The sequence below is a fragment of the Mauremys mutica genome, chromosome 5 (assembly GCF_020497125.1).
Source record: "Mauremys mutica isolate MM-2020 ecotype Southern chromosome 5, ASM2049712v1, whole genome shotgun sequence".
In the NCBI taxonomy this organism is placed as follows: Eukaryota; Metazoa; Chordata; order Testudines; family Geoemydidae; genus Mauremys; species Mauremys mutica.
Window position 1 is genome coordinate 92,624,630 of NC_059076.1, and position 144,179 is coordinate 92,768,808.

Here is a 144,179-nt window from a genome sequence, read left to right on the forward strand (position 1 = left end):
CAGAGCTCTTGAACTTACAGAGTGTTGGGGCTATCAGCCAAAGGGGTTGATGTCCCTGGGAAGTGAATATAGGTGAGAAACCTGCTTAGGCTAAGATTGTAACTTGCTAAAAATTAAGTTTTAGTCTTAAAAGACTATTTTACTGTTTGCTTGTAGCCCTTTATTCTTTATATTTGACATCACTTAAACCTGTGTCCTTTTGTTAAATAAACTTCTTATATATAAACCAATTCAGTGCAGTGATTGAAATAAGAGTGTCTGTCAAACCCCAGTGAAATTAATGAGCTGTAGTGTTCTCTCTTTAAAGGAGCAACAAACTTAATAACTCCTGAGAGTGATCCAGGAGAGGAATGGACATTGCAGAGAGAGGTCTCTGGGGAACTTGAGATTCACTGTTTGGTACCTGCAAGCCAAAAGCTGGACTGGCAGATCCCCGAAGAGTTTGCTGGCAAGGTAGACAAGTTGGGTGTCGGAGGTTGTCATGCAGCTTGGCAGTAGCAAAGCTCTCCCTTGCTGAGAGGGGTAGCACAGCCACTCACAATTCTGGGAACCCCAGCAGATTGTCACAGTGGCAGACAATTTAGGGACAATTTGGGACTGAAGGCGTGTCGGGCTCACGCTGCTGGGCAGTGGATGTCAGGGCGTGCCCTGCATGCTTGTAGGCTGGCTGTTAGTGTTAGAGCTATGGGCCACAGCAGCATAGCATTGAAGACATCCAGGGTGGCAGGGAAGGGCAAGTGGTGACACAATGCCTTACTGGTCTGGGTTGAATCCCAGAGTGTCACAGTATGAGTGGAAGAAAGGTGAATAATCCTAAAAACTCATCATAATTAAAGTAAAACAAGCTAGAGTTGCACTGTAAAGGAAAGTGCAAGGAACAAGAAGTGGCTAATTTGGTTAATATGGGGCCGCTTAAAATCTCAGGGTAAAAAGGAACTTATGCTAAAAATGGAGAAGGTGGGGAGGGAAATAGACAAGACATTATTGTCAGCTAAGGCTTGCAGAGTAAAGATAAGAGCATAAAAATGAGAAGTCTCGTATGTCAGCCAAAGGTGCTGAAGTCAGCAGAAGGACATTTATAAATATAAGATGGAGGGCAAAGAGAGAAATTCCTTTTACCTAGCTCCTGCCCCAGTCAGCTCTCATGCAACATCCTAGTTACCTCTCCAGCACTTGCACACCCATGTCTAGTATCAAGCGGAGTGCCTCAAGGGTTGGTCCTGGGGCCGGTTTTGTTCAATATCTTCATTAATTATCTGGAGGATGGCGTGGACTGCACCCGCAGAAAGTTTGCAGATAACACTAAACTGGGAGGAGTGGTAGATTCGCTGGAGGGTAGGGATAGGATACAGAGAGACCTAGACAAATTAGGGGATTGGGCCAAAAGAAATCTGATGAGGTTCAACAAGAACAAGTGCAGAGTCCTGCACTTAGGACGGAAGAATCCCATGTATTGCTACAGACTAGGGACTGAATGGCTAGGGAGCAGTTCTGCAGAAAAGGACCTAGGGGTTACAGTGAACTAGAAGCTGGATATGAGTCAACAGTGTGCCCTCGTTGCCAAGAAGGCTGTATAAGTAGGGGCATTGCCAGCAGATCGAGGGATGTGATCATTCCCCTCTATTCAACATTGGTGAGGCCTCATCTGGAGTACTGTGTCCAGTTTTGGGCCCCACACTACAAGAAGGATGTGGAAAAATACGAGAGAGTCCAGCGGAGTGCAACAAAAATGATTAGGGGGCTGGAGCACATGACTTATGAGGAGAGGCTGAGAGAACTGGGATTGTTTAGTCTGCAGAAGAGAAGAATGAGGGGAGATTTGATAGCTGCTTTCAACCCCCTGAAAGGGGGTTCCAAAGAGGATGGATCTAGACTGTTTTCAGTTGTACCAGATGACAGAACAAGGAGTAATGGTCTCAAGCTGCAGTGGGGGAGGTTTAGGCTGGATATTAGGAAAAATGTTTTCACTAGGAGGGTGGTGAAGCACTGGAATGGGTTACCTCAGGAGGTGGTGGAATCTCCTTCCTTAGAGGTTTTTAAGGTCAGGCTTGACAAAGCCTTGGCTGGGATGATTTAGTTGGGTATTAGTCCTGCTTTGAGCAGGGGGTTGGACTAGATGACCTCCTGAGGTCCCTTCCAATCCTGATATTCTATGATTCTATGATCCATCTCCTGCTTCAATCAACTCTCCCTCAATTGTTGTCTCTCACACACAATCAATATCCCTTCTCAATTTATTTTACTCAAATGCTGATGAATTTCATCAAGCTGCTTCTTGAATGGTAAATCCACCTGGGATCTGACCAGAGATTGCATTTAAAAAGAAAAATAATTGAGAAAAAAGAAGGTTTAGAGAGTAAGCTAATGAAATTTGGGGACTTACTGAAAAGATATGGAGAAATAGGGACAAGTCAAAGAATTACAATGGAGACTGCAATCTTAAAAAAAAAAGGGATCTGGACTGTTATTGTCCACCCTCTTGTTAAGGCTAATTTCTGTACCTAGTAAATTAATGGAACAAATATAAAAAGAAACAAATCTTTTAAGTACAGAGAGAAGAACTGAACCTTGAGCAACGGGCAACATGAGTTTGAAAACAAAGGGAATGCAGGAGCTGCAATATAGCTAGATATTGGTAGAGGTTTCTGTCCAGTGATACACAAAATATTCTTGAATTAATTAGGATTGGCCTGGATATGATCATTGCCATATGGATTGAAAACTGCCTATGAACAAAGGGTAACAATAAGTACTGAATTCTAAGATGGTCCCTAATGAGATGCGGCAGGCCTCAATATTAGGCACAGGTTTATTTAACATACTTAATTATTAGTGATCTGGAAGTTTATATATACTCGGAGTTGGTACTAAATTGGGAGGTGCAGTAATGTACTACCAAAGTATTAAGAAGGTGCACCCTCAACAATTTTCCATCTCTGCTGGCAATATATGCAACATTCCCAGGGTGAAATTTGAAATTCTGTCCTCCCAACCAAAAATATCCATCATTCCCATTCTCCACCCCATCTTTTCACTCAAAAAACAACCCAGCAGTTCTATAGTGTGGCCCTCCCAAATCCATCACTCCTTCTATTCCCACCCTCTTGTCCATTACCTCTGGACCCCAATGCTTTCCCCTATTATATTCTCACTGAGGCTCTTCTAAGTAGCTCGCTCTCTGTGGCAGCTGTTCCTCACAGTGGCAGTGGTAGCAGGTGGGTGGCCTATGGGCTATGATGGTGGCAGGGGTAGCAAATAAGTAATTTGGGCTGCTTACTTGGGGCATGAGTCTCCTTTGGTTCCTGAAGTGGAATCAACAGCTGGCATGGGGGAATGGGTCTCTGTTAGCTGGTGTGGGTGCAGCAGAATCGGAGCCAGCCTCCACTGTCTAATGAGTGACACAACAGGGCTCCAGGCTCACTCCCCTCTTGGGTCTTCAGATGCAAGGTGCAGAAGTGGGCAGCAGTGGCTACTGGATTTTTATTCAGGGTATCAGCAGATTTGGCCCTATCTCTGTTCTTTTTTCTCAAGCACTGCTGGAGCAGCTGTGGATTCGGAGAGGAGGATACACAAGGACTGTGTGAACCTGGAGGCACTGGTGGGAACATATGAGAACTGTTTGCAGCAACTGTTATGGTTATAGCAATAGTTGGTGCACTTAAAGAGGGCTGAACATTTTAACAAACCAAATCTCACCCTAGCATTTTTGAGCAGCTTGCAAAACCAAAATGTAACCACAATCTACCCACAGTTATCACACTGTTACAGGAAGGATTCAGGTACCATGATGACAGGTGCCACACGGAACCTAGACAGAAGGCTAGACATATTTTGGTGTTCTTAATTATCTCATTTTCTCTTGTAGTCACTATGGTAAAAATCCCTGTGCGGATGGGTGCGTGAGTGCATATACAGTCTCATAGCCTGTAGTTACAGTAACAATATAATGCCCTCTTTCTGAGTCTGGAGTGGTAAAAACATGATGCAGCAGAGCCAGAGAGAGCAAGTGAGCGCGCGCATGTGCTAATACTGAGCATAGTCCTCAAAAGTGCAATACCCACTTTACCGGTCTGGGTGCACAGTTTTAGAGAAGATTAATACCTTATTAATGCTTAATTGTTAATGATTATTTAACAAATATGTTTGTAGATTATCCAGCACCATGACTGGGTAGGGGAACCTTGGTCCACCCACTACACCAGTTTCCAGCCCAGGGACCCCATCAGTCTCAGCCTTTGCTGTTCTCTCTCTGTGCTTCTTTCTACTTTGCCTTCCACACCACTCCTCTGGATAAACCCCTTCTTCCAGGGACAGGATCCTGGACTTTTACTCCCCTCCAGGTGTCCTCCTACCCACCTGTCTGTGCCCAGAACACAACTGTAGTCTCTCTTCCTTCAGTCCCTTTCTGCTGGCAATTTCCTGGCTTTATACAAGCCTAGCCTGCTCCTGCTTAGCTGGGCTTCATCTTCAATTAGTGCTTCTCAATCAAGCCTGACTCTTCCCCCAGGTGTCGCCTATAAGGTTAATTGGCCCCTTCTGAGCCACCTTATCTCCTTCAGGGCTAGTGCAGGGTGAACAACCCATCACAGTAAGGCTTTTGATACTCTCCCATGACCTTCTCTTAAGCAAATTAGGGAAATATAACTTGGTTGAACCTACAATGAGACGGTTGCACAACTATTTTAAAAACTGTACTCATACAGTAATCAGTGGTTCATAGTCAAGCTGGAAGAGCATATCAAGTGGCATCTCACAGAGATCTGTCCTGGGTCCCGTTCCATTCAATATCTTCATAAATGATTTGAACAGCTTAGAGATTACACTTATAAAATTTGTGGATGGTACCAAGCTGGGAGGGGTTGAAAGCACTTTGAAGGATAAGAATAGAATTCAAAATGATCTTGACAAACGGCAGACATGGTCTGAAATAAATAGGATGAAATTCAATAAGGACAAATGCAAAGTACTCCACTTAGGAAGGAATAATCAACTGCACAAACACAAAATAGGAAATGACTGCCTACGAAGAAGTACTGCGGAAAAGGATCCGGGGACTACAGTGGATCACAACCTAAATATGAGTCAATAACATAATATTGTTACAAAAAAGCACACATAATTCTTGGATGTATTAGGAGTACTGCGAGCAAGACGTGAGAAGTAATTTTTCTGCTCTATTCTGCATTGATTAGGCCTCAACTGGAGTACTGTGTCCAGTTCTGGACACCACACTTTGGAAAAGATGTCGACAAACTGGAGAAAAACCAGAGGAGAGCAACAAAAATGATTAAAGGTCTAGAAAACAGGACCTATGAGGGAAGATTGAAAAAAACTGGGTTTGTTTAGTCTGCAGAACAGAAGACTGGGGGGGGGACATCATAATCTACAAGTTGTTATAAAGTTGTTATAAAGAAAAGGGTGATAAATTATTCTCCTTATCCACTAAGGACAGAACAAGAACTAATGGGCTTAAATTGCAGCAAGGGAGATTTAGGTTAGACATTAGGAAAAACTTCCTAACTCTAGGAGTAGTTAATCACTGGAACAAATTACCGAGGGAGACTGTGTAATCACTGGATGCTTTTAAAAACAAATTAGACAAATACCTGTCATGGATAATCAAGATAATACTTGATACTGCCTCAGTGCAGGGGACTGGACAAAATGACCTAATGAGGGCCCTTCCAGTCCTACATTTCTATGATTTCTATGATTCTATAAGGCCAACTATAAGATCATCTGACTGAAGCTAACGTTCCAGACCTTGCACAATCTGCATTCAGGCCAGGACATCAGAACTGAAAACTGTTTTATTGGCACATAGGGATGGTCTCCTCCTATCAATGGATAGCTAACAGATATCCATTCTCATCCTTCTGGACATCTTTGCAGTGTTAAATATTCTTGACAATGAGATACCTCTATCTCACCTGAGGGAATTGGCAGGAGTCCAAGGTAATGCACTGAAATGGTCTGAGTCCTTCCTGGAGGGAAGCACCCAATGAGCAATGACAGGAAACTGAACCTCTACCACTGGATCCCTCACCTGTGGGGTTCCACAAGGATCAATTCTCTCTCCAGTCCTTTTCAGCATCTACATGCAACCACTGGATGAACCGGTCAGACAACATGGAGTCATGTGCCAGCAATACACAGATGACACACAGCTCTACCTACCCTTCACCACGTACAACCACACCAGTACTGCCATGATGGCCCAGTGCTAGGATCAGATCAGCTCATGGATGAAAAATAGCTGGTTGAAGTTGAAACCAGGCCAAGCAGAGGTAATGCAAGTGGACAGAACAAAATATTTGGAGGAGTTTGCACCCACAGTACAGTCTCCTTTGATTGAAGGTTGAAATTCAGTCCATAGTCTAAGAGTCTTCGATTCCTTGCTGACACAGAGCCCTCACATTGCAACAATTTCAAGGAATGCTTTCTACAGCTCTGATTGGCTAGAAGATTCTTTTCAACTCCATCTCATCCTGGTGGACAAAGACCTGGCCTCAGTTACTGATGCCTTTGTCATCTTGTGTCTGGATACATGAATGCAATATACATGGGCATGAAACCTTCAGCACGTAGGAAACTCCAACTAATACAAAATGCTGCAGTGCATCTCCTCACAAGACAGGCTATGTGAGCACATCACACCTGTTCCTCCACTTTCTACACTGGCTTCCCACAGAATTTCTAATCAAGTTCAAGATCTCGGTCCTTATCTTCAAAGCATTCCATGACCCGGGCCCAGGATATCAAAAAGATCATCTAAAGCTCCAGGACAAAGACCATGGTTGAAAACTTCACTTCTCTGGCACAATGGAACTCCCACCATCACTAACTTAACCACCTTTCACTCCAAGTGCAAGGCACACTTCTGTGGCCTAGTCTTCTCCAATATAAATACATAGCAACAGGTAGATTTAGTAATAAAATAAAACCCTACCAAAACAGGCCACTCCACTCCATAGGCTTCTCCCTCTGGGGACAAGGATGAGAGAACTAACAACACATAACAGATGTGTTGCCATGTTGCTTAATGCACTACTGGAGGGTGCTCATGCACTGTAATGATGAGCATGGTATAAAAACCTGTATACAGCAGAAGCCCTAGCACTTACATATCTGGAGAAAAAGCCATCCTACTATATTTTAATAAATGACAGTTGCTTTTAGACCATTTTCTGAGAATTCCATTGTGAGCCCTTGAGGCTATTTTTTGCTAAAAATAAAACTTTTAGGCGTAGAGAATAGAGAAAGTAGCTTTTGTTCAACTTCCCACTAAACTAAGGAGCAGAAACATTTTCTTCCCTTTGCAGTATGTTGCTGATCAGCTTTAATCACATTTGAAGGTGCTGCTGTGACTAGACATATATACCCAGAGACTATAATTTGGAGTGCCATAAAACACAGCTAGCTTGCCATCTCACCGTAAGGATCACACTGGTTCAGTACAAGTGGTGACCATGCTAGTCTGTAACATCTTCATTGCTGTTACACTAGGAAAATTCAAATGTGTAGTGGACCTTTACATTATTATACACACATTGTAGAAAATGAAGGGAGGCAAGGCAAGACATAGCTTCTGATTCTCTCCTGGAATCAGGTATAGTTGAATTGGTGCATGCCAAGGGAGTCATGAAAAAATAGGGTTCCACCCTAGTCAGAGTTTGGCTGCAGTGAAAATAATCTTGTGGCTGAGAGAACAAAGATTAGTTACGCTGTGCGTACTTTCCACTTAAGCTATACTAGCACTACCCTCACATGTTCACACAGTCTGGAGAATATCACCTGTTCATGAGGTGAAATATTTGATATGCTTCTCAAATAGGCAGCAGGTTTAAAACAAGCAAAAGAAAGTATTTTTTTCACACAACGCACAATCAACCTGTGGAACTCCTTTCTAGAGGATGTTGTGAAGGCCAAGACTATAACAGGGTTCAAAAAAGAACTAAATAAGTTTATGGAGGACAGGTCCATCAATGGCTTTTAGCCAGGATGGGTAGGGATGGTGTCCCTAGCCTCTATTTGCCAGAAGCTGGGAATGGGCGACGGGGGATGGATCACTAGATGGTTACCTGTTTTGTTCATTCCTACCTGTTCTGTTCATACACCTGGCATTGGCCACTGTCGGAATACTGGGCTAGATGGACCTTTGGTCTGACCCAGTATGTCCGTTCTTATATTGCATTTAATGTATTTGCCTCTTTGAATGATGAAGATATATGATGTTAAATGTGAGTTTTGAAATTCAGCTTTTCTTTTGAACTAATATAATAGCTTTCTTTTCAGAGTTTATAATTACCTCACTAAGGGCCCAGTCCGGCAAAGTGCAGAGTGCCCTCAACTCTCATTGGGCCCCTCACATTCTTTTTCTAACCCCAGACTAAACAGTGTGTAATAAAGCAGGTGTAGTGTATTTAGTCTTAAATCATTTTTGTAGGGTAAACTTGACAAACAGCTCTCTTTCACGCTCCCTCCTTTGTCCCCCCTCCATCCCTTCAGGAAGTGGTGTTTTTAACACTCATTGCTTTGAATGGATGATAAGAACAGGTCCAAACCACTATCATATGGCTCGACACACATGTATTGCTTAGGGGAAAACTGACGCCAGTGGTCTGGTCTTGAGGAGGTAAATTGGATTAGTCTTTTCTTTCTAAAAAGAAAAGTGCCATGGTTGTGATCAGTACACATGACTATCATATGCATATGAAGCCTACGCAATGGCTGTAATAGTTCATAACATGATTAAAGGAAGATTTGTTTTAAAAGCAATTTAGGACAACATCATAGGGCTTTTGTGAAAATATGTGGCCTATATCGTCAGTGTACTTGCCCGGCAGAAACATGCTTACTGAAATTGCAATACAGGAAAAAAAACAAAACCTCAGAGCCCAGGCTTCCCTGCGGCTAGAACAAGGCACTGTGCAGTTTAGTTATCAACAGTATCTTTCCTGCTTGCAGGGCTATTATATTATTTAAACTCAATAGAAAAATAAAAATATAAGACACACCTCAGAATCATAGGCTTGTGAAGCAGCCTTACAGAGCAGCAATTAAAAACTGCGGGGGTACCAAGAGCCACCTGCCAAGCAAACCTATTTGTTTAACTCCCACTCTCCTAGTTAAGTCCACACAGAAGATACAGGGTTAGTGGCTTTTCTTTTTACAGACCAGTTTGGTGTGGGGTGCTGTTTGCAAAGAATAGCTCATCCCCGAGCTGTGACTGGCCAGTACACCCACCACAGATAAATTCAGGCCTGTATGTACAATCGTTAGTACACCATACGGTATGCAGCAGAGCCTTCCCTCGCTTCATACTCTGAGCGTTGAGAAAAGCCTGTGCAACATGTACTGCCCACGTGCACCATATTGGGCTAGATTCTCTGCAGAACCAGATAATACTAGATATTAGATATTATGGTCTATATAATACTTAGTCCTGCCATGAATGCAGGGGACTGGACTAGATGACCTCTCAAGGTCATTTCCAGTCCCATGATTCTATGATTCAACACAAGGCCCAGGGGAAAAACGGGTAGGGGGTTGTCAGGGAACCAGTTATCACTGCCTGGTTATTGCTGCTGGCGCTAGCACAGCGGTTCTTAAACTGTGGGTCAGGACCCCAAAGTGGGTTGCAACCCCATTTTAATGGGGTTGCCAGGGCTGGCTTAGAATTGCTGGTGCCTGGGACCAAAGCCAAAGCCTGAGCCCCACCGCCCAGGGCCAGAGACAAAGCCCGAGCCCCACTACCCAAGGCTGAAGCCAAAGCCTGAGGGCTTCAGCCCTGGGCATCGGGGTTCAGGTTGCAGGCCCCTTGTCTGGGGCTGAAGCCCTTGGGCTTTGACTTTGGCCTCCCCAAATGGGGTGGTGGGGCTTGAGCTTTGGCTTTGGCCCTCCCCCAACCAGGGGTGGTTGGACTCCAGCAGGCTCAGGCTTTGGTCCCCGCTCCTGCAGTTATGTAGTAATTTTTGTTGTCATAAGGGGGTCAGAGTGCAATGAAGTTTGAGAACCCCCTACTCTAGCTCAATGTGACAGAGAAGCTGCTTTAAATTGTTAACACTAACACAAGGGCCTTTATATAGGGTTGCCATGTGTCCGTTTTTTGACTGGAATGCTGGTCGAAAAGGGACCTTGGCAGCTCCGGTTGGCGCTGCTGACCGGGCTGTTAAAAGTCTGGTCGGCAGTGCAGCGAGGGCCCCGGGCTAAGGCAGACTCCCTGCCTGTCTTGATCCGCACGGCTCCCAGAAGCAGCCACCAGGTCCCTTCAGCCCCTAGATGCATGGGCAGCCAGGGAGGCTCCACATGCTGCCCCGGCCCCATGGGCTGGCTCTGCAGCTCCAATTGGCTGGGAACTGCGACCAATGGGAGCTGCAGGGTCGGTGCCTGTGGGTGCAAGGGCAGCGTGCAGAGCCTCCCCGGCTGTCCATGCATCTAGGCGCTTCCTGTGAGTTTCAGCAATCGCTGCCAGGATCCCGCACCCTGAACCCGTTCCCACAACCAAATTACCTCCCTGAGCTCACCCTCCCCAACACCCCGCCCCAGCCCCCTCCTGCACCCCAACCTCTCATCCCTGGCCCCAACCCAAAGCCCACACTCCCAGCCAGAGCCCTCACCCCCCCACACACACCCCAACCCCCTGCCTGGAGCCCCCTCCTGCACTCCAAACCACTTGGTCCCAGCCTGGACCCCTGTCCTGCATGCTGAATCCTTAATTTCTGGCCCCTCCAGAGCCTACACTCCCCAGACAAGAACCCATACCCCTCCACACCCCAGAGCCCACCCCCCAATCCGGAGCCCTCCCGCCTCCCAACCCGGTGGCCCAGCCCAGTGAAAGTGAGTGAGGGGGGGAGAGCGCGCGATGGAGGGAGAGGGGATGGAGTGAGCAGGGGTGGGGCCTCAGAGATGGGGCAAGTGCAGGGCAGGGTTGTTCGGTTTTGTGGGATTAGAAATGCTACCTTGAGGAAGGAAGGACTGGTGTAGCACAGCTCCACTCCACCTTGCCCCTTCACAGCACCTTCCTCCTCAACATGTCCTCACCTCAATATTTTCATTTCAGAATGACATTGAAATTTTGAATCAGTTCAAGATGTTGACAGTTTAACCCTGAATTGGAAGCATAAGAGTGACCATTTACAGTTTATTTTTCAGTACCTCAGTGGGTGGGAAGGGTGTGCAGTCCCTAGGCTCCCGACACCCAGGGCTGGCTCCAGGCACCAGCAAAGGAAGCAGGTGCCTAGGGCGGCCCTTAGAAAGGGGCGGCACTCCGTCCGTTATTGGGGCGGCACGTCCGGGTCTTGGCAGCAATTCGGCAGCTGGTCCTTCATTCCCTCTCTTTCTCTTTGGCGGCACTTCGGTGGCAGCTCAATCGTTTGTTTGTTTGTTTTCTTTGCCGCTTGGGGCGGCAAAAAAGCTGGAGCCGGCCCTGCCGACACCCACACACCCCAAAAATCCACCAAACACCAGCACCCACATAAACAACATGGAGAGTGGAAGGCTAAGAGGAGGATGTGCAGAAGGCATGCGGGAGCAGGGAATGTGGCTGCACTCCCTCAGCAGGGCAGTAAATCAAGAGTTAGAACTCTGTGTTCTGCATTATGGGAATATTTTAGGCTGCTGGAGAGCTTGGCAGCTATACAGGGAGCCCCACTAGCAGAGCAGATGGTCAGCCAGACAGCCACAGAACATGTAAGACCTGCCCAGAAGCCCTGTGTAATGAAAAGCCCAGCTAAGGAGTTACAAACCACAATGGTCCATGAGACAAACACCAGCCCATAATCCAGTTCCTCTCCCCAATGATTGATGTGGCGGAGGAACAGCTCAACATCCACAGCCCCATGACACAACTCCTAGTCGAAGCACAAGTGGTGTGCAAAGCCTTTTACAGATCTTCCACACTGAGGTGAATTTCCCCTAAAACCCACAAGAAGACAGTCAGACATGCAGTGTAACCTACCATAGCCCAAAGTCCCAAGCACCATCATAAACACAGCAGCAGTTTACCATCTGTGACACACCAGTCAAGTACACCAATCACACACACTGTTCCGTATTGATGGGTACACTCATCCAATCATAGAACACCGCATGGCAACATGTGATAAAACTCAGTTGCCAATCTACAGTTAGCGTGGTAATGTGGGTTGGGGTTTTTTGTTGTTGTTGCAACATTTAAAAAAATCAAAATAAAACCATGAAAAATTATATTGAAATTTTAATTTTAATTTTTGATGAAAAATGGGAAATTTAGAAATCTAAATGTTAACATGATGCATTTCACTTTCTTCACATTTTTTACATTTGTCATTCAAAACATTTTGACTAGCTGTAATGTAGGTTATTATAATACATTAATTAGACAACTGGTGAATAATATGCGGCACCATAAATCAGGGGGTTGAAGGAGAAGGGAACAGATAATTTCCATGTAGCACCTTCTACATCCTGATTTGCTGGGCAACTTATTTACCTTAATTACTTCTAAGGTGCTGTTAGAATGTTTTTAATGCATAAGCATACATAGGTTCCTAACTGTATAGTCACTAGAGCTGCCTGGATGATGACAATTCTGTTTTGCAGCAACTTTCAGGCTTTCAAAATTTGTTTTAATTTCACATCGGAACAAAGACAAACCCTTCTGCATGTTTTCATGAAAATGGAATTGTGCTGAAATGTCTATTTTTGTATCTGAAGGTGCATTGGTGGGGTTATTCCATAGCCTGGTGGTTGGGGCTCTACCCTAGAACTTAGACGATCCCAGTTAAAGTCTCGGTCAGCAAAGTTTTTCATCTGGGATCATTCTGAATCACTCTGAGTAAAGATATGAACACAACACTTCCACCTTCTAGGCCAGGACCTATACTGTTAGGCTATCGAGTCTGAGCTCCTCTTGTATTCCTTTCCTTCTCCCCTCAAAATTAAAACTTAGTTGAAACTGATCTGTCACCACAAAATGTTAGTTTTGATAGTCACACAATAAAACACATTTATCTGAGCTGAGAGAATAATTCACAGTGAATAATTTGAGTAAATTACAGTATACTCCAATTTATCGGAAACCCTATTTTGTGAACCTCTGCATTATCCAAACTCCCGATTATCCAGATCAAATCCGTACCGTTGGGAGTATACTGTAGTCTTTTTTCTGCTCTTGGATTCGCTGCAACTAGTTTATGTATCTCCACAGATGTATTTGTTATTCATATTTATTTCATGAGCATCTTTCCAAGGTGTGACAAAGTGGGAATGTTCTTGATGTGTTATGTGAATGCTGAGTGGGGAGTATTGACCTGGGAAGCTTGCAGGGGAGTCTTGCTGGGACGGCCTCCATTGAGGAAGGGAGTATACCTGAGCATGTAACCTGAGAACCCAGGTGGGGGGTTGGAGGCCAGGTAACACCTCTGCCCAGGAAACTGGAAAAAGGACAAAGGCTGGGGGAGGAGCCGGTGGGAGGCTGAGTGAGAGGCTGGAGGGAGTTTCAGGTTGGAGCTGGCTATGAAATAGAGAGGGGCTTCCCAACGGGGCTGTGCCCTCCCTGGGGGCCCCAGATGGACCTAACTAAAGGGGGTCCTGTTGTCTGTACCAGCAAGACCTGTTTTGGACTGTGTTTCTGTCATCAAAATAAACCTTCTGTTTTACTGGCTAGCTGAGAGTCATGGTGAATCGCAGGAAGCCAGGGGTGCCGGGCCTAGTCTCCTCCCACACTCCGTGACACAAGGGTATGTCTACAATGCAAAAATATCCTGTGGCAGCTAGTCTCAGAGTCTGGGTCAACTGATTCAGGCTCATGGAGCTCACGAGAAGGGGCTAAAAATAGCTCACACTGAGGGGGTAGGTTTTAAAGCCTGGGGTCCAGCCTGAGCCCAAATGTCGACACGGCTATTTTGAGCTCCATAGTATGAATCCTGCAAGCCCGAGGCAGTTGACTTGGGTGCTCAGACTCACTGCTAGGATTTTTTTTTTCCCATATGGAAGTACTGTAACTGTTTTACTGAATGGCTTGATTGTGAATATTCAAAATATGAGCGGTGTTAGATCGCATGATGTTTCTGTTCCATAACTGGCAGAGCCTGCAAGCATCTCCAGCATGAAAAGCTACATGTGCAAACTTAAAATGTGATTTCTGCCAACACTCATGCATAGAAGTCTGAAATTTGCTTTCCATAAACACTCATTCCAGTAGAATTTGTTCACATGCACATGTCAGCTAAGAGAACACAAAAGGGGCATGAGCAAAGGAAAAGTACATTCATTTAAAAATATGACTGAATATTCAAATAAATTGTTTGCTCAGCTCTATTATTTATGAATGGCCTATCAATGCAGTTTAATTGTCATCTAAACTTTCATGTACTTGAATAACAAAAGCAACTAAATTGAAGAAGCAGCTATTAATTCATGCTAGTTGGCAAGTACCAGGGTTCTTCTAGTTACTATGAATAGAGCCATCTGGGGAATTTCCGGCCCCTGGGCTCTGCAGAGGCTGCAGCGACAAGAACCGGAGCTTCCACGATCTGTTGCTGTAGGCAGCCCACTGCTCTGAAATCTTTCTTATAGACTGGAGACACAGTAGGCCTGGATATCGTCCCCACAACTGGAGGCGGGAGAAGTTGGTTGGCTCCACAAAAGGTCAGCAGAATGGGTGTAGAAGAACATGAGGCCCTAGTCCCTCCTGCTGTTTGTTGGAAGGGGGGAAAAGTTCGATATGCTTTCAAGATGGTCTAACTGACACCTAACAAGTGAAAGTATCTCGTCTTAGCTAGTGTCACTGCCATGAAGTTCTGGAATAACCAATGCAAACAAGTGAAGGCTGATAATCTGTTTGTCAGTGGTATTCCAGTGGATAAAGATAGGTATTTTAATACAGTTAAACCTGTACAAAAGAACAAACTTATTAGGCAACCTCCCTTCTTAGGAGGTCATCTCAAAATATCACCATATGCCCCAATTACAATTCTTCTCCAGTAGGTTGCCACCTCTGATAAACAACCCTAGACAGGTCTTCTGAGACAGCTTGTTGTGCAACTCACAAGACCATACATGTGCAGCCATTCCTTGCTGCTGCCAAGTCTCAGATAGATACATCACTAGGAACATTTGGGTTTTTATTTGTTTGTTTGTTTCCTTTCTGCATCTGGGTTAAATGTTGTTGCAGTCTACATGCTACGAAGACTTTTACTACTATATACACCTCTACCCCGCCACTCGATATAACACGAATTCAGATATAACACGGTAAAGCAGCGCTCCGGGGTGGAAGGGGCTGCGCGCTCTGGCAGATCAAATCAAGTTCCATATAACGCGGTTTCACCTATAACGTGGTAAGATTTTTTGGCTCCCGAGGACAGCGTTATATCGTGGTAGAGGTGCGTATCTATATATCTATATCTATATCTACAGAGAGAGAGAGAGAGAGAGAGAGGAAGGAAATTACATGCTGTATCTGCATCTTAGCAATGTAAGAGTAAGGTGAATTTAACTAATTAAGAGAGCCCCATACACTATTGCAGATATTGTAAATATTCAAATAATTGCACATTCAAGCAACCAGAAGGTCTGTTTGGCTCATCCTGCTGTCTCTACAGACCATGAGAGCCCTCAATCAAGATCAGGACAGAGACAGAAAATCCAGTCACTGGATGATAGTCTCTGCTAACTGATTAAATGAGCTCTAATGTTTGGCTAGCAGATACTAGTTACCATTAAAATAGTGCTCTATTGATGAAGAAATTTAAGAAATATTTCTGACAACTTAGCTTTTGGTTACAAGCTTTATACAATTGTGGACTTATCTCTAAGGAACGATAGGAAACTGAGGGCCAACTGCAACCATTGATATACTGAAAGATTTTCTCGAAACGGCAGAGTAGGTTTTCACAGCAGTGCTACTATTTCCAGATTTTAAAGTAAGGTGATTTGAAATCTATTTAATTTCTTAACTACTTTCTTGAGACAACAGTGGATGCTTTTGCACATTTAACAACTATATCATTGTCCAAGGAGGGGGAAATTTGCTACAGTCTCAATGGAAGATGAGCAAAATTTTGCTCTAGCCTAGTTTCATCATATCAAATAGCAAAACTACAATGTCAGGGGGGGAAGAACTGCTCCAACTTCACTATTACCATTTGTTTGATCTTGTGGCAAGGTTATATTCTGTAGAGCAATTAAGAACATTTCATTCCTGATTAGTACTGTATGACCTGGCGTCTTGGTCAGGAGCATTCCATGACCATTAGCTGCAAATGTCTAAATTTACTAAGGGCCCATATTTTATAGTGTGGAGAAAAATGAGACCATAACTAGAAAACTTGAGAGAATGTAGGAATCATCAATGCTGAGACAGTTTTTCCCTCCCAGTTGTTTAGCTTTCCCTTAGCTACTAGTCCTCAGCTTTCATGCCTTCTGTCTCCATTACAGGCCCTATTCCCCTTCACCAGTGTCTTTTTAAGGCCAGCATAATTTATTGATTTCTTTTCTTGCCCTAAAATCTACAGTTGGCTGATAGATCTTGCAAGCAGATTGGTTTTGTTTTGTCTGATTAATATAAAATAGTACTCTGTTAATGGTGCTAGTTGGTTGCATCAGTGGTTTCTTAGGGATACTAGTGCTGGCTGATTTTTAGCATTCAGGATGCAAGGACTAACTGAACTGCCTTTATCCCTGAATTTTGAATATTTCCCCTCCTACCAAGAGCTCCCTGTAAAACTCAGAGGTCGTTTCCAGCTAAGCTTGGTCATCGGTACTCGTTCTTCATTAGTTCCCACCCTTCCACTAGAGAGTGCTCATGGCCTTTACTATCATCCTGGTCAGTACTAAATTGTCTCTCCCTTCTGTGATTGGGTTGGAGGTCATGTGGCTGGTGGTATGGATGCACATGTAGAATATTGCTCAGTGCTTCCATACACACTGCAACACTTTCAAGGTCTTTCATTCTTGTTACCCTCCATGCAAGCTATAGTCATTTGCTTCTCTCTTTAATTGACAGGGGAGAAGGCTGAAGGATCAGTCCTAGTGTTCAACAGCAGACTAGTATTTTCCATGCTTCCTCCTTATTTCCAGTTGCAATAAATGATAGATAAAAACCACATTAAATACTTTCCTAATATCACTTTCCATGTAAGCAATTGCTATAGCTGACATAGGAAAGTTAATTCAATCACCAGTCGGAAGGGAATTTGTTCATGTGATCGTGGACAGTAGGGGAGGTGGTAAATGCTGAAATCTCCATAATATGAACATAGTCTGGCTGATTTTCTACATTGGACAAAGAGCCTTGACACAATACTCTAGCCTCTCTTTCAAAAATACAAATTAATGATACATTAAGCCAAGAAATATGTGAATTACCTCTGCAACATAATTAGAGCTGCGCTGTAATAATTTATAAATATTGTACATTGATCTGATTATTGGGATATTTACTGCATAAATTGGTTGGTTTACTTTAGTAGTAGGGTTGGTGGGAAAAACAACCCAGAAGAGAAGCAACGGCTCAGGATCAGACACCCCTTGGTAACCACTTAAGTGTTAAGAGGCAATGCCCGAACTATTAGCTTTACAAATTCTACATCTTGAATCCAACAATATTCTATCTCATGGCTGGATTCAGGATCACTCCCAGAGAAGTAAAGGAATGAGGCCTGGCACCTGTGGGGATGCACCCAGAGACCAGATGGGTCAAAGAGCTGCAGCTAGTTCTATAACTATGACTAAGGTTAAGATTTCATCGTGGGTATTTTTAGTAAAAAAGGCAGGGACAGGTCACGGGCAATAAACAAAATTTCACAGAAGCCCATGGCTTGTCCATGACTTTTACTAAAAATACCCGGCTGGGAGGGGACTAACAGTCCAAACCCTGGTGCCAAGGACTGACCGCTGGCAGCTGCTCCAGTCCCAGCTGCTGCTCCAGTGGCCTCGAGGACTGACTCACCCCCAGCCACTGCTCCAACTGTGGGGGCTGCTCCAGCTCCAGCCACTGTTCCAGCTGACAAGGTCCTGCTCTATCTAGTCCTGGCTGCTGACCCAGCCCTGGTGGTTGACCCAGCCCCAACTACTACTCTGGCTGCTGCTCTGGCCATTGAGGGCTGACCCAGTCCCGGAGACAGACCCAGCTCTGGCCACTGCTCCAGCCACTGGGGCTGCTCCAGGTCCAGCCACTGCTCATCACCAGGGCTGCTCTGGCCCCAGACACTGCTCCAGCCTTTGGGGATTGACCCAGCCCTGGGGACTGACCAAGCTCTGGCCGCTGCTCCAGCTACTGGGGCTGCTACAGTTCCAGAGACTGACCCAGCCCCCAGGATTGACCCAGCCCCAGCTCTTGGGGTCTGACTCAACTCTGGGGACTGACCCAGACCCAGCCCTAGCCGCTGTTCCAGCCCCGGCTCCTATGGCCACAGGGCTGAAGCTGAAAAAGTCACAGAGATCTGTTAAAGTCACGACGGAATCTGTGATTTCAGTTAAAAAATCATATTCTGAACCATGACAGCCTGCACTAAACCATGGTGAACATGCATCACAGTTACAGGTTACCACTTGTTTTCCATCCCAGACTCCACAAAACATATTTTCTCCACTTCCTGGCTCATTATAACAGACAGCCCACTATGCATAATTCTGTAACATTAATAATACCACTGATCAGTGAGGTAACAAAATGATGACTCATAATGATTTCACTGAAATAGGAAATGGAAGTAAATTAAAACTTATTTCTATACCACATGTCCCCCAACACTTGGTTGAAGGGATCATTCAGCTCATAAATACCTTGCTGAATTGGGGCCTAAGCATGTGCTTAAATGGTACTACTCACAGCAGCATACTTCTAAACTTATTGCAACATTTTGACATTTTATCTCAACTTTAAATTACTCAGACCAATAAAATATGTAGCAGCAAAATACTTCCACTCATGGATACCAAAACAACCCCACATGCACAGATTCTTAAAGTATTTCACATGCTGATCTAATCTATTTATATGTATAGAGGTCTCCAGAGAAGCATCAATAGATTGTTAGTGTCATAGTACCCATTTTCAAAAATATTTCAGAATTCCAAACTTCGCCTCTGCAGATCCAGATACTATGGTTTTGCATCCACCCAAGACTTTATTAAGATTTATAACTAAAAGAAATATTACATTTTAAGACATTACACATCAATAGCATAGGAATATGTATTTACATTTTTATTTGAACTCTTTAGAACTGCAATTCTACAACTGGACAACATATCCAAAAGTGTTTCATAAACTTTCAAACACATACATTATTTATACATACGGTTTTTGCATCTCTCTCTCTATATATAAAAATACTTTTGTGACTCAAGGACTGAGACCAGTCAAAATGACATTATTGCTACATTTCCATATTTACAAAAAATTGCGTAAAACCATTTAAAACATCAAGTCACTGCAAAATAAGTTTAAAAAAAAACCAAACTCAAATTATAAAAATATAATTTTAAAGAATATTTGAGACCAAAAATTCTTTCAGCTAAGTGCCCGCAAAGTACCGAGACATCTACAATTATACCAACTAGACTGTCTACAATAGCTCTGAAAGCCAGCACACTACAAAAGGATTTTCATAGCATTGAATCAATAATGCTCAACAACAAGTATGATATGCATAAGTGTGCCCCCAAACAACTGGCTAACTTTAGAAAGGTGCAACAGCATAGATAGGTCCAGTGCAAATGGCTATTTTAAGATTGGTTGACAAATTTCTAAAACTATATACCAAATACATGGTTGTATAAAATAAAGTATGAAAATGTGTGGTATTAAAATTATAATACCAGTGTGTGCATTTACAGCTATCTTGTTTTGGGCAGTTAGTTACACATAAAACGTAAATGTAAACTCAAAACAATGAGACTGACTGGTATGTTGAGTATAAATAACAGAGTGCTTAAGTGCAGGCGCATTGTAAATAAATAGGTACTTAAGTAGTACTGCCTCCTACATGCTTCTTTCAATGTTTTTTTCTGATTTATACTTGACAGGAATATAGGAAGAGACAAACTAGCACAATTTGTGCTGGAAAAAATGGTTGTTTCGGACACTTTAGCAGAGCCTTGGACTCAGGGCTAGTATTTTTAAAAAACATATTGTAACCCCACATCTACATACCTGTAAAATAAGGCTGAAGCTATATTTTGTGTTCTGCTACATTAAGATCCAATGTTTCCCAACTAATAATCTTTTCCTCTTATTAATTTTACCATCATATAATATTCAGCTGGAAAGACAAAGGGACTGAGAACAAAGCCCTTCCCAGGTTACGGTACGTGGGCCCATCTGTGGGAAATTTACACTTGTGTATGAACACAAGGGCCCTCTGGAAAGAAGAATTCTTTGTCTGTGCTCTTTTTTTAAAATAAGGTGAAAAAATTAACTGCCTGTCCTTAAGGTAGGTGGATCCTACTATAAACGTCTCCTCTGTACCCAGATCAAACTACTACAGCTATGGAAAGAGATTATTCACTTACACATTTTTTGACCATTTTTATGATACAAATATTAGCCAAGCATGTACTTCTCCCCTTCCACCCTGCAATGCCACACTCTTTGCTTGGAATGAAAACTGTGTGAAACATGGGCTGGAACATGAGTAAGGCTAAGATTATGTCACGGCGGTCACAGAAGTCATGGATTCTGTGTCTTCCAGAGACCTCTGTGACATCTCTTCAGCCCTGGGGTGAGCAGAGCTGCAGCTGTCAGCTGGCTGGGACCCTGAACTGCAAACCACAGCTCTCAGTTGCTGTGGGTGGTGAGGGCCCCTGCAACTCTCAGCAGCTGCTGGTGTCAGGAGTACCCAGAGCTCCAAACCACTGGCCCTGGAGCTCCAAGCCACTGTGGGAGGCAGAGGGATCCTGGAGCTCCGAGCCACTGTGGGCGCCAAGGGGCTCCAGAGCTGTCAGATGAAGCAGTGGGTACTGGACCCCCTTTTTCCCAACCTGCAGCAGGGCTTGGGCTCTCATCCCCCCGTCAGCCCCATTTTGTCAGTTATTTTGAGTAAAAGTCAGGGACAGGTAATGGGCTTCTGTGAATTTGCACATGACCTGTTCCTGATGTTTACCAAAAATACCCATGACAGAATCTTAACCTTAGACATGAGAGAAGGGGAGAGAAGCTCCACGATGCTCTCCTTCCCCAGGTGTCTGGAAAGCCTTCCCTAATTGGTCTAGTGGATGCACAGGCTGAGGTGCCTGGGGGGGAGATGTTATTCTGTTCAATCCCACCCCTCTCCATGTCCACATGGTACCCTCTTCTCATGGCATCCAATTCAGAACACCTGCTTGTGACATTTGTAGGGTTTTACACTTGGCCACTTGCAATCAGCTATTTGTATGTATGTATGTATTTATTTATTCCAGAAATGTAGCAAAAAATCCCCAACAACCAAGCAATCAGAAAATGACTATTAGCTTTCCAGGCACAGATCTAGAGATGGACTGTTTAATAGTTGGTTTGGTTTGTATTCATCTAGCTCCAGACCCAGGTTTAAGATTTAGATTTTTGTTTATATGACTCTCTACTGCAAAAACATATAATATAGCAAAGTATATACAGCTTCAGTCAACACTGCAACATTGCCTGTGGTGGATGGACTAAGTTTACGTGTAATGGTGCGTGGTAAAGGACAGTATTATAGCAATGTTCAGACTACCCTGGTAGTGAGTAAAGTAAGACAAATCATTAATGTATACCCTCTCTCGTCCCCTGCAGAATAAGAATGCCTAATCCATCTGGGCTGACTATTTTCCAGATATCCCTCTCCTCTTTCAAGCATCTTCGCGTACCAGAAGGGGCTGAGTAGATGACGCGCTGCTGCCCACAGAATTAATCCTCACAGAGTGATCTGCAGCATTTCCTTGATGGGGTGAAAAGTTTGAGTAAGCCTGGAGAAGACAGACACTATTGTCAATATTTCACTGAATGCCTCCTTCATATAAGCAGAATACACCGTTGCTATTAGTTGCTGTTTTACAATGTGCCCTGGTAATAGCTATCCAGATAATTTGTTTCCTTGGGAAATTAAAGTACATCCTGAAATAGAATTTAAGAGTGCCTGGATTTAATTGTTCTCTAAAATGGATCAGAACCTGAAACTCAGTTATTAAAAAAAAGACAAGAGTTTTGTAAGATAATTTTAAATGGAAATCTTTGAAATCTTTTAATCTGAATCTTTGAAAATCTCTCCAGTAATTTTCATACTTTTCCTCACATTTTTGCTTTTGTTTCAGTAACCCTTGTAGTTTGCCAAAAACATGTTAAAGGAAGCAACTGAACCCCAGCAGTTTTCAGTTTCCTCATTTCTCCACATATCAGGAAGCCACTCATGTTTGCGTCAAAGCAAGGCACCTAGAATTTCCAAGGAACCTTTATTTTTAACCCAGAAGTAAGTTCGAACCCTATATATGGCCACATGATCCTTAGGTGCAGATCTGTAAATCATTCCCCACAGGATAGGATCTGTGTCTCTGAAATGGCATAATTCCTTCTTTAAGCCCTTTTGTCCATTTATCCATCCACAAAGTTCTTATTAAGAGAACTGAGTACAGCAAGATGCTAGTTTGTCAACACTTGCATTCCAGGTGACATGCACCAGGGCCCAGATTTTTAAAGATCTGGGGGCGTTGCTTCACTCAGCACTACAACACCTAACTGATTTAGGAGCCTAAATCTCATTTTCAAAAGTGACACAGGCACTTAGAAGCCTATGTCTCGCTGATAAAATAAAAGAGCAGACAGATCAAAAAGTAAAGAAAAGCCAAATCCAGAAAGAGTATCACTTAGCTGTTCAAACAAAAGAAAAAGGTACATTCCCGACTGATACATCCACAATTATGAGATTCCATATAAATAGCTTAGTCTGTGTTTTAAGATATGAAGAAATCAAGAGCTATGACCATATTTTATGATAACATCTACAGTGTCACAGCACGTACATTTTCAAAAACATGCAAAACATCAAAAACACTCTGACTTGTGTTTATTTCATTTTATGCAGACACACAGTTTTCAAAAGTTAGTATGAGCATACCATTTGTGAGGGAATGGCACAGCGAAGAGCTATGGCTACGTCTGAAAATCATCCTATCAGGCAAAATTTATAGTGCAAAAGTACATAAATAAAAAGGCCATTAAAATTTTTGCTCTCTTTTTAGAGTCTGATTTAAATCACACAGGTTTTTGATAAATGTAATATTAAAGATTGAAGATCCATATGGAAGCTCATACTTACATGGTTTGCATTATCTGAAAGCTGCTGCTCAATTAGCTGTACAATTTGCTTAAATGTTGGTCTCTGTAAAGGGTCAGCATCCCAGCAACTCTTCATTATTTCATACCTGCAAATATGTTAAATTAAATATTATTGACTGGAAATTTGGGCAAGAAATAATTTCTGTATTATAACTCCATTATTATTTGTATGGGCTAAAATAGATTAAAGTTATACAGTGTAACAATAGCAACTTATCCCAAAATTTCAAAACACAGCTAAGTAAAACTGTTTAAACAAATTTTGTAAGAGTAGAAATAGTAGCACTAGCCCAATTGGCTATGGATACTAAGGACCCAATATTGCTGAGATTCTGTGGGCAGAAAGCCCTTTGACAGTAATGGAAGTTCTGCGTAAGGAGTTACTACAGCATGATAGCTACCTATTTAAAGATAATGGGTCTGATATTGACAATTTGAAAAAAATACTAAACTGGGAATGGCTAGTAAAAAAGATGCTTGGACCATCTTATTCCAATCAGGAAGTAGAACACAACTACAGGAATTGCACAAGTTGGTGCAATTTAACCAGTTTACATCAACTGAAACTGTTTAGTATGCTCTGTGTATTATCTTTATTTGTGTAACTTAGAATATCTTTCACGCCAGAGCCATTAGACCATAAAAGGAACATAGTATGCAGGTGTTATATAATCAAAGCTAATTCAGCTATAGAAAATTTGAAGGAAAAAAAAGGCAATGTTATAAGGTACATTTAGCCCGTATCTGGAAGTTTTACTTCCTTTGTTTAAAAAACTATTGGCTCATTAGTAGTGATAGCTTGTCTCTTACATTTCAACTGGTGCACATTCTGGACTAAACATTCTGTATCCTTCCTTAATCATTTTATAAAACTTAGAGTCCACAGGCATTCCAGGGTAGGGGCTGCTTCCTGTGGATACAACATTTAATTGATCAATGCCATTTTAAAATCGGAAATAAACTCTAGGTAAAATACAAAGTACACATTCAATCAGTAAATATCTTACCTAAAGAAAACAGTTCCCAAAGCAATATTCCATAAGACCAGACATCACTCTCGAAAGTATAAACACAGTTGAAAATACTTTCAGGTGCCATCCACTTTACAGGAAGCCGAGCCTTTGCAGGGGTTGAGGATGAAAGGTGAAAACAAAAATTAGACAAGCAGGTTAGAAAATTTAATAATATCAAATGTACATTGATATAATGGGTACCTATCTTTTTATATATTATTACTGAACTGGAATTCTCTCTGCAAGTCAGAGTGCAGCAATGCCATACAGTTATTGATCCTTATATCGTTCCTTGCACTCTGATTAGTTTAAGTGTCTGATTTGCATAACTGTTATATAGTTTTTCTAAACAGTGTGTGACTCCCTGTATCTGCTTTAAAATGGATGATAGCCAATCAGAATATGAGGATTTGTATGAACATGGCATGGTTGTTTAAAATAATCAGACTCTGAATATGCATATCTCTTTATTTGGATTGGCTATTATGCTTACACTGCTCTGGTGCATTCCAGTTTTTCAAGCAGACAAACAAGGTAGCTGCTCTAGCTTCTAATACACACACACACACACAGACACACACCCCGTCAAAAATGCAAACTGCTAAAAAGGAAATGGTTAACAAAGTGTTTAAAACCTCTTGATTCATTTCCTTTCTTCCTTCTCATTCCTTTGACCTTTCTGCTATCCCCAGAATGTTTGTATTGCAATGGGAGAACCCCAGCCCTTTCCTTCTAACTCAGTGTTGAAACAATGTATACCAAAATATATTATAGCTACTCTGCCTAGAAGAGCCTTGATGTCCTGTAGGGAAGGGAAGCAGGAAGTAGGGAAAGGACTTAAGAGGAAGAGAGGAAAATGAGAAGGGAAAGGAAAGGTTAATATCTTTCCATCAACTGCCTAGAGTTATGGGTGACAATAAGAACATGTGGTTGGAATAGATGAGCAATTTGAGTTACTGATGGTTTACTAAATGAAATATATAGCCGCAATAGTTAGATATTGGAATAATTTTTGGCTGAGTTAGAACAACCAGATACTCATGCAGCTACTTGCAGCAGAAGTGGCTGCCACTATTGTCCAGAGCATCAATGCTTCTAGCCTTAGCTGGGTTTCAGATCAGGCCAAACACAATTAGAGGAGCCCCTCCCACAGCAGCCCGTTTCTCTTCTTCCCTAGCAGCTGCTGCCTATCCTTCTCTAACCTTCTCAGACTAAGAAAAATCCTATTGTCAAGCAGCTCAGGACAACCTAAAGCATAGTCTAGACAAGTGAAATGTAATTAGTTACTGCCCACCTCACAAGCTGCTGGCCTGCACTTAAAAATCCTTGATGCACGAGTGATCAAGCAGATCCTGACTCGAGGTTGAAAATTAAACCTTGCCTCTCACTTCAGTTTCTTTGTAAATGTCACTGAGCAGCACTCAGTAGATATTTTACTAACCCAGCCTGGCTGCTTTGCTGAATTCCTCCTCTGACTTCAATTGTACCCTATACTGAACTTTGGGAACAGTACACATGGCTAGAGCAGATCTCCAAAACCAGCCGACAAATGCAGTCTTCTTCACTTAAGTCTTAAAGGGTGACATTCCGGTTACCTCAGAGACTGCCTATCCCTGTGGGACATCACAGCAGTTGAGATTATCGAAGGCACCTAAGTGATCACCCATTGGGTTTATTCGGGAGGAACAGGCACTTTCAGTGAGAGGGACTGTGGAATTCTCTACCCTTGTCAGCTTGCCAGAGCTTGAAAATTGTATCTTCATCTTACACTGCCAGGCCCGCTTGTTCTCCTGGGCTTTTCCTTGTGAGGAGCAATGAATTTATAGCTAATGAATGGTGGTAGATTTCTGGTTATGGAGCAGTCAGGAAGAATTTAAGGGGTTCATTTTGTTGAACGCAGGTCCTAATTTTTTTTAATAAACTGAATATAAATGGTTGTTTTTGGAGATCACTGAGAAAGTCACATGTATTTGAAGTGACATAAATAGATATATATTGGTATAGCTATAAAACATAATGGAAAAGCCACAGACAACAACATTTGAGATCCAGACTTCCTCTGGACAAATCATGTTTAAGAAAGTTTTTAGCACACTCCTGCAGTTTATTCCCATGTGTGTCAGATTTTCACCAAGGACCCATTAACAGCTCTGGCAGTTAAGAAGGGACTTAAAGTGGGCATAAATGCAATTTGCATTTACTTTAAGATTTGGTGAAAGTCTTAGTGTAATTGGGAATAGTCTGGATTGGAGTATTCAGACTTTTCTTTTTTGGTCCAAAATGTCACATCTCACACCAGTCCATATGCATCTGGGATAGAGAAACTGGATCTACAACTGCAAGTGTCTGATTATGTCTGTTACATATACAAATTAAAGTCAGTTTCATTGCTAACCTCAGAATATGGAGCCAGTGAAAATCAAGCCTATTTCTGCTTCCCACTTTGTCCTACTCAATAAATATCTCACATTTAGAATACAATTTCTGTTATCTGCAGATTTATAACAAAGCAAACACCATAAAACCTGATTTTTAGAACATTTTTGTATTAATACTTATTTTAATAATTAACCAAACAAAAACAGCACCACTAATTTTAAGGATTTAAAAATAACTAAATTTTAGAAAAATATTTCTTTGGCAATTAAGACAATTTAGGATGCTTCCTAGTCAAGTACTTACATTTCCTTTAACCACATAATTTGAGTCATTCTTTATATCTCTAGCAAGGCCAAAGTCACAAATTTTTGTTATTCGACCATGAGTGAGAAGAATGTTTCTTGCCGCCAGATCCCTATGAATGCACTAAAGTAATAAAACAAACACAGGAAAATATTTGTTAGCATCTTCAGTACTTTTCACTGCTGATGCAGAATTGCTGTCTGTGTGTGTGTTTTCTTGAATATACATGTATCTAACTAAACATAATATATAGTGCAAACTGAAAGTCAAAGTGTTTGAGTTTAAAAAGCTTACTTGGCTATCAAGCTTTATCGCACAATAATGTTACTGAAACATACAGGAGGCAGTGCATATACTGCTGCCTATAGTTAAGGTGGCCTAAGCATTTCCATTAGGAAGGATCATTTTCTGTTCCTTATAACTTTCTCAGAGTTTTACACTTTCAGCTGAAGTTCAGTGTGCTTGCTCTGAGCAGAAAGAATTTTTTTCTGAAAGTTTCATCAAAAATGGTTGGGCTATTTTCTAACACAGTCAGAGTGGGAAAAATGCAATTTGTTTCTAAGGAAAAAAAATGATAGTTTTTAAAAAAAACAATTTTCATGATCTGGGGAAGGTCATGGAAACTAGAAATTAGGCAAAAATATAGGGTCAAAAATTCAAAAGCACTTATATTACTTAGGAACCTAATTCTCATTTTCAAAAGAGACTTAGGCTTTCATTAAGACTTAGGCTCCTAAGTGCCTATGTCAATTTTGAAAATTGGTCTTTGGCACTTTTGAAAATGTTATATATACTAGGTCATAGATATGCCCTTCATTGGTCCTGTGAAAATCAGACAGGACTTGGGAAAATTAAAATATTGTTTATAATGTACTCTGTGCATGGGCACTGCCTTATGTTAAATAACAAAACTAATTATCTTCCAGTGATAAGCATATCTGTGCATAAGTAATGGAGATATAGGAGGGTGCAACTGGAAGGGTTTGGCAGGGTTCATGCCTCTTTCCATATGTTCCTCCACCAGTCGTGTGGAAGAAAGCAGGACGCCTCCTCTATGCTATGTGCAGGTGTGTGCAGAAGGATTTAAGAGTTGGAAGAAGCAGAGTCCTGCTTCCTTAAAAGTTCTGTCTTCTTCCATATAATACAGAAAGGAATGCATGGAATGCATTAAAGCTTCCTGTTTCATTGACTGTATGGACCGAGCAGTACACAGCTGTCTAGCAAATAGCTAAACATAGTGAAATTTCTTTATTTTTCTCTTTTAAAAAAATGTAGGAAATTTCATACTAAAAGCTACTTAAAAATAACATTAAAATTGCAAAATGAAGCAATTAAAAGTCAGGAATTGAAAATTTACGGTTGCATGAGCAACCTTACCTTGCCCTCTTGGATGCACGCATTATGAAACTATCTTTAATTACATGCTGCTGTACTATTTTTTCCCATGGGACTCCTGCGTTATTCACACCCCAGTGCAGCAAAGTGTTTAAGCGTGTGTGTAACTTCAAGCATGTGAGTAGCCCCATTAACGCAGTAAAGTGATGTAATGGTCTGGACTCCAAAGCATCCCTCCCTCATTCCTACAGAATTGGTATGGTCCACTGGCCCAGAAAGAATGGTCTTGTGGTTAAAGCACTGTGCTCTGATTGGAGAAAGCTGAATTTTATCCTTGTCTCTCCACAGGCTCACTCTCATGCCTAAAGCTCGGCACTGTAAAATTGGTATACTACTACTTCCCAACCTCAGCGATAAGTGTAGCAGAAAAGCCTATAAAGAAAGAAAACGTATTCCTCATTCATTGCAAGGTTCGGGATGGTGCACAATGAATGGTTCAGGGAGCCACTCTATGAGGAGGATAAAAAAATAATGAACAGCTACTTTTTTTTACTGAATGAGGCAGGGGTCCAATGGAAAAGTATTAAAAGTTACATCCTAACGTGTTCACACAAAGGGGTGGAGTTAAGGCACATTCAGACTGCAGAGTGAAGCAATGTGCTTTTAGGGTGGGAGGTTCAAAAATACTACTCAACATTCTACACTTCTGCTGAAGTTTTATCACTGACTTCAACAGGAGCTGAAGTAGGCCAATATTTATATTTTTGAATATCCCACACTTAATGTAGTGTTGTTTGTGGGGCAGGGGGTTTAAAATTACATATATTTGTTTTTATAGTGGATTCAAAATATACTGTACAACATAATGTCCCTAGATTTTGTTACTTTTTTCATATTAATTACCAAATTTGTAGAGACATTATTAATAGTTCTAAATTTCTGATATTCCATATTTTTTCCTATGAAACATTTAGAAAGCACAGAGCAAACTGAGTGTGTCCAAATTAAAACAATTTGTGGGTCTCTATGTTGATTTTAATGTTTTTTTAAAAGTTACAAAGATACTTCAGTAGGAAACAAAAAGTATCCCATATGTTAAACCAAAACTTTGAAAATACCCATCCTGTAATGATACACTTGTTTAAGAAGGTGTTCTATGGTTCAAAAGTATCAGATTGACCAGGGTTTAACTCTGAACATACATACATTTTGTGCAAATAGACCTCTCTTCAGTGGTCTTCTAATGCTCTTCAGTTTGTAAACTGTTCACGGATGTCACAGAGAATAAGCCATCTAAAACATTCATGATTTTACTCTCTTTTTGGAGGGATCTCTTCTTTGAAGATCAGATTCATTCACAAATTCTATCTAGTTTCCACACAATAAAAGTCCCTGAAAAATTAAGTCTTCAGGGCTTGTATGGGATCAGATGGCACCAAAAACCAGATAGAACTTTTATTAGACTGGCCGCATGCTCCAGGAGACAAAGGCTACATACCAGGGGTGGCCAAACTTACTGTCCCTCTGAGCCGAACTACGACAATCTTCAGAAGTTCGAGAGCCAGGCAGGCCAGCTGGAGTGGGGCTTCTGCCCTGCAGTGGGGTGGTGGGGCTGGGGGCTTCTGCTCAGCAGGGAGGGGGGGTCTCAGGGAGTCAGCCCCACGGGACATGCCTCCGTGGATTCAGCCCTGCTCCTGCTGAAGCCCTGATCTCCGGCAGGTGCACTCTGCAGGCCTGAAGCCCCAAGATCCCCCTGCCCCCTGCTAGGCAGTAGCCCCTAGCCCCATCACCCTGCCACAGGGCAGAAGCCCCGAGCTCTCCACCAGTCTGGTAGGTGGAGAATAGGGGGGGCTCCGTGAGCCACACTTTAATTGTAAAAGAGCTGCCGTTTGGCCACCCCTTCTATAGGCCAAAATCCAACAGAAAATGACTTGCTGCTCCTGCTTTCTCCATACACACAGTCAGTGGAGTTTGTGGATATGGTGCATACACCCTTACAGCTCCTCAGGCCTATCCCTCCCTTCACACTTCTGGGCACAGAGCCATAGCATTGCTCTGTTCCATGCACTGAAGGAGCTCTCCAATTCCCAGTGCCCTCAGCAGTGGAAATGCAACAATCCTGCTGCCTTTTGAGCATTGTACTCCCAGAGGTAGCCTAGAGGTTTTTCTTTATGCAAGTAAAGTCCAGGGAAAATTAATTCTGAGCAGACTAGCACTTTTCAGTGCAAAACTCTAGGCTGGTAAAATGCAGGACTAGAGTTACACAAAGGAATAGACCAGTCAAGTCTTCACAGTACAGCAGAACCCTGTTAATTTGCAGTATTTGTTTAAAAGATTACTTAACAGGTGAAATGGTCATGTTTTAAAATGTCAATATGTGAAGAAAACCTGTCACTTATATTCACAACTTACATTTTTGGAGGCAAGGAAGCTCATGCCCTTTGCCACCTGATAAGAAAAACTCAGTAGAACTTCAACGTCCAGAGCCAATTCATCATCTTCTAATATGGCAATGGTAACATCTTGATCCATATATGATCCTAAGCAACACAAATGCAAACACTTCGTAAATGGACTAAGTATGATTGCCTGGAAACATAGTTGGCTTATATTTATCAGAATGTGGTGCTGAATAAATAAGGAAACTCAATCCATACTGTGACGGACTCAGACCATAAGGCTATAAAAGAGTATATCAGCCTCAGGATGAGTAGGTCTCTGTTCCCTGGGTAGCCAAACAAAGGCTCCTCCAGGCCAATCAAGTCACCTGACACCAATTAAACCAGTTAAGGTCGTTAGGCTAATACAGGCACCTGACACTAATTAACCGGCAAAGGGTCAGTTAAGGCTGTTAGGCTAATGGAGACAGCTGGAACTAATCACGGTCCTACTCATACTGCTTAAAATCTCTCCTTCCAGTTCCCTCAAGGAAGTCCAGGTGAAAGGAACTGGAGGAGAAGTGTTGCTGAATCCTGAGGTAAGGGTGAAGCTAGGAAAAGGGGATCATGGGGGAAGTGGCCCGGGGAATCAAAGCAGCTCTGGTGGTGAAAGGGAAGCCGCCAACAGCTGCTACCATTAGGGACCCTGGGCTGGAACCCAGAGTAGAGGATGGGCCCGGGGTCCCCTTCTCCCATGCTCTACAGCAGGGGTCAGCAACCTTTCAGAAGTGGTGTAGTTGAGTCTTCATTTATTCACTCTAATTTAAGGTTTTGCATGCCAGTAATACATTTTAATGTTTTTAGAAGGTCTCTTTCTGTAAGTCTATAATATATAACTAAACTATTGTTGTATGTAAAGTAAATAAGATTTTTAAAATGTTTAAGAAACTTTATTTAAAATTAGATTAAAATGTAGAGCCCCCCGGACCGGTGGCCAGGACCCGGGCAGTAGGAGTGCCACTGAAAATCACCTTGCGTGCTGCCTTTGGCACCCGTGCCATAGGTTGCCTACCCCTACTCTACAGAGATCCCCTTGAGAGGGGAAGCAGACTTTGGTCCAGGCAGAAGGCCGAACTGCACCTACTGAGCTCTAAGAAGCAACAGAGACTGTGGGTATTCCACCTTCCCACCTCCCATACTGGCCTGTGATGAAAGTAGCTCAATAAGCTGTGACCTTTGCCACTACACTGAGAAAGGGAGGTCACACTGAGGGTCTTAGTGAGCTTCTGAGGCCACTGAATCCACCTGGAATCATGGGACCCACCAATACAGGCTTGGAGCTTTGCCAAAATACATACAATCATAGGACTGGAAGGGACCTCAAGAGGTCTGATAGTCCAGAGCCCTGCCTTGAGTGCAGGGGACTGGACTATCCAAGTATTATCTGACCATCCCTGACAGGTGTTTGTCAAACCTGCTCTTAAAAATCTCCAGTGAGAGAGAGTCCATAATCTCCCTAGGCAATTTATTCCAGTGCTTAACTACCCTGACAGCTTGGAAGTTTTTCCTAATGTCCAACCTAAACCTCCCCATTGCTCCTTGTCCTATCCTCAGAGGTTAAACAGAACAATTTGTCTTCTTTCTCTTTGTAATGACCTTTTATGTACTTGAAAACTTATGTCCCCCTCAGTCTTCTCGTCTCCTGACTAAACAAATCTAATTTTTTCAGTCATCCCTCATAGGTCATGTTTTCTAGACCTTTAATCATGTTTGTTGCTCTTCTCTGGACTTTCTCCAGTTTGTCCACATCTTTCCTGAAATGTGGTGCCCACAACTGGACACAACTGGACTCCAGTTGAGGCCTAATCAGAATGGAGTAAAATGGAAGAATTACTTCTCATGTCTTACTTACAACACTCCTGTTAATACGTCCCAGAATGATGTGGTGGTTTTTTGTTTTTTTTTTTGCAACAGTGATTTTTGCAACTGTTGATTCATATTTAGCTTGTGATCCACTATGATAGCCAAATCCCTTTCTCCACTACTTCTTCCTAGGCAGTCATTTCCCATTTCTATGTGTCAACTGATTGTTCCTTCCCAAGTGGAGTACTTTGCATTTGTCCTTATTGAATTTCATCCTATTTACTTCAGACCATTTCTCCAGTTTTTCCAGATCATTTTGAATTTTAATCCTATCTTCGAAAGCACTTCCAACCCCTCCCAGCTTGGTGTCATCCTCAAACTTTATAAGTGCACTCTCTATGCCATTACCTAAATCATTGATGAAAATATTGAACAGAATTGGACCCAGAACTGATCCCTGTGGGACCTCACTTGGTTTGCCCTTCCATTTTGACTATGAAACACTGATAACTACTCTTTGGGAATGGTTTTCCAACCAGTTATTCACAGATCCTTATAGCAGCTCCATCTAGGTTGTATTTCCCTAGTTTGTTTATAAGATGGTCATGTGAGACAGCATCAAAAGCCTTACTAAAGTCAAGATATACCACATCTACTGCTTCTGCCCATCCGCAAGGCTTGTTACCCTGTCAAAGAACACTATTAGGTTGGTTTGACATGGTTAGTCCTTGACAAATCCATGCTGACTGTTACTTATCACCTTATTATTCTTCTAGGCATTTGCATGTTGATTGCTTAATTATTTGCTCCATTATCTTTCCAGGTACTGAGGTTATGCTGACTGGTCTGTAGCTCCCCAGATTGTCCATATTCCCCTTTTTATAAATTGGCACTACGTTTGCCCTTTTTAGTCTTCCAGAATCTCTCTAGTCTTCCATGACTTTTCAAAGATAATCGCTAATGACTTAGATATCCCCTCTGTCAGCTCCTTGAGTATTCTAGGATATATTCCATCAGGCCCCAATGACTTGAAGACATCTAACTTGTTTAAGTAATTTTTAAGTTGTTCTTTCCCTACTTTAGCTGCTGATCCTACCTCATTTTCATTGCCATTTACTATGTTAGATGTCCAATTGCTACTAAAGTTTTTGATGAAAACCGAAACAAAGTCATTTAGCACTTCTGACATTTCCACATTTTCTGTTATTGTTTTTTCCCCGCATTGAGTAAAAGCCTACCATGTCCTTGATTTTCCTCTTGCTTCTAATAATATCCATTACTAAAATGGTAGAATAATAATCTGAATATTTTCACAACATAGACATATGAAGCCTTTTTAACTGAGTTTATTCTTTTCTTAATCCTTGTCATGTTGAATTAGGGTTTTAATTGGACACATCCATCAGCAAAGATCATTTTAAAATTGAAAAGAAATCAGCCCTCTTTGTTCTATAGGATGTGGGTTAGATTTCTGGATAAGTAATTACCTGTCCTCCCTGATCTTCTTTTATCTGCTTTTGGTGGAACAACATAAGAGACTCCTGGTTTCATGTCCATGTATTCATTGATGACATCACTGTGTGGATAGTTTAGCATAAAACATTAAGAACAAATCTGAATCTAAAATTTTACAAACAATTAACACTGGAAAAAAATAAGGTTTGAGTGTTAATTATTTTTAAAAGGGAAAAAAATATACAGAGTGAGATTTGACAAAATAGGCTATAAGGATGCGCATTGTAGAATAAATGATGGTGTGATCTCAAAGTTTGGAGTTTATCTCAGATAAGCACCCAAAAAATTGGTGTTTATATTCTTAATAGTTAAGGTTGAGTCTGGAAAAGAAATGGCTAGATATTTCTGATGTCATTCTAATGTTTCCTTCTTCTAATCAGGACCGCTTTTATCAATATATTTGGTAATTCAAGTTTCAGTTGAAATTCAGAAGATAAAAATGGGGAGAAAAGTTAACTGAACATCAGAATTTCCAAAAGGGTTCAAGTTTGGTTGCAGAAATCAGCATAACTTAGAGGGAATTTGATTTTTAAAAAATACAGTTTTCCCATCTCTATGCATATTCAAATGTATGGACTCTAATTACATATAGTTTATAAATATATACCTAAGGAGTTACTAAATAGAAAAATATTCATTCTTCATTGTATCTTTAACTATATGGACACAAATTCACTTTACCCTGCCTTATACAGCACCTTTTATCCAAGAATATCTAATCACTTTGCAAACATTAAGTTTGGTCTCACAACAAACCTGAGAGGTAATTTAAACACTTCACCCCTCCACTGAAGCACAGAGCCCTCTGGGGTGTTATGCAGCTGCAATTCAACAGCATACAGCAATACTCAAATTTGGTAAAGACTCTACAGTCTACAGTCCCCATCCAACCTTTTACAGAAAAGTTCTATGTGAAACTCAAATAATGGGATTCTCAGCTTTATCATATTTGGAAGATGGCACCTCCAGCAGGAGTCATAACCTCATGGTGGAATTCAAATGGAAACACCAGAACCACTTCCTTAAACACACAGGTGGTATCTGCAGTGTTGTCTGTCCATGTACTGATCTAACATGACCATTCTTTTCTTGAAGGTGTTACGGCACAATAGTGATGTGGCAGATACATCCTTAACACCAAAGGGACATAACTTCCTACTGTAGCAAAGTGCTTTAGCTCCTACTAAGAGCTCTATTGGAGTCTTTTTAATTTCAGTTTGCTAAAGTAGAGTAATGGGCTCAATGCTGCAAAGTACAGACTGAAATATAGAGAGGGTCCTTTATTGCTATACAAGTGAAGGTTTTGCAAATAACGTATTCAGTACTTTAAAGAAAAGAAGGAATTAGAAGAACCTTTGCACAGATGGGCTGTATCTTAAATTGAATTATTTAATAATATACAAGCGGATGAACACTGGGGGGAAAAAGAGTTCAAGAACAATGGTTGGAGAAATCCTAACTCCAAAATGGTGGCAAAGGGTCTTTTGTCACAAGATCTTTTGTAATTTAATGCAATACTGAAAAGCATTATTTCTGTTGTTAAAAGCCATTTGCAAATGCAGGAACTCATGACAACGCAGAGTGCTATAACACAACAACATTGGCCATATTGTCATTTACGTTGCAAACTGATTGCTGCCAATCATTAGCAGTAATTATAACTAAAAATAAAGATGGACATTTTTGATCCAAGGAATGGCACTGGACACAATCATAGAAAAGCCATTGAATCAGTAAAAATAGAAGTGTTATGAAATAATTTGAACTATCTTTAAAACAAGCCACAAACAACTTACTTGTAACAATTAAATCTTTTAAAATTGATTTTTTTTTAAATAAATTTATGCAATCTTTAGAAAACACCACACAAAAGCCCTCTTGTGATTTCTTTTCACTAGATCAGCTTTGATTTACCCTCCCTCTGAACCTTCTGGCTACGCCTTTATGTATTGACAGATTATTCTTACCATGCAGGCCCTTTTTGATGCAGAAGGTTCTCGTAAACTGCTGTTTCTGCATATTCGTCATGCTTTGGGCAAATAAATGAATCACGTTTCCTTCGCAGAAAATTCAAAAGATCACCATAGCAGCAATATTCTGTGATGACCAGAGTGGGGCCTACAGATGCAGAGGGAGTTTAAAAGACGGGTATAAGCTTTGCTTTCAGAGTATAAAATCTTATACAAAAATATTATTCAACTAAACACACAAAATGTCCTATTTGAAGTCACACTACACAGCATTGTCTATACATGAAAAGTCATAGTGAAGTTAGAGCAGCAGTTTCCTCTTTCATGGACTAGTTACTATTGTGCACTTAAAGCTATGTCATTCCCAATTAATTTTTCCCCATCAATAGTATCACATTGTATAAAAATTAAACAAGTCTTTTTTTCCCCTCTTCATGTGATAATGTTTCTGGCCAGACACATCTGTATGATTTTGCTCACTTCCTGAAGGAAGTTATTTGTTCCAAACATTAGAGTAAGAGGCTTCAAACATTAATCCTTTTGATTCACTTCTGTTTACAGCAGAGCTTCGAGTTCTTTCAGCTATGTTTTTAAATAATGTAGCGTGTTATACTCTCCAGTATAATGGGAAAAATCATTCACATAGAACAGTCTGCTGAGACAGAAAACTAAGTTACACTAGATCTTAGAATATTAAAATGAAATTTAAAAGGGGAATTAAGTCACCTACAGCACAGATGTTTATAGATAATATGTATGTTTTCTGAATGAATGACTGCAGTGACGGCACTTGAATATGTAATAATGCTGCCCATTATTTCATTCGTAGGACCATTCTGTACCAATACCTCCTCAGAACTTTTTTCTTTAGTTTAATAATTGACTTTCATAAGAGCAAATACTATAGTTAAGATTACATCAGGATTATTACAGACCCTTTATTTTCATAAGCTTATACTTTATAAAATTCTCTTTTCTGTCTGAAATAGTCCATGCATTGATTCAGGCCATAGAATTTGCTTTGTGGCTCATTTGAACCAAATCCCTTCAATCATTTTTTTTTTTTTTTGAATTATGCAAAAGTGAAAGGGTGGAATGTTTTGCGCATAAGTCTAAAACTCTGAATTTTTCCAAGATTTTTTCCTTTGAAAAGTAAAATGGAGAAATTAAAGTGCAAACATTTATGTTAGCATAACATGCAGATTACAAATTTAAATGCCCCAAAGTTAAGAAATCACTGTATATAAGCTTCAATTATTTGCTGGATTTTATGTGTGCACGTTAACATTACTGTTTATGTTCTTAAATAAATAAAACCAAAATGTCCAGGATGTGCAAAGTAAACAAAGTTACTTCCTTTGAGAACTTTACGTTTTTCATTTTTTGACTAAGTATTTAGAAGTATTAATCCTAATATTCCAATAATGTTTGTTGCAGTTTAAATAGATTATCTGAGGACTGTACAAGATAATACACATACCAGTTCTACGGTAGATAGTAATGAATAACTCAGTTCAGACACTAATAAACCATAAAACCATAGAATCCTAGAAAGGAAGGGCTGAAAAGAACCTCAGGAAGTCATCAAGTCCAGCCCCCTGCTCTGTGGATGGACCAAGAAAACCTAGACCATCCTTGACAGGTGGTTTGTCCAACTTATTCTTAAAAGCCTCCAATAACATGGACTCCACAATCTCCCTTGGAAGATGATTTCAGAACTTAACTACCCTTACAGTCAAAAAGTTCTTCCTAGTATCTAATCTGAATCTCCCTTGGTGCACATTAAGCCCATTATTTTTTATTTTATCTTCAGTGGACATAGAGGACAATTAATCCCCATTCTCTTTATAGCAGACTTCAACATATTTGAAGGCTATCAGGTCCCCACTCTTCCCCCCGTTTTTTTTCCTCAAAACTAATCATGCCCTTTTAACATCTGTTCTCTTTGTTGGAAGCTGATGTTGCAGACGACAAATATAGACAGCCCATTTTGTGAACTCTTAAGAGGAAGCTGTTTTATGTGCCAATCTGATGGAGTCCAGAAATGGACTATGTGCTTAGCCATGTCAGCAAAAAACTAATCTTAATTTCTAGCCAGAATTACTCTGGTCTTGTGGGGTTTGTGTGGATTTTTTAATATGGTCTCAAGTCTAGAAGAAAGGCCTTACATGAGAAGGTTAAACATTTCATCGTGTCTAAGCAATTCAAGTTTTGTACAGAATAGGTTTCTACTTCTACAATAAGGCAATTACAAATATCCAACAATCTCATAACTTTACCTCCAACAGTGCAGGCTCCAAGTAGATTAACAATATTAATATGGTTACCAAGGTAACTCAGAACTTTGAGTTCAGACATTAAGGCTTCTCTCTCTGTTAAATGGGCACTTGCTGGAATGAAAAACATGTTGTTCAGCAAATTCAGTATACAACAGAAAGTTAGGAAAAAAGAATATTGTACATAGTAGAAACTTACGTTTGAGCATTTTTACTGCTACTGTCATTGCAGCATCAGATTTAAACAGACCATATGCAGTAGCCTCCACAACTTTCCCAAAAGCTCCAGCACCAAGAGTTTTACCTAAAAATTGTCAGACAACTTTTAATGGGTGTTACCTATCAGTGGTTCTTTTTGCTTTATATTTAAAAAAGATCATAGTAGATTATTGGATCAATTTAAGCCTATTTATTTGTCTCAAAGAAAATGGAAGTAGTTTAAGACAGGAAACTTCTTCCTCAAACTGCATGCAAAAGTAGCAGTTGTCAGTATTATACACTTTACTATGCAATATACTATTGATAGCAAATGCTATGTTTTCATGACAAGGTCTCATAGTACAGGGATTGAAAATTTCACATTGGAGATGAAGTTAAATAAACCCAAACTAACCAAAACTCAATCGGTTCCTAGGAAACTCCCATTTCTGATCATAAGGAAGTTGTGTTGGGTCTATATAAACATAGTTGTTTCCATTTATTTCTTCAACAACTTTCCACTGAACTTCATATTTGGGTTTCTAGAAAAAAAGAGAGAAATCGCCATTTTACTGCTAAAACTTCAACAAGAAGAACTAAGATGAATGTGTGCATCTGATTTTACCTGTAGATATTTGTACACAAGAATCATTACTACGATGCACATCAGTCCTGCTGCTACTCCAAACCCTATCAGTAAAGGAGTGAAGAGGGTGTGGGTACTGATATGTTCTAGAAAGAGACAGAAAGTTCTGTTTAAATTTGAACAAGAAACCCAACATTTAAAGGATCATTAAATATCAAATCTTTATCCCCCTAATTGTTTTTCTTCCTCAGGGAATATTCTTTGTTTCTGCTGGAGCACAGATGATTTTCCCTTTTTCCCCTCCCTCCACCTCAAGGCTGAATGGACAGAACTGTAAGAAGATGTTGCCTGATGGCACCTCGAGACATGTCTTTACCCTGGTAACTGTGCAGTTTAGTTCGTTTCTTCAGCACTTCCAGTGCCATCAAACTAGGAAGCATAAAACCAAGACCAATTAAACTCAGGATTTCTGCATGGTAGCACACAGTTCTATCGTTAGCCCATTAAGACAGCTCTCACCAATTATTTTTAGCTTTAAAAACAGGATTCATGTCAAATTAGTTTGAGAAGTTCAGTTAACAAACTTTTTCTTTAAGTCCCAATTTTTTAGGTTATCCAATGATTAATATGCTCTCTACAACATAGTCTTTGGAAGCAGAGAATTGGACAGTTGCATGATCTTAAGATCAATATGCCTCAAATTGACCCATTTTTGTTTCTATACTATATGCCATATATAATATACAAAAAGACCACCACAGAAACCTTCATTTTTGCAAAAAAGAAACAACAAAGAACAACATATAGGTTGCAACTGATAGGTATTTTGGCATTTCCACTTTTACAATTATGCAATTTCTTTTATGCTGTTATGGAGGCCAAAACTCATTAGCACCCTCTAACCAGTGTGTTTGCAGTCTGTTGTTATTATTTATTTTTATTTTAGTGGCACCTAGAGGCTCCAACCAAGCTCAGGGCCCCATTGTATTACAGCTTAAATAAACAGGACAGACAAAGGTGTGAGAGGGCACAGAGTGGGAACGTTATTGAGCAGGTCAGTGGCAGAAACAGTTTTCCTGACTCCCAGGCTGGTGCTCTGGCCACTAGACCATACTACATATATGATGGAAGAAAATGGAAGCTAACATTTCAGTTTTAAACATCTACTAGGTTGTAACAGTTAAACATTTAAGAAGTATGATAGGAAATGCAGCTTAATATATTACTGAACCACTGTACCAAAGAAGCTTCAAATACACAGGCAATGTATTTAAAATATGGATCTTAGTGTAATTATTTGGGATGCACAGAGCTAAAACATCCCATCATCTTAATTACATTTTATACATTTCTATATGTCATTTTGGCCACTACCTTTAACAGCAAAGTTGAAAAAAGCAGTACTTCTGGCAACATCATTGGAAGCCTCACATGATATAGTGCCATTGTTTTTGAACGTGCTGGCGTCAATGGTACTTTCAACCACTATCCTTCCAAATGATGGAAAGGATGAATTTCTAGAATAGATCTTCACATCCACAGGAGATATAGCTGGTGAATCGAAACACCTGGGAGAAACATTGTTGACAATTACCCCTTTATGGATAAATACTTGGAGTAAATTCCTCATTATTTCAACTTTCTTCTAAGATAAAGTTCGATATCTACAGCCAGAGCCTCAGCTGGTGCAAATTGACACAGCTCCATTGAAGGATTGAGCTGAAGAACTTGCTTTTTATACTCTACTTATCAGATCTGAAGTATATTTTTTTTCCTCTGTGTGCAGTATTATACATGTAAATCCTCCATGACAACTTAACCAATACTGACACAATATGGCTCTCTGGTCTACTCTACTGGCTACTCCACATATAGAGGTTTATGAATCTGCTGCAGCCTTTGAGCTATGGAACCTGGCTCTTTAGCTCAGGCTATTAGATCCTTAGGTCCTGGTTTCAACTCCCACTGTTAACAACTTATTCAGAGACACTGTGTTATAATAAGATAAAAATATATCCATGGCCAACCTAGAACAGCATCATATGTATCAAAACAAAATACCCAGCACTGGCTCACAAGCTGTTGTTTCTAAGAGCTACCCTATGAATTGGTCAAAAAAGTATGTTTACTCTTTTTTGACCAGTCAATTGTAAAGTTAAAATTTGACATCTTTACTATATAAAAGCAAGCATGCTAATTTTAGCAATCTTGCCAGTAACATAAGTTATAAAACTATACAGATTTTCCTTAAGAAGACTAAAAAACCAGACTATTTTAGGCTTAAGAAAAATTATTGCGGTGAGATATGTGACTTGTTAGTACTATGTCTCTGATAGAAGAAGTGAGGAGCATTTTACAATGTGTTTTACAAATATTCTACCTCAATCTTCTTAGAGACCTGATAATTTATTCATAGTAACTCCAGACACATTTAACACGTGATCTACTGTATATACATGGAAGTGTCATTATACTGTGTCCTGGAAAATTGTGTTATTACATGATAAATCCAAAAGATAGTAGCCATATATAGAAACTCTTCTGTAACTGTCATTCTGTGAAGTTACACAAATAGGGCCAAATTCACCCCCCGGGTAAAAAGGTCTGAAGCCTTTGTAGTCAGCTGGCTTACAGCAGAACTCAATTTAGCCTTTAATGTCTACTCAGTAAAATACACTGAGTATCCTCCTTTCAAGGAACAAAACAAAACAAAAAACCCAAACAGCACAAACCTAAAACAATCAAGACTATGCTTACAGAAATAATGAAACATTTTAACAGGTATTTGACTATCTTCTTTCAACATCTTATTGCTTGAATTTTAAATCAGGTGTGTCAGGTCACTTTTAAGGTACATTCTGCAAATTACTCACCTCTGCTCAGTTCCTGGACAAAAACGCCAATCGATTGTAGGGGCAGGGAAGCCAGCTGCCACACACTGGAGCATGCCATTGCTAAGTCTGTCCGAAGTGAGAATCTCTGGTTTTGCTGCAATAAAATAAGTGAATACTCATGCTTTCGGTGAATAAATAATTTGCATTCTGATTTATTACTAATTCTGGTCCTAATCTTGTCAGCATTTATGCATTTGACTTCCATTGGACTACTCATTTCCACAATGATGTGCATGAGCGTTTGCAGGACCAGGGCCTATATGACCACATCTATCCTACAGTATCATTTTTAACATTGGCTACCTATGAAAATATATTCAATTTAATATTATTATTTTGACAGTCTTGGCTAGATTTTCCAAAGAAGGTAAAAGTAAACCAATGCAAAATGCTTGATCTGTGCAAGAATTTAAAACGACACAATCACAGCTGACAAGAGTTTAACCTACCAACATCCATTAACCTCCTAACATGCATTAACACTGTTTTTTTTCATGATTGTGAATGTATTGTAACAGAAGCGTGGTGTGATAGATACATCTACCTTTTATGTAAAACAACACCATTACACATCCAGGAAAGGTACTACAATGAAATGTACAAGAATTTCCCACAATGAAATGACTAAGAGTTGTGATTTGCTGTGTTTTTAAAACACCCTGCAAATTCTCTAGATCATAGTTGATAGAGAGCAAGATTGTTGTAAGAAGCTACCCAGCAAATTAAACTCATTTGGGCAGTGCCTTTGATATTTAAACAGTGCACAATAAAATATAGATGTATATTTACAAATACATTGTCATTGGTAGTTCAGGCTTGGATTTTTACATGAGCAAAAATTGTTTTTAAGAGACTGCACATGTAGGAAATAAAACTAATATTTGGATGAATGCATTAGATTCCTAAAAAGTAAGTCACAGTTGATTCATTACTTTACAAAACATTGTACTGAGCTGCTTCCTTTCCTCAAGACACTATATTTTGTTTTAGTATATCAAGAAATAACAACATTGCTGTATTTATTTAAAAGATTGTTATCTGAGCACAAGAAGAGAACGAACCAATAAAGCAAAATTTCCACATAGTGATCCAGTTTCTGAGATCTTTTGGAAGAACAGGCAATAACAGAGTATAACAATAACAGAGTTTTGACAACTTTTCTAAAACACTCTGTGAGGATTCATTTAATAGAGGATTTGGATAGTTCTAATAAATGCAGAAGTCACATTTACCACCATATGTATCTTAGCTTCCTTTCAAATAACTGTAAATGACATTAATGGAAGATTCAATCTGCTGTAATCTCCAAGGACACTGAGTGATTCATAGATGCCATTAAAAGATCTTTTTAATGCATTATTTTTCCAAATTCTCATGTGCTGTAAATTGATGAAGCTGTATTGACTTTAGTGAAGCTAGTATGTACATTTACACCAGCTGAGATCCATATACTGTAATTTGTTTGTGGATATGAATTTCATTGTCTATTTTACTTCCTAATTAAACTTGATGCAATAAAATGCATTCAAATCCTCAATCGTATCCTCATCTACTAGTGAGCCATGTTTCAGGAACTGAAAGCTCCTTCACCTCTAAATTTGCATGTAATGTTTGATTCAAAGCATCAAACAATTAACCTTGTTGCAATATACTGGGTTCTATTTGCAACATTTAGTGTAGGACATTCTGATCATGCACATCTTGGACAATGGGGGATTTCATGGACAATATCTAACTTTTTTTTAAGGCCCAATTCCAAGACAGTCACATTCAGAATTTTTTTAAACTTAACTAAATCTGATATTCACTGACTGATGACTGCTTTTAAACTCAAACACGACTCTTTAGAAAGACATACTGTACACACTGGGCAATATACCATCCAGCACAGATTATAGCTAGAAAAAGCTGGACAAATTAATAGTCAAACTGAATTTAAGAGGAAATTGAACATTAGATACTTTAAAAATATCATGTTGGGTGAAGCCCGAATCTAAACCAGATTTCTGGCTTTGGGTGAAGGAAACAAAAATAAAAAATATGCAGGTCCACTGTTCAATAAAAGCCAAGTACAACAACATGCAAGCTAGTACCTAAAAGTGATACACTATGAGATGCTGGGCCTGAATCTGATCTTGGTTACAGGAGCATAAAAGACAGCTACCTTTTCATAACTGTTGTTCTTCGAGATGTGTTGTTCATGTCCATTCCATTGTAGGTGTGTGTGCTCGCCACATGCACCAGTGCTGGAAGTTTTTCCCTCAGTGATATCTGTAGGGGACCAGCTCTGGCACCCTCTGGAGCAGCATGAGTATGCACTGGTACAAGGGGTGCAACCAGCACCCCCACTCCCTGAGTTCCTTCTTGCCAGAACTCCAACAGAGGGGAAAGAGGGTGGGTCATGGAATGGACATGAGCAACACATCTTGAAGAACAACAGTTACAAAAAGGTAACCATCTTTTCTTCTTTGAGTGCTTGCTCATGTCCATTCCATTGGAGGTGTAGTACCACCGGAGATGGGTAGGAGTTCCTGGACGTGTCGACTGCAACACAGCTCTGCCAAAGCCAGCATCATCTCAGGTGCTGAGTGATGGCATAATGCGTCGTGAACATGTGTACTGAAGACCACGTTGTGGCCCTGCATATATCCTGAATAGGGACATATGCCAGGAAGGCAGCCGAAGATGCCTGCACCCTAGTCAAATTGGCCTTCACTATCGGTGGAGACACAGCCTGCGCCAACTCGTAACAAGTACAGATGCAGGTGGTGATCCACTTTGAAATTCTCTGAGAGGACACCAGAAGGCCTTCATCCTGTCAGCTATTGCAATAAAGACCTGGGTCAATCTGCCGAAGGGCGTGGTGCCCTCCAGGTAGAACCCCAGGCGTGCCTGACATCCAAAGTGTGCAGCCGTCTTTCCTCATTGGTTGTGTGAGGCTTCTGACAGAACACCGGGAGGAATATATCCTGATTGCTATGGAAGTGCGGCACCACCTTAGGCAGAAAAGCTGGATGAGGCCACAGCTGGACCTTGTCCTTGCAGAATATTGTGTACGGGGGCACTGAAGTGAGGGCTTTAATCTCGGAGACACACCTCGCTGAGGTAATCACTACAAGGAATGTCAGCTTCCACAAACAAGAAGCCATGGGCTCAAAGGGCTGACCTCTGAGCCTGGAGAGGACTAGGTTGAGGTCCCATTGGGGAACCAGGTACTGGATTGACGGAAAGTGCCTTTCAAGGCCCTTCAGGAACCTGATCCACATTTCATGAGAGAATACCGATCTCCTGGACACGACGATGGAAGGCCGATATGGCTGCCAGGTGCACCTTGATCAAAGAGAAAGTGAGGTCCTGGTGCTTTAAGTGAAGCAGGTAATCCAGGATAGACTGCAGAGACGACTGTGTCAGGGAGATGTTGCGTTCCAACGCCCAGCAGGAGAAACACTTCCATGTTGCCAGGTCGCTCTGGTGAAGGGCTTTCTGCTATTCAAGAGGACCTGCTGCACCTGACTAGAGCAGAACTGTTCCTCTGGATTCAACTAAGCAGCATCCAAGCTGTGAGATGGAGAGAGGTGAGGTTTTGGTGCAGGAGCTGACCATGATCCTGCGAGAGTAGGTCTGGGCAACTGGGAAGTGGCCACGGGGCTGGCATAGTCAGTCCATGAGCATGCCAAACCAATCCTGGCAAGGCCATGCCGGGGCGATCATAATGACTCATGCCTTATCCCTCTTGATTTTTGAGAGGGCTTTTCTGATGAGGGGAATTGGCGGGAAGGCGTACATCAGATCCCCGGACCATGATAGGAGAAAGGCATTGGAAAGCGAACCTGGGCCAAGGCCTTGGAGAGAGCAGAACTGATCACACTTTCTGTTCTGTCTGGTGGCAAACAGGTCCACTTGAGGAGCTCCCCACTTCTGAAAGAGAACTCTGACAACCTCAGAGTAGAGGGACCACTCATGGTGAGAGAAGATGGACCTGATGAGGCGATCTACCAGCATGGTCTGGATGCCAGGGAGGTGCGAGGTTTCCGGGTGGCTTGCATGCTGAATGTAGAAGTCCCACAAAACGGAGGGTCTCCTGGCACAGACCTGATGAATGTGCTCCCTCTTGCCTGTTGACAAAGAAGATGGGAGGCCGTGTTATCCGTCAATACCTGCACCACCCAACCGGACAGTTGGGGAAGGAAGACACCGCAGGCCAGATGAATGGCCCTGAGTTCCCTGATGTTTATATGTAATGCAAGCTCCTCTCAAGACCATAACCCTTGAGTCTTAAGTGTACTGAGATGTGCTCCCCATCCGAGGTCGGATGCACCCCAAATCAAGGAGACCATGGGTCACGGGCTCGCGAACAGCTCACCTTCCAACATCAGGTCGGACCACCACTGAAGAAAGATAAGTACACTCAGAGGGATTGTGATGATTTTGTCTAGGTGATGTCTGGCTGGGGAGTAGACCAATGTTACCAACATCGGGAGGGGACACAGCCTGAGACTTGCATGGCGGACAACATACGTGCATGCTGCGATGTGACCCAATAGTCTGAGACAGACCCAGGCTGTGGTGAGTGGATGTGAGGTGATGCTGGCAATCAGATCTGACATTGCCTTGAACCTGGCCTCTGGCAGAAATGCTCTGGCTCAGGTAGAGTCGAGAACCTCTCCAATAAACTCTATCTGTTGGACCGGGATTAACGTTGATTTTTGTTTATTTATCAGCAGGCCCAGAGCTTGACAAGTGGCTCACAACATCTCAACGCTGTGCTGGACTGGGACCCTAGAGCAGCCCTTGATGAGCCAGTTGTCGAGGTACAGGTAAATCTGGATACTCCGATGTCTGAGGCAGGCCACCACCACCAACATGCATTTCATAAACATCCTTGGTGTCGTTGCTAGGCCAAAAAGGAGCACTGTGCATTGGAAGTGGGCAGTCCCAACTACAAAATGTAGGAACCTTCTGTGATTCTGGAATATCGATATGTGAAAGTAAGAGTCCTTCAGATCAAGGGTGGCGTTCCAGTCTCCCAGATCTAGGGAAGGAATGATGGAGGCCAAGGAGAAAATGCAGAACTTCAACTTCTTGAGGTACTTGTTGAGGCTCTGTAGGTCAAGGATGGGGCATAGACCCCCCCCTTGGCTTTTGGGATTTAAAAATAGTGGGACTAAAACCCTTTCCCTCTCAAATGCAGCAGGACTTCCTCCACGACTCCCACCCGCAGAAGGCACTGCACTTCCTGAGCGAGTGGATGCTCATGAGAAGGGTCCCTGAAGAGAGACAGAGAGGACGGTAGGAGGAGGGGATGGAAATAAATTGGAGGGTATATCCCTCTGCTACTGTGCTGAGGACCCAACAGTCCAATGTTATAGAGGCCCAGGTAGGGATGAAGGGAGACAGGCGGTTGGAAAATAAGAGGGGAGCAGGATCCAGGACACAGGCTGGAAGGTTGTCCCCGAGCGCACCCTCAAAATGCCTGATTGTTACCCGGTTGGCTACGGGCAGAGCTTGAGTGAGCAGAGAATGCCAGTTGATGGCCTTTCTGGTGCTTATAGCTCTTGCCCTCATTGTGGAAGGTCTCCGACAGAGGTTGGCTCCTGAACCTGTGGGGCTGTTGCATGTACATGCCCCAGGGAGAGCAAGGTAGCCCTCAAGTCTTTCAGGCAATGCAATTTATGGTTCATTTGCTCGGAAAACAGTGCCAGGCCATCGAATGGGAGTTCCTGGATGGATTGTTGAACCTCTGTTGGTAGGCCTGACAACTGCAACCAGGACGCCTGCCTCATTGAAATGGCCAAAGCCATGGTCTGGGCTGCAGAGTCTGCTGCATCTGAGGCTACTTGGAGGGCTGCCCTGGCTACTGCCCTGCTCTCATTGAGGACAGCCAGGAATTCTTTCCTGGGTTCCTCTGGCAGTGAATCTGAGAACTTGGCCATGAACTGCCAAATATTAAAACCATAACGCCCAAGCAAGGCCTGATGGTTGGCCACTCTCAGCTGGAGGTAGAATAAATTTTTCTACCAAAGAGATTGAGCCTTTTTGCCTCCTTGTTCTTAGGCATTGATCCCGGCTGGCCATCTATCACGCTCATTGGCTGCCAACACAACCAGTGAGCTTGGGGCAGGGTGGGTATAAAGATACTCATATGCCTTAGCAGAGATGTAGTATTTTCTTTCTGCCCACTTGGAGATGGGGAGCAGTGAGGAGGGTGTCTGCCACAGGGCCTTAGTAATTTTCACCACTCCCTCATGTACTGGCAATGCAACCCTGGGAGGGGGCTGCTGCACTCAGCACATCAAACAGGGTGTCCAAGAGTTCCGCCAGTTCCTTGGCTTCCAGCCCCAGGTTTGAGGCGACCCTCTTCAAGAGCTCCTGGTGGGCCCTGGCATTGTCCTGGGGAACCGAGTCAGAGGGTCCTACTATTGCCTCATTGGGCAATGATGATGAGGGGGCAGGTACAGGCGGGTCTGCCAATTCTGCCGCTTCTGCTATGGGAGCCTCGGCTGAGGCTGGCTGGCACCGGGGAGCCTGCTCTGATTCCACCTCTGAGTCAGGGGATGGGAGGGAGAATGTCGCCAATCATCTGTCAGATGCCTCTGAATCTGACATATGCCCCTGCGATGAATGGGGAAATCCCCAGTGGTTCCAGAGTTGCCAGGGGGCAGACCACTGGCTTTGGGGACATGCTGCCACTGGTGGCCCAGCGGGGAATGCCGATGCCCCGATGGGTAGCTCTGGCCTGCGGGCAGGGTCTAATCCTTGCTGTCCGAGCCCGGGGAGGGAGAGACTTGTCTGCAGGACTAGGACGGTACCAAGGCTGCCTGCTTACCCTGATTCAGTTGGCTCTGGATGCGGACCTCCATTGAGGACCTGTGTGGAAGCGATGACTCTCGGTGTCGTTAGTGACTAGTGGCAGCATTCGGTGAATCAGCGATGGTACCCTGGTGATCAATGCCTTACGATTAGCGAGCGGTGCCACTCCATAGATCAGGAGCAGGAATAGGAGTGAGAAGACCGTTGACGCACCCAAGGTGAACTGTACTGGCAATCCAGCAACTGGTGACGGGTCTCCGGGGACTGGCGTCTCAACCCTCCGGAATGGTGCTGTGAGCTGAGAGAGCAGCTCAGGTGCGCCCGGCACCAGGACTCTCGGGACTGGTGTCATGCCTCTGCGGGTCTGCACCAGTCTGCTGGCAATTGACACCTAGAGCCCAAGGAATGCTGCATAGAGTCTGGGGACCAATGCTGGGAACTCTGGCAGGCAAGCTGATCCACATCCAGGGGCTGGTGGCGCTGTTCAGGCGTGCGCTGATGGGGCAGCCCCTGTGGCGAGGAGCGGTGCTGCGCTGATGGGGACCGTTGGAAGGGTCCCAAGGCAGGTTTACCCCTCAAACGGGGCACTTCCATGGCCGGCGTGGGTGGCACTGGCAGGGACAGTATGTCCTTAGCAGCCTGAAAAGCCTCTGATGTGGATGGCACTGCCAGGGGCTGAATGCCTCTACCGCTTCCCAGGCTGGCGGGTGGGTCTGAAAGTGGGCTCGACAGCTCAATGGTAAATGGAGCCTGGTCAACGTCTGGAGGGGAAGAGCTGCCCCGCACGGGTCTTAGCTCTCCTCTGGCTCTCCCCTTCCCTTTACGGGATGTAGGAGAACTTTCTTTGCTTTTTAGCCAGTACTGGGGATGGAGATCAGTGCTGGTGTGAGGTCGGTGCCGGCGGTGTGCTCCTTTTTGGTCTGTGGTCTGAAGCTCTTGCCAATGCAACACTTGTCGCTAATGTGGGTTACCCCTAAACACTTCAGACAGCTTCTATAGGGACCACTGAGTGGCATGGGTTTCTTGCAACAGTCACAAGGTTTGAAGCCTGGGGACCGGGGCATGTCCCGTCCCTAGGTTAAGTCCTGTTCGGGACTAACAAACTACTACTAACTCTACACTACGGGAACTATAAAACTATCAAAGTTTTTAACAACCATATGCAAAAAGTTTGCGACTAGGCACAGTTGAGAGAAGTAAGCTTGCCAAGGCAAGGAGACGTTCCAGCACCATCACTGGCGGTAAGAAGGAACTGAGGGAGCAGGGAGCCAACGGCGCCCCTTATACTAGTATGTACATGCGCCACTCTTGAGGGTGCCAGAGCTCGCCCGTACGGACACCACTGAGGAAAAAACTTCTGGCACTGGTGCATGTGGCAAGCACACACACGTACAATGGAATGGACATGAGCAAGCACTTCAAAGAAGACTCTAGAGTAACTCCATTGAACATAATGGAATAACAAGTGAGATCAGAACCAGGATCCCTATATAATAATAAATAATAAAAATAATAATAATATCTAGCTACATGCTTACAACACACTGGGTCTCCCCTTCAGAGAATCCTTATGAGAAGAGATGACTGGACCTAAAAACCAGATGTCAGTCCCAGACTCTGTAAGCAGTTGTTTTTTTCTGGGCTAGCCTCTTCCACTGCTATTCAGTTCCCTCTAGCTTCCTCTTATTTAATGCAGTAAGGAGCCTCATCAGGAGTCAAATGAATGTAGAGTAAATAGACTCAAATGTGGACTAGCTTTGGCAAGTGTGAACACAGAGTTTCTCATTAAGTTATCCTATTCTGAGAAATGTTTTATTATGGTTAGTTTTATGACTTCCAGTATCTAATTATCCTTAATTTAAAATCAGATAGGATTTTAATGATTATATGTTGCTTACTGCTTTGGCTAATACATGTTAATTATTTAACGTTTCATTAAATTGTTCTGCATACTTGCATATTCCCTTCAATAATCAGTCATTAAATGCTTTAAATCTCTAATTTCATTACGTTTATTAACTGTTATTCAGTTCTTATTGATGTTGATTCCAAACATAGTAAAGAGGAACTAAAGATGCCACTATTATTTATAACTCAAAAGATTTTTATTACCAATTTCTTTTTCCTTCATTATTAACAGAGGAAAATAAATATCTAAAAGTAACACTTCTATTGACATTGTCTAACACTGTAGTCACTGGAAGAGGACTTTCTACCTACAGCTCCAGTTTGTGGATTTGAAATAGTCTCTTTAAAATATCATGGTGACTTCCCACACACTCCCTATATTTTCAGTAGGGCTTTCTGATATCTGGGAAACTCTTGAATCTAGCATCATGTGATTTATAACATCATGGTGATAACCTGATTAGTTCCCACCTGTAGCATCATCCTGAACTGCATATGTACTACTTTGTTGATTGTCATGAAACCTATATATAAGTTTGAAAAAAAAAAGTCTTCACTAATTTCTAGCTGGACTTTAGTTGCTAGTCTCAAGATTTCTATCATTTCTTAATTGTTATTCCCTTCAGCATGCTGTTTGTCAATTTATATTTTTATCTTTGGCTCTTTATTTCAAAGCTTCCTCCGTCTTAAATTAATTTATGTCGTGCTTACTGTGACCCAAAGCCTTTATTTAGCAATTCGGTATTACTTGAGCTTAACATCTCCTCCTGCCAAACTTATTTTAATTCAGTGCAGATAGTTTTGCACAGGGCTTTCATGTCTTTTGACAAATGATTCAAAATGGAAACTTTTTAAAAATAAAATAAACAGATTCTCCTCCAGATTATGAATCCAGTTTTTCATGTTTAATTAGTATCTGCTGCCAAAGTCAGATGCACAAACATTAGAAGCTATATCCTGACAATTTAAGCACAACTCTCACTGACTTCAACGAGAGTTCTGCAAACAGAATGAGACCAGGATCTGGCCATCAGCCATTATAAAGCACTGGAATGACAGTTAATTATCTATTTATTAATCAAACCACTTAAAATATAGGTTTATGTTATTATTTTGTTTGTCTTTCATACAGAGAAGAAATGAACAATTTATATACTCTCTAAAAATTAAAATAAAATTTAAAAATACATGTCTGAACAAAGAAGCTAAAATGCATGGGGGAAAAAAACAGTCAGAAAACATTGGCAGGCCAAATTTACCTTAAAGCTTGTACAAATATGAAAGACCAATAAAATTATTTTATTTTATTTATTTAAAATTCCAAAGAAAACTTTTTTTAAGCAAATAAAAAATTTGCAATCCATGCACTGTTGCAACGTTTCCTGTGAGGTGCTGCGTGCCTCCTTTGAGGTGGCTAAAAACCCTCAACTCCCATTAACTGTTGAAACAAAAAGGAAGGAGACTTGAATACTGGTGGCTATAAACACAAGCAGCTCCAGACAAACTCAGTCAAGAGGCATTTATTTTATCTGATGCCGCAGCTGTAGAAGTGACCATGAGAGCAGCCACTAAGTAATACTCAGTCAAACTGTTCCGAAGTTGCTACCTATTACTGAACTGCTTTGTTAACCTGGAGCACTTGCTGTGAAGAACTAACAGGCTACTTCTGGCAGGCAGATATGACATCCAAAATCGGAGAGATCTCGTCAGGTTCACAGGAACTGATGGCCACATACATAACTCACAATTCCTTTAGTTCCCAAGTGTCATAATTGGTAATGTGCTATGATATTGCGAATGGTGATACTGTGTAAAACTCAAATGTTAATACCCAGCAACACATGGGAGCAATTCAGTAATTAGTGCTGAACATTTAATACAATTATTGTATCCTAAAGAAATAGTCTTGACTAAAAACTGTAATACATCTCTAGAGAGCAATATTTTGTAATTAAAACAAATCAATAGCATAGGATTTGATGTAAATTTACATTTCTATATTATGGATAATGCTCTCACATTTTTCAACATGTTTATACTACCAAGTTATTCCTTTGGCCTTTTAGCTTACAGTGCCTCCCCTGTTCTCCTTAGCTTCCTCCATTTTGCTTGTGATCCTCTATTGCTTTGATTTTTGTTAAATTTGGTCTTACTTACGTGCCATTTTTTGCTTGCTTAGACCATGAAATTCTTACAGGATGGCTTAATTAGGAAGGCCAGAGCTTACTAATGGTTTCATTTCCTACACTTCGTTTTTGTCTTGAAGAATGCTGTTTTGCATCTAAACTAACACTCTGGAATTTGTATATAACTTTTGCTTGGGAATGACAACATACACACTTCTAAAGTTATGTCGGCCTTTTTGAAAACACACCATCTACATCATTTTGCAGATGTAATGAGACTGCCAAAATGCTACCACGCATGTCAATGGATGCAATCCCCTTGTCAAGATTTCAACATTGGTATGTAGTTCAAACAAATGTATGCAATTAATACCCTAAACTGGATTCTTATCTGCATTTTTTGTTAGGCTATGGAGGCTAGAGTATCATAAGCCACCCTAAATTATCGGCGGGGTATGGGACATAGTTATTTTCTGAGGCCCAGTTTCCAGGTTCTACAGATTTTTTTCCCCACATATAAACTCACCAAATCAGTATTTTAAAATTGCTCAACACTTAACCTCCAGAATTCAGCTCCTATGATCATTAGCGAGGTGTATTCCAAAGAATTTAAGATCAGGAATGACATAAAATGTATTTACATAAGTACTCTGTTCTTTTATATCTTGATATTTATATAGTTTTACAGACTGTACTTTGTATTAAACATTGTCTCCTATGCTGAACCACAATGTGACATCTTGTACATGCGTTTAATTTTGTAAAATACATCTGTGATAATAAAAGATTTCAGACTGTTCATTTTACTTACTGTTCACATAGACATTAAATGTTAGAGAGGACTTGGCATCAGAATTGGATACAAAAAATGTGTAAATGCCTCCTTCTGTTCCTTTTAATCGGGTAAGGTGAAGTTCACTCCTGTATCTGCAAAGACAGAGAAATTAAACATTACCACGTTTGTTACTCACTAAGTGCATGGAAGGTCAGTTGCTAAGTGATTCAAGATATTCTGAATGTAAATATTCAGACTGTTTATGTCACAGTTTATGCTGAAACCCACATTTTAGTATATTTAAAGCTCTCTTAGGGCTAAAACTTGCCCTTGCCTATACAGGGAAAAAAGTGGGGAAAGAGCTCGAAAGGTTTTGCATAAGCAGCAATATGCACACTATGAGGGTTTAGAAGGTATCCAGCCATGATCCACAAGAGGTTGCTAGCAGATATACTCAGCTGGTACAACACAGTGACCACAGAGAGGGCATAATTATGCACAAACAGATGAGCATCCACACTAAGACAGCATCAGGAGCAGCAAGAATGGTTTTCCCATACCACAAAGTTGAAAACAAGCACCCCATGGCATAAGAAGCCAGCATCCTGCCCTATGACAGGAGGATTTATTTGGCATTTCTCTTTCCCCAGTCCTTTTGAGATTGGGGGCAAGAGAATAATTTCTTTTGCATCTCCCCATCCTCATCTTCTGTTGGAAGATTCCAGTAGCTGTCTCAAATTATTAAATCAGTCATGCTTATAATTACTTATATTACCTGTTATTGTCCACAGTCTTGAATTTGACATAGTGATCAGATGAATTGTGTAATGTTTCATTCATATACAGCCACACTTCTTCTTCTGGTCTTGGATACGCCTCATACTCAACTATTAAATTTAGATTTTCCCCAGCATTCACATCTACTGTTGTATTCTTCGTAGTAGACACATTGACAAATCCTTTATCTGATTGACATAATAAGGAAAAAAAACAATTTTAAAGGCAATTTTTACCCAATCCTTCAGTATTCTATTGCACTATTTACTAATACCAGGTCAGTGGTCCAACATCAAGCTGTGAGACAGGAAACTTTATCTAGGAAGAATACGCTGAACTCTCACCTGCTAAAACCAAGTCTACTAGCTACATATTGGAATGAAGCCTTGGCTGCAAAAGAGAGCAACAACCAAACAACTTACAGCAGCTATGGTTGGCAAACCTACAGTTGCTTTAGCAGAAGTAATTTAATCTTCTGGTAATAAATTGAAATATCCTGACCATGCTCCTGGAAAAACTGGGTACATGCTTAAATTTTACTCACGTACTTAAATGTTTCTGTAATTGAAGCCCTTGACTGTTTGCTGGAGAAGAAATGTTGACAACAAACGCAAGATAAATTGATTGTTTATGACAATATACCTTGAGTTTTTGCTACCGTGTACTTAATGATTTACAAGTGAAACTATCAAAAACTGTAATTAATGACATATGCACAAAGTTCACAGGTCTGGATACCAATCCTTCTAAATGAAGGCATTTTTGTTCATCTACTATTATGTCTTAAACTTTATTTGGGACATACTGTTTATCACCATTCATTTATCTTCTAAAATATCATGTAGAGCAATGAAATGATTTTATTTTAGTTAATAAGCTCATCAGCTTTAATACTACCCTCTTTAAAAGACAAATTTTCAATTCCATATTTATTCATATGTGCATTGTCGGTTTCAGATCACTTGGCAGAAAGTGGTTTACTGCTTGTTCCTGATCCACAATAGCGATCATTTAAGTTAGACCAAAAGTTAGAACTTGGGGCCCGCACGCTTCCAAATTGCTCTGCCTGGTTGGACCCATGTACTAAAGCCATGATAAAGTCAGTGGGGCTCTGTGAAAGCAGAAGTCTGACAGTGCAGAGCCATGAACATTTCAAAATAAGAACACAGGAACTGTTGTACCAGATCAAGCCTGTGGTCCATCTAGTCCAGTATCATGTCTGTGACAGTGGTCAGAATGCTTCAGAGGAATATGTAAGAAGCACGACAGCAAGCAGGTATGATACAACCTGCTCCCTCCTAGTTAGAAATGTGTTTAAACCTTGAAACATGAGGTTTTTATCCCATTGAAAACTCTTGTTTTGCATTAACTCTGGATATATTTGTTATTCATTCAAAACATCTTGGATTGTATCTGAGACATTTCAAATAAAATTCAATGATTAAACTGCCAATACCCAAAACAGAATTTTAGTAATTGCTTGTATTTTACAGAAATCAACCTGTTTTCAAAAAATATATCAGTAGATTCATCAACATAGCTATTATTTCTTCCAAACCTTTTGGTTAATGTAAAAAGGAGTGTTAATTTAGTGTCTGATACAATCACAAAGATCTCTCAGTTTTTTCCCCCTATATTTCACTTCTTTCATCCTAAGAGTTGGAACAGTAAAGAAAAGCAATAACCTATTTTGTCAATAAACAGTAAAAGAGTCCAGGACAGATTGTTTAGTTTATTGTAGGTGAAACTCAAGGAAACCAAAAAATATTGTTTTGAAAATGAAAAATTCCAGCTTTTAACTGATTAAGAACTTTATTTTTTATTAAGCATAACATATAAATATTTTTTCCTTGTAAAAATATTGGTTTTATAGTGCTATGCTCATTTCATTTAGTAAAGCAAGTATGCACAGAGCAACTGTTTTTTTCTCCCGTTTTCTCCCACAAAACTATTCTGAGTGAACCAATTCAACAAACTCATTTGCATTTGGAGTATTTATAATAGGCTCTGTATTGAACAGCCTCCCTTCCCTTATAATAAACTTTCTTATTTCCCCAACCCCTGCTCTTTGAAAAAGATTATATTCTTTAATACTTAACATTACTTTAGTACTCATTAGTTTACTTTATATAACAATTTAGTTTCATGTATAGCAATAGAGCAAAACATACATCAGAATTATAGGCCAGATCTTCAACCGTGTGAATAAGTGTAACTGCATTAAAACCAATGGAGCTGTGCTGATTTACACCAGCTCAGAATCTGATTCAAATACTTCTTATTTCTGCTTTCCTTGACTTACTATGGAGAACCATGCAAACAGTTTTGCAATGGTATTTGTGAAAGAAAACTGTTTTAATAGGGTTTGGGGAAAGATGGTAACAGAGTAACCACTACATCAAGAAATACTGAGGTTTCACAGCTGGAATTTTTTTTTTCCAATTTCTACATTCGCGGAAGCAGAGGAACCAAAAATCTTTTAGTTAGTAACTTAGAATTATTCAAAATTCTCTTACTAACTACATCAATATGCTCCTTTATCAATTTAGCAAATTAGCACTTAACGGTGATTTTAATATTTTAAAAGCATGGATTGTCATACTAATTAATACAGGGCATTTGGGATCTAAATAGTCTTCTCAGCACAGCCTGTCACTAAAAGGGGTAGAGTAAGAAGATCTGCTTGCTCTTAAAGGGTGTGATCCAAAGCCCATTGAAGTCAACGGATGGAAGTCTTTCTACTGATTTCAGTGGGCTTTGAATCAAGCCCATGTATTTTATGCTATAATGCTGTACAGAAAATAAATAAATAAATTGTACTTGTAATTTTATAAAAATTCTCCCAATTATTCTTTTAAACAGAGTTCAGAGTGAGGCTTCTCCTACATAAAACATATTAACACACCAATGGATGTAACAGAAAATCAATTTCCTATACATGGAATGTGGGTATTGAAAACCTGTTTTATATTTGCTCTGCCAGCACTATACAGCATGGGAATAATGTAAGGCAAATATCTGTGGGACTAGTAATAACTCTGCACATTATCAAGATGAGCTGAGGCAAGCAGGGCCGGCTTTAAGCCGATTCACCCGATTCCCTGGAATCGGGCCCCATGCCGAAGAGGGCCCCGCGCCTAATGGGGCCCTGCTCCGGGGGTCTTCGGCTGCATTTCAGCGACGGGGGCCCTGCTCTAGGGGTTTTTGGCAGCATTTCGGTGGCGGGAGGTCCTTCGGTGCCATGGAAAACCCGGAGTAGACCCCCCCCCCCGCTGCTGAAGGGCTGCTGAAGCCCCGGACCGCCGCCGAGTATTCCAGTCAGGCCTCGCAGGTCATAAAGCCAGCCCTGGAGGCAAGACCCACCGCAGGAGGTAAGATTCCAGAAGATGGTTCCATACAAAGATGGGTGAGTAGCTGAAGAAAGGGAAGTTTTGTGCTTCATTAAGACTGAAATAGTTTTAAAATTAAACCAGTTAAGAGCACACAAACCAGAGAGATGCAAACATTGTTGAGGTTGCTCTTCTATGCAAGATCACATTTGATTGACAAAGAGTAGGTTACAGTCATTAAAGAAGTGATACACTCTAAAGCTTTAATCTTTCTTTTTCAACATATCACCAGTCTGCAATACCTTTTTAATAATGAGCTCTACTGTTCCATATTGCAGAGGATGCTTACTTTGCATTTTCTCTTTCCAGCTCTTAGAAATGTTGTATTTCTTTAAGAATTATTTACCTAGTACGTTCAAGGTTATTGTGACATTGGATGATCCAAAAGAGTTTCTTGCTTGGCATGTGAATGCTCCAGAATCATTAACTCCCACTGAACGGATGCTCAATGTTAATTTCCTTTCATATTCATAATCACCGATATTCTTGCTTTTGCTTTTAACAGTCTGTCGGAAAAAAAACAATTAACATCTAAAATACTGTGTATGCAGCAGCCTTCCTAGATAAATTAAAAATAGAAGTAATTATAACTTCACTACATTAATATTCATAACTTTAAACCGGAATAATAAGTCTTCGTGACAAACCTGTCACTGGAACCTCTCCATACAAAACAACTACATGATCAATTCTCTGTGAAAAATGCTCTTCTCTAAGCTGTATTCTCTTCCCCATTTTCTTTATTGCCTCTCCTCTTCAAACCCCACTCCTACACCCTTAGTCTGTTGGGTTTCACTGGCCTAGCTCTCTCTAAATGAGAGCCCCCATCTTATTGGATGCTGAGCACCCTCAATTCCAAATGGTTTCAATGGGAGCTACAGGCACATGGCACCTTGCAATTAGATTTTATTGTCCTCAGGCAGGGGATCTAGTTTGTTCACATGTCTGAAGAGTACCAGATCATTAGAAATGGGCCAAAGCCACAAAGTTCAAATCCAAATTTCCCCAAATATTGGTGTTTATGTCAGTGGGCCAAGGCCAGTTCACTGGAGGTAATTTGTCCAGCACCAGGAAAGATTCAGTTTCTGCAGAAAGCAAACTTCCATTCATATTAAAAATAATGTTTCTAGTCCTTCTGTGTGGAGACTAGATGAGACCTCCGCATTAAATTTCACTTTGACATTGCTTGGAAGGTGAAGCTAGCACAGAATGTGGCTGCTGGGCTGATGATTGGTGCATCAAACAGCATGTAAAAAAACATTACCCCAAGAGTTGCTCTGGCTCTCAGTAAAGTTTCAGGTAGAGTTTAAGGTGCTAATTTTAAACTGCCAAGTCCTCATAGAGCTTGAAAAGAGGCGCCACTTCTCTTTTGGGTTTTTCCTATCACAGCTGAGTTCAGCAGTGATGATCAGCATGAAGCTCTCTCAACACACACGACAGGGAGCTGCCAGTAGGCTGCTCAGTGAGGGGTCCTCAGCTTTGGAATACATTTCCCTCTTTGATCTGCAAGCATCTGGATTTATTAACCTTCTGGGAAAACTGGAAAGCCATTTTTTTCCTCAAACACTTAATATGTTGGAGGGTGTGTCTAGAGGGTAAGGTCTGGGAGCTGAAGAAAGATTTTAGGTGGGATCTCATGATATGGTTGGGTAGTAAGTGCTTTTAGTTTTTTGTGGCAATCTACTATTAAATTGGGATGACTTGTGATTTGAAATTAGATCAAAGCATAGTATTGAATTATTTTTTTAGATGTTCTAATGAAAATGTTTTCATTTGGAGAAGTGCTAGACATTTCCAGGTGTTTTATCCATTTAACACAGTTATGACTTGGCCTCTTTATCATTAATATTTTATATGTTAAGTTTTATATGGAAGTGGTTGTTTAGAACAGATCTTCTACTGATTTTTCAAAAGCAGCAACAACTACTACTAGTGATCAGGAAAGCAGTGAACATTTTTTACTTTGACCTATTCTGGCCAATATGCAATTCTGCCTCTATTTAAACTCATTAATGTTATGTATTCTAGCCATTTCAATACAGAATTTAATTTGACATTCAATATTTAAATGATTGCTTCCCCTGATATTTACTAAACAAGACTGAAAGGTCAAACTTATTTGGTCAAAAATATTTTTCTTGTGGATTTTTCTTCATAAAAATGTAAACCAATATAGCATGAAAAAATGTGGTTGAGAAAAGATCCTGACCTTACTGCAATCAAATGAGAAAATAAAAGTGCTCAAATGTAAGATTTATAGTTAACCTTGGCAACGAACCAAAAGTCCCATCTGCAAGTACCATACTGCCTACATGTTATTTAGGCTTTAACTCTTGAAGTGGTAAGCTGGGATTTCCCAATAGATAGGCACTTAGTGATAGAAACTCTGCCAGCATCAATAGATTAGTTAGGAATGGCATAGAGAACCCGAGAGAGTCAGTATCCAGGTCATATTTGCCTGAGGTTGTATGATTTATCTATCATTACAATATCACAGAAGCTATTTTTCTATACACACATGAATGGCAAATTATGTATTCCAGTCACTACCATTAAGAGTAAAAGACCCGTCAATTAACATGGGACTGTATGCTGCAGGAGTAGTAGTAGGTCTTATTACCAACAACAACCAGTTTGGGAACTTCAGGTACTTTTATAAACTATGGCCAAATTCTTAAATGCTGTTGAGATCTTGCTGCTCCCATTGAGATCAATGGGATTTATGGGTGCTCAGTAGTTCTGCATTTAGGTACACCAATAGAGGCAAGCTGATCTTCAGATTTAAGAGCCTAATGTCAGGCACCCAGGTTTGAAAACACTGGGTATGTGGAAGCTGCTCTCCCCCCGGGCTGTGATCAATGATGCAAGTAGCCGACACAGAAAAGCAGGAGTGTGCCTGGGGCCCCCTCTTTGGCATGCATGGTGTTGTAAGGAAAAGTCCCAGTACTGCCCTAAGTAAGGAACGGAGGTAAACTGAAATGGGCCAAATGTTACTTACTTGAGATAAACATATACATATCTTCACGGAAGTTTTATTTTCAAGGAATACTGACATAAATGCCTTTCTAAGGTCCTGTTATTTTTTAGACTGTGTTTTAAAACTTAAATGATCTCACCGTGTTATTTTGAGGAATCCAATTAGCTTTCAACGAACTATCTACATCTCTTATTGTGCATGTAACTTCAAATTCTTCCCCTTCTTTGAGAAGCTGGCTGGGTTTGGATAAGGTGATAACAGGGAGGGTTTTGTGAACTGGAAAACAATTCATAAGTGCATTATTTTTCATTACATTCAGAGCTTCCAAGCGGGATAAAAATCAACAAGTCATTAACCTTCCAACAAAATTCAGACCTCTTAGAGGCATTCAAATCTCTGCAATATATTAGAGTAGTGTTTTCATGCTAAGTATATTTCGATTTTGTCCCCTTTTAAACTATACTTAAAGTTAGGAAACACTTAGATCTACTCAAGTCACATGGATAAATGCAAGTCACATGGATAAATGTGGACAGTATTTAACTATCAATCAGGTAAGTCATTCTATGACAATGATGATCCTGCTGAAGTCTACAACTAAAACCAGTTAGAATTAGGTCACTAAGGAATTGCATCTTGAAATTAAATGCAATTTCTTAACTATAAAATGTCTAAGTGAATTTAGTGCTCTTGAAAAATGTCTAACTGAATGCCCTAAAAGCTGAAAGAGCTCCACTTAGCCAAAGGACAGGAACTGCACAGGGAATGACAGTGCTTAATTTTACCACACCACCCAGACAATGGGCCTTAACTCTGAGATGGATGATCACAAATGTAGGTCTTCATCAAGACTGACAAGGTTGCCGACTGAGATGGCTTTGGTGATGTGTTACTGACTTAGTAGGCTAGATACACAGCTGTTTTAAGTTGGTGTAGTTGTGCTGAACTCAATCAAGTAATGACAGTTTACACTATCTGAGGATTGAGTACTTATGTATTTATTTGTAAATATGTAAAGCTTTTCAATTTCCTCCTTTAATTTTCTTTTGTTGCTTCAACATTTTCCCCTAATCCTTCCTCTAAATTGTCTCTTGTACTATAGTATAATAATAAATAATAACAGAATCATAGAAATATAGGTGTGGAAGGGGCCATGAGAAGTCATCTAAACCAACCCTCTGTGCAGCTGCAGACCCAAGTATACCTAGACTGTCCCTGACAGGTGTTTGTCCAACCTGTTCTTAAATATCTCTAATGTGAGGGATTCCACAGTCTATCTTACAAGCCTATTCCAAAGATTAACTATCCTTATAGTTAGAAATTTTTCCAGTTATCTAACCTAAATCTCTCTTGATGCAAATTAAGCCCCTTATTTCTTGTCTTACCTTCAGAGGACATGGAGAACAATTGATCACCATCCTCTTTATAACAGCCCTTAACATATTTTGAAAACTTATCAGGTCCCAGCTCAGTCTTCTTTTCTCTAGACTAAATATGCCGTTTTTAAACCTTTCCTGATAGGTCAGGTTTTCTAAATCTTTGATCATTGTTGTTGCTTTACTCTGGACTCTCTCCAATTTGTCCACATCTTTCTTAAAGTGTGGCACCCAGAACTGGACACAATATACAGCTGAGGCCTCAACAATCCCAAGTAGAGTGGGACGATTGCCTTCTGTGGCTTACATATGATATGCCTGTTAATATACCCCAGAATGATATTAACCTTTTTTGCAACTACATCACATTTTTTATTCATATTCAATTTGAGATCCACCATAAACCCCAGATTGTTTTTAGTAGTACTATCACCTAGCTAGTTATTCCCCATTTTGCAGCTGTGCCTTTGATTTTTCCTTCCTAAGTGTAGTAATTTGCACTTGTTTTTATTGAATTTCATCTTGATGATTTCAGACCAATTCACGGATTTGTCAGATCATTCTGAATTCTAATCCTGTCCTCCAAAGTGCTTGTAGCCCCTTCCCACATGTTGTCATCTGAAAATTTTATAAGCATACTCTCAACTTCATTATCCAAGTCATTAATGAAAATACTGAATAGTAACAGATCCAGGACAGACCACTGTGGGACCTGATTAGGTACATCCCCCACAGTTTGACAGAGAACCATTGATAACTATTCTTGGGAGTATGGTCTTTCAACCAGTTCTGTACCAGTTTGCTTATGAGAATTTTCATGTGGGACTGTGTGAAAAGCTTTACTAAAAACCAAGATATATCACTTTTATTACTTCCCTCCTATCCATTAGGCCAATAATCCTATCAAAGAAGGAAATTGGTTTGGTTTGGCATGATTTGTTCTTGGCAAATTCATGTTGGCTATTCCATATAATTCTATTATCTTCTAAGTGCTTATAAACTGATTGTTCAATAATTTGTTCCAGTATGTTTCCAGTTATCAAACTCTAAAATTCTGGGTCCTTTCTGTTCCCCTTTTGAAAGGTAGGTAGTATGTTTGACCTTCTCCAGTCCTCTGGGATGTTACCAATCCTACATGAGCTCTCAAAGATAATCACTAACGATTCCAAGATTGCTTCAGCTAGTTCTTTAAGAACACTACGGTGAATTTCACCAGATCCTGCCAACTTGAATACTTATCTAAATATTCTTTCACCTGTTCTTTCCCGATTTTGGCTTGTGTTTCTTCTCCCTTATTGTAAATATAATACCTAGCTCTTATATAGAACTTTTCATATTTGACTCTTGTGCTAGTGGAATTGAACTGTCCACTCTTTGACTACCAGTGGTGAAAACAGCTGTCTGATATGAGGAACTCTGGATTTTATTCCTGCTTCTACCACAGCTTTGGAGAGTGAACTTGGGGAAGCTATTTAAACCTTAAAAATATGTGCACCTCAATCATTAATATATTTTAGGTGCTTTCATTAAATAGGCTTATACTTCCTTCTCTCCAAACTGATTTACAACAATTTGCTAATATACAATGTCACTAGAAGGTTAAATAAAAGATCTGTCTAAAAGGGCTTAAAATTCAAGAGGCAGATAAGAGGTAAACAATCACAAATGGAAGCTTTACCAGTGGTGTCTCATTCAAAATTAGAGGACAAGATTTTTATACCTACCTTTTTCACCCATGAAAAAATTAGATTGTTCCATTCCCTCCTTCCCCTACCACACAGCTTCTCTCTCTCTCTCACACACACACTCTCTCTCTCACACATACACACACACCTTACTTCAGTTGTGAGAAACTGTATTTGTTAGCTTACTACATTTTGTTAAACAAAATGTATTATCAGTTCTTCCAATTTCAATTATACAGATAACAGTAAGGTGATGAGGTGTCTTAGTCTTCTGGTTTAGCAGGACAGTCCTGTCCAAATCTATTGAATGCTATAAGTTTTAACAAAGCAAATGAATTAGAAAGCCAGCATCGAAGATGAGTGTCAGCACTGGAGTAGGGCTCAGAAAAGCCTGGGTCCCCAAATTTCTTTTAGAATCCACAGAATTACCCAAAATCAGCAGGGATTTTGCCAAAACCGTTCTAAGATCCCCACTGTCGACCTTTATGTGACACTTCTTCCCTTGTCCCTTCAAACACAAACACACACACCCTCTACCAAATTCCAGATCTGGAACAAGCTCTAAAATCCCTGCAACCTATCCACCCAGCTACCAAAACCTCAAACAGGCACCTATTTATGACTGTATTTTAAAATGTATTCTGTTTTATTATATGAAAAAAAATCTAGTAATCCTAAACTTGCATTATTAAATCAAATCTATGAAAAACAGTGATAAGTTCAAGATCCATTTGTGTTTCTTAGGAGAGTATTCGCAGCAGTGTTCATCAATCTGTTTTGTTCAGATGAATCCCCATATGCATGCAGAGGGGAAAAAAGTGCATTTACCTGGCCTTACAATCAGGTATTTATTTTCTGAAATTGTCTCAACTCCATTTTGTTTTGCCGCACATTGGTAGCACCCTTTAAATGATCTTTGTACATTTTTTATAAAGATTCCTTTCTCGGGATTGGAAATAAACGTCAAATTCTCAGGGAATGGTTTGCCACCACATAATTTCAAAGTGAAATGTGAAACATCTGGATCTGTCACTGGACACACCACAAGAGCATCACTGTCCTCTTTTACATAGATGGAAGACTCAGAGTCAGTAAGAAAAAGGATATGTGGATCTGTAAAGAAGACAAATATGTTAAAAAGTCAGGAATTGTACAAGTTAAGGTTCCAAAAAAACAAACTGTCAGATTGCACAAAGAATACATTAAATTATACATTTTACTAATATTCTGAATACTGTTTCAATTCAAGTTACTAAGTTAAATTTTGCTAATAGAATTTTAGAAAACTTCCATATTTTCTGACTGCACTATGCTGAGGTGCAGCAGTTTTAAAACTCAGTCACTTGAGAGTTTTGTGAAAGAAAAAAATCTTATTTTTTCTTTTATCTTTAAAGAGAGGAAATTATTATTTCCTTCTTGTCTAACTCAAAAAATGCCAGAATAGATTTTGCTCAGACTATTAAAAAAATCACCTCTAAGCTGAGACTAGGTCTATCAAGTTTCATGCCCAGAAGGAGAATTTCTGAAAAATGTATGAGCAAGTGAAAGTGGAACTGCAACCTCAATTATAATTTTCACTTCTAAAAGAGACAATCTAAATGAACACATATTGCTACCAGAGGAAATACCAAAGTTAAAACTTCTCTCTCCCTGAAAATATTGGGGGTATTTACATAAGCATCTGGTTAATCCATAGTATTGAAAAATTCTGATGTAGTTATTCTGTATGACTGCTTACAATTTTTCAAATCAGTCAATCTACAGTACAGTAATATCTAATCTATTAAGTATTTTTATAACCAAAGCTGAAGTCCATACTAGCTGCTAATTTTAAAATACTAATAATTTGTCCAACAATATTGAAAATCAAAAAATTAAGAGATTTCACAATGACTGTCAAAGTTTATTTATGCCCCCATACCACTGCCCCAGGCTATAGCTCACACTGGAGGAGTAGAATTAGAACAAGTTTTGCTCCTTTTATTTAAGTTGGTCTTCATGTAACTTTTACATCCACTATCCTGAAATCACTACAGGGACTTAAGAACTAGCACCAGAAAATAGAGACCCACAATGAGGATAAAAAGAAGAAAACAAGAGCATAGCATATTGTTTAACCAAAACAAGAATGAACAGCACATTTTAAGCTTGTTTTACTTATACTGTATATATACACTTTAAAGATCTGTAGCCTAGAGAACTTTGGAGTGAGAGATGGAGTCAGCTGAGGATAGAACATCTAATCTGTAACATTCGGTGGAAGGATAAAGTGACATTGAGACCACTGGCCTAGCTGCAATATGAAGACATAGCATTAACTGTGCTTCTTTTCAAGTGGCAGAACTCCCCCAAAAATTGAACGCAAAAGCAGCTCAGGGCAAGACCCTTACTGTAGGCTTACTGTCTTGCACCAAGAATTTAATGGCTTCCAAATAAGATGGTAGCATACACAGAAGCATTGAATCCCTCCAAAACCAGAAGACAATCTGAATGAACTCAAGAATAATCCATGCTGGCAACAGCTTAAGCAATTAGTTTCCTCCCAGTTAACTTCAACCAGGATGAGTTCAGGTGCAGGAGGGTTCCCTAGGAAAAAGAGGTCCTTGGATGTGTGATAAGTGAACTAACAGCTGGGTCACAGACAGCTGGAATTGGTGTCAAAGCCAGGGTGGAAGTGAGCAGAATTACCAAGGCTTGATCCTGTACAATCTTTCTAGATCATTCTGGAAATGGGGAGGGAAAGATGGGATAGCAAAAATGAATTTGTCTAAGGGAATGAAGACACTTGAAAGGATTAGAGAGATACTTTCCTCACTCCCCCACCTCACCGCACCGACATGTTCGGCAGTACTCCTGCTCCTTCAACAAAAAACGAGTTGCTTATAATTACATGCATCCGACGAAGTGGGTATTCACCCACGAAAGCTTATGCTCCAATACATGTTAGTCTATAAGGTGCCACAGGACTCTTTTTACAGATCCAGACTAACATGGCTACCACTCTGATACTCGCTTATAATTGTATTCACTCAGCTCGCCTTTTAAAGAAAAGTGTCTGAGATGTTTGTCCTCCATTTTATTTACTTGGAAGGGGTTAATAATTGCCTCCATCTAGACAATGGAGTTGCTAGTTCCCTGCTACTGCATGTTTAAATAGGTGGTCATTGTCCTGTTGTCTATCAACACTGCATGATTTCTGATCAAGGAATAAAGAGTGTGTGTCATGAATGACCCAAGCTCTGAAAGACTGATGATTAGTCTATAGTACTCTTTGCCTTTGAAGGCTGGCATAGCATCTATAGAAATCCTGATGGTGAAATTGTGATGTCGATACCCACCATTGTAGCAAATAGAGGACATTTTTTGCAGATATAACCACATTGTTCATGTTCTTCTCTGCATCCTAACTGCGTAAAAGGAAAGCCTGACAGTGTTTCATGTAGAGTTGAATGCTCTGTACCAGGGGTCGGCAACCTTTCAGAAGTGGTGTGCCGAGTCTTCATTTATTCACTCTAATTTAAGGTTTCGCGTGCCGGTAATACATGTTGATGTTTTTAAAAGGTCTCTCTATAAGTCTATAAACTATTGTTATATGTAAAGTAAACAACTTTTGTAAAATGTTTTAAGAAGCTTCATTTAAAATTAAATTAAAATGTAGATCTTATCAGTTTAGTGCAGTGGTTCTTAACCTGGGGTGCACGCACCCCCTGGGGCAGGGCCGGTGCAAGGATATTTTGCGCCCTAGGTGAAACTTCCACCTTGAGCCCCCCTTCCCCCCTTGCACATTGGTTCATTGTGGGGCAAATCCCAACGAGCCTTTATAGACTCCAGACGCCAGCCGTGCCCAGGGGCTGCTCCCCAGACCAGGTTCCCCCCTCCCTGCCCCCTGAACTCCCCTGGAGGGTGCACAGCCCCCCCATGAGTCCTTCCCACCCCACCCCAGTGGCCCCTGCCCCGAGTCCACTCACTGGCTTTGCTGGGCTTGGGTTGCTGCAGCAGCTCAGCAGGGAGGAGCCGCCTTTCAGAGGCACTGGAGAGCCAGAGCATCCCACTTGTGGCAGCAGCGAGCCTCAGCCATGGAAGAGCGGGCGCAGTACAGGGGGGCAGCAGCCCTGCAAAGGTGGCGGTGCCGCTAGCGGGGAGCAGCCGCGCCTCCCCCGCCCCTCCTGACCAGGCTGAGGCCTGGCACCCCCCCAGGGGCTCCTGCAGGCTACAGTGGATATATGCGGGTGCCAGCCCCCCTAAGCCCCCCAGCTCTCCCCTCGCCTAGGGTTACCATACTTCAACAATCAAACAAGAGGGGAGAGCCCTGCCCTAGCCCCGCCCCCATCCACTCCCTCCCACTTCCCACCCCGACTGCCCCTGTCAGAACCCCTAACCCCCCCTGCTCCTTGTTCCCTGACTGCCCTCTCCTGGGAACCCTGCCCCAACTGCCCCCCCAGAACCCCACTCCCTACCTAAGCCTCCCTGCTCCTTGTCCCCTGACTTCTCCCTCCCGAGACACCCCCACCCTAACTGTCCCCCCCTAGAACCCTACCCCCTACCTGTCCCCCGACTGCCCCAACCCTTATCCACACCCCCGCCCCCAGATAGACCCCGGGGGGCTCCTGCAGTGGTTGCATGCAGGTGGCAGTCCCCATGTGCCCCCTGCCTCTCTCCTCGCCGCGCTCGGGATCTGCGGCTCCTGGGAGTGAGAGCCACCTCCCACAGCAGGCTCAGGGCCCACTAGGGTGACCAGACAGCAAATGTGAAAAATCAGGACGGGGGTGGGGAGTAATAGGAGCCTATATAAGAAAAAAACCCAAAAATTGGGACTGTCCCTATAGAATTAGGACATCTGGTCACCCTAGAGCCCGTGCCCCAGTGGCTCACACTCCGGGAGCTGCAGAATTCCAGCGTGGTTAGGGGGGAACCGGGGGGCGCTCCTGCCGCCGGTCTGGGGTCCTGGCTGCCGGCCCCGCTCAGCCCCCTGCCGGCCTGGGGTTCCGTTCACTCAGCCGGCAGAGGGCTGAGTGGGGCCGGAGGCCAGGACCCCGGCTGGCAGCCGCGTTCCAAGCAAAATTGGCATGCATGCTGTAGGTTGCTGACCCCTACTCTGTACTCTCCTTATGTCTGCGTTGGACATCATTAAGCCCAGCGTACCACACAACGCTGCAGGAACATGGCATGGCTTGCAAAAATATCTGTTTTACCTCCAGAAGCCTATTTGTCCCAGGTGAGTTAGGAATTTGACAAAGTGGTTAACCAAGTCTTGTGTGAGGGTCAGAAAGCTTCTCTTTTAATTCATTGCAAAACCATGTTCATTTGACAGCACTGGTTTGCTATTTTCCATTCTGAGGTGAAGAATATCCCACTTTTGGTCATTCTTGTAATGGGAAATATGAATGCCTTCCTCATCAAACTTGGTTATGATGGCTATCATGAGGTTTAAGAAAATCTGTGTGATAGATAAAGCTCTAATGTGTCCGTCACATACTGGTATTGGCATGTCTGACTTCATTTGTCATGATCCATGAAAAACAAAAGTATGACTTGATCTGAGGAAGAAACAAGAGAAATGTCCCCAGTGCTAGAGAACATCTGAATGGCCTCCAAGGATTCCAGGTGACTGGATGGATAAGATAGTAGGGAGAAAGCTGGTACAGAACTAGAGAGGTAGCAAAGTCCAGCACTAGCACTGAGCTCTTGGTCTCAGACAGTTGATGTGGTTTGAAGGCAGATTGTGAATGGGTGGGTGGGTGGGATGAAGAATAGATTTGTTCATACACCAGTCATAAGGTCTAAAGGAACCCAACACAGTATGTTCCCACTGAAAGTCTGCAGGCATTTCATGGGAAGAGGGGTTCCAGAGTTTTAGGTTAGCTTTTTGGTCAGGTCACCTGGATGGTTAGGCCTTGTCCTGGCATTGTGAAGTGAAGAAGAGGAAGAAATTTATCCATGAAAGAAGGATGGCTGTTCTGAGGACTTCGTAGCTTTGCATTTCTTCAGAAACGCCACAGGACCACATATACTAGCTTTGAGAATGTTCCATCTGGAGAAAATCCCCTGCCAGGCTGTGCTGGCTCCTCTGTCCTTGTGGAGCAGTTCCAGAAGGATTAGCAGGTCCCTAAGCAACTTCCCTCATCTCTCACAGGAACTGCTGGCTGGAGGTGGAGAAAGAGAAACACTAGTTGCAACAGGAAAGGCCACACAAAAACAAAAAAACAACACCAATAGGAAAAGAGGGCAGCCTGAGCCATGTGGCCTCAGGCAAGAGAATGGGTTGCCCTGGAAATCAGCTGAGCCAGCCCCCTTGAGGCGTATGTTGGCAAAGTTGGCTGAGAGCCAATGAGGCCATCTGTCAGAATCCAACAGGTCACAGAAGGGAGGAAAACTGGAGGAAAAGACAGAGGTGGGTAAAAGGCAATAGCAGTTCAAGAAAAAAGTATCATAAGACAGGCAGGTACCCACTACAGAAAGGTGTACAAGAGTTAGTCAGAGCTGACTGAACTAAAGCGGACGCTGCAAGCAAGAGGATTCTTTGTTACCCACTGGTTTATACAAAGGAGTGTTTAGGTACTAACATTTGTAACAAACTGCCTCAGTAAGCCAGAGGGTGGGGTCAAACCTTTAGTGAGTACAGACTAGTGGATGTAAAGAACAATAATTTTTAAAATTCTACAAAGAATACAATTAAGGAAGAAATAAGGGAACAACCCACCCAAATGATTTTAGCTCATTTTTTAAAATGGTATCCAAATTCTCCTTCCAGAAGCCAAGTTTTTGCACATAACAATAAAGATTTATATGGAAATGCCAAAAACTTTCTGTGACTACAATGACCCTAGCAAGCATAGTCTAATGTAAATTCCTAACTTCTCCCTGTATGCGTTACACCATTTCTCATCCCCTGGTGTTACAGAACATTAAGTTCCTGCTAGGACTATTTATTATTAATAATTATTATTTTTATTTGGGCTTAAGTCTTTTCTTTACCTGATCTTATCAGATAATCCAGTTACAAATAATTTTGATTCTTAATGTGCTGATACACTACAATCATAGACTTTAAGGCCAGAAAGGACCATCGTCCGACCTCCTGAACATGCCAAGAACCAGAACCTCACCCAAGCACTCCTGTAATAGACCCATAACTCCAGCTGAGTTACTACCGTCCTCAAATCATGATTTACAGACTGTAGTAACTCAGAGCCCTACCCATCTAGCATCCCATCTCTGGCCATGGATTCCTCATGAATTTGGAATACAATGTAAACAGCTTTACCACACGCATCCGACGATTCACCCATGAAAGTTCATGCTCCAATACGTTTGTTAGTCTATAAGGTGCCATAAAACTCTTTGCAGCTTTACAACAGTTTCCGAGTATTCATATACAAAGGGACACACCAGATACCTGACTCCAATTATAAAAATATATATATATAATTGGAGATATACCAATCTCCTAGAGCTGGAAGGGACCTTGAAAGGTCATTGAGTCCAGCCCCCTGCCTTCACTAGCAGGACCAATTTTTGCCCCAGATCCCTAAGTGGCCCCCTCAAGGATTGAACTCACAACCCTGGGTTTAGCAGGCCAATGCTCAAACCACTGAGCTATCCCTCCCCCAATTATGTGCTTTGAAAGGGAAGAGGGGGAAAAAATACACATACAAATTTACCTTTAACAAAAACATAAATGGAGGTGTTCAAACTCTCTTTATTTCTGCATATGTATCTGCCTGTGTCTTTGGCTGATGCATTTTTTATGGACCACTCCTTATTTCTGAATTGTTTTGGTTTTCCTGAAGGGTCTGAGTTCTGAAAATCCCAAGTCACTGGACCATCATCGTTGCATCTCAGTTTTACTTCTTGTCCGCTATTCACAACTAAGGAAGATTTTTCTGGAGTAATAGAAGGTATTGTACCACCTGGCAGAGAGACAAAATGCAGTATATATTGCTATATTTATCTGTTATGTTTTAACAAATGAAAATATTTACCTGATCATTTAAGTATCACTTTAGATTTTGTGCCTTAAAAAATACAAAGTATTACACTTAATTAATTCTACAAGTTTCTGTAGACAGCTCATAACTAAAGACCCCGGCCCATATGCACAGAGCTTACAGCCACTGCAGATGGAAAGTGGGTTAAATAGTCTGGAAACTAGTTCCAGCTAAAACAGTTTATGTCATGATTTGGCTTGTCAGTGGGGACAGAGCAAACAATTTTAACATGAAACTATATTTGTAAACTTGATTCTACCATGATTTGGTTTCAAGAGCCAACAGATGACCGCTGATTGTATTTTTAATTGTGTATTGTCGAGATCTAAACTTTCTTTGCCCAATATTTATTATTGTTTTAGCTGCTCTGCAATAGGAACTGCAACCACATCTATTCTGTAAGTAGATTAAGTATATGAATATATATATGGCTTCAGTGTAAAGTTTACAATACATTTATTTTCTTTGATGAAATACTAATTTGTAACCTCTTACAGAAGTACTCAATATAATGCAGGTATTCCTACACCTCCTGTTGCAACATTAGAGGAACTGTTTTCTTCCAGTAGAGCTAGCCCCCTCAAGTCACCCAAGTATTATCTCTTTCACTGCACATACCCTGGTCTACCCTGATTGCAGCTTTAAAAAAGTTTCTGAGAAAGTATAGCTATGCAAACTATTATCCCCCAAATGTAAAATGTAAAACATTTTCCCACCACAAAGCCAACCAAGAGCATATTAAGGCCTACCTGTCTAAAATGTATTTAAATAAGCCAAATAGTTTTTTTTGCTGAGCTAGCATACCCCATGTTTCAGCCTAAAGAAATTCAAAATTAATCTCGAAAATGGGAGTTCCTATGGGGAATGAAGACAAACTCTTACTAATGTTGTCCTGTCTGAACCACACATATCATATTACATTTATGCAAATTATGCTGAGGTCTTGTGACAGCAATCAATGCCTATCCTGACACCCTTAAGAATCTGTATTTAGTCAGGTCAATGCCCATCTGTTTATCTCATGACAACTGTCCATACATTAAATATATTGAAATACATTAAAAAAAATTCAGCCAGACTTGATGACCAACAGGCATATATACTGGTAGAAATATACTGCAGTTGGCGAAACAACTTGCATAAGTTTTCTTTCAAAAACACACACTCTGATGTGGTCAATTTCCCTACAAATAGGGACAATGCCACAAGTTTAATCAAAACACTCTATAATTAGTTTGGATCCCATTATATTCCAGCCTTAATTCATTTATTTCTCAGCTTTAGTGGCTCTTAAGGGTATATAAATGGATTAAGATCAAGTCAAATAAATGCTCCTGTTGCTGAGAAATCCAAAGACAATGGCCTGGGCTACACTAGCGGGGGGGGCGGGGAGGGTTCGAACTAAGGTACGCAACTTAGCGTAGCTGAAGTCAAAGTATCTTAGTTCGACTTACCTGGCCGTCCTCACGGCAGCAAGTCAACTGCTGCAGCTCCCCCGTTGACTCCACTATTCCTCCTGCCAAGGTGGAGTATGGGCGCCGATTAGCAGATCGATTTATCACGTCCAGACGAGATGCGATAAATTGATCCCTGATACATCGAACACTACCCACCGATCCGGCAGGTAGTATAGACGTATCCAATGAAAGAGTATAAGGGAAAGAATGAAGGTCAGAACTCCTTCAGATTTTAACTATTTTGTTTGCAGGCTGGATTTCTGGACTGAGATCTCTCTGTCACTGCTGATTAAAGGCATTTATCACTGCTCAACTAGAAAGATAAACCTTTTCCTAACATTACTGGAAATAATCCATATGAAGATCTTCAACCCATACATACAGAAACAGCAGAATCTGTACAAAGTATCCTAAAATATAATCATATCCATTTCCAGCAAAGAGGCAGACAACGTCGTTACACAGCCATACTCCATGTTCATGGCTCTGCCAAACTTAGTCTGCTTTGACCTACTGAATGCATATAATAAGTCAAGTCAGGAGTTCAAAGTCTACTATGTTTACAGTAGGCCCCATCTTCCAAGCTGCCGAACACACTCAGCTTCCAACAGGTACTGAGACACAGGACCTGTCCCAATGTTTACAGCAAAGCCTGTATGTCCAGTGTAGCAATGTAAGTTTCATGTGCTTGGATTGGGGGGAAGAAAAGGAAAGAGAACAAACATACCATAGCATTTAGAAAGCAAAATCCATGACTTATGAATGCTCCAGTAACAGACAATCTACATTTCAGGGCATTGATACAAAAAATGTAGAACAATTATTTCTAAGCAACATAGACTAATAGGCTTCTGCCCCAAAGTTTTAACAACCTAAATTAAACTTAATGTACCGAGCAATGTCATCAAACTAAGGATCTCATTGAAAAGATCATTGAAATCAATGGAAAGGCATTGCACATGTGTCTGCTAGGGAAGGGAGTTGGGGAGTTGGAGAATGAGGGTTACAAAAGTGAAAGACAACAAGATATGCTTTGTATTACGCATCTAAATATCTCTGATCTTTAAAAAAGAAGACTAACTTAAAGTAGTATGGTTTATAGATAGTAAGTGGGATGAAGGCTGTGTGTGTGTCTGTCTCTGGGAAGAGTGATTTAAGTGATGGAAGCCTGAAGATTTTTTTTAAGTTTCTGATCTCCCTAATCCCAAACAGATTGTATTCACCTTTTTAACATCAGAAACAGGATTATGCCTACAGTTGGTTTTGAACAGAGCTGGGGCACATGCAGGAGCAAACTACAGATACATGAAGTTAGTGTTCCATAGCTAAACAGTCACTTTCACTCACCTCTATTGCCTTAGTTTATCAAAGCTTGTTTAATTATTAAAATGCTGGGATCAACTGTGAGCAATACTGTTTATTGAAAAAAAGAACTGAAGTATCCTGGAAAAAGCTTTGTAAGCCACAAAGCTGGGGGATGGGGTATATGGCAATAGTGACTTCTGCAACAGAAGGGAGAGCTGGAAAATAGGGCTGAAGGAATTAGAGAATGATATAGCTCTAGATAATACTGATGGAGAGAGAGATAACCATCGCAAGTCAAAGTGAGGGATCCTACAAAGATCAGAAGATCTAAAAAACAAAAAAGTTTTCCTTCTGGAGTGAGTAACAGTGGAAAAATCTTAAGTGAGGAATCTTGGATTCTTGTTAGCTTCAAGCCATTTGAGCTGTAGTGCTTGTGTAATAGGGAAAGGCACTGACAGGTGGAAATTTAAATCATGTTCGTAAGCACCTTCGTGTTGCCCCAAGCTGCCAAGCACATAAAAGAGATTGCATTGCAATTGAAAAATGAGACTAGGGCCTTGTCTACACTTACTGGGGGTTCGACGCGTGGTGATCGATGCATCGGTGGTCGATTTAGCAGGTCTAGTGAAGACCCGCTAAATTGACCGCATATCGCTCTCACATTGACTCCTGTACGCCACCAGAACAAGAAGCGCGAGGGGAGTCAATGGGAGAGCATCTCCGGTCGACATTGTGTAGCGTGGACCTTGCGGTAAGTAGATCTAAGTACATCAACTTCAGCAACGTGAGTAACGTAGCTGAAGTTGCATAACTTAGATCGATCTCCCCCCATAGTGTACTTAGGAGTCAGGAGATCTGGGTTTTACTCCTAGCTATGACGTGGGCTTCCTCTGCAACCTGGGCCCAATCACTTAACCTTTCTGTGCCTCAGTTTTCCCCTCGCCATACAATTATCAAATATTAACAGAATCGGGAGTTTATAGCAGGTCTGCCATGCACAAAAGCGACCAGGGTACACTTTCAGAAGTGAGTCTTAGAAAATTTGTGCGAAAATTCTTACACATTAAGGATAGATCAGCCAAATACACCACCAGGAATATAACTTAGTTGAGCTTTACAGTAGAACCAATATCATGTGAAAGACATTAACTGAAATGTAAATACACACTTCAATATACAGATTCCTATAATTCTAATTTTCTTACAGTTATGTTATCTTTTAGTTCAAAAGACATGTGGCTGGCGAGACGAAGGAAGCTGGGAGACTAAAGGAGTTTGCCATCAGATGTAGAAAAGGAGGTAGGATGTTGTTTCCCCCTCCCCCTCTTAACTTGCAAGTACCCTACAAGGAAGAACTCGCATTGGGAGGAAAATGGCATGTTGCCAACATCAATACTAACTCTTCCTCTGCCTGCTCCTGAGGGGGCCCACCACCAGCCAGGCATACTGACCTTGAAGGCTTCCACCCAGGCCCTGGTTTTGACTTTCTGGGAATGAGGCTTGCACATCCCCGCCAACAAAAGCAAGGCAAAGAGATCACCTCAGTGAGCGAAGTGTCTGTTGGTGGAGTCCCTAAGGAAGCAGGCAAGAGAGCTGCAAAAGGAGGTAGCTTGTCTGAATATCCCCTAGGAGCACAAGGATTTCATCAGCAGGATGCACAGAGGATGCTAGCTAACTACAGGTAACTACAGCGGCACAAGAGGAAGGAGAACCAGCTGCTCTACGAGGAGGAAACTGGCTTCTGGCCAATTGGGGAGTAGACAGTGTTCCACCCCCACCCAGGTTCTTCATCCATCATGGTCAAGAATGAGTATAATATACTGGAAACAGATGGGGAGGGGCAGACCCCAGTGTCTGAAGAGGAGGAGCCACCAGCCACAAGACTGAAACACTAACGGCCACAGCACCAAGAGGAAGAGGCACAGAGTACTGGTGGTCAAGGACTCCCTTCTGAGGGGAATGGAGGCATCCATTTGCTGACCTGACAAAGTACTGGGAAGTGTGCTACCTGCCTGAAGCCCACATCCAAGCCATTACAGAAAGGTTCTTGAGGCTCATCTGTCCCTCTGACCACTACCCCATGCTGCTCATCCCAGTGGGTACTAACGATACTGCCAGGTATGACCCTGAGTAGATCAGCAGTGACTACAGGGCTCTGGGAGCAAGGATGAAGGAGTTCGGGGTTAAGGTGGTGTTCTTGTCCATCCTCCCAATTGAGGGTAAGGGCCCAGGCAAGGATACATTTATTCCGGAAATGAATGCCTGATTGTTCAGATGGTGTTATTGGAAGGGCTTTCACTTCCTTGACCTTGGGATGCTGTTTTCGGGAAGAAGGATTGGGAAGAGATGCAGGGGTGCCATTCAGAGGGGGTATGGGTGGGGGCTTCTGCCTCTCCTCTGCCCCCCTCCCCCAAGTTTTGACACATGTCCTGGCCCCAGTGTGGAATGTGAGTTCTCCAGAGAAGAGGTGCTGCTCCCAGCTTGTGCCCCTGGGGCAGGGAGTCAGTGTTTTGTTTACAAACAGAGGCAGGATGATTAAGATAAGAAAGGGCTGGAAATTAAAGTTAAATGAGCCTGTAAAACAGGAATCCCTCTGCGGGGAAAGGGGGAGTGTTGAAGGGGACTCAGAAGAACTACCTGTTTCAGAAGATCGAGGCAGCAACCAGGAAGGCAGCCATTTTAGGGTATGTCTACATTGCAAAAAAACAAAACAAAACCCTAGCAGCAATTAAATTGTGAAAAAGGCTAATATTCTTGGGTTTATTAACAGTAGTGTTATATGCAAGACATGGGAAATAACTATGTGCAGTCCTACTCTATTGGGCATGGGTGAGGCCAATTCTGTGCACCACACTTTAAGAAAGACGTAGAAAAATTGGAGAGACTCCAAAGAAGAGCAACAAAAATCATAAAAGGTTTAGAAAACCTGATCTATCAAGGTTTAAAAAAGTAGGAATATTTAGTCTTTAGAAAAGAAGACTGAGGAGGAACTTGATAACACTCTTCAAATATGTAAAGGGCTGTTATAAAGAGGACTGAAATACAGACAAGAAATAATGGGCTTAATCTGCAGCAAGGGAGACCTGGGTTAGATATTAGGAAAATCTTTCTTAATATAAGGATAGTTACACACTGAAATAGGATTCCAAGAGAGTATGTGGAATCCCTACCATTGCAGGTATTTAAGAACAGGTTGAACGAACACCTCTCATTGATGGTCTCCTTGGTCTTGTCTCACCACAGGGGTCTGGACTTGATGACTTCTCCAGGTCCCTTCCAGCCCTACATTTCTACATTCTCTGAAAAGCGCTCCGCGAGACCTTACATTTAACATTTTTTAAACTACCTTCCCCATTTCTTTGAAAAAGGACATAAATCAGGAAGCTAAAAATAGCAATAGGACAATAAAGGATTTTCAGTTTTGTGTTGAAAGTCCATAATGTTGTAACTGACTCCACTGCAGGGTGTTGCTGTGAGTGCTGTTTTACATCAGTTTCCACTAGAGAAGTGGTCAGATGTTCTGAGTACCACTGTAGATTGTCCAGTCACTAGGCTCTGTGGGCTGTAGTCCTTGGGCGGTCCGCACTACACATTTCTGGATTCCAAGGAACCAAGGCCTGGTCTACACTAGGGTGGAGGGTTGAACTAAGGTACGCGACTTCAGCTACGCGAATAGCGTAGCTGAAGTCGAACTACCTTAGTTCGAGTTACTTACCCGTCCAGACGCAGCGGGATCGAAGTCCGTGGCTCCCCCGTCGACTCTGCCACCGCCGTTCGCGGTGGTGGAGTTCCGGAGTCGACGGGAGCGCGTTCGGAGTTCGAACTATCGCGTCTACATTAGACGCGATAGTTCGAACTCCGAGAAGTCGAACAGTACGCGTCGACCCGGCAGGTAAGTATAAAAACCCCACCCCGAACGAGCAGTAGTAGTTTTATCGCCAGGAGTGTGGCTCCCGGCAATAAAGCGCTGTCTATACTGGCGCTTTTCAGCACTAAAACTTTTGTCGCTCAGGGGGGAGTTTTTTCACACTCCTGAATGACAAAAGTTTTTGCACTCAAAGTGGCAGTGTAGACACAGCCAGAGTCTTCAACAATGTCTGTCTTTTAACATTAACTTCCAAACCTAACACACTGAATAGGAACACAATGAAAGGCGATGATGGTGACAAGAATTAAGGTATTACTGGTAAAAACCCCAACCCAGTGCTCCAATGATGTGGCTGGGCCCTGTTGGAAAGCAGTGGCTGTGTAGCAAGCCAGGAACTACAGAGAAGCTGGATGCAGAGCAGAATCGCAGTAACTGCATGCAGAGCTTCCATGGGGGAACAGGCTGTGACTGCCAGACATTACAGCTGAGTGCAGGTCTGTGCAAGACTTATGAGAGTGCAGAGCAGCAGCAACTGGGTAGGGAGCCAGTGCGTAGGGTTCCCCAGTGAGAGACACTAAACGAGCCTGGCCTGGAAACCTGCAAGCTCTTGTTTGCTTGTATAGAGACTGGACTGGAGAGGGCACCCCAGGCCTGAGAAGTCTTAACTCTCAGTTAGACTGCCTACAATGCCTCGCTGCTGAAGTACCTGCATTGCTTCTCCTGAGTTGCAGTACACCTAGCAGGCTACTGGGGTATGGTATCCTCCAGCACTGAGCAGTCTCAATAATTACAATAGCAACAAAGCACTCTAGGTACACACAGCAGTCTTATACAACAATGAATGGAGATTTTGTGGTAGCAAGCTTTCAATGATGCTGTGTTAAACAGAATTAATCCTGATGCACAACTGGACTTAATCTGATTAGAAAGAATGTCCAAACTTAAAACAATGTAAATGGACAACCATAGAGTACAGGTCTGTGGTGAATATAAACATGCATTCATCCAAATAAAATAGTTGCTTGCAGTAACACATGTAAAATTTGATATTTTACATGTCCTCTAGAATGACATTACCTTCTAATGTATTGTTTTCTTTTTACTCTAGTTTTCTAAATTGCTAATCAACTAATTGCTCCAATAGTTATTTTTTGCAGCCATTATACATTTAAATAAACAAAATACAAAATAATTAAGACAGAACAATTAAAATGGATTGAGAAGCATGTTAATGGACAAAATTAGTTTATTCAAATTCTGTTTTTCATTCATCACGACATTTGCTGGTCAATTTGCTTAATGGATTTTCAATCTCCTCTCACTCTTTTTTGGTGACATTTACTTTAAAAAGTACATTATCTTTTCCTTCTGTTTCCATTTTAAAAGAATATTTCTTGTAATGAGCACAAGCTCAAAATGTTGCTTTCTGGATTTTTGTGAAAAGATAGTTTCAGCAAAGGCAAGTGAGAAAACTTGGAGCATGTAGTTTTTCCCCCTCGGATTGCAATTTGAATCAATGGTTATTTGGAAAAAGCTCAATTAAGGAAGGAAACATAGGACTTTTGGCAATGTGAATGATTATTATTTCAAGCCCTGGCAGCAACTTTATTAAATGGTAGCAATTTCATTAAAGGTGCACCGGTAGTCATCTATGCAGCTCCTTCAGAGGGGAAAAAGATAACAATAATGGTATAATTATGTTACTCTTACATTGGACCACATTAAATACCGCATTAGAGGACCAAAGCTTTTTACTCTCTCTACATACTTTATTTTGTATTAATTTTTTCAACAAAATTACAGCAATGAATAAAAAATTGACACAAGAAAGACCCAGCCACAGAATCATGAGATTAGTGTATATTGATTACAAAATGTTGTTTTAGTCATGACCTATCTAAGATATTTACATGGCTCCATTACAACATTATGAAAAGACATCACACTTGCATATAATGCATCCATATGAAACCAAGTTTTTGTTTGTTTCCGCATTTAATTGCCCATGTAAACTAATTTTCTTCATTGCATCTGTGTTTGAAAATTTTTATATAGTTCTGAATACTCTTAATATATATTTCCATTTTCTAAATATTGCATAAGCTTTGCTAAGATTTGAGATGTTGTTACCCATTTCTTGGTGTTCACTCTAAGACTAAACTCTTCTACCAACTCGTGTATACATATTTTTAAGAGGGGCATCTCATTGTACTTAGGTCTATAGAAATGCCTTTGTACATATTGCTCCAGTATATATTTTTATGATTTGTGGCCAGGAAACATTATGTAGGGCAGATTAACTGCTGGTTGGCAGCATCTCCAGAATTTACCATGGTTAGCAAAACCTGCTTCATGTAGTCGTTCTAGAATTCTGTAAAATCTGTATAAAATTTGGTTTTGGAAGTGTCATACAGATAGTGAGTCAGATGCATTTCTGACAATCTGTCATATTTCTTCCTAGGCGACTTTTGACAAGGAAATATAATAACTAAACCTCACATTTTAACTTTTATCTTGGATGTCAGCATATACTACAAATAAGTCATTTATATAAATTGCCTGCCAGGTTGTCTTTACTTTCCTAAAATATTAACACAGTCCTCTAAGAGATTTATTTTTCTATGCACAGTTTAATTGCTTATGCAGAATTGATTGTAGGTAGTTGCCCATAGAAAGTGCCATGTGATAGAAGTGGGTGATATGTTTTGCACAAGAAATGGTAGGAATCTAATTAGTCAGTATTTATTACTTGTTTATTTTTGCATCTACTTGTCCATCCACTTATAAACACACCTAATTTTGTGCTATCTAACTAGAGGTATTTTCATCTTTGGCAAAATTAAAAAGGCAGTGAAACAGATTCTGACCTCTACTTACTCCAGTGTAGCTTCATTTATTCAAAGGAGTTACTATGGATTTACACTGGTGTAAACAGTTCCGAATCTGGCCCTTGTATTCAAAAAGCAAATGTAGCCAAACATGAATGCAAATAAATTTTAGACAGTCTTTGAAGAGATCTCTTTGTGAGAGAGTCACCATTTATATTTGCTTAATGTCACGTAGTCAAAGGCTGTGCTTTTTTTGTAATCAACAGTTTGTTTCATTAGCTCATGGCTCAATCCCAATTTTACCACACATCTGCAAGCCCCCTCGAGCTGGTAGTCTACACAGTGTATATATTTTGTGTACTACACTTCCCTAGTCCAGCTCTGCATACAATCTGGGATCCTATGCACATCCCATACAGGCCATCCCCTCCATGGCCCCACCTCCTGCTTGGAATGGTGGTAGCAGAAGAGGCCACGAGATCTGTCTGCTGTAAAGATGGGGCCAGAGGACCCACTGTTGCTCCTCTTCAGGGAGGCTGAGACCTCCCTCCTTTTCTCCGGCACACTGCTTTGTCTTCAGGGAGGCTGTAGTCCAACCCAGAAAGAGGAAGACCGTAACCCCACCCATCCAGCAAAGGATCCTGTGTTTTGTGTGTACATGTCCCATCTCAGTAAAGAACCCTACTGGGTTGGTAGCAGGAGCCCCCCGACTACACACACAGTCCTCTGTTAAGCAAGGTTCTGAAGTAGTGGCAGCCCACTCTACTTCTGGACTATAGGCAACCTAGGTCATCCCTCTTGCTCAGGCCAGTGCTCCTTGTCTTCAAGCAGGAGGGATGGGTTTTGGTCTAGGAGGAGGGAAACTTCAAGTTTCCCAGTACTTCAGAAGAGAGTCATGGATATGCACAAGGAGGGCTTCCTGACACAATTGCAATTTGAATTAATACAGTTGGTCCAGTGTAAGTAGCATCCCATGTTGGCATCTTGCAGGAATGGAGTGTGCTTTATGGGTGGCACTTGAAAGTGTACAGCTATTTTTATTCCCTCAATTTGTCCTCTTTTTATTGCGCTGTAACACAGTCTTTCAATATAATATTAACATAGCTGTGAGCATATCAGAATTAAAGAAAAAATTAGCAATGCATTGTACAATACCTGGAAGTTAGAAGTGCTATGGAATAGGAAGCCTTGAGAGTCTGTGCTACAAATAAATAAATAAAATAAAATAAAATAAAATAAAAAAGCCTATCACCCTATGAGGAAGAAACATTAATTTTGCTGAAGTCAATGTGACATTTCTAAGTTAAAAAATTATGCCTTTCCAACCATCAAAAGAACACTTCTATTCCACATCTGTGTTGCCTTGCTAGCCAGCTTCCTGGGTTTAACAACAGTTTTGTCCTTCCTATCCAATTCCCTTTAAGCCAAATAGTCATACTGCAAGCAGTCAAAACGCAGTGTTGCCTACTTTCTGAATATTTATGAGTCTTGCGATATTTGGGTTTTTAAAAAAAATAAAAAAACAGCCCCACCTCCTGGGGTCATGTGAATGTGAGTTTTGGCTTTCATTAAGAACATTTGCAAGTTTCTAGCCTTCAGAGGAAAACTTGAGAATATTACCAATGGCACCCTAGAATCTCAGAAACCAGAAAAATAGAAAACTCAAAATGCATTTTTTTAAAGTATTTATAAGGCAATATCATGATTTGGGCTGTAGATATGATTTTTGAATGTTTAAGGTTGGCAATAGGCAAAACAAGATTTGTTTCTGAGTGTTTTACAGTTAATTTGGAGCTTTTTCCCTTACAACTCCTTAGTTTTCTGAATGACAGGAGATTACTAGTGAAGTTCCTCTTTAAAACCATCCAGCTCAGGTTCTTCAACTCAGCATTTGTATCAGGCCTTTCACTTGTTAACAGTCCACTATATGCCATGAGGAATACACCAGTTCACCATATGTGGAACACTGCCAGGTTGAGACTACTACCAACAGAAAACAGAAGGAAATGGTTGTCAAAAAACACCTTTGTCATCTCTTTGCCCAACCATTGTAACTCATTTGTCATGCTTCCAATAAGCACTAATGTGGAAAGTAACAAGCTATCTGATTCAAATCTAAATTCTCAAATTTCACTTACAAAGCTCTCAAAAACAAACACAAGTTAGCTTTATCTTCGTAAGCTTGTGCATCATCAACCTATGTTCCCTTCACCACTGATATCTATCACTGCAGTTATCCCATTTGTCCACTGAAGTTTTCCCAGTATCAAGTATTTAGTAGTTCTATTTCATGATTCTGTACTCAGCTGTTGGCTCAGATTTCAAATGCTAATCACTTGATGTTTTCAAATGCAAAACTACAGAAATGTGTGGTTGATTATGTTATTAAGTAGTGCTTAATTTTAGTTAAGTTGCCCTTAGGTGATTTGTGAAAAGCAGTACAGAGTTATTTATTGTGTATCTGCATTAGAAAAGATCAAAACCAAAACATTTATTGGGTAACCTACTTTTTGGAGTAATCCATCAAAATAGCAAAGAATAAATCCACTAAAAGATTAACATTTACTGTACCTTCTAATTATTGTAACCCTGAAAACGTCACATTCACTCTTCAAACACAGATGTTTACACTACTCTTTTATGCTTTTATCACAAACTGCAGCAATCTTAGCCAGTGAGCAAACAATACATTTCAGTTTCCAGTGTCAGATCCCAAGCCAATGAGACTACTCATATGTAAAGTTAAGCACATGCATGATTGTTTGCAGAATTGGCTTTTCATAGCAGTTAGGTGCCTATGTGCCCTTTTGAACACCCTTTCAGTCTCTTAAAATTCATAAATAAAACAAAATACCCCAACAGTAAAAATAGCAAAGCAAAAGAGTTGTTTTAATCAGTTTTCTAACTAGTACTGTGCATTCTTGTCAGAGTTTGATTTTAAATAATGAGCAAAAGCTTTGGAATGAGAGAAAGGTTTAAACAGAAGACTGGGTTTTCACCTTCAGCTGCAATTCAGCTTTTGCCATAAACTGAACAATAATCTGAACACTGAGGAACAGAACAACAATTTTGGGAGGTGAGGGAATCAGGTAAAACACTAATAGGGTAACCAGATGTCCTGATTTTATAAGGACAGTCCTGATTTTTGGGTCTTTTTCTTATATAGGCTCCTATTACCCTCCCCCCCGCACACACACACACCCTGTCCCGATTTTTCACATTTGCTGTCTGGTCACCCTAAACACTAATGGGCAGAAACAAGGCAAAGATCTATACATAAAATGAAAAATTGTGCCACACTGAAGACTACTTAAAGTAAAAATTATTTTCAGGATATTAGAACTCATTTCCTGTTGTCCTTTTTTAAACAGCTGAAAGACTTGAGGAAGTGAGTCAAAATCCTGGAAGATGTTTGTACTACACTAAAAAGAAAAACAACATCTGTAAAATAACATGTGCATATATACATTGAGAAAAATAATGTGCAATGGCTTCATCTCTCATGCATTTACCTTCATCAGTGAAGAGCGCAGGACAGCCCAAAAGTGGCTTAACCTTGACCAACTACTGTCTCTCCTTACCAGACTAATATCATAATAGATCTTCTGTCATGTATTGTATATAAATATGTTGTGGAGCCTCTTTGATGCTTTGAAGTTCTTGGTTTTTTCCAGATTTCTTACCTTAAGATTTTTTCAGATTATTTACTGAAAACTCAGGGCGCAAAGAAACTTTTCTTCAAAATAATAATACATAGCATTTTATGTTTAGTCTAACTGAATGATAGATTTGTTACAAAATATTTAAAATATTTTGAATCTACCAAGAGTTATACAGTAATTACAACAAATGTATACACTGTATTAAATTAAACAATAGAATATACAGAATATAGAGGCAGCATTAGGCCACAGAAGAGAACTGGAAGTCAAGCTAGGTTTCAATTCTTCCATTTGATGGGGCTAGGATTTCGTTCCTAGAAGTAACAAAGAGTCCTGTGGCACCTTAAATACTAACAGATGTATTGGAGCATAAGCTTTCATGGGTGAATACCCACTTCGTCAGACGCATGTCTGCATCTGATGAAGTGGATATTCACCCACGAAAGCTTATTCTCCAATACATCTGTTAGTCTTTAAGGTGCCCCAGGACTCTTTGTTGCTTTTTACAGATCCAGACTAACACGGTTACCCCTCTGATACTTGATTCCTAGACATCTATTCCAGGCTTTGCCCCGGCTTACTGTTCAACCTACGTCAAGTCACAACCTTTCTGCCTCAGTTTCTCCATCTGTAAAACTGAGTAATACCTATACCACTCTTTGTAAAGGGGTAACCCCTCTGATCTACATAAGAGCAGGAAATATTGTTGAAACAATACAATTTATAAGAAGTTACTAACATAAAATGAAAAGTATGTGAAGATTCACCATAGTCTAATTGTGTTAAGAGTTGGAGTAATTTATGTCAATAACAGTGGCACTGCGTTAGAAAAATAGCACATAGAAATGTCACCAATTTGTATCAATAGTATTTAAATTGGATTTGAATATAAATCCTGCTTCTTCCCAAACCCTGCTCATTCTCTGTTATGCAGCAATGGAGTAAATCCTAGGGGAATCAAATGTAGGCATGTGATCACAGCAGTTTCCCAGTGACTCTGGCAGGAAAAGAGTAGTATTGCACAATCCTTGACATTTCCATTCTGCTCCTGGCAGCGCTTCAGGCAACCGATATGCGCAGGAGACTCATACCTATACTCACTGCTGTAAGGAAGGGAGGGAAACGCAAACAGAATTGCTGGGAGATGGAGGTAAAACAAACACAGAAATGGAGGGTTAGGGAATCAAATGGGTTGAGGGGCCAAACAAATATCTTAGCAACAGTCCATCTGAATTTTTAGTAAGCTCAGACTCTCTCCCCCAGGGCTGGCAGGCGTTGGGAACATAATGGAGATGGACACGCATCCTTCCAGGCAGAGGGCACACCTTATATTATTGTTTAGTGTCTGAATAAGAGTGTTGATGGGCTCTGAAAGGAACCATGCCAAAACATAGCAGCAGAGTGAATGGGATGAGAGGATTTTCAGGGAGCGTGGGAAGAATAACAAAAAAGGGCTAGATCCACAAAGGGATTTTTGGCACCTAACTTCCACTTTAGGTGCCAAAATGTAGATCCTCAAACACCCTACTCACGGCTGCAGGCATCTAAAGTCCCTAAGTGCCTAAATTTTCTCTGGTAAAGTCCCCTAGGCATCTACAAAAATCTGCCAGTGACCATGTGCACTGTGCAGTCTCCTCAGGTGGATGCCTAACTCATGCCTAAGCCTCAGTGCAATCCTGAAGCTGGCCTTGCTCACCTTCCCTGTGGGGAAAACCTGTGGACACTGTCAGAGTAAAACGATCAGGCCTTACACAAAACAGTGGAGGATGTGACAGTTCCAGGCCTGTTTATAACTTTTAGCCCAGTGGTCAGGCATTCATCCAGGATGTGGGAGACCTGGTTCAATTTCCCACCTGACCTGATATGGAGAAAGGACAAGAATTGGAGTCATCCCCTCCCAGAAGAGGGCCCTCACCACTGGGCTGTGGGGTATTCTGAGGCTGGTGTCTCTCATTCTCTCCTGTTGAAATTGTTCCGCTGCATATAAATAATAAAATATGCACAGAAGCAGGAGGGCTGGAACCTGGGTCTCTCACATGGTGATTACCATAACCACTGGGCTATAGACTCATTCTCACTCTTTTCCACAGCTTTGTGGTTAGGGCACTCTCTTGGGAGGCAGAAAACACACGTTCAAGTCTCAACTCCCGCAGAGGCAGGAATTGAGCCTAGGTATTCCACATTCTGGGTGAATGCCCTAACCACAGGGATAAAAGTTATAAGGCAAGGTGCCACCACCTCCTCAATACTTTTAAAGAGAAAGTTTAGATGCCTAATTTCAGAAGAGGGTTCATAGCTGTGAATCCTGAGCAGAGAGAGGCACTTCCCACCTGCTAAGACATAAGCACCTGAGGGACAGGGCTTATGAACCCCCTCTCTCCTTGGCATTTCCCATTGGTTAGTGTAGGTGGTACCCTGTTCAGCTTGCTGATTTTTGTGGCTCCCGTTCTTAGATGCTTAACTGTGTCATGTATTGTACAGGGTGCCTAACTCAGGGCTGTGAATTCTACTGGGCACCTAAACAGAAGGTGTTGCAGTGTTGAGTCCAAGTCGCGCCGGGGGGGGAAGTCTGAAGATTCTAAAAGAACATCCCACAAAAAGAGTGTATGAACTAACAAAAAAAAAGTCAAAGGGGAGAAGATGGCAATAAACTGAGATGCAGAAAACACAAGGACAGGGAAAGAGCACAAAATACCAGCAGTGAAGTGAGGGGGCTGAAGACATGAATGGCTTAATTTCACAGGAGAAACCATATTAAAGTTTAGTTTTGTACTAACTCATTCTCTTTTTGCAAAAGTGAGGGAGAGGCAGGGGAGGAGAGAAACTCGACTATCTGACAAAGAAATTAAGTGTGATATAAAACACAGACACCCACATACACCCACACATACACATAAACAGACACCCAAAGACAAACATTTTTACCATAGTGAGTCTTACATACTATTCACTTCTCATCCCATTCTAATTCATTAATTCTCATTCACAATTCGCTTCTCATCAATATCAGTAAATTCATCTAAGGTGCCATTCAAAGCAAATAACACCAGAAAATGTGTCTGAATCTAATCAAGTAAGTAATCAAGAGAAAAAAATAATCTCCCCTGCACCTTCTACTCCTTGACACAAGAGCCTGGATTTGGTGACCTTCAGGACATGTTGCAAGGCTGACCTGTTTTCCCAGGCTTTTCCTGAGGAAACGAAAAGCTGACCTGAAGGTCACAGACAACCAGAAGACTACTTAAGGGGCTGGGGTCAGAAATGTTATCTGGAGGTTAGTAGACATCAGGGGAAGTTAAATATAATAATCTTGTATATGCTTACAAGAAGTTTGGAGAGTAACCTCTTGTGGGAGGGATTGTTTGTTGTTGGTTTTGTGGCCCTTTTGACCCATGTAATTTCTGTACAGAACTAGAGCACTGAACTGGTATTTTATAAATGTAAATAAATATGGGCTAGAAACTGAGGCGAGGCCATGCTCAGCTTCACCACACCTAACTTTTAAGTCCCTAGAAAATCATTGGGACTCAGAGCCTGAGTTTGGCACCCATGCACCCTATACAATGCATGAGGAGAGACAGGCACCTTAGAATGCAATTCACAAAAGCCAGCTTGCTAGGTGATGCCTTGCCTAAACTAGCCAATGGGAGATAGCAAGCCAATGGCTTATGCTAAGCCCCGCCTTCTCAGAGACAGGCACCTGTCTGGGCTGCTCTGGCCACTTGGGATTCTCAGGCTTGGTCTACACTACAAATTTGTGTCAATATAACTATGTCGCTCAGGAGTGTGGCTTCTCCTGTCAACATAGCTACCACCCCTATGCTGATGGGAGAAGCTTCACTAAGGCCTGGTCTACACTTGGGGGGAGGGGGAGAGTCGATCTAAGTTACGCAACTTCAGCTACGTTATTCACGTACTTAGATCTACTCACCGTGGTGTCTTCACTGCAGTGAGTCAACTCCTGACGCTCTCCCGTCGACTCCACCTGCGCCTCTCGCTCTGGTGGAGTACCAGAGTCGACGGGAGAGCGCTCAGTGGTTAATTTATCACGTCTAGACTAGAGGCGATAAATTGACCCCTGCTGGATCGATCACTGCCCACCAATCCGGTGGGTAGTATAGACAAGCCCTAAGTGGCACAGCTGCACAGGTGCAGCTGCAGCACTGTAAGTGTAGACAAGCCCCCAGCTGCACCCCTATGCCATTTTTTGCAAGAAGCTGGTGGGGCAAGGGGGAAGAAGGGCAGGAGGAGGACAACCTCCCTCATAATAACTTTTAGCCCAGTGGTTAGGGTACTCACCTGGGATGTGGGAGACCCCTGGTTCACATTCCCCATGGGAAGGGATCTGCTACTTCAAGTGAGTGCCCTAACCGCTGAGCTATGGGAGACTATGATATGGGGCTCCCTCACTCAATCCTGTTGAAGCTGTTCCAGTGTGGCTAAATAATTACAAAATTCAATGGAGGAAGGGGATGGTTGCTCCCAGTGTGCTAACCACCAGGCTAGAGTGTCTCTCTCTCGGCTGTTCCACTGTGGATAAATTAAAGAACCATTGGGCCAGAGAGGGTTATTTGCAAGACCCCACTTTCAAGAATTGGGAGAGCAAGTTCAGCCACCTTTCATTTTCTGTCACCATGCACTGCTTCCCTCCAGACTTTAGCTTCAAATAAGATAAGGGAGGGAGAAATTAATTGTTTTAAGTTGTCAGTTTCCAATTCTGATTCCAACAGAGAGCTGAATTCATCCCTGGTGCAACTCCTTTAAATCATTAGAGTTATCCAAGGGATGATTTTAGGCCACCGAGAACATCTGATGGTTTCTCCCCTACACATCTTTTATTAAATATTTTGATGGGGAAATCCTGAATTTGTCAGCCTGATATATCACAGTTACTGCACTGACAGATTGTCATCGGTAGCGTGAGTTGGGTTTGACATTGCCTGACCTATACAATCTAAATCCGGATGATGGCAACTGCTCAGATTTCACACATATGCTAGCTGAGACTGATTCTGCCACCTTTTTCATGTTGAGTTCCCTTAGTTCTACTGCAAGTTGTCCCATTTATTTCAGCAGGACTACCTGCAGAGTAAGGTAAAATTCGGCATAAAGGTGATAAGAATTGCTAAGTGCCTGAGTCTGAGTGACCTGTCCAAACAAGAGAGGGCAATAAATTAGAATGACAATGACATGACAAGCATGCATAGTTGCTGTCCATCCCTACCATCAACTCAGTTCTCCAGTTCACTAGGCACAGCGTGAGTGAAATGACCTAAAAATCTACAAGCCAGTGCAAGAACTAGAAAGCCTCCTTTAAAAGAGGGCTTGACAGGAATTCTTACTTGGAAAGAACAGGTGATTAAAAGTTTGTCTCTCACAAGCTGACAAAATGCATAAATACATTGACTAGGAGATGCTCTACTAAATTCAGCCATGTAACAGTGCCCTCAAAATGATCTGTCTAAAATGAATGAAACCAGCGACAGCCATGAAGACTATATTTCACTTACACCTTCACCTCTGCTGCTGAAAGCCAGACTCCTGCTCTTGAAAGTATTTCTCATTACCATTTCTGTTGTTTAACAGCCATCTGACCACAGGGACATTTCGTACTGATTACGAGATGGTTTACTGCCAAAACAACCCAACCCGGGCAGATGCAAGACCCCTCCCCCACCGACAGATAATAGTTCTCTGAAGAACAAAAAGGTGGATTAACTACTAACACTCCTTCCCTAGATGTGGGAAGCACCTATACCAGGGTGCGTGTAGTGTAGCCCGATTCGCACGCCTGAATAGGAAATATTACCTTGCTCGGGAGCAGTGATTGTTTCTGCTTCCCTCACAGTAGCCCATTCGGACTCTGCAATAGCTATCAAGCTACCACGCTGCCCCTCCAAAACCAATGCAAGCCTGACTTCAGGAAGCGCTACAGCCGCGTAACGAGACTGGGCATTGGAGGGCGGCAAGGAGCGCTCACGCGTCTCCAAAAATCGCGCTCACGCTATTCATTGGCAGGACGAGCTATGCAAGGATTTGCCAAAGTTCGTGCAACTGAAACTCAGGTCAGTAGTCAATGCAATGCAACAAATACCAGGCCCCCTGCTGTAGCAGGAGGGACCTCTAAGTAATGCGAGGAACCTGTCCTTTGCGCGAGCCGCTGCTTCTCCTACTTACCGCGCCAGAGTTTTCACAATAAACACAGCTGGTGCGGCGAGCTCGTCGATCTTTATCAATGGAGTGAGGGTAAGAAAACCAGGCACGCTGTCCTCGCCCGGCAGGGGCATGGGTGCTGGAACTAGGGGGGCTGGGTTCACAGTTTGGTCAATAGCTCTCAGTACCACCCCCACCCCACTACACAAATTGTTCAAGCACCCCTAGACAGAGGAGCAGAAATTCTCCGCCAACGCCTCCACGCACCCCGGCACTGCACTGCTACCAGCCCTACCTGTCCCGGCGCTGCGCTGGAAGCAAGAGCTTTGCTAGCTCCTCACCGGCGACTGCACAGCCCAAGTACCAGCGGGAGAAGCTGGATGAGCACTGCCCCCTCCCGCCCCTCACTCGCTCGCTCCTGGGAGCAGCGCACCGTCTCCCCCTGCACACGCAGCGAGCCGTGCAACGCGGACCCCCCAGCACCGGCCAGTCCCACCTGTTGGAAAGCTCAGCAGCAGCACAGCGCCCGCCAGCTCCCAGGCCAGGTAGGAGCCTTTCATGCTGCCGCTGCGCCCTCCCTGCGCTGCGCTCCTCGCTCCCAGCACTGCCGCCAGCCTCCCGCGCGCACGGACACCTCGCTAGTGCGGGAGGGAGAGCCGGGAGCGCACAGCCACCACCGCCCCCAACCTGCTCCTCCTCCAGCCACGCCTCTGCCTTGCCCCCCCCCCCTCCCGGATCCCAGTCCCGGGCGGCTCAGGCGAGCGCTGCCCGCTGCTCTCTCGGGCTCCTTGGCTGGGGGGGCTTCGGTGCCCCCGAGTCTCACCGGTTCCTGGGCCGTTCCTCCCTTTCAGCTGATGCCCAGGCGGGCCAGAAACTCCGCGCCTCTGCGGTGGGCGGGGGGATGGCGCCGTGTGCCAGCGAGAGGGGCACACAAATTAACGGGAATTGGCTTCATACGCTAGAGAAGGGGGGAAAGTATCCAGGGAGCCCGCCTAACGCACGCGTCGGGGACGCTACAAATGCGCCGCATGGAGAAACGACCAGCCAGCAGCTTGGTCATAGATTTAAGCCCCAGCACTCATAGTAAACTGAGGGTGATGGGGGGAGGCCTATTAACAGGTTGGATCGGCGTCAATCCTGGGTGTAGCCTGCGTGGGACTTCTCTACACCGGCGTTAGGCTGCAGGGAGCGCTGGGCAGGATTGGGCCCTAGAAAGAGAGCTCCTTCCTTAGTAAAAAGAGCTACAGCTACACAAAATCACTTTCCTTTAAGCAAGAAGCTGTCATACGATGGGATCAAATATCTCTGCCACAGTGAAAAAAGGGGGGAAAGTCTTTACAGAAACAAATATAAATATTCATACATATACAACTATTTTTATAAAATACAAAAATGTATGCTGCCTATATATATATATATATATATATATATATATATATAGGCAGCATACAACATAGACATGAGTGTTTAACAGCACTGAAATTCCACTAAGCTTGCTCCCCCCCCCCGCAAAGTATCATAGAGCGGTTGACACTAGACAATCAAGACAAAGCCCTACTAATGGGCACTCACATGCAGACAGAACTTTTATACACTATTAGACATCCTGAGAAAGAAAAGACACACTTGGGGAGTGTTAAAGAAAACTGTCAAAAAGCTGTAATCGCCCCCCTCCAAAAAACCCTTGTTTATTGTGCATCTGGATGTAGAGAGGGAGATAGGACAACTTTTAACAGGGAAAGTGCAACCAGAATCAATGTGGACTTTTTAAATTTCAAGTGTGTCAGTAAAAATCAGAAAAGTTATTGAAAGCAAGTTATTCATTTTCTTTTTTTCACAAAACTGTCAGATTTTTCCAAGGTTAACAACATTATCTCATATTAGATCATTAGATCAAAGTCTTGTCTTGTATGTTTAAAATGGCTGTCTCAATTTCCCTGTTTTCATTTTAGACAGCTAGTCTCTGTTGCTGGGCAGATCCGGCCTTTGCCTGCAAAGGAGAATACATTTTTTAAATCAAATAGCATTCTTTAAAATCACATTTCTCACTAGGAGTCAGCCTCAAAATTAATTTCGGAGGGGAGAGGGATCTTAATAGCCAAACTTTTTAAAATTTTTAAAAAAGTTATTCTTCCCCGAGGTTTTTTCACTCCTGAGAATGGTTTGTATAGCAAAAGACCGAAATGGCTTAACATAACAAGAAAATATACAGAAACAACCCATTTTAGTTACAACTCAGTCCTGTGACTGGTGAGCGTAGAACTCTGCCTTCACAAAAGCATTCTGCTTCTCATAGGTGTATTTTTATATCATTTACTCAGTGTCTGATTGGGCCTTCAAACTCTAGCCCTGCTACCTCATTCCATTCTGTGTCAGGTCTGAACAAGGAATTAACTCCTTGCTTGCTGGAAACAAAGTAGGGCCTTTACATACTGTGACAGGTTCTGTTACAGGTTATGAAAAATCCTTCTGGGATTTCTTCCAGATCAAATGCTTGGCATATCTAAAAATTTAAATACCGTAAGTTATTAGAAAAAGGTTGTCAAGTTTTTTCCTTCTGAGTTGATTAGATGCACATGAGACTGAGTGAACTCCTCCAATATTTTTCTTAATTTAATTTTTTTGAGAATTAATTACTTTGGTAAATTAATTAAGGGGATATTTCTATCTGCATATAAACTGCAACAAAAAATATTAAAATCCTTGATTGATCTGATGTACATCAGAAGAATAAGGGAATAGAGCGTTTGCTTCTTGGCTATACTCTTCCTGCTTGTAGCCTCCTGAGCTGAAAAGCTAAAAGCCTATGTTTGCTTAATACATTTTAATTTAGTACTTAGTAAAGCTAAAGATGTGCCAATAAATAGCCATCAGTGTTTGTCTAGTCCCATTTTGTTTATTTAATGGAGACTCCTCTTGGTCTCACCAAGCACATCTCCTCTAGGTCTCAGGCTATCATGTGACTCCTATTTGCAGAGTACATCTTTGTTGTAGTTCTTGTGCATCAACCATGATTACTTCAGCAGATCTGATTTAAATCCAGATCCTAGATTTCTGTTCCCTCCGGGAGCAATGATAGTAGTAACCAGTGACTAGACAGCCTTCTTAAATCAAAGTATTGTTTTCTCTGAAATGCTAATGTTCTAATAAACAGTCCAGACTGTACATATGTCTGTCTTACCAGGTGACTCTAACTTCCTACAGATTCGTCCTCAGACCCTCTCACTGTAGCAACCTGTCTCCCTGTCAGAACTCACTAACAACTTCCTGATCAGCCGCTGGCAATTGATCCCTTTCACAGAAATCAAGTCATGTTTAACTGATTATAGCCTTAGGGCTGCTGAAACAATTTGTGTAAGAGGGGGTGAGGAGAGCCATTGAACCAAACTGTAACCCATATATAATGGAAACCACTTCAAACTGCCACACCCCCAGCAACTATGTATAGCCCTTTGCTCCAGTAACTCACAGCCGTGGCAAAAGAAAGTTTGCCATTTGCTGGAGACAGAAAGTAGGATCCTCAAAGCTAACAGCTTGTGCCTAGATGATCTTAGCTGGAATCATAGGCCTTGTCTACACTACCAAGTTTTGTCGACAAAAACTGCCAATTGTTGACAAAATAACGAATGTGTACACACAACAATGCAACTTTTGTCAGGAAAAATGCCCAGTTTTGGCAACAAAATACAACCACCCAGAAGAGAGACGTACATCTTTTTCCTCTAAATTTTTCTTGACAAAGTGCCAGTGTAGACACCACGCTTGATTTCATCACTTTAATTGGCCTTCAGGAGGTGTCCCACAATGCCCATTGTGACCACTCTGGTCAGCAGTCTGAACTCCACCACCCTGCATCCAGGTAAACAACCATCCATCGCTCCCCCTTAGAAGCCCTGGGAATTTTTGAAATTCCATTTCCTGCTGGATCGGCATGGAGAGGTCTCATCGCATCTTCCCAGGTGACCGTGGTGGGTTATCGCAGCAAACGCTCTCCCACTCGGACAACTGCGGAGCTGCTGGATCTGATCAGTATATGGGGAGAGGAGGCTGTGCAGTCACCGCTGCGCTTGAGCAGTAGGAATTGGGATCTCTACGGGCACATTTCTCAAGGCTTGTGCGAAAAGGGCTATGATCGGGACATGCTGCAATGCAGAGTGAAGATAAAGGAGTAGAGGCAAGCATACCATAAGGCAAGGAAGCAAACCATCACTCCACTGCTTCACCTAAGACCTGCAGGTTCTATAAGGAGCTGGATGCTATCCTCGGTGGTAACCGCACCTCCATCGCCAAGAGCCCCATGGCGGGCCTGGAGGCGTCAGAAAGAGGACCTAAACTGGAGGATGAAGTTATTGATGAAGAGGTGGAGTTAGACAACGGTGTGGAACTCCCGGAGGGGTTGCCCGGTGGGGCAGGCAGCCAGGAACTGCTCTCCATTCCAGAGGTATCTAGCCAGTCTCAGCAGTTGCTCTCTGGTGAGCAAGAAGCAGGAAAGGAGATGCCTGGTAAGTGGTTATGGCTTGTGTAGTGCGGAGATGTGGGTTCAGGGTATAGAAATGTGGAAGGCTGGCTGTGTTTCTGTGAGCTGGACATTCCCCTGTGTAGCTAATTGGTATGGCGGAACAGGGTGTTGATGCACACCGAGATCTCACGGGAATTCTCCAGAGAGATGTCCAGGAAAGTTTCCTGAAGGTACTCGGTAATCCTTTGCCAAAGGTGCATGGCAGAGCAGCTTTGTTCCTTCCCCCCATTGTAGGAAACTTTCCTGCGCCATTCAGCAATCACTTGTACAGGGACCAAAGAGGCACATGGGCAAGCAGCATAGAGAGCAGGGTGGAAGCCACAAGCATGGAGTAGATGTACACTCATTTCCCTGCTTACCCTTAGCAGTGAGATATCTGCTAGAATGACCCCCGCCTGTGGAAAAGTGTGGCAGAATTTTAGAATTTTTTCCCTTGTCAGGTGCTCTTTTCGAGTGCCTACCTCCCACCCCATCCCACCAACACTCACCAGGTTTGGGTGTTCGCAAAGATGTGTGCCTGCCAAGGGTCAGTGCGAAAGTGAGTGTTATGTTGCAAAAGGAGTATTTAACTGAAATGTTTCAATGCTGCGCGTGAATTTAACAATCCTGCTTCTGTGCATTGTCCCTTGTGCTTCAGCAGATGTGGCCTTCAGGAACACCCCACACACCCCAGCTGAGTGTCTCCACCAGATAAGAAAGTGCTCAAGACACAGCAAAGAAGACATGTTCTGGGAGGTTCTGCAGTGCTCCAATGCAGAGAAAAGGGAACACAAGGAGTGCTAGGAAGCCGAACGGCAGGACAGAAAAGAGAATCAGGAGTTTGTTAAGGATGTTAACTGAGTGGATGATTAAAGTAACGGAGGAGCAAACACAGATGCTGAAGTCCTTAATAATGCTGCAGATTGAGCGAATCCGTGCCCGCCCTCCCCTGCAGCACATTCAGAACTCTTTTTCATGTCCGCCCCCCAAACTCCACTCGCACATTTGTTTCCACTTTCCAGGACTTCTCGGTTTCCTCTTCACTCCACCTCCTCGCGCAACTTTCACAATGATAGCTGGACCTACACACAGCTGTGAAAGTCTGCCCTTCCCTGTTCCTCCTGTCACACCAAGCATCTTTGTGTGTTTGTGCGTGCTGTTTCTTGTGCAATAAGAGCAAAGTTTTTAAATGGTAACTCATCTTTATTTGTTTCCTACAAACTGAGATTGCAGGCACTACCAATACATGCACAGGCGTTTTAATCATTTGCTTACTGGACTGTAAGGCCCCAAATGTCACCATTGCTTCCTAGGAAAACTACATGTAATGTAAAATTGAAGCACCAATCACAGAGATATACATTATTGGTTCTCATTTTCAAAGTGTTGCCTCAAAGCCTCCCTGATTCGAATTGCCCCCCTCTAGGCTCCTCTAATAGCCCTGATATCTCGCTGCTCAGAATCAGCAGCCAAACAGTCTGCCTCAACACTCCACCCCTGAGCAAACCTTTCATCCTTAGCTTCACAGAGATTATGCAATGTACACCATGCAGCTATGACCATGGGAGTATTGTCCTCATTAAGGTCTAATCTGCCATAAAGGCATCTCCAGTGCACCTTTAATCTGCCAAAGGCACATTCAACTGTCATCTGACACCTACTCAGCCTGTTGTTGAACCGCTCCTTACTGCTGTCCAGGTGTCCCATGTAAGGTTTCATAAGTCATGGCTGTAGTACGCCAGGTCTCCCAGGATCGCTATGGGCATTTCAACATCCCCCACTGTAATCTTCTGATTTGGAAAGAAAGTCCCCACTTGTAGCTTTCTGTACAGGCCGGTGTTCCTGGAGATGCATGCGTCATGCACCTTCCTGGACCACCCCACACGGATGTCAGTGAAATGCCCATGGTGATCCCACGTTTAGTCAATTGCAAGACTGGGCCCCAATGTCTCTGCCCCAGATTAGATGAGGAGTGGCTTTCTCAGAGATATATTGGGCACTTCCACCATCCCTCCTGCATATCCTTGGCACATGGGTTTCTGGGACTCCTTCAGGCTCATCATTCCCTTCCTGAGTGCTACAGAGGGTCCCTCTGCAAGGGATTTTGGATGCCAGTGGAGGATGTGGTCCTGGGAGTCGTGCAGACTCCTCATGGTCACTTGGAGGGAGAAGGAGGTGCTCCACCTCAGCAGCACCCTGAGTGGCAGCCAGAGGAAAAGGAAATGGCAGCTGTTCACACAGAGGAGCAGTGGTAATGGCAGCAGGCAGTCTCTGAAGTTGTTCGACCATCTGTTCTAGCAGCATCTCCGTTAGGGAATGCTCCTGTTCACTATGGTGTACCTCCTGCTCTATGAACCAATTCATCAGTGTCTCTTCCTGTTGAATGCCCGATCCTCCTATGCCCTGAGGAGCTCAAACTACTCCTGGTTCTCTGTCCATGCCAATGAGCAGCTCCTCCAGGGTTTTTCTCTGTCTGCCTCTGCTGTCTCTAAAGTGCTGCTCCTGCCCTTCTGGCAGAATGTTTTCCCTCTCACCAGTGGAAGGTCCTTCCAAATCTAAGACAAGGGTGGCATTATGGTTTTTTTCCCTTTGGAAGAAACCAGGAAATTCCCCTACATAACATATCTTTGCTGTGGAAGGCCACAATATTGTTACTTTTCAGCATTCCAGGAATGTGACTGTTAGTCTAGCTTTGGTTCTCAGAAAACTTTTGCAGACATGGGGAAGAAGCAGAGGCTACTAATCATAAGATATATACAATAATGTTTTCTTTTAATTAAAATTGTCAAGTGTGTCAATGGGAAGGTGGCAGTTCCTTCCGGGGGCTATATTATCTGTTTGCAGATTTCTTCTTTTAAAGGCCAACCTTTGGAGACCACATCAGTTTTCAAGGTACCAGAATGAAAAAGAGAGATGGCTTTCCAGTCCTTTTGAGGAAATATGGCAATCTATGGCAGGGAGATGTTTCTGCTAATGGTCACCCCTCTACATATTGCTGAATGGAGGGTTTTGGTCAGCTATGAAGGAGAATCAAACAGATTTCCACTACTGTTGAATCTCAACACCCACTATGCCAGAAATTTGCTGAAATATGCTTGCAGGACAGAGACAATTTGCAGACTTATTGACTCTATTCTCAGCTAGCATATGGAGTTTCCGTGCAAAGGGTGATGCGAACCTCAAAAACTGTCCACCCTACCCACCACCCTGAGGCATTACCAGAAAATCCTGCCCCTGTGCCTGCCTATCAATAGTGAAATGGACAGGGAAAGGAGTCACACCACAACTTTATTTTGTTCCCTGGAGTTTCAGATCGTCAAGCCCCTGGCCTCTCTGCAGCAAACGAACCACACTGTAGCCTGGTCTACACTAGGCGTTTAAATCGGTTTTAGGAGCGTAAAACCGATTTAACGCCACAACCGTCCACACTAGGAGGCACCTTATATCGATTTTAATGGCTCTTTAAATCGGTTTCTGTACTCCTCCCCGACGAGAGGAGTAGCGCTAATATCGGGATTAACATATCGGAATAGGGTTAGTGTGGCCGCAAATGGACGGTATTGGCCTCCGGGCGGTATCCCACAGTGCACCACTGACTGCTCTGGACAGCATTCTGAACTCGGATGCACTGGCCAGGTAGACAGGAAAAGCCCTGCGAACTTTTGAAATTCATTTCCTGCTTCCCCAGCGTGGAGAGCTCATCAGCACAGGTGACCACGCAGAGCTCATCAGCACAGGTAACAATGCAGTCTCCTGAGAATCGAAAAAGAGCCCCAGCATGGACTGCACGGGAGGTACTGGATCTGATCGCTATATGGGGAGAGGATTCAGTGCTAACAGAACTGCGTTCCAAAAGACGAAATGAAAAAGTATTTGAAAGAATTTCTAAGGCTATGACGGATAAAGGCCACAGCAGGGACTTAGTGCAGTGCAGAGTGAAAGTTAAGGAGCTCAGACAAGCCTACCAGAAAACCAAAGAAGCAAATGGAAGGTCCGGGGCAGGTCGAAAAACATGCCGCTTCTATGCTGAGCTGCATGCAATTTTAGGGGGCTGCGCCACAAGTACCCCACCCCTGACCGTGGATTCCGAGGTGGGGGTTGTAATCTCTGCCATGGCTGAGGATTATGCAGACGGGGAAGATGAAGATGAAGAAGAGGAGGAAGACCTAGCAGAGAGCACACAGCACTCCGTGAGCCCCAGCAGCCAGGAGCTTTTTATCACCCTGACGGAATTACCCTCCTCCCAGCCCTCACAAGCAACTATCCCAGACAGTGACGCCATGGAAGGGAGCTCTGGTGAGTGTACCTTTGCAAATAGCAAACATTGTTTTTTAAGCAAGCGTTTTTTAATGATTGATTTGCCCTGAGGACTTGGGATGCATTCGCAGACAGTATAGTTACTTAGAAAAGTTTGTTAACATGTCCGGGGATTGAGAGGAAATCCTCCAGGGACATCTCGATGAAGCGCTCCTGTAGGTACTCCAGAAGCCTTTGCAGAAGGTTTCTGGGCAAGGCAGCCTTGTTCCGCCCACCATGGTAGGACACTTTACCACGCCATGCATGTAGCAAGTAATCAGGTATCATTGCGTGGCAAAGCATAGCAGCGTATGGTCCCGGTGACTGCTGGCATTCAAGAAGCATCTGTTCTTTATCTTGTTGTGTTATCCTCAGCAAAGTGATATCGTTCAGGATAACCTGATTAAAAATCAGGAATTTAATTAAGGGGGATGGCCATTTTCCTACTGGGTTCGTGGACTGCAGCAGCTTAAAAAAAAATCCTTTCCTCCACGTAGCCAAGCGGGGGGAGGGGAGGAATGAAATGCCGATGATCTTTTTTGTGTTTGGTCAGCGGGGCTTCCCCAAGCTACCAGCCACGCAGTGGGTGGGGGGGTGGGAAGGGTGTTGATTAGCAGGGAGCTAGCGTGGTATTAGCCATGCATTGGGGGGAGGGGTAAATCACTGCAGAAGCCGAAAGACAGTGGCTTACCATGGCCGCATGCAAGCTGAATTCTGATGCCTGGACCTGTGTCTGTGAGATCTGTAACTCCAGAGCTGCAGGCACTCACTATTAAGATGAAAAATGCGACCTTGTAGGGAAATCACATGTGCTATGTAAGGTGAATAGTGCTGTTCACTGTGAAAGACTATAACCATTGTTCTGTAAAATGTATCTTTCTAAATATTTATCTCCCTCATGCAGCTGCAAATTTTTCAACCATCCCTCCTCCATCCCAAAGGCTAGCACAGATAAGGCGGAGGAAAAAGAAGACGCGAGATGAAATGTTCTCGGATATTATGGAAGTTACACGCAATGAAAGAGCTCATCTGAATGAGTGGAAGGACGTGGTTTCAAATTACAGGAAAGAGGCCAGTGAACGTGAGGACAGGAGGGACACCCGAGATGAGAGGTGGCGGCAGGAAGACCGGCAGGAAAATCAGCGGTGGCGGCAGGAAGATCAGCGGTGGCGGGATGCAACTCTGGGGCTGCTGCGTGATCAAACTGACATGCTCCGGCGTCTGGTGGAGCTTCAGGAACGGCAGCAGGATCACAGAGTGCCGCTGCAGCCCCTGTATAACCACCCTCAACCCTCACCATGTTCCATATCCTCCTCACCCAGACGTGTAAAAACGCGTGGGGGGAGGCTCCGTGCACCCGCCCACTCCACCCCCGTGAACAGCCCAACCAGAAGGCTGTCGTTAATGTGAAATTTTTTTAATGGCCTTCTCCATCCTTCCTATCCTCCTCCCAAACCACACCCTTACTTCTCTCCCTCTTTTTATAATAAATTAATAAAGAATTCATGATTTTTAAACGAGAGTGACTTTATTTGCATAAGTAAGCTGTACTCAAAGGGGGAGGGGGAGTTGCTTACAGGGAATGAGTCAATCAAGGGGGGTTGGGTGTTCATCAACAAACACAGCAGTCACACTGTACCCTGGCCATTGATGAAGCTCGTTTTCAAAGCTTCTCTGATGCGCACCGCTTCCTGGTGTGCTCTTCTAATCTCCCTGGTGTCTGGCTGCGCGTAATCAGCGGCCAGGTGATTTGCCTCAGCCTCCCACCCCGCCATAAAGGTCTCCCCCTTACTCTCACAGAGATTGTGGAGAATACAGCAAGCAGCAATAACATAGGGGACATTTGTTTGGCGGAGGTCTGAGCGAGTCAGTAATGTCCGCCAGCGCGCCTTTAAACGGCCAAATGCACATTCCACCACCATTCTGCACTTGCTCAGCCTGTAATTGAACAGATCCTGACCACTGTCCAGGCTGCCTGTGTATGGCTTCATGAGCCATGGCATCAAGGGGTAGGCTGGGTCCCCCAGGATAACGACAGGCATTTCAACATCCCCAACTGTTATTTTCTGGTCTGGGAAGTAATTCCCTTGCTGCAGCCGTTTAAACAGAGTAGTGCTTCTGAATACGCGAGCGTCATGAACCCTCCCTGGCCATCCCACGTGAATGTTTGTGAAATGTCCCTTGTGATCCACCAGTGCTTGCAGCACCATTGAAAAGTACCCCTTCCGGTTTACGTACTGGGTGCCCTGGCGCTGCGGTGCCAAGATAGGGATATGGGTTCCATCTATCGCCCCCCCACAGTTAGGGAATCCCAGTGCAGCAAAGCCATCCACTATGGCCTGCACGTTTCCCAGAGTCACAACCTTTCGTAGCAGCAGCTTAGTGATTGCTTTGGCTACTTGCATCACAGCAGCCCCCACAGTAGATTTTCCAACTCCAAATTGATTCCCGACTGACCGGTAGCTGTCTGGCGTTGCAAGCTTCCACAGGGCTATCGCCACTCACTTCTCTACTGTGAGGGCTGCTCTCATCTTGGTATTATGGCGTTTCAGGGCAGGGGCAAGCAAGTCACAAAGTTCCATGAAAGTGCCCTTACGCATGCGAAAGTTTCGCAGCCACTGGGAATCGTCCCACACCTGCAACACAATGCGGTCCCACCAGTCAGTGCTTGTTTCCCGGGCCCAAAATCGGCGTTCAATGGATAGAATCTGCCCCATTACCATCAGGATCTCCAAAGCGCAGGGGCCCGCGGTTTGAGAGAATTCTGTGTCTACGTCCTCATCACTGTCATCGCCGCGCTGCCGTATCCGCCTCCTCCTCGCCTCGGATTAAAGGTCCTGGTTCAGCATATACTGCACGAGAGTGCGTGAGGTGTTTAAAACATCCACAATTGCGGTATTGAGCTGAGCAGGGTCCATGCTTGCTGTGTTATGGCGTCCGCACAGTTCACCAAGCAAAAAAGGCGCGAAACGCTTGTCTGCTGCTTTCAGGGAGGGAGGGGTGAGGCTGTACCCAGAACCACCCGCGACAATGATTTTTGCCCCATCAGACACTGGGATCTCAACCCGGAAATTCCAAGGGGCGGGGGAGGCTGCGGGAACTATGGGATAGCTACGGGATAGCTACCCACAGTGCAACGCTCCAGAAATCGACGCTAGCCTTGGACCATGGACGCACACCACTGATTTAATGTGTTTAGTGTGGCCGCGCGCAATCGATTTTATACAATCTGTTTTGCTAAACCGGTTTATGTAAAATCGGAATAATCCCGTAGTGTAGACGTACCCTGTGTTTATCCAACTGCCAGAGTGCCTTCTCTCAACTGTTTCCACCATTGTGTGCAGTATGGCTAGGTGCAGGCAGAGGACAGATAGCTGGGACAGGGATGGTAAAAAAATTTTAATCTTCCAAAGGAGAAAGGACTGGTGGGACTAGCGTTTTCCTCAGACAAAACAAAGTGTCCCCTTTCTTTGACCACCCAAAACCTCCCCCAGCTCCACTTTGTATGTGGATGGTAAAATTGTGGGGAGAGGGAGAAGCACTGCAACTGTGTAATCTTCCAGCTGGTACTAACTTTAAACAAACTATTGTAAGTTTTCTACAACTGTCCCATTCCCAACCAGCACCTTTCTAAACCAACACACTCCCTTTCCCCAGTCCACAGGACACTAGGGCCATTGCTGCGTGCATGCTGGCAGAGAATTGCACAGACACAGGGTCATGATTGGTCATTAATAATCTGTTTTATAGCTTCTGTCAAATGCATAATAGTGGTTCATTAGAAATCAATAAAATCATTGATTTATAACCAGGTCTTACTCGGAGTTCATGTAAGGTTGAAGCAGCGTGGGGGCTGGGCTTAAAATCAGGAATGTAGCACCAGAATGAGAGGTGATATTGGCAGGGGTCCATTGTACCTTACCAGCCTTAGGTTCTGGTTCCTGCCATGGCTCAAGGTAGTCCATGAGCTCATCAGGTGGGGCTTCCTCAATCGGCTCCTACATGTAGAGGTGCAGGATCACATTCTCCTTGTCCTCCAGGCAGGGCCGGCTCTACCATTTTTGCTGCCCCAAGCCATCCAAACTGCCGAAGCAAAAAAAAAAAAAAACAACCACCACTCGGATTGTGCCACCCCAAGAATGGATGCAATGCCGCCCCTTAGCATGTGCCGCCCCAGGCACGTGCTTCCTCCCCTGGTGGCTGGAGCCAGCCCTGCCTCCAGGTCTTCCAAGGCATCCTCCACGGTCCCTGCTGCCTCCTCACCCAAGTCCTCATCAGGATCCCATTGGACAATGAGGTCAGCAGGGATGAGGAGGGGATCATGACTCATAAGCCACTTCAGGATCTGTACTGAGAGCCTATTACAGCACTGGGTCCTGCTCATCATAGAAGGGGCATGTACAATGAGCCACCCTGGAGCGACTATTGGAATCTTCTTCCCTCTTGTGCTTGATGTGTTCCCAGCACTGGGCCAGAATCTGCTCCAGCCTCTGTGAAATTTCTTAGTACACATGTAAGTTCCTGCTGCTCCAGGCGAAGTCATGGAGGGTGGTGTACTCTGATCACACACAGATCAGCATCAGGGAGTGGGACTGTTCTCTGAGCAGAATCCATGTTCACCTGTATTGATCAAAAGAGTGCAGTGGAAAGCTGTTCTGAGGTGGTCAGCGCAGCCAGCTACTACCTGTGACAAGGAGGGATAAGGACCTTTACAGAATGTGCCAGGATCAGACAGAAATGGTTTAGTGCTTTGTGGGAAGGGGGCAGAAAGGAGGACAAATGAAACTTGAGACCTGGTACATGCCCTTTACTCCACACTGCACATTGGCAGAGGTTTGGGACCATACCACAGCCCAAGGCGTGTACTTACGTATCCCCCTCAAGCATGCTAGCTTACTCACCGTCAGACACTTGCGTGTGGGATTTAGATGTGGACAATAGGGAGGTTGTGGCACAACCACAGGAATTGACATGTACAGTTGCGAGTGTAGATGTAGCCCTACTGTAATCAACAACCCCAGCAATTGGGTATTTTTAGGAAGCCTCCTATCTCTTGACTACACACTACCTTGCTTAGTTTGTGCTAAGAGACTGGCATGTAATCTAGTAAAATACAGGCTGTGTCTGTGTACTTTGCAAACTTGCTAGGCAATGCTTGCAGACATTGTTTGTTCCATACCAGTAAGTGACTAAGTAGCTCTGTCAAGATCTATTTGCGTCCCATACTTAACAAGCTCTATCCAGTGTGTTTGGGAAACTTTTCAGATCCTTGAACCAGATTCTGTGGTATACAGAGCTTACATATTCTACAGGCACACGTCAGAATTTGTCATTTCCTTTGACCAAAGAGAAAGGCCATGTCTACACTAGAGACCTTACAGAAGCACAGCTGAACCAATGCAGTTGTGCCGGTGTAAGAGCTCCTGTGTAGCCGCCATAGGCACCGACTCCATGGGTGCTCCACCCACAGAAAAAATTAGAAGGTGCTTAGCACCCACCGGTAGCCAGCTTCTCTCTTCCCCTCAGCCCTCCCACCCACTGATCAACTCCTGCCCCTCCCTGATCAACTCCTGCCCCTCCCTTCCAGGGCCTCCCATCTGCCACGATCAGCTGTTCCTCAGCATGCAGGAGGTGCTGAGGGGAGGAGAAATGGGAATGGGGCCCACACAGGGGAGGGGGTTGAACTGGGCGGGAAGAGGTGGGGTGGGGGTGGGGTTTGGAGGAAGGGGTGGAGTAGGGGTGGGGCCTGGGGCAGGGATTGAGCACCTCTGGGGAAAGGAGGAAGCTGGTGCCTGTCGTAGCCGCTGTATGCTGACAGGAAAGAGAAATAATTAAACCACCCCCAATGAGTGGTGGTACCTGTGTCAGCGGGAGACTGTCTCCCACCGACATAGCACTGTCCACACCAGCGCTTCTGTCTGTGTAACTTATGTCACTCAGGAATATGTTTTTTTAACACAACATAAGTTATACCAACAAAAGTGCTAATGTAGACATAGCCTAAGATAAGTTGTGCCTCCTCATTGGGAGGCATACTAGAGTGGAAAGGGGATACAGGGAGTTTTCTTCTGTGAAAGTAGAATGAATTATATTGTAAAAATAAGAATGGATTAAAGAAATGTTGTATGTACCTTTAAGCAGAAATAAGAAATGTTGAAATACAGGTACCAGGAAAAGAAACATTAGGCATAAACAATGGTGCTAATGGCAAAACATTAACAGAAGATCGGTAATAGTTAGTAAGGAAATAAGATATGCATGCCTAGCCCAGGTAAACTTATCTGATTCTGCTTCCTTTGTTATCTTGTTAAGTTCTCACCCTTTTATCTGTATAAATAAGATAGCTTGTGTCTTGCATGGTGCTCACATTATCTGGGTGTTATTAGCAGAGCGCTGTGCTAATAAAACAGAGTGGTCTGACAAACTGTGAGTCCTGAGTCTAAGGGTACGTCTACACTACGGGACTATTCCGAATTTGCATAAACCGGTTTTGTAAAACAGATTTTATAAAATCGAGTGTGCGCGGCCACACTAAACACATTAAATCGGTGGTGTGCGTCCATGGTCCGAGGCTAGCGTCGATTTCTGGAGCGTTGCACTGTGGGTAGCTATCCCGTAGCTATCCCATAGTTCCCGCAGCCTCCCCCGCCCCTTGGCATTTCCGGGTTGAGATCCCAGTGCCTGATGGGGCAAAAATCATTTTCGCGGGTGGTTCTGGGTACAGCCTCACCCCTCCCTCCCTCCCTGACAGCGGCAGACAACCGTTTCGCGCCTTTTTTGCTTGGTGAACCGTGCAGACGCCATAGCACAGCAAGCATGGACCCTGCTCAGCTCCATACCGCAATCGTGGATGTTTTAAACACCTCGCGCACTCTCGTGCAGTATATGCTGAACCAGGACCTTCGAACCGAGGCGAGTAAGAGGCGGATACGGCAGCGCGGCGATGACAGTGATGAGGACGTGGACACAGAATTATCTCAAACCGCGGGCCCCGGCGCTTTGGAGATCCTGATGGTAATGGGGCAGATTCTATCCATTGAACGCCGATTTTGGGCCCGGGAAACAAGCACTGACTGGTGGGACCGCATTGTGTTGCAGGTGTGGGACGATTCCCAGTGGCTGCGAAACTTTCGCATGCGTAAGGGCACTTTCATGGAACTTTGTGACTTGCTTGCCCCTGCCCTGAAACGCCATAATACCAAGATGAGAGCAGCCCTCACAGTAGAGAAGCGAGTGGCGATAGCCCTGTGGAAGCTTGCAACGCCAGACAGCTACCGGTCAGTCGGGAATCAATTTGGAGTTGGAAAATCTACTGTGGGGGCTGCTGTGATGCAAGTAGCCAAAGCAATCACTAAGCTGCTGCTACGAAAGGTTGTGACTCTGGGAAACGTGCAGGCCATAGTGGATGGCTTTGCTGCAATGGGATTCCCTAACTGTGGGGGGGCGATAGATGGAACCCATATCCCTATCTTGGCACCGCAGCACCAGGGCACCCAGTACGTAAACCGGAAGGGGTACTTTTCAATGGTGCTGCAAGCACTGGTGGATCACAAGGGACGTTTCACAAACATCCACGCGGGATGGCCAGGGAGGGTTCATGACGCTCGCGTATTCAGAAGCACTACTCTGTTTAAACGGCTGCAACAAGGGACTTACTTCCCAGACCAGAAAATAACAGTTGGGGATGTTGAAATGCCTGTCGTTATCCTGGGGGACCCAGCCTACCCCTTGATGCCATGGCTCATGAAGCCATACACAGGCAGCCTGGACAGTGGTCAGGATCTGTTCAATTACAGGCTGAGCAAGTGCAGAATGGTGGTGGAATGTGCATTTGGCCGTTTAAAGGCGCGCTGGCGCACATTACTGACTCGCTCAGACCTCAGCCAAACCAATGTCCCCTATGTTATTGCTGCTTGCTGTATTCTCCACAATCTCTGTGAGAGTAAGGGGGAGACCTTTATGGCGGGGTGGGAGGCTGAGGCAAATCACCTGGCCGCTGATTACGCGCAGCCAGACACCAGGGAGATTAGAAGAGCACACCAGGAAGCGGTGCGCATCAGAGAAGCTTTGAAAACGAGCTTCATCAATGGCCAGGGTACAGTGTGACTGCTGTGTTTGTTGATGAACACCCAACCCCCTTGATTGACTCAGTCCCTGTAAGCAACTCCCCCTCCCCCTTCAAGTACAGCTTACTTATGCAAATAAAGTCACTCATTTAAAAAGCATGAATTCTTTATTGATTCATTATAAAAAGAGGGAGAGAAGTAAGGGTGTGCTTTGGGAGGAGGAAAGGAGGGATGGAGAAGGCCATTAAAAAAATAAAATTCAGAGTAACGACATCCTTCTGGTTGGGCTGTCCACGGGGGTGGAGTGGGCGGGTGCACGGAGCCTCCCCCCACGCGTTCTTACACGTCTGGGTGAGGAGGCTAAGGAACATGGTGAGGGGGAGGGTGGTTATACAGGGGCTGCAGCGGCACTCTGTGATCCTGCTGCCGTTCCTGAAGCTCCACAAGACGCCGGAGCATGTCAGTTTGATCACGCAGCAGCCCCAGAGTTGCATCCCGCCACCGCTGATCTTCCTGCCGCCACCGCTGATTTTCCTGCCGGTCTTCCTGCCGCCACCTCTCATCTCGGTTGTCCCTCCTGTCCTCACGTTCATCCCTCCTGTCCTCACGTTCACTGGCCTCTTTCCTGTAATTTGAAACCACGTCCTTCCACTCATTCAGATGAGCTCTTTCATTGCGTGTAACTTCCATAATATCCGAGAACATCTCATCTCGCGTCTTCTTTTTCCTCCGCCTTATCTGTGCTAGCCTTTGGGATGGAGGAGGGACGCTTGAAATATTTGCAGCTGCATGAGGGAGATAAATATTTAGAAAGATACATTTTACAGAACAATGGTTATACTCTTTCACAGTGAAAAGCACTATTCACCTTACATAGCACATGTGATTTCCCTACAAGGTCGCATTTTTCATCTTAATAGTGCCTGCTTGCAACTCTTGGGTTACAGATCTCAGACACAGGTCCAGGCATCAGGATTCAGCTTGCATGCGGCCATGGTAAGCCACTGTCTCAGTGATTTACCCCTCCCCCCCCAACGCATGGCTAATACCACGCTAGCTCCCTGCTAATCAACAACCTTCCCCCTCCCCCCCACCCACTGCTTGTCCGGTAGCTTGGGGAAGATCGCCTCGCCGGTGACCAAACAGAAAAGATCATCGGCATTTCACTCCTCCCCTCCCCCCGCTTCGCTACGTGCAGGAAAGTGTTTTTTTTAAGCTGCTGCATTCCACGAACCCAGTAGAAAAATGGCCACCCCCCCTTACTTAAATTCCTGATTTCTAACCAGGTTATCCTGAACGATATCACTTTGCTGAGGATAACAGAACAAGATAAAGAGCGCATGCTTCTTGAATGCCAGCAGTCACCGGGACCATACGCCGCTATGCTTTGCCACGCAATGATACCTGATTACTTGCTACATGCATGGCATGGTAAAGTGTCCTACCATGGTGGGCGGAACAAGGATGCTTTGCCCAGAAACCTTCTGCAAAGGCTTCTGGAGTACCTACAGGAGCGCTTCATCGAGATGTCCCTGGAGGATTTCCTCTCAATCCCCGGACATGTTAACAAACTTTTCTAAGTAACTATACTGTCTGCGAATGCGTCCCAAGTCCTCAGGGCAAATCAATCATTAAAAAAGGCTTGCTTAAAAAACACTGTTTGCTATTTGCAAAGGTACACTCACCAGAGCTCCCTTCCATGGCGTCATTCTCTGGAATAGTTGCTTGTGAGGGCTGGGAGCAGGGTAATTCCGTCAGGGTGATAAAAAGCTCCTGGCTGCTGGGGGTCACGGAGTGCTGTGTGCTCTCTGCGAGGTCTTCCTCCTCTTCTTCATCTTCATCTTCCCCGTCTGACATGGCAGAGATTACAACCCCCACCTCGGAATCCACGGTCAGGGGTGGGGTACTTGTGGCGCAGCCCCCTAAAATTGCATGCAGCTCAGCATAGAAGCGGCATGTTTTTCGACCTGCCCCGGACCTTCCGTTTGCTTCTTTGGTTTTCTGGTAGGCTTGTCTGAGCTCCTTAACTTTCACTCTGCACTGCACGGAGTCCCTGCTGTGGCCTTTATCCGTCATAGACTTAGAAATTCTTTCAAATACTTTTTCATTTCGTCTTTTGGAACGCAGTTCTGTTAGCACTGAATCCTCTCCCCATATAGCGATCAGATCCATTACCTCCCGAGCGGTCCATGCTGGGGCTCTTTTTCGATTCTCAGGAGACTGCATTGTTAACTGTGCTGATGAGCTGTGCGTGGTCACCTGTGATGATGAGCTCTCCACGCTGGGGAAGCAGGAAATGAATTTCAAAAGTTCGCGGGGCTTTTCCTGTCTACCTGGCCAGTGCATCCGAGTTGAGAATGCTGTCCAGAGCGGTCAGTGGTGCACTGTGGGATAGCTCCCGGAGGCCAATACCGTCGATTGCGGCCACACTAACCCTATTCCGATATGTTAATACCGATATTAGCGCTACTCCTCTCGTCGGGCAGGAGTACAGAAACCGATTTAAAGAGCCATTAAAATCGATATAAGGTGCCTCCTAGTGTGGACGGTTGTGGCGTTAAATCGGTTTTAGGCTCCTAAAACCGATTTAAACGCCTAGTGTAGACCAGGCCTAACTTTGACACTTCTTAACCCACATGTACAGAGGCTTCCAGTGCTGGGGATATAGGGCTACCCAAGCACTGATAACCACAAGTGGGAATTTTATTTTTGTGGATGTAGTTTCTCCAAAATAGCTATTTTGGAAGGAGTATGGGCCTGTTATGCAAATGTAGCAAGGGAATATTCCCATCATGTTCTCCCCAGGAAGCATTAAATATTTCAAAGGCATAATTCCTCCAGGTCTCTAGTAAGCAAACTATAGCTGTACTACAATGCAGTCCAGCAATGCCCCCTGACACTTCCCCATACACCTTCTATCCTAGGAGCGGGGCACAGGAAATATTACATTGCAAGAGATGGGGTGTTAGCGCTAGAAAACAAAATTCCAATTTGGAAACTAATTTCATTCTGCAAACTTGAAACAAATGCCATGGGGATATTCCTAGAGGGCTGTTACTCCTACTTTCAGTCCCTCTTTTCACTGTTGAAGTGATGTAAACAGGCATAAGTGTAACAGAGAATTATGCCGAATGAGTTTGGACTGGAAGGACTGCACAAGCCTTCCTGAACAAGCTATCCATATTCATTAACACATTGTCAATTAAAAAGTTTTCTGAAAAGACCACCATGCACATTACACCTTCTGCACTGAAGACAACTTGAATTCACATGCTAGTTAGTCTTGGTCCTTTATGCACGATGCAATTCACTTTCCTAACAGTACCTAGTGAAAAGGAAACAGGGTTTTTCTCTTGTTTCAATGAAGATGTGACTGACATAGTGAGACACACTTCAATTATAAAAGGAAACATTTTTATGGGGTGACTTGTTGTTAATCAACTTACTGCTAATGAATTACACTAAAATGTTCTACTGTTCTTATTTTTACTGATAACCTATAAACATTTACAGTACAAGAGAAGATTTAGATGTTCAAAATAAAGTTACAGAGTGGTAGCCGTGTTAGTCTGTATCAGCAAAAACAACGAGAAGTCCTTGTGGCACCTTAGAGACTAACAAATTTATTTGGGCATAGGTTTTCATGGTCTATAACCCAAACTCATGAAAGCTTATGCCCAAATAAATTTGTTAAAATAAAGTTAGTATCTTTGGACCATGACATCAGTTTTTATGGCATTTCAGTCTATTTTAACTACAATTAAAAGCACTTTCTAAAAAGAACGGTGTCTAATTTCTGTGCTAAATCAAACCAGACAGCAGTGGATATTTTTACTTAAAACTGGAATATCATTAGAGTGAGCACAAGACAGAATTGTAAGACACAACATGGCAAACAAACAAACAAAAACACACATTACTACAAAGTTATGGTTGAGAATTTAACCACACAGAAATCGGGAAATTCAAAGTTATACTTCCCTGGGTAACTACTGCTTGGTCTACTTCCATATAAGTACCACTAAGTATGTTGTTATAACGCAGAATCTTTTAAATATATATTTTATATAAAATATGCAAGGCGAGTAAATTATAGCTGCTACGAGAACCACAATTTTGAAATACCTGACATCAATTAGATTAAATTTTCAACACACATTTTACATAGAGTTTAATCGGATTCAAAAAAAGAAGAGGGTGCAGAGGAAAAATCTCAAGATCAAAATGCTCATCCTCTGCAAAAGTATTATGTTCAACATAATGCCAAGGGCTTGGAAAGACATGTTAGGGATTGAATTCCTCCACTGTGTGGTATCAAGGAAATTGTTATCTATAACCCAAAGGGAAGCCTGTGCCATGGCAGCATCTGGCACCTGATCCAATGTGGTGAAATTAGAGCGAAGTGAGGGAGCTCAGCAAACCCCAAGAGGCACTTTGCAGAGTTGGGCTCCAGGAGAACTTGGATCTCTTTAGTTTGGATTTACAGGATAGAGGCTACACTCAGAATTTTGATTTATGATGTCTGGAGATGGATACTGATCAGATGCCCACACCGATATTGGTTCCTTAGAGCTATCAGCTGTTTTTGATACCATCAAGCCTGAATAATTTGCAGACCCTCACAGGGGTAGCTGCAGCCACTCTTGCATTACTCCATCCTCTTTCTGCAGCAGATCTCTTCTGGGAGTGGCCTTTAAAAAGTCACTGCTGTCTGAGAGCTCTCCCCATACCATCCCAGTATCAACACCAGCAGGGCAACAAAGAGAGTGCTGCAGCGCCTTTCAATACTGCCCTAACTCTCATTGGACTGCTACTGATTTGTCTGGGAACTCTGGGAGCCAGTGGCTCCATCATCCCTGTGGGCCTCTCCACCTCCAGGAGCAGCCAGTCTTTCTTGGTGTGAGCACTAACCAGTCCTTTTTCTCACAGAATAGTCCTTACACTGACCCTAGCGGAGTGGGAGGCACTCACTGTCTCTAGCCTCCCCTGTGATGTCATCAACTTTCTCACCCAGTTTATCTGATCTCAGACCCTTATATCACACTTGGTTTGGCCTAAACAATTGCCCTAACAGCTGTGATGCCTCCCTTTATTTTGATTTTTCTTGTCTTCACCATTCTCCCTCCTCTTCCCCTCCCCTTCTCCCCATCTAACCTCCTTCCATCCACATGCCTCATCTCCTGTCACATTCCTTTACTGAACTGATTTCCATTCCCCTTCTGGGGATGTCCTGTAAGCTGTAAGCTTAACCAATTATGGGTATTGAGTTGAATTTGATGAGGCAAAGATGAGGATAAATACACACTGCAGTCCTTCAAACATATCTTTGCTTGCCTCTAAAAACTGTATAGCCATACTTATCAGTTATCCTGGGCCAACCAAGACAAAATATCTTACCCCCTCAATATAAACCCTCAAAAGCTACTTCAAAAGAGTTACTTATATCTTTTTCAATCATTTTAACTCTTGGTAAATGCGGGGCATTCAGTAGATACACGATTCCTATTTTGGTTTGACATTTTTCTATTCATTGAGGAAAGATGAATAGTCTTAATTTCTGTTTACTATCTTTGGTTTCTTTCTTCTTGGGGGGGGAGCGGGTTTCAGGGGCGGGGCTGGATTCTATACTCCAGTATAAGTAACGATTTCATAATTATTTCTGATCTAACCCTTTCAAGATTTCATGTGATTCTGTCACATTGAGGAAGTGAAAGAACAGTGATAAGTTTGTGAATAGATTTGGATACCCCCAGGACTCAGAGTGGAGAAAATCTAGGTCTACACAGTCATTTTCTGAGATGAAGATTTCAGGCACATACGCATCTGGAGCCCTCATTAATAACAAGGAGCATTCTTTCATAGGATCTGTCTCTGGAAAAGACACTTTGTGCCCTGTTCTGGGAAAAAGACAGTAGCAAACACTAGCGGTGACTATTAAACCAAGGGGATTAGAAACAGCAGCAATAATAACATTAATTAAGAGAAATAGAATCTTAATTTGTTTAACGTGGTAAAGCTAGCTGAGTGGAAAACAAAAGGATTTGATTTGATTGATATCTGCAAGACAAATAGACAAGCTAAGAGGCCTAAACATAAATATATTTCCCTGCGCTACCAGATGTATAGTTCCATGGGAACAAACACTGAGACATGAATTTCAAAATGCTAGAGGCCATTTCTACCTTATAAGCATAAAAAAGAAGGAAAGTAAGTATAAATGTCACAGAAGCAACAACTCTAATATAAAGAGCACGCATTGTGTTTAAATCTTATGGATAATGTGCTAAAGATTATGTTGCACATTTTAAAGTGGCAATGTGTAAATCATGCCACAGGAACCAAAAATATTAAATAGTTTTAGGTTTAAATGATAATCTAACTAGTATATCTTCTGTTGAGTCATATGTGGTGTAATTCCCACTCATGTTAAAGAGACACTGTCAAATTAAAAATAACTTTCTCAATTTTTTAGTAATCATAAGTAATATCTAAGGCTCCTGTCCTTCAAGTGAATCTGGGTAGGCAGAACCCCCATGACTACATGGGGCAGGCCTAGGTCTACTCCAATTAAATAGATTAAAGAAAACATTATTTTTTACCCAATATTTTTCTAGTTTGCATACTTTGACAGCACTATTTTATTCTTACTGCTCTCTAATCAGTCAGTTTTCCTGGTTGTTTGTCTGGGTTTTTCTCACCAACACAAGGAGATAAAAATATATAAAAATAAAAGGAAAATACAATTGTTTAATCTTCCAAATATGATGAGAACTTGTGAGAAAATACAGTACTTGAAACTCATTTATAGAAACGATATAGAAGTGGTAAAATCATCAACAGCTATGGGTATTATTTGGGAGGAGTAGGTCATTGAGGCTCTCCCCTCATTTTTCACTCTACTTCCACACCTTCAAAGGCCACACTTTATGGAGACTTTCCCAACTAGGGAAGAGATCTGGATGGAGCTCCTTCCGGAGGCAGTCAGTCCTTCTCCAAACTTCAACCCAAGTGAGGGCTTGGCTACACTTGCAAGTTGCAGCGCTGGTAGAGGCTTTCCAGCGCTGCAATTAGTAACCGTCCACACCTGCAAGGCACATCCAGCGCTGCAACTCCCTGGCTGCAGCGCTGGCTGTACACCTGGCCAGGTTGGGGTGTAGCGATTGCAGCGCTGGTGATCCAGCGCTGCTCATCAAGTGTGGACACACACCAGCGCTTTTATTGGCCTCCAGGGAATAAGGAGATATCCCAGAATGCTTTTAACTAAATTACTCTCTTTGTTTTGTTATGCAGCCTCTCTTTGTTTTGTTGTGAACTCCGATTGGAGCTCCGTTGAACTGCTTATCTAAAAAACAAACACTGATCACAGCAAACAGGAGCTATCTGTACCTGGCTGTGAACGATCAAATGAGAGGCAAGCAGTTTGCTTGACAGAGAAACAGCGTTGGATGCAGGCTGTTTGCAATTAAGACTAAGGGTTCGCGAACATTTTGTGATTTTTCAATCCAGGGAAGCTAACACACAGTGTTGGCTCCAAAAATCCACTCTCTCTATCTTCCCCGCTCCCTGTCACAGTACACCACCCTCCACCCCCCTCTTTTGAAAAGCACGTTGTTGCCACTTGAATGCTGGGATAGCTGCCCATAATGCAGCACTCCCAACAGCGCTGTAAATGCTGCAAATGTGGCCACACACCAGCGCTGGTAGCTGTGAGTGTGGCCACACACCAGCGCTGGCCCTGCACAGCTGCACGACCAGCACTGTAACTCCCAGCGCTGCAACTTTCAAGTGTAGCCAAGCCCTAAGTCACTAGAGAGTGATACAAAGTGCAGCCTCCACTGAGAATCCCGGCTCAAATCCTCAAAGGTGTGGGAGTTAGGCACCTACATACCTTTGAGGATCTGACTCCCAGTCTTTCCTGACCTGGGAATAGGGTTGCCAGGCCTCCAGGATTGTCCTGGAGCCTCCAGAAATTAAAGACTAATCTTTAATTAAAGATTATGTCATATGATGAAACCACTGGGAATACATCCAACCAAAATTGGCAACCCTACCTAGGAAGCAAGGGATCAAACTCAAAGCCAAAGCTCCGATAAGCCTATGTATAAGTATTTTCTTCAACACACTCCCAATACCTGAAAACAATTGGGCTAGATATTGAATCCCTTCCTTGTCTTGTGTACTAAACTGGGCACTGAACTCCCAATTCAAACATGTACAGGATCAGAATGGGCAATGGAAGCTCTTCAGTGTGACAGTTATCTAACCTTAGACGTTGCCTACCGTATTGGGAACCAACTATATTATAATTTATTATCTTTACCCACTGCTGTAAACTGGCTCTGGGTGCACATCTTGTGTGTCAATTTGCCTACACTTCACTGGTCTATATTTGTGCACCAAGCTTTCCCAGGCATGCTTATATGTCAGTTCCCACAGAACTCTTCTGAATTAAAATAATAATGCTTTTAATCACAGGAAGGTATTTGTGGAGGAAAGGGGACAGAGATGGGGGATAAGTGAAATTTCTTTAAAGTTCAAATAGACAAGTTAGCAACAATTAGTAGGAGCACTTTCCTAAAAGCAGGCACCATGTGCTGTAACCTGATGCAAATAATTGTTCCAGCAGCAGTTATGTCTTCAAGCAATTCCTGAACCTTCACAATACAGATTTTCAGATATATTTGTTTATGGCTGTGGCTTACTGAATAATACAAACAATATAGCAGTATAACAAGCATGAAGCAGGACAAAAAAAATACGATTAATATCAGGATCCAAAATCTAATTTGTATATATGTCCTCAAATCACCCTTTGCCTCTAAGTTACACATTTTAAATCAGGGAGACATAGCCCAATTTTTATTACCTTTGGCTGCTCAGCAGTGTATTTTATATCTAATATAAAATGCTTGCAAATGTTTCATTCATATAATACACTGCTGAGAATCCAAATATATATAGATTTTCTTTGGTAGAATCACCAAATTAGTGGTTGAAAGGAACACAGTAGATGTAATACAGATTTAAATAGAACATTTGATATGGTTCCTCACAAAGTCTTAACTCTCAAAATTAATTCAAATTAGCTTGGATGTAAAAATTGCCATGCAAACTGAAAACTGAAGGCACTAAGCATAACCAATCTATGTTGTTTGCAGGGTTGTTGTAGCTGTGTTGGTCCCAAGATGTTAAAGGGTATGGCTACACTGGTGAGTTGCAGCGCTGGTCGTCCAGCTGTGCAGGGCCAGTGCTGCAGTGTGGCCACACTGACAGCTACCAGCGCTGCAGTGTGGCCACATTTGCAGCATTTGCAGTGCTGTACTGAGAGGTGCATTGTGGGCAGCTATCCCACAGAGCACCTCGTCCCGTTTTGGCGCTGAGTATTGTGGGAAGGGGAAGGAAGTGTGTGGGTCATTCCGCTTCCTGTTCCAACGCCCCGTGGTGCATTGCTTCACTTCCTAGCAGTCACAGTTTCGCCGTCCACGTTTCTTGCCATTGTGAGTGCAGCACACTTTCTGTGTGAAATGGAGCCTGAGCTGCTGGGGACTTTGCTGATGACTGTCGCCAGCACATCACGTTTGGCAGTTGAGCTATTCCTTCAGCTCCAAAGTGACAGTGAGGAGTCCGACGATGATATGGATTTGCCTAATGCGGGTGACATGAAATTGCTTGTGGCGGTAACGGAAATGCTCAGCACCGTGGAACGCCGCTTTTGGGCTCGTGAAACAAGCAGTGAGTGGTGGGATCACATTGTCATGGAAGTCTGGGATGACGAGCAGTGGCTGCAGAACTTTCGTATGAGAAAAGCCACTTTCATGGGACTGTGTGCTGAGCTCGCCCCCACCCTGCGGCGCAAGGACACAAGATTGAGAGCTGCCCTGACGGTGGAAAAGCGGGTGGCTATTGCAATCTGGAAGCTGGCAACTCCAGACAGCTACCAGTCGGTCGGGAACCAGTTTGGAGTGGGAAAGTCGACCGTTGGAATCGTGTTGATGCAAGTTTGCAGGGCCATTAATCGCATCCTGCTAAGGAGAACCGTGACTGTGGGGAACATGCAGGACATTGTGGATGGCTTTGCAGAAATGGGTTTCCCTAACTGTGGAGGGGCAATAGATGGGACGCATATTCCTATTCTGGCACCACCCCACCTAGCCTACGAGTACATTAATCGCAAGGGGTATTTCTCTATGGTTCTCCAGGCGCTTGTGGATCACCGTGGGCGTTTCATTGACATTTACACAGGCTGGCCTGGAAAACTGAATGATGCACGCATCTTTCGGAACAGTGGCCTGTTCAGGAAGATGCAGGAAGGGACATTTTTCCCAGACTGAAAGATCACAGTAGGGGACGTTGAAATGCCCATTGTGATCCTTGGGGACCCCACTTACCCATTAATGCCTTGGCTCATGAAACCCTATACAGGGAAGCTGGACAGGAGCCAGGACCGTTTCAACTACAGGCTGAGCCAATGCCGAATGACTGTGGAGTGTGCTTTCGGCCGTTTAAAGGGGCGCTGGCGGGCGCTTTATGGGAAGCTAGACTTGGGGGAAAGCAGCATCCCTGCGGTTATATCCGCGTGCTGTACCCTCCATAATATTTGTGAAGGGAAGGGTGAAACATTCAGCCAGGCATGGACCAACGAGGTGCAAGTCCTGGAGGCTGAATTTGCACAGCCAGACAGCAGGGCTACTAGAGACGCCCACCACAGGGCAACAAGGATTAGGGATGCCTTGAGGGAGGAATTTGAGGCTGAAAGCCAACAGTAATGTTTTTTGCCTTGACCAGGAGTGACGTGCACTGGTTACAGTGCTTTTAAGTGCCTGTGTTTTCCTTGCTGTTTGTTACCTGTGTTTTCCTTGGGGTTTGTTATCTTTCACTTTATGCAATAATAAAAACTGTTTCATAATCAAAGAAATCATTTATTTAAAAAAAAAGGAAGTAAACGGGCAGGGGGGTTGGTTGTTGAACTGTACATTCATAGGTTTGCATATGTACTGCCAGGAGTGCTGTGCACCTCAGGATTGTACTGTTGCATGGTGATGGGGGTTGAGTGCAGAGGGTAAGGGTCGTAGTTCTCTGGGCTCATAGGTGACCATACAGGTGTCGGGGGCAGCTGGTGATGGTGTAGGTAAGAACCTGGATGCTGGGGAACGGGACTTGGAGCTGACATTGGTGCATAGGGGAAAGAGGTTTGGGAGGGTGGGGGTTTGGCATGGTAGTGCTCTGCCTGCAATGCTACCAGTGACTGGATACAGTCTGTTTGACACGCCCTGAGGTTTATAAGCTGCCTCGTGGTTTTCTTCAGCATCAACGCCTTTCTCCTGCTTTCTGTTTCCTTCCAGTGCTGCATCTTTTCTCTCCATTCCTGTGCAGTTTTATTCTCTGTTGCACACTGGTTCATAACTGCCTTCACCAAATCTTCCTTGCTTTTGTTAGGCTTCCTTCTCAGGTTTTGAAGCTTTCTTTCAGTCACTGATAAGACCGGTCCAGGACTAGTCAAGGACACTATAAAAATACAGCAAATGATACATTTTAAGAGAGCCTGCATTGTGTATAATCTGAAGTTAGTTTCAAGTCTCACACTGTAGCATTCCTCAGACATTTCAAACACAGCTAGAGAATTCACAGCCTCCCAGAAATGGTAAGTGAGGGTATCGCATAGTAGAAGTAGAAGTCAATAAAACATGGGAGACATGCTGGGAAACACTCCCTCCATGTCCCTCAGGAATTACACCTGGGGTTCCTGCCGCGGTTTGCCTGGGCAGGGTGCTTTTTGCTTCATGGGTGCACTGCTTTTTTTGGGCTTTGGTAAAGGCAGGAAGCAAGCAGCAGTTGGGAGACCTGCACTGAAACACTCCCTCCATTTCCCACAGGAGTTAATACTTGAAGATATCTCCCTGCTGCGGGTTACCTAGGAAGCAAGGGAGGGTCTCCTACAACAATGCGGATTCCGCCCTGGCCCCTATGCAGCTTGCCTGTGTGCAGCCATGGTCCCCCCACCCCTCCTGGAACAGTGGCGCAGATGCGTTAGCCTGACTGGGACAGGGACCACACTGGCTCTCCCTTTAAACTTGGTCACGCAAATTGCCTATGCTCTTGCAGAAACTTTTGAAGAGATTACAGAGGCAGATTACCGCGACGTGCTAGACCACATCAATGGGATATTCCATGTCTAGGCATGCAAGCATGCAGCCATACCACCCCCCCTCCTCTCCCAAAACCTTTGCATTGCAATAAAAGATGCTTACCTGGGACCTGCTCCTGTGATTCTTCTGCACCAAGTCCCAGGGGCTGCGACTGGCTAGCTTCCTCCTGGCTTGAGAAGAGCTCCTGACTGCATACCTCCTGGGACTCCGGGGTGTCTTCCCCCACCACAGTAGCCTCACTGTCTGCCTCCCCCTCCCCCTCCTCTACCGGCTCTGAACTGTCCATCGTGGTCCTTGGATTTACAGAGGGGTCACCCCCATAAATCGCATCCAGCTCCTTGTAAAACCGGCAGGTCGTGGGGGCAGCGCTGGATCGGCGGTTTCCCTCGCGTGCTTTGCAATAGGCACTCCGCAGCTCCTTTACTTTAACCCTGCACTGCAGCGCGTCCCGCTCATGGCCCCTTTCCAGCATGGCTCTTGATACCTGGGCAAAGGTATCATAATTCTTATGGCTAGAGCGCAGCTGTGCCTGCACAGATTCCTCCCCCCAAACACTGATGAGGTCCATCAGCTCGCCATTGCTCCATGCTGGGGCTCGTTTGCCACGTGGAGGCATGGTCACCTGTAAAGATTCACTGATTGCACTCCACACCTGGCTGAGCAAACAGGAAGGGGATTTTTTAAATTCCCGGGGCATTTAAAGGGCGGGTCACCTGAGGTCAGGGCAGTAGAGTCTGACCTGATGAGCAGAGTGGCTGAACAGGCATTCTGGGATACATCCTTATACCCTGGAGGCTAATCACAGCGCTGGTGTGTGGCCACACTTGATGACCAGCGCTGCAGCACCAGCGCTGGAATCCTTATTCCCCATGCTGAGTGAGGTGTACGGCCAGCGCTGCAGCCAGGGAGTTGCAGTGCTGGAAGTGCCCTGCAGGTGTGGCCACTTACTAATTGCAGCACTGGTGGAGGCTTTCCAGCGCTGCAAATCGCCAGTGTAGCCATACCCAAAGAGACAAGGTGGGAGAGGTGATATCTTTTATTGGATCAACTTCTGTTGGTGAAAGAGAGAAACTTTTGAGCTACACAGAGCTTTTCTTCAAGCCTGGGAAAGGTACTCAGTGTCACAGTTAAATACAAGTTGCAATACATTATTTAGCTTAATTAGTTAACACTATTCTAAGGGACAATTGAAGGAGAAGTGGCCTGTTAACACTCCTCTAGTCATTGGATAAAACATGAGGGGTTAGTGGACTATGGGTTTAGTGTCTAGAAAAATTATGAATTTAAGCTTCCAGGCTCATGTTTTGAAGGTGTTGTGCAGCTTTCCTTTGACAATAAAGACTGAGAGGAGAGGTCAAATACAGAGTGATTGTTTTGTGAGAAGGGTTCACCCCCCAGGTGATATGGTCTTTTTGGCTTATTTTTCTGTGTAAGTTCATTCGAGAGCATGGTGATTATCTGATTTCACCCACATAGTTGTTATTGGGGAATTTAGTGCACTGGGTAAGGCACAGCACATGTTGTGATAAGCATGTGTAGGACCAATGGATCTTGAAAGGTGTGTTGTGGGTGAGGAGTGGATATATGTCTGCAGGTTTTGCATCTATGATTCTGGCAGGGATTGCTACTGCTTTGAGTTGAGGGGTCTTGACAGTCTTAAGTGTGTTAAGATACATGTCCCAGACTTTCTCCTTGGAGCATATTATATGGTATCTGAGGGCCTGGCTAGATAACGGATTTCTTGGTGTGTTTGGGGCAGTTACTGGATCTGTGAAGGTTAGTGTGGTGTTCTGTGGGTTTCCGAATCCGTGCTATCAAAACTACGTTCCAAAAGACGGAATGCCAAAACATTTGAAAAAATCTCCAAAGCCATGATGGGCAGAAGCCACAGCAGGGACTCAACACAGTGCCGCGTGAAACTTAAGGAGCTGAGACAAGCATACCAGAAAACAAAAGAATCAAATGGATGCTCCGGGACAGAGCCACAGACATGTCGCTTCTACGCTGAGCTGCATGCAATTCTGGGGGGGGGCCGCCACCACTACCCCACCCCTGTCCATGGACTCCGATGATGGGGTATTCTTATTCACCATGCCTAAGGATTTTGCGGACAGGAAAATGAGGAGGAGGAAAAAGTTGAGGAGAGCAGGATTTTTTTCTCACCCTGACTGAAATACCCTAAGCCGTAGAAGGGACCTCTGGTGAGTGTACCTTTGTAAATATAAAATATGGTTTAAAAGCAAGCGTTTTTCAATGATTAATTTGCCCTGAGGACTTGGGATGCATTCGTGGCCGGTACAGCTACTGGAAAAATCTGTTAATGTTTCTGGGGCTGGAGCAGAAATCCTCCTGGGACATCTCCATGAAGCTCTCCTGGAGGTACTCTAAAAGCTTTGCAGAAGGTTTCTGGGGAGAGCAGCCTTATTCCGTCCTCTATGGTAGGACACTACCACGCCATGCTCGTAGCAAGTAATCTGGTATCATTGCATGACAAAGCCTGGCAGCGTATGGTCCCAGTGTTTGCTGGCATTCAAGTAACATCCATTCTTTATCTCTCTGTGTTATCCTCAGGAGAGTGATATCATTCATGGTAACCTGGTTGAAATACGGGAATGTAATTAAGGGGACATTCGTAGGTGGCCATTCCTACTGGGCTCTTTGCCTGTGGCTGAAAAGAAATCCTCCCTGCAGTTAGCCAAGCGGAGGTGGGGGCGGGCATTGGCGCTGAGCTGTTCGCATTTGGCTAACAGGGATCTTCCCTGATACCAGCCACGCGGTGCAGTGGTGGGAGGGTTAAAGCGATCATCCCAGAGAAAAGGATGTGAGGGGTTAGTTTGGTTTCTGCTGCTGCACGTTAACACAAAAACCGCAGCCCTAAATGGACAACTCAACGGGCTTTGCTTGGTATGGGAAAGGAGGGCGCTGCTGTTATGAAGGTTGCAGAAGCCGAAAGACTATGGTTTACCATGGCCGCCTGCAAGCCAAATTCTGTTGCCCGGCGTGTTTGATCTCTAACACCAAAACCGCAGGCACTCAATATAAGATACAAAAAATGACCTTGTACTGAAATCACATGTGCTATGTAATGTGAATCGTGTTGTTCAGCGTGAAAGAGTATACCCATTGTTCTGTAAAATGTATCTTTTTAAATACTTCTCTCCCTTTTTTTCCTCCCACAGCTGCAAATGTTTCAAGCTTCCCTCCTCTGTCCCAAAGGCTATCTCAGATAAGGCGGCGAAAAAAACACATGCGCGATGAAATGTTCTCTGAGCTTATGCAGGCGTCCCGCACTGAAAGAGCTCAGCAGAATGTGTGGAGGCAGGGGCGGCTCTAGCAATTTCGCCGCCCCAAGCACGGCAGCACGCCGCGGGGGGCGCTCTGCCGGTCGCTGGTCCCGCAGCTCCGGTGGACCTCCTGCAGACGTGTCTGCGGAGGGTCCACTGGTCCCGCGGCTCTGGTGGACCTCCTGCAGGCACGCCTGCGGATGCTCCACTGAAGCCGCGGGACCAGTGGACCCTCCGCAGGTACGCCTGTGGGAGGTCCACCGGAGCCGCCTGCCGCCCTCCCGGCGACCGGCAGAGCGCCCCCCGCAGCATGCCACCCCAAGCACACGCTTGGCATGCTGGGGCCTGGAGCTGCCCCTGTGTGGAGGGAAACAATAGCACAGTACAGGAAAGCAGCCAGTGAACATGAGGAGAGGTGGCAGGATGCAATGCTGGGGCTACTGCAGGAACAAACGGACATGCTCCGGCATCTGGTGGAGGTTCAGGAATGTCAGCGGGATCAGAAACTGCCGCTGCAGCCCCTGTTTAACCTCCCTCCCTCCTCCCCAAATTCCATAGCTGCCTCCTCACCCACATGCCCAAGAACGTGGGTGGGGAAGCTCCGGGCACCCAACCACTCCACCCCAGTGGACTGCCCAAGCAACAGAAGGTTGTCATTCAACAAGTTTTGAAGTGGCCTTTTCCTTTCCTCCTCCCACACCCCACCCGGGCTACCTTGTGAGTTATCTCCCTACTTTTATAATCAATTAATAAAGAATACATGGTTTTTAAACGATAGTTGATTGAAAAGTACCCCTTACAGTTTATGTACTGGCTGCACTGGTGGTCCAGTCCCAAGATAGGGATATGCGTTCCATCTATAGCCCCACCACAGTTAGGGAATCCCATTGCAGCAAAGCCATCTACTATGACATGCACATTTCCCAGAGTCACTACCTTTGATAGCAGCAGCTCAGTGATTGCGTTGGCTACTTTCTTCACAGCAACCCCCACAGTAGATTTGCCCACTCCAAATTGATTACCGACTGGTAGCTGTCTGGCACTGCAAGCTTCCACAGGGCTATTGCCACTCGCTTGTGAACTGTGAGGACTGCTCTCATCTTGGTATTCTTGCAGTTCAGGGCAGAGAAAGCAAGTCACAAGGTTTCATGAAAGTGCCCTTACGCATGCGAAAGTTTCAGAGCCACTGGGAATCATCCCAAACATGCAACACTATGCGGTCCCACCAGTCTGTGCTTGTTTCCTGGGCTCAGAATTGGCGTTCCACAGCATGAACCTGCCCCATTAACACCATGGTGTCCACATTACCAGGGCCCACACTTTGAGAGAAGTCTGTATCCATATCCTCATCACTCTTGTCGCCACACTGCCATCGCCTCCTCACCTGGTTTTTCAGGTTCTGGTTCTGCATAAACTGTACGACAATGCTCATAACTGCTGTGGTGATCTGAACAGGCTCCATGCTTGCCGTGCTATGGCGTCTGCTTGGGCAATCCAGGGAAAAGGGCATGAAATGATTGTCTGCCATTGTTTTCACGGAGGGAGGGTTGACTGATGACATTTACCCATAACCACCCATGACAAATTTTTGGCCCTATCAGGCATTGGGAGCTAAATCCAGAATTCCAATGGGCAGTGGGGACTGCAAGAACTGTGGGATAGCCACCCACAGTGCACTGCTCGGAATGTTGACGCTTGCCATGGTACTATGGATGCACACTGCCGAATTAATGTGCTTACTGTGGACGCATGGACTCGAGTTTATACAATCTGTTCCCAAAAATCAACTTCTGTAAAATTGGAGTAATTTCATAGTGTAGACATAGCCTGAGTATCTTTCCCAGACCAGAAGAAGAGCTCTGTGTAGTTTGAAAGCTTGTCTTATTCACCCACAGAAGTTGGTCCAATACAAGATATTACTTACCCACGTTGTCTTTCTGATAACTCATCTAGACATTACAACACTTACCTGATCATAGCCAAATACCTTCCCCCCCCCATGTGAAAAATAATTCAAAACAGATAATTCTCAACTCGAATTGTAATCCTATATGGACACAAGAACTGAAGGCTTCCAAAAAGTTTGGAATCTTTACTGAGACTTTATATGAACAATCTAATAACTTCCACACAGTATAGTTCCCTATGCCAATGAATCCCAGCTCAGCTAAATTAATCTCTGCATGATCTCCCTGGAAAGCTAAATTCACTGTCATTCAGTTACTTGGAACACCTTCAGTTTTATGATAGAAACACAATTTAATTCCATTCACTCTGACCTGTTGTCATTCTCATTTCTCAGCACCCCATTCATTCTGCTAAATTATTCTATGTGAATTGAATATTATTTTATGTTAAATATGAATTGGTAACAAAATGTTATGGACTAGGGCCAAGAAGTTAAAAAATGGGTGCCTAACGTTAGGCTCCTATGTCCCAATCTAGGTACCTAAATAAGTGAACCTAATTTTCAAAGTTGCTTACTACCCAGCAATTACCTCTGAAGTACATTAAAGATACTTTTAAAATAAAATTAGTATTAATCATTATTTTATTTTATTATAAGGTATTTTCTCCCTCTGTAGATTTTATGATTCTGTAAAGCAACCAGTTTATTATGGATCAAAAGTGGGATGGATTTTTGTTTTAAAATAAAGTTTAAAAGGGACAATGCCTGGCTTTTAAATGTCTGAAGCAGTCAGCCATCCATGTGCTGTACTTTGAACAAAATGAGCCATTGTGTTGATTCTCAACACTTCGAGCTCAGCACAGGTTGCCCTGTAATTGACATGCCCAGTGCATGGTAAGGGACAGGTTATTTTTAAACAAAATAACAATAGGTGTGTTTACACCTTGCAGTAAAGAGGTTTTAGCCTGACACAAAGATATGTGATCTCCTTGCTTCTTGTTTATTCAAGGGAGGTGAGAAAACAAATAGACATTAATTTCCTCCCATACTAATCAGGCAGACAATTGGTGCCAAAAATCAGCCCAGGAAGAAGATCTGAAAGAGAGGCTTTCTTCAAGTGAACAGTGCTTCTAACTTTTCATTGTTGTATGCAATAGAGCCTCAGATCAAGAGATTCCCTGGAGGACTTTCAGCCACCTCTGCTCTCAAACATTCACCAGCTCTTCACCAAACAATATTGTTTGGAAATTTAGAGAAGGAGGGGGTTAAAGCTTCAGCCACCAGCAAAAATTCTGCCAGTTCTACCATCTGCAGTGGCCTAGCAATAGGCAGAGAACCTCAAGGTTGGGTCTGCACTTTGGGTGTATATCCACGGAGTGAGAAAACCCTTGTTAAAACACCTGCATGAAATGCTTGGTTGTATTGCTGTTCCTTGCAAGACTTGTAAGCAATGCTATTTTTGACAGAACCATTCTAGCATGCCCACACACTACATTTCTTAATACCATAGTAGTACAATTGCATTCTGTGACTTCCAAAGCAACCATTTTTACAAAGGGGGTTAAATAGTTTCCAGTGTGGCTGGGTCAATCTAGTGAAGTTTTCTAGGAGTTTTCTGTAAGTGTCCTAAAATTCCTAGGCCTATTCATTATTGCTACTATCACTACCCCAGACAGTGTCATGGAACAGCAATGCCTATTGTTTATTTGGCAGCTAGTTTCATAGGCATGGGAGAGTTGTGTAACTCTGGCAAAAGTAGGGGGTGGAACGCAGTAGGAGATTTAAGATCATGAGATTGCTGTCATTGGTCAGACCATTACTCCAAAAAAAGCCTGAGGATGAGCGCCGCATTGCAAAGCCTAACATCAGTGCTTGTTTTATGTGCATTCTGGCCTTGAGCCTTACCAAAGTGGAGCAATAGTTATGGATCAACACTGTTTTGCTCAGATGTGGGATTATGGGAGATTGGAATAAGAGTTAGTGGTTGAAGAACTTAGTATCTGGGTGAAGTTTGGTCTGCAGTGAGATCCCATCTGTATGAGAGCTGCAGCCCCTTCTCCTTCCCACCATGGATGAGAGAATTGAAGACTATTGCATTGTGAAGACAGGTAACAAATATAGAGTGTCACTGGGCTTGGGGTGGTCAAGTCTATGGCTGAGGCCCATAGATACAGGTGGATAAAGCCATACATAAAGACAGGGCCGCCCAGAGGATTCCGGGGGCCCGAGGTCTTCGGCAGCGGGGGGCCCCTTCCGTTCCGGGTCCCGCCACCAAAGTGCCCCGAAGACCCGCGGCGGGAGCCCCCCGCCACCGAATTACCACCGAAGCGGGACCTGCCGCCGAAGCGCAGCCCGGTCTTCGGCGGTAATTCGGCGGCGGGGGGGGTCCCCGCCGCGGGTCTACGGGGCACTTCGGCGGCGGGTCCCGGAACAGAAGGGGCCCCCCGCCGCCGAAGACCGGGCTGCGCTTCGGCGGCAGCGGTGGCGGCGGGTCCCGCTTCCCGCCCCGGTCCCAGCCCCAGCCTCTTACCCGAGCGCGTCTCCGGCGGGGCCTGAGCTCTGTCCCGCTCAGAGCCGCGTGGTGAGGGGGCGGGGCTGTGAGCTCCACGCCGAGCGGAGGCAGCTGCCCCGCCCCCTCCCCACGCCGCTCTGAGCGGGGCGGGGCTCAGGCCCCGTTGGAGCTCCCAGCCCCGCCCCCTCCCCACGCGGCTCTGAGCGGGACAGGGCTCAGGGGCTCGGCCGGAGACTCGGCGCTTGATGCGCTGAGGCTCCAGGAGAGGGGCGGAGGTGGGAGCCTCCGCTCTTCTCTTGGGGGCCCCTGCGGAGCCTGGGGCAAATTGCCCCCTTTGCCCCCCCCCCCTCTGGGCGGCCCTGCATAAAGACTAGCAGTCCTGTGTGATTCCTATTTAAAATATCCCTGATACAGGAGAAGGGTTTGAGCATGGACATGCCCATTTTCAAGAGTTCTGGCTTGTATGAGAAGAGAGTCACTCTGCAGAAGCCTTTGATGAATATCTTTATCATTGACCACTATATCTATGACAACAGGGTTCACTGACTGACTATATCAGCCAGGGTGCATTAGGGGAGAAACTGATAGAGTGGGGAGCTTAGATAGAGGGGACATAGCAGAGAGGGGGGACACAGCTGGTGAACCATAGGAGGTTTGCCAGCTGAGACATTGGTGAAATGGAGCAGGTAGCTCCACTTCTGATATCCTCCCTGTGGTGTTCAATTTTTAGATGTTTCCGACAGCACCTTCACACACTGAGAATGATTCAGGCTCCGTTGTTCTCTAACCCTATAAAAACAGAGCCTGTTCTGTATGTTACTTAAAACCATAGGCAATCAATTGAAGCACTTTTGTGTATGGTCTTGAGGTGCATTTCAAATTGATTGCTGGGTAACAAACGTTACCTGACATGGTAAATTTGGCTAGTATATATAAGAGTTCCTGCATCTCAGAAACTCACTGTGACTCACTGTCTTCAAATAGATTAGTTTTACAACCTCCAAAAGTTTTCTCTACACTTGGAAATTTACTCACTGCTGACAACAGCAGTCAGTGATGTGTGGTGCTGAATCTGTGCTGAAAGAATGGATAACTTTATGTCTACACATGCAGCTAAGCCATTTTCAGCACAAATTCAGCTCTTCCCATTGCTGATACCTCTTCAGTATTTAATGTGTAAATTTTCCTCAGCTTAGACCAGGGGAGGGCAAACTACAGCCTGCAGGCCGGCTCCAGCCCATCAGGGCTTTCAATCTGGCCCCCGGGACTGGCAGCCCTGTGGCGCAGCGGGGCTAAGGCAGAATCCCTGCCTGCCCTGGCCCTGCCCTGCTCCCAGAAGAGGCCAGCACCATGTCTCTGCCACCCCTGGGGGAGGGCAGAGGGCTCCATGCACTGCCCTCGCCTGCAGGCACTGCCCCCTGCAGCTCCCATTGGCCAGGAATGGGGAACCATAGCCAATGGGACCTTCGGGGGGCAGTGCACAGCAGAGCCACGTGCCCCACCTTACCCCCAGGAGCCACTGCCAGACATGCTGGCCACTTCCAGGAGCAGCGCAGGGCAAGGGCAGGCTGGGAGCCTGCCTTAGCCCCGCTGCGCACCGCTGCCACCCCGGAGCCGCTAGAGGTAAGCAGTGCTGGGCCAGAGCCCACTCCCAAACCCCTCCTGCACCCCGGACCCCAACCCCCTGCCCTGAGCCCCTTAACCCCCTGCCTTGAGACCCCTGCCACACCCTTCCTGCACCCCAACCACCTGCCCTGGCTTAGACAAAGCTGAAGAGATTTATTGAAAGACATTCAATTTATCTGCACTTACATCTCCCCAAACAATTAGGCTATGTCTACACTACAGCCTACGTCAGCATAACTTATGTTACTCAGAGGTGTGATCCCCCTGCCCCCCGAGTGACATGAGTTACACCAACATAAGCATTTGTGTGCACAGAGCTTCTCCCGCTGACATAGTTTCTGCCATTCAGGGAGGTGGGTTTTTTATGCTGATGGGACTGGGAGAGCTGTCTCCCATCGGTATAGAGCAGACTCATTGCAGCAGCACAGCTGCAGCACAGTACATGTAGACTTGGTCTTAGCTAATAGAGACCTAATTTGAATAACTATTTTATAGTTTGTTTAAAAACAACCTTTTTTTAAAGTTCGAAATAAAGAAAACATTTCACACTAGAATGCCATTTAATCTCCTCTGTTCTTACTCTATCTAGGGCCTGTCCACTTGAGAAAAAGATCCAGAATGCAGTTATTCATCCTCACCTGCCTTTCAGATCAGACCACTTCTGTTGTTGAATCCTTTCAATGTCACCTCCCCGCCTACCAAAATCATATTTAGGATTCTCACCCTCTCTGTCAGGGCTCTGCACAAACTCACCTGCATGTCTGCCCTCCTCCCAGTATGTTGGACCACTTTGGTCCATCAGCATTGACACAGTTTCACCACTCCATTTGTTTCTGCCTCTCATTCTTGTCCTCCTGCTTTCTTCCATGCTGTCCCTCTGTCTCTGGGATTGAGCTCCTTTTCTTAATACATGAAATACCCTTCCTTGAAAATTCCTCCTAAAAAAAATTTCTTTTACAAAGTCCTCAAAAATTAACCCATCTGAACGTTATGCCACCACCAGGCCAATTAAAACGAGTTGAAGTTATCTGCATCCGCTATGCTCCTAGCATACTTTTTGTCTGATCTTTATCTGACTGTTAGGTTTCATAGAGCCATAGATTTTAAAGTCCATAATGAACATACTGGTATTATCTGGTCTGAGCTTCTGTACAATTTCATAGATTTTCACTCAGTGATTCTTGTGTCAAGCCCATTACTCCAGGTTGTGTTAGAATATATCTTTTAGAAATAAATCCAATCTTGTTTTAAAGACATTGAATGATGGAGAATGTACCATATCCCTTGGTAAAATATGCCAATAGTTAGTACTCTGACTGTTAAAAATGTATGCCTTATTTCAGATTAAATTTGTCAAGATTCAGTTTCCAGCAACGGGGTCTACTGATGCCTGTATTATACTAAGCCATCCTCTACCATCTGAAATCTTCTCCCTATGTGGGTATTTGCAGATCATGATCAAGTCACTTCTTAGTTTTCTTTTCAATAAAACAATTAGATTGAACTCCTTAAATCTCTCACCATAAGGCATGTTTTCCAGTCCTCTATGTTTTTTAAACATCCTTTTTGAAGTTTGGACATCAGATATGGACACAGTATTCCAGTAATGGTCTCACCAATGCTACATACAAAAGTAATACCACCATCCCACTCCTACTCAATAGTCCCCTGTTTATGCATCCAAAGATCACATTCACCTTTTGGTTGTACGTTTCTCAGGGCAGACGCCATGGCTAACATTTTCAGACTTGGCTATAATTAGACAAATCCATATTGGACGCCTAAATTAAAGTGGACTGATTTTCAGCGGTGCTGATCATTCACAATCCCATTAAAGGGAAAGTCAGATGTATGCTCAGCACCTCTGAGAAGGCAGGCCACCCTTACGCTACTGACATCCCTGAATATGGATTTTGGTGTCTTATTTCAGGCTCTGGATTTGAAAAGTTTTATTTGGGTCTTGTACAGTGCTGGATTTACTTTCAGTGCTTAAAAATAGCAACAATAATCAATAGCATATACCTTTGAAGTCCATACGATATGATTTAAATCAAAATCATACATAATCTGAAAAAAAAAATGCCATGGACATTAAGGTACTTTATTAATTTGCGTTTAGAGCTGGCCAGAATCAAGAGTTCTGTTCTGCAAAAAACTGAGGATTTGAAATTTGATTTTGTTCTGCATTGGACATTTTGAAATGTCAAAAATGTTCATGAAAAACAGAGAGCAACTCCCACCAGTATAGCTAATAGACGGCTAGTTAGAGCACTCTCTTGGTGTGTGGGAAATGCCGGTTCAAATCTCTACTCTGCTTCTATCCCATATCCAGCATGAATACCTACAGTCAGTCAGTGTCTTGTTCTCTCACATGCAATGAATGTTCATTCATTTATACAGTGTGGACCAGTTCCAACAGAAGAGATTTCTCTGACTCAGGCAGAGCAGGGAATTGAAACTGGCTCTTGCTCGTCCCATGTGAGTGCCCTGACCACTGGGCTATTCTGGACTCAGTCTCTCACTGTTGCTGACCAGAAATCCTATCTTGGACCTGACAATCTTCCCAATAAAAGCTGCAAAGAAACCAATACATTTCTGCAGAAGGTGTTGATTGCCACGAATCAAAGACATTTAGTTGAAAAATTCCTGACCAGCTCTAGTTGTTTCATTTCAAAGGATGAATTATATGGTAGGACCTGCATGCTGGTAATTTTTTAAATCAAAGATCTTATTTATAACTTAAAATTAGCTAGATTTTTCTAAGCAATGCATAGCACCCAGTACAAAGGGGATGGGAGGAGACCATCTGAAAATGGAATGTCATCAACAGTGTACTATATTCATAAATGACTTCCCCATGCCTCTGAGCCCTATTAATTTTTGTCATCACAATCTAAGGTATTAACAAAGTGAGTTCTGTCTAACACAATGCCTAAAGGCAAATGCCAGAGATGTTAAGCTGCCCTTATTAACAAGTTAACAACTTCTTGCTTCATACTTGGAAAAAAACTTAGATAAAGTTTACACTGCTAGAGATAGTGTAAACTTTTACTGAAGCAAGGGAAGTTAAGATAGTGAGAGGAATACTATGGCATGGGTCATCTGTTGGAGAAGATAGTACCTCCAGAGGTGAGAATCGAAAGAATATCCAGGCCTAAGAGTATCAGAGAGAATTGTAAACAGTAAGGCACCTCCCTCAAATTTACAGCTGGTTGAAAAAAGAGAAAAGAAAGAGACTGTTTATTCCATTTTTCATTGTAATTTAAAAACATTTTAAAATTTCCAACTAGCTCCACTCAAAACATTTTGGTGGGTTTTTTTGCATCTGTTGAGGATTTAACCTATGCCAGAGGAGCCTAGGCCAAGGACCCATTAATTGCGAGTCAGAGATCTTTGCTTCTGGATTTCATATAGAGCCGGCTGGAAAATGAAAATCCCATCCACAAAAAGTTTTGTGGTTTTGGAGGGAAAAAATTGTTCCAAACCAGGACAAAAAGTCAAACAATTTTTTTCTTGGGACCAGTTTTCAAGAAATACTGTTTCAGGGGAAAATTTTGGCTTCCTGGCTGCCTACCTGGGCACAACGTGAAATTGATAAGAGCCTTCCAGCCTGACTGTTATGGAGGCAAAGAGGCAAGGGATTTGGTCCTATGTCCTATATTATACAGGTCAGACTAGATCAGTGGTTCTCAACCAAGAGTACATGTACCCTTGGGGGCAGGCCGTATTAAGACCTTTAGAGGCCCTAAGCACTGAAAAGATTACGGTGCCCCCCCCCCATATGTAATTCAAAATGAAACCAATACTATACTGTAAAATAAAATTTTATTTTTCAAAATGACACAAAACTTACATGTATGCTAAAATTAAAATAGCTTCTTTCTAGATTTTCTGATTGCAAAATTCTAGGTAAGTTCATCGAAACTGACTCAACAAAGCATGTCCGCTTCCATACACAATAGGGAAAGTGAATCAAGTCTGTCCTGACACGTTGTTCTCTGAGGGTTTTTTATTCTTTTCAGCTGAGAGAAAGAGCATTCTGAAGAGCAGTTAGTAATCATCAATGTTAGAAAAATATGTAGTGCGATCTCTACATTTGGAGATACACGTATTCCATCTTTCAATATTGTGCCATGAAGATCAATGTGACTGAATTTCATTTTTCTTATTTCATTAAACTTTGCGCGCATATAACAGTGGAACTGCCGTACTTCTCCACAAAGATGCATGTTCAAGTCAACAGGGTATGTGTCAACTAGCTTTTGGGAACCTTGATACTTCTTTGTACACTTCACCTCTCCTCTTCATATGAGCTTCAAGTGTATCAATTATAGCATAGTAAGTAGATACGTGAAATTTGTCTCTAGGATTCAATGCTGTTTCTGTTGCACTGCTATCATTTGCTTGTTTTTTCCTAATTCGCTTGCGGGACTGGGCTTCTTTGTAGTTAGTATCAGACAAGGTATCTTTTGATATGTCTTCAAATCTTTCAAAATCATTCCTCAAAGTGTGTAAGTGGTCTGCTAATGATTGACAGAGGTCTGCACATGTTTTCAAATCCAATTCTTTTTCTTGGAGAGCTTGACTTGTGTGGTAAAAGTGTTGTAAAATTTCATTCCACATGGTCAACATGAATACAAACTCTAGTTCTTGCACCTTGTTTGCAATGTTTTCTGCCTCTTGTATAGTTTCTCCCTTTTGTGATTGGTCTTCAGCTATACTTTCTAATGCATCCATATGCCCAAATAGGTTTTAAGAACTGCCCATCGGTTTGTTGAGGCAGAGAAAAATGTTTAAAGTAACTGGACTGTTGAGAAAAACCTTACTGCCACCGGACAACAATCAACAGCACTGCGGCCAACAAGATTGAGAGAGTGTGCAGCACATGGTATGAATATGGCATATTTGTTCTGTTCTAAAAGCTTCTTCTGCATTCCTTGATAAGGCCCTGGCATATTGAATCTCTGTGAGTAGTGTTATTTTCATGTTGTTCAATTAAAACAGTATTCCTCCAGTCACTAAATCCATCTGCAGCAAACTGAGATGTTGAAGGTTTATATGCAAAAAGTTTGCAAACAAAACAGTACACAGACCCTGTTGATGGTGAAGACAGTAGCCATTCTCGAGTGTATTTCTCACCATTCGCTTTCATGACGAAAAATATTTTTTGTTGACAATGTCTTGTTTGTTTGCCATTGGTAAAAGTCTGACATGATTTCTCAAATGGCCCAGTGTGGTGTTGACAGTCATTTGGTCCACGATCTATCCAGTAAACTACATCATCGGTACTGAAATCAACCAGGATCTTTTCTCCTATTATTCACAGCATGAGCAGGTTCAGTCTCTGATACATCCACACCTTCTAGAACAATGTCTGTTTTAACACCAGGAGTAGGATGATCAGTTACAGTCTCTGATTTCCTCTCCTTATTTCGATCTACATTAGTAGGACACCCCCCCTGCTTTAGGTGGGGATAAGTAATAAAAAAAGAACAGAAAAATGGGGGAAGAGCGTGTAGTGGAGTGTAAGGAAGTCTAACAAAGTTCTGATTTTTCCCATGATGACTACTTCAATGCTTTTTTTGAAATATCAAATATCAATTTTTTTTTAAAATCTCTTTTTTTTTGGTGCCCCCTGCTTTGCTGGTGCCCTAAGCACGTGCTTAGTCTGCCTATTGGGTAATCCAGCCCTTCTTGGGGGTACGCAGAGGTCTTTCAGGAGGGTACATCAACTCATCTAGATATTTGTCTACTTTTAGAACAGGCTACATAAAAAGGCATAGCAAAGTCAGTACAAACTAAAATTTCATACAGACAATGACTTGTTTATACTGCTCTATATACTAAGTACAATATTTATATTCCAATTGATTTATTTTATAATGATATGGTAAAAATGATAAAGTAAGCAATTTTTCAGTAAAACAATAGTGTGTTGTGACACTTGTATTTTTATGTCCGATTTTGTAAGCAAATAGTTTTTAACTGAGGTGAAACTTGGGGCATAGGCGCCGACTCCCACTGGTAGCTAGCTCCCCCTGCACCTCTCCAGTGCCTCCCGTCCGCCGGCATCCCCGCTGATCAACTCCTCCCACTCCCTTCCAGTGCCTGCCGCCTGCAGCAGATCAGCTGTTTTGTGGAATGCAGGAAGTGCAGGGATAGGGCACACTCAGGGGAGGGGGCAGAACTGGGTGTGAAGAGGCAGGGTGGGAGCAGGAAGAGCAGGAGTGGGGAGTTGAACACCCCCAGGCCCAGAGGAAGCTGGCACCTATGACTTGGGGTACATGAGACAAATCAGACTCCTGAAAGGGGTACAGTAGTCTGGAAAGGTGGCATTCACCCATGAAAGCTCATGCTGCAAAACGTCTGTTAGTCTATAAGGTGCCACAGGATTCTTTGCTGCTTTTACAGAACCAGACTAACACGGCTACCTCTCTGATACTTGACACTGGTTTAATGTGTATAATATGTGTGTGTTTAACAAGCCCCTTCAAAAGTGGTCAAATTTAAATTCCTGCACATGCTCCTGTTCTGAACTAGCCCATGACAGCAAATGCCCGTTTTTGTTCTGGGCTGGTGTTTAGCAATGAGAGTCGGAATGATTTGTCCTAGGTTTATTACTACATCAGTTCAATTGTTCATATAGCATGAATGCCAGGACCAGATTCACCAGTAAGTTCAAACTGTTTTGCACCACTCTGGAAACACAAAGCAGGTGTAAACCTGGCTCACTTGGCCAGTGAATCTAACTGAGATTCATTTTCAGATTAAAATATTGCACATTTGTTTAAAAATTCACATTTATTTAAAACAAGGGGGGATACATTACAGTGTTATTTTAACAGAAAATATACAAAAATGTGAAGAAATGGGATATTTAGACCAAAGATTTTTTTTAAATGAAATGCCCAAGGGTATGTTCACATTTAAACTGCCACAGTGGCACAGGGGCAAAGCAGTAGCCGTGCCACTGTAGTGCTTCCGTGTAAACACTACCTATGTCGATGGGAGGGGTTGTCCCATGGGTGTAGGTAATCCACCTCCCTGAGATGCAGTAACTAAATTGATGGAAAAATTTTCCATCAACCTGCACTGACTACACCAGGGTTAGGTTAGCATAGACATGGATTTTTCACACCCCTGCAAGACGTAGCTATGCTGATGTAAGTTTCCAGTGCAGACCAGTCCTTTATCACTTTGGAGTCTGATTCTCATGAAAATGTGTGACTTAGGCTACAAAATGATTGAGGCCTCAGTTTTGAGAGCTATTTGGGTGTTGTGCTCAGTTTTGTGCCACACTTAGGAGCTTGACTGTCAATGGCATTCAGACTCCTAATTGCCTAGATCCTTTTTTAAAATGAGATTTAAGCTACTTAATCAGTTAGGTGCTGCAACACTGAGCACAGCAGCACCTAAATATCTTTAAAAATTTGGAACTTTAAAAAAAAAAATTGCCCCAAGACTCACATTTATACGTTTGTAAAATATAAGAAACAATAGTCTCCTGTTCCTCTCCTGAGATTAGTTCATATGAAAGAAATTTTGCAAACATTAGGCAGAGATTGATGATAGCAGGATGCTGATGGCTTCAGGTGTTACTTAGTAGCTCAAGTTGTGCAAATATAGTCACACTGCGTCAAAAGATAAATGAAGGGCAGTAACAGGTAAGTACACTGATAAGCCTGGTCAGCCGATGATATTATGTTCCAAAAGAAATACATCATATTTGTGCGTTACAAATCAGTGATCTGCACCAGCTAATTGAAAACTGTAAATACATTAAAATTGTCATTTGATACTGAAGTCTGATTATTAAATTGGATTAAAAGCTTGTGTTCCAAATTGGAAGCTACTGTCTGTCTGATCTATTAAGGCTTAAATCCACCCTTTGAGCAGGCAAGGCCCTTAGTCACAGGAAGTCTACCAGGGAGAGGTTGTGGTGGTACAGTGGTTGCAACTTCTCCTCTACCCACAGACATGCAGGGGACCAATATAGTCCAAAAGGTCAGTGATGTTGGCAAAGGGTCGGGGAGCATGGCCACGGGAACTTTCGATGAGACTTACAGCTTGTCTACCCAGACCCACTCAGGAAAGTTAATCCAAGTAACCTAATGGTGAGAGTTTAAAGCAGATTAGTTAAACATGGCTAGGATGGTGGCCCTTTTAAGCATAGTCTAGCCTTAGGCTCCCAAGTCATTTAGGTGTTTTTGCAAATTTTACGCTATGTAGATTCACAGAGAATTTAGATCTGTTGAAAATAGCATCTCGGCCTTTATACTGAGCTTTGCTACAGTATGCAGTATCACAATTCCACAGTTACTTTTTAAAGATACGTAATGCTTTCATTAACATTGTTGAAAATGCAGAAACTCTGCCACTGGTATTTAGGAAAACATTTTCAGTGATACATAATGTTCAGAATTACAAAAGGTATTTAGGCTCTAACGATACAGATAGGTGCCTAGTGGGATTTTCAGAAGTGCTTAAGTGAGTTAAGTGCCTAACTCCTATTGGCTTTCAACAGGAGATAGGTGCCTAACCCTAACTCAGCCTAAGGGCTGTCTGGTTTCCTTTGAATCTGCATTTTCCAATGGAAAACTGGACTGGTGGAAAATTTTCAACCAGTTCTAATTATGACCTTTCTTGACTGCTGATTCCACCATGCACTTCCAAAGGCTGGAGTTTTTGCCATCCATATTGAAACTGGATAAGCTGAGTTTCCAGTCAAGTTATGCATCCTGTATGAAGACAAACCCTGTATTTTCTAGGCCTAACCCCCGACCCCCAAATCCTGAAATAATCTGCTGAGAAAAAAAATAAAGGAGAAAAAGATTAGACGTTTAAAGGAGAGCAACAACAAACTAGAGGATAAACACTGAATCCCAGCCCATACAGCATTTTGTACAACAGTCTTGCTTACTGCCCTCATAGACAGCAGTAGGTCTTAAGGGTAGGATTTTTGAAGTGCCTAAGGGTGCTAGGTAGGGCTGGTCAAAAATTTTCTGTCTGGGTTTTCAATTAAGCAAAATTTTTGATGGAAAGTGTCTGCTTTTCACAGATTTTGGCAGTTTTCCGCCATAATTGTTTAGAGTTTGACTGCATGTGTGTGTGTGTGTGGGTGTGTCTGTGTGTGGGTGTGTGTCTGTGTGTGGGTGGTTTTTCGGTCCTGTTTTTCAACAAAAAGTAAAAAACTTCTGCTAAAAATTTTGGTTGAAAATGAAAAAGATTTCATTTTCATTGAAATCTTCCACCAGGGGAAAAAAATTCCAGACAGCTCTAGAATTAGGCTTTCATCTCCCATTGAAAGTTAAAGCATATTTTTCTTTGATGTATTTGTCTGCATTTTGAGTTAAGTAATAAAATCTATTTGTAAATTGTAAAGTCTAGACTGATGTTATTATTGATCCCTATATTGTAGTCAATTTGTTCCTTTCACAAAAATAGAGAAACAGACAGTTCTGATTCACCAGCTGTCAAACAAGCATAAGAACATAAGCATACCTTTGAAAATCATATTGCAGAAATGTATTTGTGTCTCTCTTTGTTAGTGAAAGTTACATAACCATTTCACTTATCATTCCATTATTTAATTTTGTGCATATTTTTGTTGTGCAACATTTTAAAAAAACACACCAAAAGTAAGGCCTGATCCTGCCGTTATGTATGCACATACTTAAAATTAAGCATTCAAGTATCCCCATTAACCAAGTTAAGCATGTGCACATATCTTTTCTGGAACAAGACCTAAATTAAAAATGAAATACAGAAGCTTTTCTCCTAACCACTGCAGCGCAACTGCAATGGAGCACATTTATGGAGAATATTGAAGAGAAGAAGCGAAATTCAGAGTTAAACAGGAAATCAATAAAAATAATGGATGTGGGAGATTCTACTTCCATTTCCTGAAGCAAGGGGTCAGGCTTTAAATTTATATATTTTTAAAACTGGAGAGCAGATATGAAGCACGTGCTTCCCAATGATTTAACGAACTAAACTCAAGATGAATACTGGTTATTCATGTTTCAGAAATATTTATCCTCCCTATTAGCATTTATTATACATCTATCCACACCCCTAATTCATTTGATACAATCTAGAAATAAATGATCTGTGGAAGTCCCTGAGGACTTTCAAAATGAAGATTGCTTTAATATTACAGTCTTACTTACTTGAGAAATATGCAATGAAAATTCAGAACAGAAAACAATAGTAAAGGCACAAAGTTGGTATATCTGCTTCTGGGAAATTGCTATGTGATAAGATTAAAAGTATTTTCTAAATTGACATTTTGAAAGAAACAGTTAATATTTTCTGGAGACTTTGTGGACTGAAACACGGAAAATTTTTGTTCTAAGTATCAACAGAGTAAATTCAGAGTAACTGTACTGACAGCAGTTGAAATAATCTGGATTGGAGCAGGATGAACTACAAAAAATATACTGCCGCTATTTGGACTAACTTACAAATTGTGGTGTTAGTTGTGAATGTTTAGAGCTGCCATTAGGGGACATAGAACAAGGAGGCAAGAGTGTGAAAACAGGAAATACAGTAGTAAAATCAGTCTTGCATTCACTTGCCCAAGGTGTGCTGGGTCCCTAATCTGTACACAAGCAAATTTACTTTAACCAATGTTCTTTTATCTTTTGTGTTCACTTTTCACAGCAATTCAGGTGTTTGAGTTTATTTGCCACAAATAATTATTACAAGTGCGTGTGACTGAAATTTAAAAGTATCCACAGAAAACAATTTTAAATTCATATTCATGAGTATTTGTACTCCTCCAGTCAGATAATTTAGATACCAGTTTACAGCTAAACACAGTTTGAATTGTGAATATTGATTACAAGGTATATGCAGCAAACTATTCATAATGATCAATCTATCAAAAAGAAATGTATTAAATCCTCTAACAAATATATTTCAATTTTTTTCTGGAAACCCTCCAGGCTCCCAATTTCATTTACTTTTACATCAACTTAGATTCTCCTTTTTGGTCAGATGATGTACATGATGATATTAATAGTAATTAGAGTGGGAACCACTATGGATAGATTCCTTCTCAGCATTGCACAATGCATATGCACAGTGTGAAATCCTGGCTCTGCTGAGGTCAACAGGAATTTTACCATAGGGATAGAGCTGGGCAGAAAATTATGGATTAAACTTTTTTTTTTGTTATAAAAAATTACAGCGAAAAACAAAATAAAAACAAAACAGGGATAGTTTCAAGAAATCTCCCAACCAGAAAATTTGTTGAAAAATAAAGTTTCAAAATTGTCAAAATGTTTGATTTTGATATTTTTTAAATAAAAAGTTGTTTTGCCAGTTTGAAGGAACATTTGGTGCAGAAATTTAAGCTAATTAGACCCCCCCAAAAAAGGGTTAAGAAAAGGAAAAGGCTGAATTTAAACATTTTGAAACTTTCTACATGAAATGTTCCAACTGACCCAAATTGATTTCTCTCTCCACCCCCCGTTTTTTTTTTTTGTTTATGAAAATTTGAGATGGACTTTTCATCCCAATTTGGGACAGGATTTTTTGTTTTTTAACTTTCAAATAGAGCCAGGACAGGAAAACCATTTCCCAGGTATTTCTACTATTGACTTTGCTGGATCTAGGCCTGCTGACAGCAATTCCAGGCCCCAGGGCACAAAAGTCAATGGGCCCCTAGAAAGGGATGGCTGAGGTTTGATTCGTGCAGGGCGGGCTGGAGGCCCCCCCACCCCCACACGCTGCTGCTGGCATCACCACATGGGTGCGGAGCTGGACCACGCACCAGCTGCAGACACAGTCCCCCGGACATTTGGGCAGTGCTGCGCCTGCACTGGCTGGTGCCCAGCAAGCTGCTGCCAGCTGTGCTGCTGGGTGTGCTCTTCCAGCACAGCCAGCCTAGGCGCCGATTCCGTGGGTGCTCCAGGCCTGGAGCACCCACGGGAAAAAATTGGTGGGTGCTAAGCACCCACTGGCAGCCCTCCTGCCTGCCGATGGGCCCCGCCAATCAGCACCTCCCCCATCTCCCAGCTGTTTCGCGGTACCTGTAGGCACTGGGGGGGAAGGGGGAGGAGCGTGCTTGGGGGTGGGGGAGGAACTGGGTGGGGAAGGGGTAGGGAAGGGATGGGGGTGAGAAGAGGTGGGGAAGAGGCGGGATGGGGGTGGGGCCTTGGGGAAGGGGTGACATGGGGGCAGGTCCTGGGCAGAGCCGGGAGGGAGCACGCCCCAGCAGATTAGAAACTCAACCCCTGTGGTGGCCAGGGCTTCCACATGCCCATCCAGCTGCCTTTGCTGTCACTGGTACCACCCTGCATGTGCCTAGGAGCCCTGTGGCCCACCCATGTGATTTAAAAGGGTCCAGGGCTCCTGGGGCCTTTCAAATTGCCCTGGCCCCTGTGCAATTGCCTCTTTGCCCCCCTCTGTCGACGGGCCTGGCTGGACCCAAGATGTCACTTATATGCTGTTCTTTGGTTGGCAGGTTATTTGGGGGCATATAATTCTTTTGGTTACATTTCTTCTCTTGCCCCTACTTTCTTTCTCTTTCTGCACCCTGTCAGCACAAGATGATGCAATGTTGTATCACCACATGGTGTTGACACTCATGACAATTGCCACAAAAGCTAACGAGCTCCCTCTCCTACTTTGATTTATTTTAACTGCCAGAATAGAGCCACTGAATATCAAAGCATTCAGCTCAGCTTTCCAACACACAAAATAATTATTAGCTGGGAGAGCCACAGTTTACATGCTGAATGGTCATGAGATTATGGGTAGCCACTCAAATAATTTGTAAAGGAGTAAGCATGTGACAATGAGTTGATGTAATCAATAAGACTATACAGCTGGCACAATATATGTAGGAGTCCAACTTAGGAGTGGTGTAGAAATGCTACCACAGAACTCTGCTGCCAGTCCCACTACATGAGACAGTCAGGATGATATTACATCAGGGAAGGAGTCTTATTTGGTAGGTAACAGGGTTGGAAGCTGTAGCACTAGGACTAGGGCACACATTTTTATAGATATTTAAGTGTTGTGCCTCTCAGTGTTTCACGTATGAGTTTAAATTCCAGGCTTGTCTTTTAAAGGTATTGTGCAGGTTTCCTTTGAGGACGAGGACTGAGGGCTTGGCTACACTTGAAAGTTGCAGCGCTGGTGGAGGCTTTCCAGTGCTGCAATTAGTAACTGTCCACACCTGCAAGGCACATCCAGCGCTGCAACTCCCTGGCTGCAGCGCTGGCTGTACACCTGGTCTGCTTGGGGTATAACGAGTGCAGCGCTGGTGATCCAGCGCTGCTCGTCAAGTGTGGCCACACACCAGCACTGTTATTGGCCTCCAGGGTATTAGGAGATATCCCAGAATGCTTTTAACTAAATTACTCTCTTTGTTTTGTTATGCAGCCTCTCTTTGTTTTGTTGTGAACTCGGAGCTCCGCGGCGCTCTGGAGCACAGGGAGCTGCTTATCTAAAAAACAAACACAGCTCCTGTTTGCTGTGATCAATCTGTACCTGACTGTGAACAATCAAATGAGATAACCCCCTGCCTGTCTCATTCACAGGGGTTGAACAGCGGGGGCAGAGGGGAGAGAGGGAGTCCGTTGGATGCAGGCTGTTTGCAGTTAAGAGTTAAGATTAAGGGGTCAGGAACATTTTCTGATTTTGCAAGTCAGGAAGCTAACATACAGTGTTGGCTCCAAAAATCCACTCTCTCTCTCTCCCCCGCTCCCTGTCACACTACACACTACCCCACCCCCCTCTTTTGAAAAGCACGTTGCTGCCACTTGAACGCTGGGATAGCTGCCCATAATGCACTGCTCCCAACAGCTCTGCAAATGCTGCAAATGTGGCCACACTGCAGCGCTGGTAGCTGTCAGTGTGGCCACACACCAGCGCTGTCCCTACACAGCTGCACTCCCAGCGCTGCAATTTTCAAGTGTAGCCAAGCTCTACAAGGTCAGATATCTTTCCTGAACCCCGTCTTCTGGCCTTCCAACAACCCGCCAACTTCTCCAAGCTCATCGTCAGAAGCAAGCTCCCCACAGACCAGGACATACCAACTCAAAATGCCACCTGCCCCTGCCAGAGCAACAAATGCGAATCCTGTAGACATACCTCCAGGCTACAATGATCAATACCCCCCACAACACACCTTTCAAGATCCATGGAATCTCATCTAGTGCACTAAATAACCCAATAACAACTATGTGGGTGAACAAGACAGTCACTACGCTCCCAAATGAACTTAGAAAAATGATAAAAGACAAAAGCACCATATCACCCATGGGTGAACACTTCACAAAATGATCACTCCATGTCTGACCTCTCAGTCCTCATCCTCAAAGGAAGCCTGCACCAGCCTCTGCAACTCTGTACATGTAGACAAGCCCTCATGGACTCAAAGACACTGGATTTATGGCTCACTACAACAATCTGTAAGTCACTAGCCATCCTTTGTCCTATAATAGTAGAGGTGTTAACTGCCCATTTCGCCTTGAATGTGAACACCTTATGTGTTCCACCTTGTATTTAGCTGTGGTACTCTGAGTTCCTTTGTTAGTCTCTAAGCTGCCACAAGTACTCCTCATTCTTTTTGCTGATACAGACTAATACAACTACCACTCTGAAACCTTTCCCAGACCTGAAGAAGAGTTCTGTGTAAGCTTGTCTCTTTCACCAATAGAAGTTAGTCCAATAAAAGATATTAAAAGATATTACCTCATCCATCTTCTCTCTCTAATAGCATGGGACCAAGATGGCTACAACTGCATTGCAGAAT

General features: G+C 43.0%; 1 protein-coding gene across 1 annotated transcript; it reads right to left on the reverse strand.

The window, feature by feature from the left end:
* Positions 1 to 19,107: 19,107 nt before the first annotated feature.
* KIT (KIT proto-oncogene, receptor tyrosine kinase) lies at positions 19,108 to 91,655 on the reverse strand. The gene is made up of 21 exons (XM_045019873.1): positions 91,572 to 91,655; positions 71,476 to 71,724; positions 64,643 to 64,927; positions 60,893 to 61,029; positions 58,123 to 58,282; positions 54,386 to 54,575; positions 53,647 to 53,762; positions 41,971 to 42,085; positions 40,472 to 40,665; positions 39,137 to 39,243; positions 38,927 to 39,053; positions 38,513 to 38,617; positions 38,317 to 38,427; positions 36,035 to 36,185; positions 34,040 to 34,128; positions 30,724 to 30,851; positions 26,977 to 27,099; positions 24,289 to 24,400; positions 24,092 to 24,191; positions 23,262 to 23,367; positions 19,108 to 21,915 (listed from the first exon to the last, which is right to left on the reverse strand). Exons 1-21 carry the CDS (start codon positions 91,633 to 91,635, stop codon positions 21,799 to 21,801), a joined length of 2,886 nt encoding a protein of 961 aa, XP_044875808.1. The 5' UTR covers positions 91,636 to 91,655; the 3' UTR covers positions 19,108 to 21,798.
* Between the last annotated feature and the right edge of the window lie 52,524 nt (positions 91,656 to 144,179).

Bases quoted from the DNA above. Each gene is read 5' to 3' on its own strand.
- KIT (XM_045019873.1), bottom strand. From the start codon at position 91,635: ATGAAAGGCTCCTACCTGGCCTGGGAGCTGGCGGGCGCTGTGCTGCTG. The intron at 39,244-40,471 runs GTAGTGGCCAAA...GTCTCTTTCTAG, and splicing joins TTTCAACTTTGCTGTTAAAG to AACATATCAGTACCCACACC. The intron at 38,428-38,512 runs GTAAGTTTCTAC...TTTTCATTCCAG, and splicing joins AGCAGTAAAAATGCTCAAAC to CAAGTGCCCATTTAACAGAG.